This window comes from Megalobrama amblycephala, linkage group LG1, assembly GCF_018812025.1.
Source record: "Megalobrama amblycephala isolate DHTTF-2021 linkage group LG1, ASM1881202v1, whole genome shotgun sequence".
NCBI classification, from domain to species: Eukaryota; Metazoa; Chordata; class Actinopteri; order Cypriniformes; family Xenocyprididae; genus Megalobrama; species Megalobrama amblycephala.
Window position 1 is genome coordinate 65,198,653 of NC_063044.1, and position 114,719 is coordinate 65,313,371.

The 114,719-nt window shown below is 38.0% G+C and overlaps 7 protein-coding genes across 16 annotated transcripts; all 7 read left to right on the forward strand.

Annotated features, from left to right (window-relative positions):
* Positions 1–17,788: 17,788 nt before the first annotated feature.
* Positions 17,789–35,591, forward strand: LOC125279871 (gastrula zinc finger protein XlCGF8.2DB-like). Of its 2 annotated transcripts, XM_048209993.1 has the most exons (3): positions 17,789–17,916; positions 30,156–30,296; positions 34,010–35,591. In XM_048209993.1, exons 2-3 carry the CDS (start codon positions 30,218–30,220, stop codon positions 35,005–35,007), a joined length of 1,077 nt encoding a protein of 358 aa, XP_048065950.1. In that variant the 5' UTR covers positions 17,789–17,916; positions 30,156–30,217; the 3' UTR covers positions 35,008–35,591. The 2 variants fall into 2 exon arrangements, with proteins under 2 accessions (XP_048065950.1, XP_048065940.1); XM_048209983.1 differs by lacking the exon at positions 17,789–17,916 and having other exon boundaries at positions 29,983–30,296; positions 34,010–35,590.
* On the forward strand, positions 17,915–23,860 carry LOC125279912 (gastrula zinc finger protein XlCGF7.1-like). The gene is made up of 2 exons (XM_048210055.1): positions 17,915–18,056; positions 22,794–23,860. Exons 1-2 carry the CDS (start codon positions 17,978–17,980, stop codon positions 23,537–23,539), a joined length of 825 nt encoding a protein of 274 aa, XP_048066012.1. The 5' UTR covers positions 17,915–17,977; the 3' UTR covers positions 23,540–23,860.
* Positions 35,592–39,634: 4,043 nt separating the features above from the next.
* LOC125279803 (gastrula zinc finger protein XlCGF57.1-like) lies at positions 39,635–112,459 on the forward strand. 6 transcript variants are annotated; one of them, XM_048209845.1, is made up of 17 exons: positions 39,636–40,168; positions 47,589–47,591; positions 67,299–67,400; positions 74,030–74,372; positions 77,294–77,395; positions 78,055–78,141; positions 78,233–78,325; positions 78,449–78,523; positions 78,738–78,851; positions 79,975–80,109; positions 80,448–80,531; positions 80,844–80,942; positions 81,046–81,126; positions 81,319–81,414; positions 82,673–82,771; positions 110,693–110,721; positions 111,118–112,458. In XM_048209845.1, the coding sequence occupies exons 4-17, from the start codon at positions 74,159–74,161 to the stop codon at positions 111,160–111,162; spliced, it is 1,353 nt and encodes a 450-aa protein (XP_048065802.1). In that variant the 5' UTR covers positions 39,636–40,168; positions 47,589–47,591; positions 67,299–67,400; positions 74,030–74,158; the 3' UTR covers positions 111,163–112,458. The 6 variants fall into 6 exon arrangements, with proteins under 6 accessions (XP_048065827.1, XP_048065802.1, XP_048065818.1 ...); XM_048209853.1 differs by lacking the exons at positions 39,636–40,168; positions 47,589–47,591; positions 67,299–67,400 and adding an exon at positions 73,298–73,497; XM_048209891.1 differs by lacking the exons at positions 39,636–40,168; positions 47,589–47,591; positions 67,299–67,400; positions 74,030–74,372 and adding an exon at positions 75,147–76,902 and having other exon boundaries at positions 111,118–112,459.
* On the forward strand, positions 39,995–47,071 carry LOC125279852 (gastrula zinc finger protein XlCGF8.2DB-like). Its single transcript, XM_048209950.1, has 2 exons — positions 39,995–40,273; positions 44,782–47,071. Exons 1-2 carry the CDS (start codon positions 40,195–40,197, stop codon positions 45,840–45,842), a joined length of 1,140 nt encoding a protein of 379 aa, XP_048065907.1. The 5' UTR covers positions 39,995–40,194; the 3' UTR covers positions 45,843–47,071.
* Positions 47,755–51,871, forward strand: LOC125279829 (gastrula zinc finger protein XlCGF57.1-like). The gene is made up of 2 exons (XM_048209904.1): positions 47,755–48,146; positions 50,323–51,871. Exons 1-2 carry the CDS (start codon positions 48,068–48,070, stop codon positions 51,510–51,512), a joined length of 1,269 nt encoding a protein of 422 aa, XP_048065861.1. The 5' UTR covers positions 47,755–48,067; the 3' UTR covers positions 51,513–51,871.
* Positions 57,494–63,166, forward strand: LOC125279929 (gastrula zinc finger protein XlCGF49.1-like). Of its 2 annotated transcripts, XM_048210126.1 has the most exons (3): positions 57,494–57,831; positions 59,729–60,039; positions 63,014–63,166. In XM_048210126.1, exons 1-3 carry the CDS (start codon positions 57,753–57,755, stop codon positions 63,074–63,076), a joined length of 453 nt encoding a protein of 150 aa, XP_048066083.1. In that variant the 5' UTR covers positions 57,494–57,752; the 3' UTR covers positions 63,077–63,166. The 2 variants fall into 2 exon arrangements, with proteins under 2 accessions (XP_048066083.1, XP_048066072.1); XM_048210115.1 differs by lacking the exon at positions 63,014–63,166 and having other exon boundaries at positions 59,729–61,074.
* Positions 87,940–109,185, forward strand: LOC125279773 (gastrula zinc finger protein XlCGF26.1-like). 3 transcript variants are annotated; one of them, XM_048209794.1, is made up of 10 exons: positions 87,940–88,400; positions 105,033–105,404; positions 105,536–105,631; positions 106,296–106,376; positions 106,468–106,560; positions 106,684–106,758; positions 106,973–107,086; positions 108,188–108,322; positions 108,628–108,711; positions 109,019–109,185. In XM_048209794.1, exons 1-10 carry the CDS (start codon positions 88,322–88,324, stop codon positions 109,183–109,185), a joined length of 1,296 nt encoding a protein of 431 aa, XP_048065751.1. In that variant the 5' UTR covers positions 87,940–88,321. The 3 variants fall into 3 exon arrangements, 2 of the variants coding, with proteins under 2 accessions (XP_048065751.1, XP_048065743.1); XR_007187452.1 differs by lacking the exons at positions 108,628–108,711; positions 109,019–109,185 and having other exon boundaries at positions 87,946–88,400; positions 106,973–107,320; positions 108,188–108,314; XM_048209786.1 differs by lacking the exons at positions 105,033–105,404; positions 105,536–105,631; positions 106,296–106,376; ... (4 more) ...; positions 108,628–108,711; positions 109,019–109,185 and adding an exon at positions 100,546–102,434 and having other exon boundaries at positions 88,024–88,400.
* Positions 112,460–114,719: the final 2,260 nt, after the last annotated feature.

A 114,719-nucleotide genomic window follows, 5' to 3' on the forward strand; every position in this document is an offset into this window, starting at 1 on the left:
TTAAAAATGTGTTAAAAGATGTAAGCATATTGTGTAGCTGTGCTTGGAGTCAATTGTTTCATGTATGATAATGAAATGAAATTTCAAATTATTTCAGTTATTATTTTCAATTATTTTTGGCCAGGCTGAAATTAACTTATGTTGTAGTCAATGTCATATTTTAAAACATTTAAATAATATAAACATAAAAATTAAGGTTACACTTTATTTTACAGTGCCGTAGTTACATTGTAATTACTTAATTAATAATACTCAGTACTTATTTAACTTCATGTACTTACTATTGAGTTACAGTTAGGGTTAGGGTTTGGTTTAGGGTTGTTTACTTGTAATTATGCACAATTTACTGTTATTACTGGAGTAAGTACATGTAGTAACTTGTAACTACAGCACTGTAAAATAAAGTGTTACCAAAATTAAAAATATTTTCCTCATATTTTGATGGTTTAAGTAAAATTGTTTGTGCACTTGTTTGTATTTCCTCTTGTGTACTCAGGCCTGGATTAACACAGTGTAGTGCCCTAGGGTGATCGCATTTGATGTGCCCCCCCCCCACTCAAAAACTAGTGCAACATGAACATACTAAATATCTTTATTTCCATCATAAATGGCATGTATGAGGACTACATGCAAAACCATATGTCTAAAAAAAAACATTGCAAATGTTGCAAGCAAGCAACCATTTAAACAGCTGAATTCAGCACCACAGACACACACTGAACTTTACAAACATCTCTAACTAAGCAATCAGCTAAAAGAGTTCCACAAATTTCAAATCGTCAACAGCGTCACATATTTGTCCAGAAATAATGGTAAATATGCCTTACCTTTAGCAGAACATCTTTTTTCTAGACTTTGTGCATGCAAAATCGTTAATTAAATCCTCAAAGTCAATTCCCTTGACTAATTCAGATTCAATCGCCAGCAGGGACAGTGCAGACAGCCGCTTCTGTCTCATGGTTGTCCTGAGTTCATTTTTTACTCTTTTAAGTTGAGAGAAGGATCTCTCGCCCTCGCAGTTGGTAACGGGCAGGGTTAAGAACAGTCTGAGTGCAACGAATACACTTGGGAATGTAGTCTGTACCCCATCTTCTCTTCCTGCACAAAATTATTAAACTGAAGAAGTTCATCTCCAAAGTCTTTGTCCAGGTCATCTGGATATGTGGATGAGAGCGCAGCAGCACGTTTATGCACACAATCTCAGTCTGTATCGGTATCAAACAAAACCCCAAATAGTCCATTCAAGTCCCTGTATGCATCAATGCGTTTATCAAGACAGGACAACAACCTGTCAATGATCACATTATATGTTTCCACCTGAAATCGCTGACTTCCATGTAGGATCTCGTCATTCTCAGTGGACTCATCTGCAAATATTTTTTCTTTTTCTCACCTGCTGTGTCTCGTGTTTATAGAAATGAGTCACATACTTAATGTCCCGAGATGACTTTTCAAACCGAGAAAACTAATCTCTGAGTGTTGCTACAAACATGCAGATATACCAGCAATCGCTGTGCAGTATCTAAGTTTATGTCACGTTGCTGCAACGTGTCACTTGTGGCTTTGAACCTACTCAGCATAGTATCCCATTATTGCCAGACTGCCAATATTGCAGTCTCTAGTTTATCAAGTTTATGACAGAGGACAGCAGCCTCGCGCTTCGCATCATTCTTCTCCTCTGCATCTGTTGCGAACCTTCCCAAGGCCTCTCTTATTGCACTGTAGTTTTCTCGCAAAGCTTTGGTGGAGTCAGCTCTACAACTCCATCTAGTATTTGACAGTGGTTTAAGAGTACAGCTGATCTTCACATCCTTGTTGTTAAATATCCGACTCCAACGGTGAGAGGATGCGGCACAAAATGCATACAGTGACTGAAGCGGATCAAAGAAATCACTCACATCTTTACAGCTGTTGTCAATGCTGTTTACACCAACAAGATTAAGCGAATGTCCCGCACAAGGCACATAATGAATCAGGGGGTTTGTTTTTTTTTTTTTTTAGATGTGCCTGAAGACTATTATGTTTACCAGCCATGTTACTGGCGTTGTCGTAACTTTGTCCCCTGGCAATTTGACAAGTCTAACCCCAGATCATGAACCATTTTTATTACGCATTCAGCAAGACTTGCTCCAGTGTGGCTGTAAATAGGCTCAAAACCAATTAATCTATCCACCACTATCCATTCTTCGCTGACAAATCTAAAAATGAATGTCAACTGGTCAACGTGCGACATATCAGGGGTTGAGTCTTCGATGACTGAGAAATACTTAGCATGCTGTAGTTCGTCTGCAATTGTTTTCTTTACTTTCTCACCCATTAAGCAAATGAACTCATCACACACAGTAGATGACAGGTATGATGTTGTCCCTCATCCCTTCTGACCATACTTTTCTATGTGTTCTCTTAAAAACGGATCAAACTGTGCAATAAGTTCCAGCAATCCGAGGTAACTGCCATTACTTGATGAGCACAAAAGTTCATCATCGCCTCTGAATGCGAGGCCTCTCTCACTCAAGAATTTAATTACAGCCACAGTGCGTCTCGAGGCCTCCTTCCAATATTTTCCCTCAGCACCCCTCTGCCGCTGGAGCGAAGCATCCACTGTGCCCACATTTTTCGATCTGCGCAGTAAATCCAGCATGCTGTGCCTATGGTTTGCACTCTTCTTGTGGTCCGAAATTCGCTTAGGATGTCACTGTCAGAGAACTCAGATGTAAAAGCATTATGTTGTGTGGATAGCAGTTTACCGGCAAAGCAGTAAACTGTACCTGCTGATGGTGAGTAAATTAACCACTCTCTAGACTCTACCTCGTTGTGTGGGAGGCAACAATGCAATAAATCGTTGGTAAGTGATCACGTTTTACCTCCAATACCGATGTCCCGCACAGATGCTGGGTATTTAGGTGCCCTATTCTGAAAGGCCGCAGGACCTTGAGAAATAGCAACTTCCCTGATGTGGTCTGTAATAGCTCCCCATAGGTCAGGGTCTGTTGAGATGGGAAAATCCTCTGGCGGCTGCTGCAACTGATCCTCCGAGTCTGGCCTACATGCGTTATTTCCATCAACCTCGTGAGCCCCATCATCCTCTCAGTCGCCTCCACTCTCCTTCACCTGGTTACCGCCTTTGCACACAGTAGCTGCAGTTTGAGTCGTATCGGTTGAGGCATTAGTTTCGCTGCTAGTGCCTTCTGCTGGTGATGCCGATGTCTCTGTCTTTTCTTCATTTCGAAGAAAAAATTTTGATATTGCAGGAAATTGTTGAAGGGTGGTGGCTATGTGTCGTGTTATTTTGTCTTTTTTTAATTTACACTAAGCTGATGTCTTTCCATTTTGAATTTTTATATTATATATTGGCGGGCACGGCTCTGATTGGGGGAGGGGGCAAATAGTGACCTGACCCAATCACGATTCTTTATGCATATATTTGATATTATTTCTGTATTGTATCATTAACTGTTCATTTTGTGTATCTCTTCCAGCATATATATATATATATATATATATATATATATATATATATATGGGTCATTGACGGATAAGACTTTTTAATAGGCCAATTTTAAAATACCAAAAATATGGATATGTTTGGCCATTTTCTAAACATTTGGAATGTAGTGTACACATGCCTTTATAAAGAAAAGTAAAAAAATTGACATTTTAGTGTTTTTACACTTAAGTTAATAATACATAGCCTTAAAAAAGTCATCTGGGGCGACCGTAATATATCTCAAAATTCACATTTTTATGTATCATTAAGACTAAGTAAAGAATCTCTTTTTTGGAACCTTTTTGATTCATTGGACAGGGATGAACACTACTTGCATCTCAATTAACCTTTCAACATTCAAATATCACAAATAATAAGTTTCTTTTTCTGGACCCATTTAGCCACATAAGGCAGTGATGAACACGACTTGCATTTATCTAAGCTGAGGTATTTCTGAACTTCACCCAATCTTGGAGAGTCAGCTTTGAGAAGCGTGATGTTGCTGGCTCAGGCTCTGAGATCACAGCATGCACATCTTTTCTGTAGTAGAAAATTAAATCTACAGTTTGTGGCCACATGAAGAGGTTTTTGTCACCAGATTGTAGCATACAATTGACCTGCACTTCTTCTCCCACAACCTCAAGCACTTGGCCAACATAAGGCTTTTCATCATAAATGACAATAACAAACTTGCCACAAAGATCTAGATTTTCTTGTTCCCTAGGTGGTTGAGGAGGAGAGATTGGGGGATTCTCAGCATTGCACACAGTGCGTCTCACTCTCAGGTCTACTGTTACGGGCTTGTAACAAGGGCATGGACTCCTCTCTGTTTTCCTACAGAAGCATGACACCGTCCTGTGAGTGATCTGTGAAGGCTGGGTAGACCAAACCTGGTGTATTTTAAAGGTGCCCTTCACAGCCTCCAAGTTGTCAGGAATTAGCTCATCACACTTTTCAATGCTTTCTCTGTTTACCCAATAGTGTGTGATGCTTGAGCCTAATCTTGTGTTCAGGATCTCATAGAGTTGCTGTGGTGTCTGAAGTTCACCACCTCTTTGGACAAAGCGATCTGCTTCTCTTTTTATTGCCCCACCAATCCCATCTGGGGCCCCTTTCCCATGAGACTTTTCTGAATAATTCCAGGTCACCTTAGTGAACCCAGAAAGGAAAGGGACAGTACAGACGGCGATACATATCGATATTGAACGCGATATTGCGTGCCTTATCAGTGATCTACGGCTCTGTCTATTAAATGCCGCTCCATTTGAAAGCAGGTGATGGCGATTTAGCGGTAATCAGGGAACCGGCTTTACTGAAGAAATGCGCGTGACAAAAGCAATCGATACATCGCCCAGCCCTACCTGTGCTCTTTCCTCCTTATCCTGAACCTACTCTCTTTAGAGAACAGCTGTTTTGGTGACCAATGTTTAATAGCTCATTGTAGCATACAGTCTAAACTGTTTATTTGATCTACCCTGGTCTCCTACTTTCTGTAGCTCTAGTGACTCTAGCTCACTGCTACAGAAGCTCTTTTTTCTTTACCTCTCTCTTTTCCTTGCAAGATACTCTGCTCTTGCTGCAGGGTCGGAGTTGACTTTCTGTCTATGACGAGCAGTCTTCTCTTTGCTTGTTAATCGTGCCATCTAGGAAATAGGTAAAATAGGTTAAAACTTGTTTACATAAATAGAATGTCATTGTGTAGTTTTTTATTTATTTTTTTATTTTTTTATTTTTTTACATTTTTCCTGTAGGATTGTACTACAACAAAAAAAAAATGTTTATCCCTATAAAAGGAATGGAAAATGGCTGAATTTAAAAAAAAAAAAAAGATAAAATATACAAATAATTATGCTTAAACAATTAACTCTATGTATATAATTGATGTATAGAATATGAAAACTACAAATATAGGACATATATCTATCATTTAAAACACTCAGCAGTGGTCGCCCCACATGATACTCGGTCGCCCCATATGATGTTTTCAAGTTCACTCAAGTATAACAGGCTAACAGTTAGCCTCATAAACCAAACTAGCTTCTTCTAGTGACAAAGCACTATCAAATTTATCATCAAAATATAGATTTGTGGGAAAAAAATTCACAGTTTTGGGGTGGTCGCCCCACATGATGACCAAAAGTGACTTTAAAAGTGACATTACAGCAGTTAAAAAACAGCTTTTTCTTACTATATGAGAGAGACTGATTTACCTTACAGTTGTTTCCAGGGGGTCTTCACTTGTGTCTGGCTGATGCAATATCCCATCCTTGAGATGTTTTTCAAAATAAAGGTCCCAAAATTGTGGTTTGTTGATGGTCGCCCCGGATGATATGGATTGAATCAACTTAATTCGGACAACATTCGTTTGTATATCATGATAGAAATATATGTGCAAATGCTTTATAGTTTTGTCAATGGATGTAAAACATGTTTGAAATTATGCCAACTAGGAAAAGGGATATATTTAAGTTGATTTAAACTGTTTTTAAACCAGTTGTCCTAACAAAAGTCAAGGCTGGATGGTCGCCCCATATGATGTTTTGGCACTTCGGATAGCAGAAAAATGATGAAAAACGTAAAAATTTGGAGAAGTTAGAGTGGTTTAGTAGGTGAAGAAGGTATAACAAGTAGATGAGAAATTTTTATGTATTTTTTAGTTTTTTTCTGCACAATAAAATTAACCCGGACAGAAAAAGGGGGCGTCATGTCATTGACCCATATACAGTGGGTACGGAAAGTATTCAGACCCCCTTACATTTTTCACTCTTTGTTATATTGCAGCCATTTGCTAAAATCATTTAAGTTCATTTTTTTTCCTCATCAATGTACACACAGCACCCCATATTGACAGAAAAACACAGAATTGTTGACATTTTTGCAGATTTATAAAAAAAAAACTGAAATATCACGTGTTACGTTACAGAGGGGTCGGATACAGAGATTCACTGGTAAGTGTTGTTTATTAAAACCAGTGAGCATAAACAGCAGTGCAGGAGTGAAATAATGGTAATGATGATGATTGTGGAGATGAGTAGAGATAGTTACAGTCCTTTCTGTTTTCAGATGAATGAGTCTTTGGAATCGCTGGAGCTGGAGATCGCTGGAGACAAAGGAGCACTCACACATGGACGAAGGAACACACTGGGAGAACAGGACACACTGGAGACAGGTAAGTAGAGAGCGGGGAGTCCTTTAGTTAAGCATACATGTAAGTATCTGCAAACGAGACCGCACATCGAGTGCTGTGTGTGAGTGCTCTTTGTAGTGGTGCTGATGAGTGCGTTGACGAGGTGCAGGTGGCGGTGATCAGTATTCTGGCGATAGTGCGCTGTGATTGGTGGATGGTGGAGCCTGACGTGTCTGTGACAACATGGTCCTAAGTATTCAGACCCTTTGCTCAGTATTTAGTAGAAGCACCCTTTTGATCTAATACAGCCATGAGTCTTTTTGGGAAAGATGCAACAAGTTTTTCACACCTGGATTTGGGGATCCTCTGCCATTCCTCCTTGCAGATCCTCTCCAGTTCTGTCAGGTTGGATGGTAAACGTTGGTGGACAGCAATTTTTAGGTCTCTCCAGAGATGCTCAATTGGGTTTAAGTCAGGGTTCTGGGCCATTCAAGAACAGTCACAGAGTTGTTGTGAAGCCACTCCTTCATTATTTTAGCTGTGTGCTTAGGGTCATTGTCTTATTGGAAGATAAAGCTTCGGCCCAGTCTGAGGTCCTGAGCACTCTGGAGAAGGTTTTCGTCCAGGATATCCCTGTACTTGGCCGCATTCATCTTTCCCTCGATTGCAACCAGTCATCCTGTCCCTGCAGCTGAAAAACACCCCCACAGCATGATGCTGACACCACCATGCTTCACTGCTGGGACTGTATTGGACAGGTGATGAGCAGTGCCTGGTTTTCTCCACACATATCTGTGTGAGTGCTCTTTGTAGTGGTGCTGATGAGTGCGTTGACGAGGTGCAGGTGGCGGTGATCAGTATTCTGGTGATAGAGTGCGCTGTGATTGGTGGATGGTGGAGCCTGACGTGTCTGTGACAGTACCCCCCCATCCACGGCCCGCTCCTGAGGGCCGAGGACCCCGACTTCGTGGTGGTCGTCCTCTTCCACGCGGGGCAGGTCTGTCAGGGTGGCTGTCGTGGAAGGTTTGAAGCAGGTTTGGATCGAGGATGTCGTTTCTTGGAACCCAGGAGCGCTCTTCAGGGCCATAGCCTTCCCATTCCACGAGGTACTCCAGCTGACCACCAAGGCACCGGGAGTCCAAAATCTCATGAACCTCATATGCTGCGCCATCTTCCAGGATGAGTGGAAGGGGGGGTTCGGCGGCTGTCACGTCAGGCCCTGTGGAGACAGAAACAGAAGGGTGGTGAGGTTTGAGTAGTGAAACGTGGAATGTGGGGTGAATACGATACCCGGGAGGAAGTTGGAGCTGGTAGGTAACCGGGTAGATCTGCTTGATGATGGGAAATGGGCCGATGAACCTGGGACTCAGCTTTTTGCAGGGCAGACGCAGTCTGATGTGCCGTGTCGACAGCCAAACCTTCTGTCCGGGCTGGTATATTGGAGTGTTGGAACGACAAAGGTCAGCCGTCATTCTGCGTCTGCGCAGGGCTTGTTGCAACTGGTGGTGTGCTGAGTCCCAGACCCTCTCGCTCTCTCGGAACCAGTAATCCACAGCTGGTATGTCCGATGGTTCCCCGTTCCAGGGGAACAGTGGGGGTTGGTAACCGAGTACGCACTGGAAAGGAGTGAGTCCTGTAGTCGGTTTCCATAGGGAGTTCTGCGCGTACTCGGCCCAACCCAAGTACTGGTTCCAAGAGTCCTGGTGGTCATGACAGAAGGTACGGAGGAAGCGGCCGATCTCCTGGATCTTCCTCTCCGTCTGCCCATTCGACTGCGGATGGTATCCTGATGTCAGACCGATGGCCACACCTAGGAGTGAATGGAAGGCCTTCCACACTCGAGAGACGAACTGAGGTCCTCTATCGGACACAATATCCTCAGGAATTCCAAAATACCTGAACATATGGTTGAACATCAGTTCCGCAGTTTCCATGGCAGTGGTTAAGACTCTCAGTAGAATGAGACGACATGACTTGGAGAAACGATCGATGATGACAAGGATGCAGGTAAATCCATCAGATGCTGGGAGGTCTGTTATGAAATCAACTCCTAGGTGTGACCAGTGTCGATTTGGAACGGGCAGAGGATGGAGCTTGCCGGATGGGAGATGGCGCGGGTTCTTCGAGATGGCGCACTCCCTGCAGCCCTGCACGTACCTTCTGACATCCGCTGCCATGCTTGGCCACCAGAAGCGTTCTTTTAGCAACGAGAGGGTTTCATTGACCCCCGGGTGACCAGTGACAAGTGAAGTGTGGGCTGAGTGGATAGTTGGAATGTGTCGTGTCCGGGTGATGTAGAGCAAGCCTGGCGGGCAACCCGGCGGAGGGTTCGTGGAGGCATTGGAGGAGGGAATGGTCTCTTCTGACCATGTTATCGGACTGACAATGAGGGAGCTTGGAATGATCGACTCAGGTTCATCTGACTTTTCTACTGGAGCATGGAGACGAGAGAGGGCATCAGCTTTCACGTTCTTCGAACCTGGACGATAGGAGATGGTATAATTGAATCGGGAGAAGAACATGGCCCAGCGGGCTTGTCTTAGATTCAGTCTTTTAGCAGCACGGAGATATTCTAGGTTCTTATGATCTGTAAGGACCAGGAATGGATGTTTGGCTCCCTCCAGCCAATGCCTCCACTCTTCCAAAGCCAATTTCACGGCTAGGAGTTCTCTGTCACCGATGTCGTAGTTGACCTCCACCGGGTTGAGCTTGCGGGAGAAGGCGCATGGGTGGAGCCTACTTGGTGTCCCCTGCTGCTGTGAAAGCACCGCTCCCACTACGGTGGTGGAGGTGTCCACCTCCACGATGAATGGCAGCTCAGGATTGGGGTGAACGAGGAGGGGAGCGGTGGCGTTGGTGGCAGCTGGAGTCCAGGACAGAGACTTGGGCGTGTTATGGAGCAGACTGGTGAGAGGATGAGTGATAGAGCTGTAGTTCTTAAGGAATCGACGGTAGAAGTTGGCAAATCCAAGAAAGCGTTGCAGTTCTTTTATGGTGGATGGTTCTGGCCAGGTGGTGATGGATTCCACCTTCCTCTCGTCCATCCGGATGCCACTGTGGTCGATGATATAGCCCAGGAAGGATACTGATGACTGATGGAAGGAGCATTTCTCAGCTTTCAGGAACAGGTGGAACTGACGAAGACGCGTGAGGACCTCCGCAACATGTTGGCGATGTTCGGCCAGGCTCCAGGAGTAGATGAGTATGTCGTCGATGTAAACCAATATGAATCGATGGAGGAACTCCCGGAGCACCTCATGTATGAAGTCCTGGAATACGGAGGGGGTGTTGGCCAGGCCATACAGCATAACAAGATATTCGTAGTGGCCGGTAGGTGTGATGAAGGCGGTCTTCCACTCGTCCCCCTCGCGTATCCGGATGAGGTTGTACACGCTGTGGAGGTCCAACTTCGTAAACACAGTGGCACCACGGAGATGTTCCAGGGCCGCTGGGACGAGAGGAAGGGGATATCGAAACTTGACGGTGATTTTATTGAGAGAGCGGTAATCAATGCAGGGCCTCAAGCCTCCGTCCTTTTTTGCTACAAAGAAGAAGCTTGAAGCAGCAGGGGAAGTAGACAGGCGGATGTAACCTTGATCAAGGGCCTCTTTGATGTATTCCTCCATGGCCTTCTCCTCCTGGATGGATAATAGGTAGATCTTTCCTTTAGGCACTGGTTCACCCGGAAGCAGATTTATGGCACAGTCCCATGGCCGGTGTGGAGTCAGCTTAGAGGCTCTCTGAGGGCAGAAAACATCACTGAAGGGGGCGTAACACTTAGGAATGTCGATGGAACATTTCTCCACAGGACTCTCGATGGACGTGGCACAGATGGTAAGCTCGTTGGTAGAAGCTCGAGGAATGGGAAGTTCAGAGAAGCATTGTGAGAAACAGGTTTCGCCCCACTTCAGCATTTCGCCGGTTTTCCTGGAGATGGTGGGATTGTGCTGCTCCAGCCAGGGACGCCCTAGAACCACGTCAGCGGTGGAATCCTCCAGAACTAGCAGATTTATTTCCTCCAGGTGTAAAAGTCCAACTCGCAGCTTGATGGGTCCTACCACATGGCGGACTTGCTTACGGCTGTCTTGAGTTGAAGTTGCCGGCAGAGGGCGCTGGAGATGAAGTTGCCGGCTGACCCTGAGTCGAGGAGCGCAACCACTGTAAGGGAGATACCAGCAGCAGTAAGGTTGACGATAGTGGTGAGTGGTTTCATTTTCTGAATAGAAGGAATAATGGCACTCACCATGGGACGAGGAGGTCGTGTGGGGCATGCAGAGATTACATGCCCGGGCGCGCCACAGGACAAACAAAGATTCAGGGTCAGCCGACGTTGGCGCTCAGAAGGAATGAGACGGGAATTTTCAACTTCCATGGGTTCGTTGGCTGGTTCTGGGGAGCTGACGGGTTCGGACTGGCAGAGGAGTGAGTTGGGAAGTGACTGGCCCTGGTGTTCTTGAAGACACACATGCATACGAGTGGCGCAGCGGATGGAAAGCTGGATGAACTTCTCTAAGCCGATGGAATCCTCGTATGCAGCGAGATGCAGCCGCACCTGAGGCTCCAATCCTTGGCGGTAGGTGGTAATCAAAGCTTGTTCGTTCCATCCACTGACAGCAGCAAGCGCTCTGAATTGCAAAGCATAATCATAAATAGACATTGATCCTTGTTTAAGATTATAAAGTTTCTCACCAGCAGATGAATCAGTGATCGGTTTTCCAAACACCTCCCGGAAATGGGAAATAAAGGCAGAATATGACTGAGTGACAGCACCGTGTTGAAACCAGATGGAGTCTGCCCATTTCAATGCTTTGCCGCTCAATTTGGAGATGAGGAACGCTATTTTGGAGGTGTCATACGGGTACAGGTGCAGCTGCATCTCCAGGACCAGTTCACACTGCAGGAGAAATCCGCTGCAGTCCTCCGCCGATCCTGAGTAGGGCGCTGGCTTGGCCATGGGACTGGCGTAGACAGGTGGTGAAGGAGAGATGACCGTGTTGACGGTGGTAACTGCTGGTGCCGGTGAAGGAGAGGTGACTGTTGGTGGCGGTGATGGTGGATTGGTGGTGAGAGTGCAGCGAAGCGCATCCACAAGTGCTTGGAAGGGATCCGGTTGGCTCATACTGGTTCTTCGGTATAGGTCCGGTCTTCTGTTACGTTACAGAGGGGTTGGACACATGTTTATTAAAACCAGTGAGCATAAACAGCAGTGCAGGAGTGAAGTAATGGTAATGATGATGATTGTAATGGTAACGGGATGGACTGGGACCAAAAATCGGCCCTGGCATTTTGGCCCAGACCGGCCCACCACCACATAAGATCACAAATACCACCCGTCCTTCCGCTTTATATATATATATATATATATATAATTTCATGACTATATAGTTATATATTACTAATTATATAATTTCATGATATATATATATATATATATATATATATATATATATATATATATATATATATATTTTTTTTTTTTTTTTAAGTTGTTTACAACCAAGTCACCAAAATACGATGAATACACACTGAGCATAACCAACACACAACAGTAAATCTATTAGCCTTATTCCAGTTTACATATTCTTATCACAATGTTAATTGTTGTTGGTGTGGGTGACTTATATCCAACAAGCTATGGTAAACAAGCTAGGTAACATTATAATCGCTAAAATAGTGGACTCACGGGAAAAAATCATCAGTTATCATCTTTTTTGTTGTTGTTGTTGTTGTTGTTATGACTAATTACTCAGCACCATCAGCATTAAAGAGAAAATAATCACTTCATCCGATGTTTTTGAATAAAACAGCCTTGACAGCCGACTTACTGGAACTCATCTGTCTGTAGAACTGTTCTCTCCCGCCGGCGCCGCCGGACTTCTACAGAATCTACACACAAGCGAGTGTGACGTGCACGGTGAACCAAACCACTGTGAGGCAAGGGAGGGGTGACTCAAAATGTTTCTAAACTTAAAACGCCCGTTTGCGTTTGTATTGCTTTACTACTTACATAATTATATTAAGTTTATATAATTTATGCACAATACTTAGTGTGGTTATTAATTATATTTTTTTGGGGGGGACAGCACTCAGATGGGGGGGTCCTGACCCCCTGTCCCCCCGCTATTTACGCCCCTGCTGCTACTGCCGAAAACATTTGTGTCAATTTGACACATTTGGCAGCGTTTTTTTTCTCTCACGCAGCTTCTCTGCAACTCCTTTGCGTTTCTTCTCCATGATCACCATCACACTGAAACTGCGTGCAGGTAGAAATCCTATAGATGGTACTGTTCAAAGATATGATTGGGCCAGTCCAGTGTCAATCAAGAAAACAACCAATAGGCCGCTGTGCTACATGTTTCATGAGCCGCGTCTGTCAGAAGGAAAAAAAAAAAAAAACAAGCCTATGTGATATTTTTGACTAAAGTGTTTTGGGCCAGCAGCCCAGTGTCAATTGAAAAAGTATTGGGCCGCCGATCTAGGCCTACCACTTTCATTTTCTTTTTTTTTTCTTTTTTTTGCAGTCAGCGACCGTCGGCCCCAAAAAGCACGTCGGCCCACCTGGAAAGTGCCCGGTATGCCAGATGGCCAGTCCGCCCGTGGTTGAGATGAGTAGAGATAGTTACAGTCCTTTCTGTTTTCAGATGAATGAGTCTTTGGAATCGCTGGAGCTGGAGATCGCTGGAGACAAAGGAGCACTCACACATGGACGAAGGAACACACTGGGAGAACAGGACACACTGGAGACAGGTAAGTAGAGAGCGGGGAGTCCTTTAGTTAAGCATACATGTAAGTATCTGCAAACGAGACCGCACATCGAGTGCTGTGTGTGAGTGCTCTTTGTAGTGGTGCTGATGAGTGCGTTGACGAGGTGCAGGTGGCGGTGATCAGTATTCTGGTGATAGTGCGCTGTGATTGGTGGATGGTGGAGCCTGACGTGTCTGTGACAACATGGTCCTAAGTATTCAGACCCTTTGCTCAGTATTTAGTAGAAGCACCCTTTTGATCTAATACAGCCATGAGTCTTTTTGGGAAAGATGCAACAAGTTTTTCACACCTGGATTTGGGGATCCTCTGCCATTCCTCCTTGCAGATCCTCTCCAGTTCTGTCAGGTTGGATGGTAAACGTTGGTGGACAGCAATTTTTAGGTCTCTCCAGAGATGCTCAATTGGGTTTAAGTCAGGGTTCTGGGCCATTCAAGAACAGTCACAGAGTTGTTGTGAAGCCACTCCTTCATTATTTTAGCTGTGTGCTTAGGGTCATTGTCTTATTGGAAGATAAAGCTTCGGCCCAGTCTGAGGTCCTGAGCACTCTGGAGAAGGTTTTCGTCCAGGATATCCCTGTACTTGGCCGTATTCATCTTTCCCTCGATTGCAACCAGTCATCCTGTCCCTGCAGCTGAAAAACACCCCCACAGCATGATGCTGACACCACCATGCTTCACTGTTGGGACTGTATTGGACAGGTGATGAGCAGTGCCTGGTTTTCTCCACACATACCGCTTAGAATTAAGGCCAAAAAGTTCTATCTTGGTCTCATCAGACCAGAGAATCTTATTTGGCTCAGCCACAGTGATCTTTGGGTTCTTCTTTACCTCTCTCACCAAGGCTCTTCTCACCCGATAGCTCAGTTTGGCCGGACGGCCAGCTCTAGGAAGGGTTCTGGTCGTCCCAAACGTCTTCCATTTGAGGATTATGGAGGCCACTGTGCTCTTAGGAACCTTAAGTGCAGCAGAATTTTTTTTGTAACCTTGGCCAGATCTGTGCCTTGCCACAGTTCTGTCTCTGAGGTCTTCAGGCAGTTCCTTTGATCTCATAATTCTCATTTGCTGTATGTTAATTTTTTGTGCTTGCTTGTCATTCGTTCATCAACTGCGCTTTATTTTTTCGTGAAGTATTTTGTTTCGTGTTAGCTGTGATAAACAGACATCCACTCTCATCACATGTGTAACAGCGGCCAGATAGTGAGAGTTTAGCAGGTAAACTACAGCACACTGACGCCCGCTAGAGAAAGAGGTGTTTACCGTCTTGATAGTGCATTCGCCTCGCATGACAGCAGTGATCAGGCCAGGGTTCGCAATGAAGAGAGGGGTGTGTCTGTTTGGGTTGATTTCAAATATCAACAGTGTTCAACAACGAATTTGAGAAATCACATACAGCACCTTTAAATGTATTAAAATGCATTAAACATTAATTATTGTTTAAGTAATATTTTCTAAATTTATTACATTTATTTAAAGTTATTACATTTCTGATTAGGCCAGTTACAAAAAGTCATTTTATCAACTCCATGTCAAAATATAACTCCAATAACAGCATCTCTTCATTGGAACGCATGTATCTCTTCTTCTTTGCTGCCATCTTGTTACTCTTAACTAGGTTAAGACACCTCTACAGCTCTCTTTTTTTTGACACAAAAATCAACATACATATTCACATATCAACACAAACAACAACACAGCCTGCATATACACAGACATTGTGCTTTTTCAACGTGTACAAAAAAAAAGAAGAGAGAATCACATCAGTCAATCAGCAAAACCTGACATCAGCATTGGTTCGTCCACATACAGTTATAATTGGTTTTGTAGATAATTTATGAAAGGACACCACATGACAGTGAACTTAGACCCGGAGCCCTTTAAATTAAGTCTTATTTTTTCCAAACTCAAGAATTGTAACACATCTCTGGCCCACTGTTTAAAAGAAGGAGGAAGGGACAGTTTCCAATTAATCAAAATCAAGCGCCTTGCCAACAGAGAAGTAAAGGCTATACAGTCCAATTCACTTTTTGAAAAAGTGTTTTTTTCACACACAAAACCAAAGATGGTGGTTAAAGGATTTGCACAAACATCTTTGCTAAATATTCTAGAATAAGTTACAAAAATCTGTGACCAAAAAAAAAAAGACAAACAAGGACATAACCAAAACATATGAGCTAATGTAGCAGAGGACTGCTCTACAGCTCTCTTAAATAATTTAGGAGCTAAGACCTAGTCTTGACACTTGGAAATGTAATAAATGTAATGTACATTTAAATAAATGTAATAAATATTACTTAAACAATTATATGTTTAATGCATTTTAATACATTTAAAGGTGCTGTATGCGATTTTTCAAATTCGTTGTTTAACACTGTTGATATTTAAAATCAACCCAAACAAACACACCCCTCTCTTCATTGCGCCGCCACCAAAACTCACACTCCAATCCTAACCACCCTGCTCCGAGTCAATCTTGAACCCTGGCCTGAACGCTGCTGACGTGAGGTGAGTGCACTAAAATTGACGCTAAACACCTCTTTCTCTAGCGGGCGTCAGTGTGCAGTGGTTTACCTGCAAAACTCTCACTGTCTGGCCACTGTTACACACACAATGAGAGCGGATGTCTGTTTATCACAGCTGACGCGCAGGAAAATGCTTCACGAAAAATAAAGCGCAGATGATGAACGAACGACAAGGAAGCACAAAAAATGAACATACAGTGAAGTAAATACAAACAAGAGTTTCTTGTTAATCGTAAACAATTTTGCTTAACCCATCAAAATAAAAGAAAAAATATTTTTATTTTTATATTATTTTACATATATTTATTTTTGATATTTCATTGGTTCTCTCTTGCATGTGCTCATAATTTCTTTGTATGACAGCCTGGCCAAAAATAATTTGAAATAATTTCAAATTTCTTTTCATTATCACACATGAAACAATTGACTCTAGTCAGCTAGTCAATGTGCTTACATCTTTTAACACATTTTTAAAAGTTTAATTAAGTTGAATTAAGGTTGAAGATGTCAATTTTCATATGGCTGGACATCACATTTGGCCACTACTCTATGGCAGTTCATTGACTTTCCAACTGACCATCAAACCATGTGGCAAAAGATAGCCACTTTTATGTTGACTGTGGGCTTACCTGCAGTTGTTGGAGCCGTTGATGAACTCATGACACATCATTGCTCTAACTGTAAATATTCTATCAATAGAAAAAGATTCCACACCATCAATACTAATTTGTGATAATTTTGCACAATGCAAAGCTACTGCTTTTAAATCAATTTAAATATTAAAACATTTGTGTTTTTTTGTTATTATTGTTATTATTGTTTTTTATAATGACATTAAATGACTGGTGTTGTGCTGCTGTGACTTCACCCTTCCAGGCTCGCTATTGGCTGATTCAGAGGTTAAGGGCGGCCATTTTGAGTTGACATCATTGTAGTCCTTAGTTCACAACACTTAAGAATCTGTCTTACACGTTACTAAAAGTTGCTTTTAGCCTCTTTATAAAAGTCTCTAACTCTTAGAAAACTCCTACTCTTTACTAAGAATTTTATGACACTAAAGTCAAAACTTAAAGGGATAGTTCACCCAAAAATGAAAATTTGATGTTTATCTGCTTACCCCCAGCCAATCCAAGATGTAGGTGTCTTTGTTTCTGTCTCGCGCATATACTTCAATGAGAGCGAGACATCAGTGCCGTTGTCAGAGCGCGATCAGACCAAACGAATCGAGTGATGAATGCCGTTGGACATAGTGGTGTATTAGAGGTAAAAAATGATATAAATACTGTTCGGTTTCTCGCACAAACCGATCGTTTCGTGTCTTAGGACATCAATGTGTCATCACGAGCTGCAGGGTTTAATTTGGACTTGTCTAAGCAAGTTTTATTTACTCTTATTGTAGAAGTTCCCATCCACTAGCATTATTTGACTGACAGACGGCAACGGTTGGAGTTAAAAATCATCATTTGTGTTCTACTGAAGAAACAAAGTCGCCTACATCTTGGATGCTCTGGTGTAAGCAGATAAACATCAAATTTTCATTTTTGGATGAACTATCCCTTTAAGACTATTCTTAAGAGCATTTCTGAGAAGTTTGATACATATGGGCCCAGATCCATTTTTAAAACATTTCAGTAGAATTTTAATTCCTTCCAAGATCATAGTTGGAGACAAAAGAGAACCTGAGCATAAGATATAAGTAGTGTAGAATATTTGTATTTAACACACAGTAACAAAAAAATCTTTAAAAAAAGAAAGAAAACAGTTCCCCCATCCCATCCCAAATTATTTTCCCGCCTATCGACGCTTCACACTCTCACACTCCAGTCCAGTGGGTGGCGGTAAGACACATCCGTGTGTTTGTTAACTACCATTAAACCTCAGAGGAAGAAGATTAATTTCAGAATGATATCTGGTGTTGTGTTGTGATACTGTCTCAATACAAACTGTTAAAAGTGTACTTTTAGTAAATGGAAAGATGTTGAATCAGGTCAATAAATCATCCTCATAGACGGTAGTAAGTTTGAAGCAAGCAGGAATATCTGGAGGAGTATCAACTGAACTGAGATCTGCTGCTGTGAAGATGGTGTTTGTTAAAGAGGAGAGTGAGGAGGACATGAGTGAACCAGAACCCTGGAGAATAAAACACGAGGAACAAGGAGGTTGGTGTCTATTCTTCATTCATATTTAATAACTATTGTGCTACATTGTCTTAAATTCTTTAATGTAAATACAAGGCGTAAATTAACATTAAAACGTATTTAATCCACGTTTCAAAGGTCTTAAAAATGCACCAGGAACAGGCTGCGATACGAATTAGATTTTGTGTTTGGAATCGTAAAACTTGTGTTGATCATCATACAGAGTTTGTTTTGTCATAACACTGTTTTTAGTAGCGCGAAAGCTCGCGGATTTCCTTTGCTCGTCCACAGAATTGGACGCGCGCTCTCCACTGTATGCAGTGCTCTCTTATGAACTGCTTCTCCTCTCTCTCAGAGGGACGTGCACAGACATTTTGGGGGGCAGGGGCTCAAATGGAAAAAAGGGCACTTCTCATAATTATTTATTTAAAAAAATAATAAACCCTTAAATATAGTAAGACAACTCTGACTTCCCTTACACATGCAATTGTTTTATACTCCACAGATTTCTACAAAATAATTAGTTCACATATAGAGACCATGGTCTTCTTTAGTATTCACTAGGTTTATCACAAGAGAAGTCAACACCAACTATTTTCAAGCTATATATTTAAAATAAATGACTGCACCTAGGAGAGGGACATAGTTTCACTAATAATTTGTTTAAATCAATAAATAATTTTATTTATTTATTTATTTTTTGGTGTTACTGGAATACTTCTTTCATGAAGTGGACAATTTTAACATTGTGGTCCATTTTTTCTGCCATGTCTTTTACTCTAATGAAAAGAAAACTTAACCCTAACCTTACACATTTAGATGGTGTTTGTTTTAAGCCTACTACCCTCCATCTGTTTGCATCTGTAGATTTATTCTAAATTAACCAAAACAAGCTAATCTGCATATTTAAACACATCAATAATTTGTTTTCCCGAACTGTTAATGCTTAATGCATTATATATTATAACAAATGCCTGCAGAGAGCGCCAAAAGCATGGTGATTTTTCTTGTTACACAGCACAACACGATCAAAGCCAACCACCATGATTAGAAATATATTTTTAGTTAAATAATAATATTCGGCCACTTCTTTGTGATAGAAATGCTACAGCCACTGTAATTTATTCAACAAGAATATGTGGACATCAAACATGCAAAGACAGAGCGAGGGTTTAAACTTTTATTGATGTATTATCATGTGTAAGCGTAGATTTAAGAATAGCATTATGTAGCTAATGCTGTATTATGATTTTTAAATAGTTTTGATAAACCATGCATCCTTAGAAAACTGTCTAATAATGTGGTTCATGGATGCTCCTCATCTGGTATTGACAGCCCTACAGATATCTTCATCATGGTTCAAAACGCAATGCATAGCACAGTAAAATAATTGAAATTATAATATAACATAAATTAGTATCAAATCGGGCAGATGCGTTGATGGTGGTCAAACTATTAATGCAGCGTTAAATGTATAAATAACCCTTAAATAGCCAAAACTTTCAGGTTTGTGAACATAGGCTAGCCTACCTGAAAGAAATGCACGGGATGCATCCATAGGGCTTTTTTCTTTTTCGCTTCTCATCGCCAGACAGCAGTTACATTTTCGTAGGAATAGTTGTCACAAGTTTTCAGCCAGCAGCAAACTCGAGGTTAGGTGGGGCGGGGCGCGCAAGCGTGCGTGCGGGCATAAATGGCGCGTCGCGGAGTGAGGGCATAGACTCGACAAAGCCGACGGTCGACCTGATATAGTATTTTTTTATTTGTTTTATTCAGTAACTATATTTGACAGGGAAGCCGTGCGCAAACAGGAATATATATTAATTTATTTAAAAAAAGCACCCTAGAAAAAAGGGCACTTTCTCTCGAGGAAGAAAAAGAGCAGGTGCTCAAGCCCCTTTTTGTTCTATGTGTGCACGTGCCTGCTCTCTCAGATGTATTGTGTGCGCTTAAACTGTGTCCTGTGCACTCGTGAATCTCTCCGTGTTCTTGAACTAGAAATACATTATTTTTGCTTCTGGATTAAACGTTGTCAAAAGTAATTAACCAGTCAGAATAGACGACTAACCGATGAATATGCCTCATTGAATCTTATTGGCTGAGATTGAACTGCACCTGGAATTCTTTCGACAATCTTATTAATCTTTAATATCTTTACAGTTTAATATGTAATCATTTGAATCAGTTGTATAAGAAATTACTCAGATGATTTATGATTTGTACATAAATAACCTATTCTAACTGCATACTGGTCAAACCCAACTGAACAATTTATCTAAAGCATTTTACTATTCCTGCCAAATTTCCATGCAATTACATTACATTAAATCCATGGCGAATGTTGTCAATTTGTGGACTGAAAGCCCTATAACTTGTTCATTCATGACACAATGTTTCTCCTGGTTTTACACATCAGGGCTGTTTGATCCTATATCTATGGATATTAATGGAGAACTCTGCGGCAAATATAAATGCTTCTCATTAGATCTCGCAGAGATGTTATCAATTCTGTAGCGAATTCAAATGCTTTCTTTACTGGATCTCCCAGCGCTGAGTAGTAACAGTGTCACGTGATCAAGATCAGCTCGTGAGTAGTGGTGCGTTCCAAACGTGATATATCGCCTTCCGAAGGGTTGCCTGGCAAGGCCAGACTGATATATATCTTCTACAAGATATATCAGTCTGGTCAGTCCGCCCTCCATCGCGATTCGAGTCAACTCTAAACCGTACCGTGCAATCAGATTTGTTTATTTCAGTGACGTATATATAGTATTTTTCTATACTACTGTAATATTTATACGAGTTAGGTTTGATACATTATTATGGCCAAAACGACATTGTACTTTAACAAAAAGTACAATATGTTAAAAAAAAGGTGCAGCTTGCACAATCTACTGTTTCGTTAAGATGATGCTGAAGTGCGTTCCAAAAGAAGAGTTTTGTTGTACACCCTTCATCCCTTCGAAGCTCTCACTCTGGTGGGTAAGCCCTCTGAAGGGATTAGGGCATAGGGATGAGCCCTTCCGAATGAAACGCAGGGTAGCTCGCGGCTGGACTGGTCCAAACCGATAAACGGTCCGTGAAGCACAAATGAGTAGTGCAGTTTCGTTCCGTTTTAATTATGTTTGCCATTTGATATCGGGCAACGTTATGGTGGTCGTGCGAGTGCTAGCAAATTTAGATCGCACCGGCAGGGAAGATGGTCGCAAAATGCAAGCATTTAGTCGCAGTCTGGAGCCTTGTGTCATTACAAAGTTGACATCGCCAACTACTGGCCTGGCATGAATAATAGTGTTTTTTTCCATTTTTGCGGATCTGTTTGAACTGGGATTGTTTTGACAATGTTGTCATCTGTACTTGAAACTTTTCAGTAAGGAAAAGGAAAAACTTTCAGTTTTTAGTACATTGTTGTGTACCCTAATTTCCTTTTATTTTCCAATTGTCCCTTTTATTTTCCAATTGTCCCAATTTCCTAATCTTGGGACATGTGGTCTCCACCTCAACAAAACGTGTCAATGGATGCGATTATTAACGTTACTGTAGTATGGAGCTGAACGAGGAGCTGGAGCGATTGCTCAATACACGCCTCATGAGCAGCGGGACTTTTATTATGCCACAGTCGCTGGCGCTGCTTCCGCTTTACTATATGTATCATATTTATTGACAGCACAATTTTTATTGTGAGGTTATGATGTAAAATTGTGATAACTACACTGTAGCTGCTACAGTAAATAACAAAATCTATCCAATACTGGATTTCGTAAGTGTCTGAAAAAGACAATTTTCACATGCCACCATTACATATTGCATCATGCTATATTGCAATACAATACAGCAAATATAGTTTGACAGTAAATTATCAAATTAATTGATTACTGTTTAGTCAGATGATATGAAAACGATTACCTCTTGTTCAACAAATATATACACTCGTGTACATTCAAACACAATAATTGGGCATACATAGCAAACGCGAGTTCAACGATTTGCGCGAGTAGATTACATACAAAGTCAATGCAAAGACGCGATCAGACTATGGATCAGATGCGTCCTCGCACGGGTCTAGAGACGCGATGCCCCGCGTTTGGCGTGTATGCCCCATAATACTAATCGTGTTGATCGTTATAATGGCATATGTTTTCTGTAAAGATACGAATCAAAACAGCTCACCTGTCGAGTAAAACACAAGCGAGATCGGCATCTCTTTCTAGGTGAAGTTTGTCGCGAAGCTCTCCATCTAGAAAATGCAACACCCATATTGATCCTCGCTCTTTTTCTCCTCTTGTCCCAAACTCTTCTTGGGTCGTTTGGTTGCCCCGTACGCTTACGTTTACGGGAGCTGTCCTTGTCGACAGAACCAGGAGCAGATGGCAGATGGTAAACAGTAATTATGTTCCATAAATAAGTAACACAATCCACCATAAAACGTGCAAGAAGTAAATAAGGAACTGCTTGAAGCAAGCTAGTGGTTTGCTGGACGCTAGACACTACTTCCGCATTTGTCCACGACACTGTTGTCATGTGGTTTCTACGTCAGTAAAGGCGGTAACAAAGGGTAACTGACGTCATTGACAGGCGACTGCACTGCCCCGTGTCACTGTTTAGAATGGGAATTTTCTCATGATTTACAAGTAGTTGAAAACATTAGAGATATTGTTAGTAATCAGCTGGACAAAATATATAACACTAGCCTAGTGGTTTTCGGATATTTTACTGCAAATATCTTACATATTGTACCTTTTAATGTTTTCTTTTTAGGCCTGGTGAAAGTGAAAGAGGAAAGAGAAGATCTGAATGAAGTGGAGGAGAAAAATCAGCTTCAGGAAGATCATGATGACACCGCTGAAGAAAAACCATTGAGTTGCTCCAAAACTGAAAACAGTTGCTCACAAAGCAGCATTCAAATAACAGAAGTCACAAGTCTATTCACCTGTTCTCAGTGTGGAAAGAGTTTTAAACAAAAAGGAAGCCTTAAGAGTCACATGATAATTCATACAGAAAAAAATCCTTTCACCTGCTCTCAATGTGGAAAGGGTTTTACACAGAAAGGACACCTTAATGATCATGTGGTAACTCACACTTCAGAAAAGCCTTTCACCTGCTCTCAGTGTGGAAACACTTTCACACAAAAACAAAGCCTTAAGAAGCACATGATAATTCACACAGGAAAAAAGCCTTATACCTGTTCCCAGTGTGGAAAGAGTTTTAAACAAAATGGGCACCTTAATAGACATGTACTAATTCACACTGAAGAAAAGCCTTCCACCTGCCCTCAGTGTGGAAAAACATTCACGCGTAAAGAAAACCTTAAGAATCACATGTATATTCATGCTGCAATTAAGCCTTTCACCTGCTCTCAGTGTGGAAAGAGTTTTAAAAAGAAAAGAGACCTTAATAGACATGTACTAATTCACACTGAAGAAAAGCCTTTTACCTGCTCTCAATGTGGAAACACTTTCAGACATAAAAGAAGCCTGAAAAGGCACATGTTAATTCATACTTGAAAAAGGCATTTCACCTGCTCTCACTGTATAACACCATGAGAATTTTTTTCACAGATGCGTGGTTTTGATAATGTTGTCATTGTTACATTCACGCTTTCCCGGACTCCAGTTCCCAGCATCCTCCTGTTCTGCATACCTGTCTGCACTTCCATTATCAGTCTTCCCGCCATCTCCCCGGATTCCCAGCACCTGTTGTCCTCGTCAGCACTCCCTTTAAGTTGGACTTACTCCCTGCACTCCCTGTCCGTTCTTATTGTTAGTTATTGTGTTGATGTTGTCTACCTGCTCCTGGATTATTAATAAAGCCTATATAATTATGGATTTCCGTATACGCCTCGTCTATACATACCAGCACGTAACAGTCGTCTATATGGCTGCATTTACACTGAAAGTCTTAATGCACAGGGCCCGTATGTATAAAACTTTTCAGAAATGCTTTTAAGAGTAGTTTTTAAGTTTTGATTTAAGTGTCAAAAAAAAAATCAACTAAAAATCAACTTTTAGTAAAGTGTAAGACGGATTCTTAAGTGCTGACTTAAGTGTTGTGAACTAAGGACTACAATGATGTCAACTCAAAATGGCCGCCCTCAACCTCTGAATCAGCCAATAGCGAGTCTGCAAGGGTGAAGTCACAGCAGCACAACAGCAATCATTTAATGTTATTATTTAAAAAAGGCATTAAAACGTTTTAATATTTTAATTCATTTTTAAAAATAGCTATGCATTGTGCAAAATTATCACAAAGTAGTGTTGATGGTGTGGAATATTTTTCTTTTGATATTTTTCTCATTTACAATTGGAGCAATGATGTGAACAACACGAGTTCATCAACGGCTCCAACAACTCCAGGTAAGCCCACAGTCAACATAAAAGTGGCTTTCTTTTGCTGCATCACTCTAGTGCGGCGAAAGTCCCATCAATATCAACAAAGATTGCGCACACGAGACCCAAGAGTTTGTTCTATTTAGCCGTGAATTTAGTTTTAAATGACCAAAAACACATTAATTATTTACTTTTCGCTGTTGACTCTCTTGGCGCTTTGCTAACGTCATATCCGCCCTGCTCTGATTGGTTTACTCCACTTCCAGTTTGCTCGGATTTCCTCCGCCAAAGAAATCTAATTGATTCAATGGCTGACCAGACTCATCCGCTGGTACAGTGGTGAGGCTGGATTTTCCAGGCAATCCGAAGGGCACTTTGGAGATGAAAACAATCATGGCTGCCATATTGAAGGGTCGTTCCAAATCGAAGTGCTCAAAACTAATCACTTCAAAGGGCCCTTCGGAATGAAGGATTTCAAAGGGTACAACTGATGGACACTTCGGGCCCCCTTGATCCTTTGTACAGGGAAGTTGTTTGACATCACAGAATGGGTACAGGTGGCTTGGAGTTCGATTTTAACTATAAATGTATATATAGTATTTTTCTATACTACTATTTATAGGAGTTAGATTTGATACATTATTACGGTCAAAACGACATTGTACTTTAACAAAAAGTACAATATGTTAAAAAAAAGGTACAGCTTGCACAATTCATCAACGGCTCCAACAACTCCAGGTAAGCCCACAGTCAACATAAAAGTGGCTTTCTTTTGCTGCATGGTTTGATTTTCAGTTGTAAAGTCAATGAACTGCCATAGATTAGTGGCCAAATGTGATGTCCAGCCATATGAAAATTGACACCTTAAACCTTAATTCAAATATTTTTAAAAATGTGTTAAAAGATGTAAGCATATCGTGTAGCTGTGCTTGAAGTCAATTGTTTCATGTGTGATAATGAAATGAAATTTCAAATTATTTCAGTTATTATTTTCAATTATTTTTGGCCAGGCTGAAATTATGAACGCATGCAAAAACAAGAGAGAACCAATTAAATATTAAAAACTTATCATGTTGTAGTCAATGTCATATTTTAAAACATTTAAATAATATAAACATAAAAATTAAGGTTACACTTCATTTTACAGTGCCGTAGTTACATTGTAAATTACTTAAATAAGTACTGAGTATTATTAATTAACTACATGTACTTACTTGAGTTACAGTTAGGGTTTGGTTCAGGGTTATTTACTTGTAATTATGCATAATTTACTGTTACTGGAGTACGAACACATAATAACATGTAACTACAGCACTGTAAAATAAAGTGTTACCAAAATGAAAAATATTTTCCTCATATTTTGATGGTTTAAGCAAAATTGTTTGTGCACTTGTTTGTATTTCCTCTTGTGTACTGTATGTTCATTTTTTTGTGCTTGCTTGTCAGTCGTTCATCAACTGCGCTTTATTTATTTTTTTGTGAATTATTTTGTTTCGCGTCAGCTGTGATAAACAGACATCCACTCACATCACGTGTGTGACAGCGGCCAGATAGTGAGAGTTTTGCAAGTAAACTACAGCACACTGACGCCCGCTAGAGAAAGAGGTGTTTAGAGTCATTGGTAGTGCATTCGCCTCACATGACAGCAGTGATCAGGCCAGGGTTAGCAATGAAGAGAGGGCTGTGTTTGTTTGGGTTAATTTCAAATATCAACAGTGTTCAACAACGAATTTGAGAAATCGCATACAGCACCTTTAAATGTATTAAAATGCATTGATTTTTGTTTAAGTAATATTTCCTAAATTTATTACATTTATTTAAAGTTATTACATTTCTTATTAGGTCAGTTACAAAAAGAATTGACAATCAAGTTTATATCATTTTATCAACTCCATGTCATCATAACTCCTATACATCATATCTTCATTGGGAAGCGTGTATCTCCTCTTCTCTGCTGCCATCTTGTTACACTTAACTAGGTTAGGACACCTCTACAGCTCTCCTAAATAATTTAGGAGCTAAGACCTAATCTTGACACTTAGGAACCTTTATGAATCACATTTATTCTTAAGTCTAAGAAATTTCGTTTTGTTAATCTGTAGACCTAATTTTTAAGCCTATAGGACTAACTATTCCCTTTTATTTTATATGTGTCATGTAGGTAGCCCTAGTTGTCTCCGTTCACAGAAGCGCTGCAGATTAAATTTGATTTCGTTTCCGTTTCTGGTCACGTTCCGGTCAAAATTTCGTTCGTTTCCAGTTTTCGTTTTCATTCCTTGAACCGGTTCAGAGCCCTGCTCAAAACACATCTTTTTATCTATGCATTTACTGATTGAGCACTGTGCTATGTCCAAACTGTTTGTACTTTATTTTATACATACTATCTTTTTATTCTTTTAACTCTTTTTCTTTTTTATTTCATTTTCAATGCATTTTATATTTTTATGTATAAATCAGATGCCAAAAAAGTTGGGACACTGTACAAATTGTGAATAAAAACAGAATGCAATGATGTGGAAGTTTCAAATTTCAATATTTTATTCAGAATACAAAATAGATTATCAAATGTTCAAACTGAGAAAATGTATCATTTTAAGGGGAAAATCAGTTGATTTTAAATTTCATGGCATCAACACGTCTCAAAAAAGTTGGGACAAGGCCATGTTTACCACTGTGTGGCATCTCCTCTTCTTTTTATAACAGTCTGCAAACGTCTGGGGACTGAGGAGACAAGTTGCTCAAGTTTAGGAATAGGAATGTTGTTCCATTCTTGTTTAATACAGGCTTCTAGTTGCTCAACTGTCTTAGGTCTTCTTTGTCGCATCTTCCTCTTTATGATGCGCCAAATGTTTTCTATGGGTGAAAGATCTGGACTGCAGGCTGGCCATTTCAGTACCCAGATCCTTCTTCTACGCAGCCATGATGTTGTAATTGATGCAGTATGTGGTCTGGCATTGTCATGTTGGAAAATGCAAGGTCTTCCCTGAAAGAGACGACATCTGGATGGGAGCATATGTTGTTCTAGAACTTGGATATACCTTTCAGCATTGATGGTGCCTTTCCAGATGTGTAAGCTGCCCATGCCACACACACTCATGCAACCCCATACCATCAGAGATGCAGGCTTCTGAACTGAGCGCTGATAACAACTTGGGTTGTCCTTGTCCTCTTTAGTCCGGATGACATGGAGTCCAGGTTTTCCAAAAAGAACTTCAAATTTTGATTTGTCTGACCACAGAACAGTTTTCCACTTTGCCACAGTCCATTTTAAATGAGCCTTGGCCCAGAGAAAGTGCCTTCGCTTCTGGATCATGTTTAGATATGGCTTCTTTTTTGACCTATAGAGTTTTAGCCGGCAATGGCGAATGGCACGGTGGATTGTGTTCACCGACAATGTTTTCTGGAAGTATTCCTGAGCCCATGTTGTGATTTCCATTACAGCAGCATTCCTGTATGTGATGCAGTGCCGTCTAAGGGCCCGAAGATCATGGGCATCCATCCAAAATATGACTGAACGGATATAGACCGGAAAATGGGTCATTTGCGTTTGATATTTTATCTACAGTTATTAGTTTTGTAATTCCATTTTTTTTTTTTTTTTTTTTTTTTTTGAGTTTGAGTAAACTATGGAGAGGTTGCGCGCGCGTGAGAGAGAGACAGAGAGAGTAGCTACAGTGAAGACATGTTTAGACATAGGTCCAGAGATCGGATATGTATCGGATTTAAAACCACATTTGGAAGTGGCTCAGATCGGATGCGAAAAAATCTGATTTACACGTGTGCACCTAATTCCGATCTGTGTCAGATGTGAGCAAAAGATCAGATTTTTTGTGCCAGTGTAAACACAGCCTATGTACATCGTTGTGGTGTAATCGTACCCTTATACTTAGCGCACCTTTTTAAGGCTGCAGTCCACGATTTTTGGCCCTCTAGCGGTTAATAAACAGGACTGCATGCGTCTTGCTGAAGAACATTGTAGCCGAAGCTACTTTTCTCCATGTATAGCGAGTCACGCAGTTACTGTGATACTCTGCGCCGGGTCCTACCAGTCCGGTCTGAATATAAACACTTATTATAAGTGTACCATAATGATTCAGGGTAAGACAAAACTGAGCATTTGTATAAAATGTAAGTAGTGTAGAATATTTGTATGTATGTATGTATGTATGTGTGTGTGTGTGTGTATATATATATATATATATATATATATATATATATATATATATATATATATATATATATATATATATATATACACACACATTATATATATATATATATATATATATTAGTGGTGGGCCGTTATCTACTTTAACGTGCTGCGTTAACGTGAGACTCTTATCGGGTGATAAAAAACATATTGCCGTTTATCTATTCTCAAAGTTGGGTTAGAAGCTGGGTCTATACTACGCAAGCTATGATGACTTTCACCTTGATATTTTAGCGCGGATGTATACCTAGCCGAATTGCACTGTAAGGGGCGAGAACGAGTCTTCGAACCTGTGTGTACATCAAACGTGACGTGCTAACATGAGGAGGGCAGCAAATACGCCTTTGGAGCATCTAAGCTGCCGCAAATCACACAAGAAGAAGAAGAAGAAGGAACCGCCAGGTTTGCTTCAGGGAAAATTTATTTTTAAGAAGCTTCCCAATGGAAACCTCGACAAGACTAAGGTTGTTTGCACCTTGAGCAATGCGAAATTAGTTTACTGTAGGAGTTCTTCCAGTCTCAAGTACCACCTAAACGCAAAGCATCCCCTTAGCTAATGTGGAAGATGCCGGGCCAAGCACTGATGTAGCGCAGGGGAAGAGTCGTTGTCAAACTACTATGTTTGAGTGCAACCGAGGCAAGCTCATCAGCACAGCTCTATCAGCCAAGCTAACTAATCTCCTCGCTCAGTGGATTGCCACCAGCTGCCGGCCCATCAGCGTGGTTGAAGATGATGGGCTCGAGCTTGTTCTCCAGGCGGCCACAGGTGACCCATCTTACAAACTACCTGCGAGGCGAGAGACTTTTTTCTTTAACAGGCCATATTGTGCAGAAGAGGAGATCTAGTTTGTCACCAGAAGCTTGTCTGTCTGAGTGACTGGTGGAAGAAGGAGAAATAGAGCTTGGACTGATTGACACAAAGCTACTGACTGTAAACAGTTAGTAAACACAAGTACATCTTATTGAACATAATTTATTTTCATCACCAATTATCATAGTAGAACAGCTTTCTCAAGCAGTTTGTGATGCATTTTGGAAACAGGAGATGAGCCCCTGGACTAATGCGCCACCTGGCTTGAGAAACCCGTTCTCAAAGACTTACTTTTAGTCATTATTTGGGTAGCACACATATTCTGAATGCCTTCGGCAGAATTCAAATGAGCCATTTTAATCTAGATTAATCTAGATTAATTCCAAGATTACAGTTAGATTAATCTAGATTTAAAAAATTAATCTATGCCCACCACTGATATATATATATATATATATATATATATATATATATATATATATATATATATATATATATATATATATATATATATAAGAAACGGTTCCCCCATCCCAAATTATTAACCCTCGTCTCGACGCTTCACACTCCAGTCCAGTAGGTGGCGGTAAGACACATGCGTGTGTTTGCCAAGCACCATTAAATCTCAGAGGAAGAAGATTAGTTTTCAGCATGATCTCTGGTGTTGTGTTGTGATACTGACTACAAACTGTTAGAAGTGTATTTTTAGTATTGACACATGAATCAGGTCAATAAATACCGGTAATATTCCCACCCTTATAGACGGTAGTAAGGTTTGAAGCGAGCAGGAATATCTGGAGGAGTATCAACTGAACTGAGATCTGCTGCTGTGAAGATGGTGTTTGTTAAAGAGGAGAGTGAGGAGGACATGAGTGAACCAGAACCCTGGAGAATAAAACACGAGGAACAAGGAGGTTGGTGTCTATTCTTCATTCATATTTAATGACTGTTGTGCTACATTACGTCTTAAATTATTTAATGTAAAAACAAGGCGTAAATTAACATTAAAATGTCTTAAATCCACGTTTCAAAGGTCTTAAAATGCAACAGAAACAGTCAGCGATACGCATTAGATTTTGTGTTTGGAATCGTAACTTGTGTTGATCATCATACAGACTTTGTTTTGTCATAACACTGTTTTTAGTAACACGAGAGCTCGCGGGTTTCCTTTGCTCGCCCACAGAACTGGACGCGCGCTCTCCACTGTATGCAGTGCTCTCTTATGAACTGCTTCTCCTCTCTCAGATATTGTGTGCGTTTAAACTGTGTCCTGTGCACTCACGAATCTCTCCGTGTTCTTGAACTAGATATTAATTATTTTTGCCTCTTTATTAAACTTTGTCAAAAGTTATTAACCGACTGACCGATGAAAATGCCTCATTAGGGCCCAAGCGAAAATTCGCGCAGGGCCCTCTTGTTCTTCTAAGGATTATTATTATTTATTTATTTTTTTTTTTTTTATTTTTTTTCCGTCTTCCGGGGCTTTTTGGGGGCCTTAACATGCTCAAAAACTCTTGAAAATTGGCACACACATTGGAATCCGCGGCCATTAGGACGCCGGAGAGGCTGGTACCCGGGCGTGGCAGGGGGGCTCGACAGCGCCCCCTTGAAAAAAGTCTGAAAATTTGGTCCATATATTAAACACGCTTGCACGTATTAGTATGAAACTCAGTACACATATAGACCTCATCGGGCCGAACAACTTTCGTGCTCTAAGTTAAACACCACGCCAACAGGAAGTCAGCTATTAAGGGTTGTTTGAAAAACGCATGCTCTGGAATTTGATATACTCCTCCTAGACGATTAATCCGATCGCCACCAAACTCGGTCAGCATGAAGTCAAGACACTGATGATTAAAAATTGCCAGGGGATTTTTGATATCTCGAACGGTTTGGCCGTGGCGAGGCAACGAATTTATGGCGAGAAAAAGGAAACAGGAAATGTGTTATAACGTCTGCATACATATATTGATCTTTATGAAACTTCACGAGTGTGTTCGTTATAGGAGTCTGATCACATGGATGTGACTATTGTGAGTCAAAGTTATAGCGCCACCAACTGGCAGCAGGAAGTGTATCACTTTTTGAAATGTTTTGAGATCACCCTCTTATTTTTACCTGATTTGCTTCAAACTTCATCAGTGTAATGTCAATACACAGCAGATGTAGACCTATGACAGGATTTTTGATATTTGAAATATTGTTGCCATGGCAACAGGTCAAACTGTAATAATATTCTTGAGTGTTTTTGAGGCTCTTAACATGCTTCAAATTGCATGAAACTCGACACACACATCAATATTGTCAACCAGTAGACATGGACAAAGCCATAGAAATGGGCGTGGTGGAGGGGCTCAGTAGCGCCACCTTTTGACAAAAGTGGGGGGGTTAGTTTTTCCTACAATCACCAAACTCGGTACACATATTGTTCTCATCAAGCCGGACAATTTTCTAATTTACATTCATTAGCTCCGACCAACAGGAAGTCAGCTATTTTGGTTTGAATGTTAATTTTTTGAAAAAACAGGCTATGAATTTTATACTACTGCTCCTACAGGGTTTATCCAATTTACACCAAACTTTTTTTAACTTGTTGCTAACACATTGAAGTTGTTTAATTGCAAACGGATTTTGGATATCTCAAACGGTTTGGCCGTGGCGAGGCAACGAATTTATGGCAAGAAAAGGGAAACAAAGTGTTATAACTTCTGCATACATTAATTGATTTTGATGAAACTTCGGCTTAGTCTTCGTTGTACAAGGCTGATCACATGGATGTGACTATTGTGATTCAAAGTAATAGCGCCACCAACTGGAAGCAGAAAATGTGTCACTTTCAGCATACATTGAGATCACCCTCTTATTTTTACCTGATTTGCTTCAAAATTCATCAGAATAATGTTAAAACTTGGCACATGTAATCCTTTGAAAATGGGCAGGGAGGAGGGGCTCTATAGTGGCACCTTGTAGTGCAGTAAATGTGGAGTGAATTTGACATAGTCCTTTGATGTTTAACCGTTTTAAGTGCCTATTGCCCGCTGTGCACAGTTGCCCTGAAGCCACCGGGGTGGCGGTGCCACCGGGCTTGGGCCCGCCATCGCTGCTCGCAGCTATATTTGAATCTTATTGGTTGTTTGCACATGACGTCACAGCAGCAGCGCGAATGGGGGAGGGCAGGGAGTGATTTTTTAAGGAATCCTATCAAACTCAAAATTCGTATGTTTTGCATCGTTTATGGTTTCTCAAATCGATAAAATCGAGAACCCAGAAGGTGTTATCGTTTACATAACTTATAACCGTTTTTTATAACTTATATCGTTTTTTAACTTTAAAAGTTGTCGCCTTTTATAGCGTTTTGCGTCTGCTGATACTGAAATGAATATGGATACCTGCTACCTTATTTGTTTTTGACTTGGTTAAATATCCACATTCTTCATGGTATCGTTTGCAGGGAAGAGAAGCTATTTTATCCCATTGAATTTGGTGTTTTCACTTCAGTTTTGTAGAATTCTGTTTACAATGTTAATCTGGTTGCCATGAGAACAGTGTCACCCGCTGCTGCTTCAGCCATCATATGGTAGAAAATGTCCAAATAAATAAATGTTTAACAAGCTGACAGAAGTTGATTCAACAACAAAGACAACACTTTCAAAAACACTCAGCTATGTGGGTTAAATCAGTGACATTATTAGATTTGATATACAGCATCTTCCCGTCACCTCCTCAACCTGCTTCCCTTAGTGTGTTTTTACACGTATAAAAAAGGCAACAATTGTATTACACCATCCAGTTTTTCTTTCAACGATGATGTCAGCTCCTGTTGCAATTCTTGATTCAGCATAAATGACCTACAATGGCGATATTTTTCACAATCACGACAGAAATTTAAAATACTGCCCTAACTTCACTAGTAGAAAGGCAGCGCGATATAAACAAACCCAGACTAGAACTGAACGCGGCGTAACGGCAACTTTAGATCCTCTATATCTACCTCCTCGATGGCAGGAAAATCTTTAATTCAGTGGAAAAGTCGCTCATCTTCATAACATAAAGATCACGCTCAACATTTGTTGTGATTTTCTGTTTATACCTTTCTAAACCAGCACAGAAAGGGCTTTTCTCCATCTCTTCCATTCTAATTTTCACTGCTTGCCCTCCACCGGAACCTATTGACTGAGATTGAACTGCACCTGGAATTCTTTCGACAATCATAATAATCTTTAATATCTTTACAGTTCAATATGTAATAATTTGAGCTCATGAGAGCTCACGGCTGAACTGGTCCAAAACGATAAATGGTCTGTGAAGCACAAATGAGTAGTGCAGTTTCGTTCCGCTTTATGTTTGCCATTTGATATTGGGCAACGTTATGGTGGTCGTGCGAGTGCTAGCAAATTTAGATCGCACCGGCAGGAAAAATGGTCGCAAAATATGAGCATTTAGTCGCAGTCTGGAGCCTTGTGTCTGGGATTGTTTTGACAATGTTGTCGTCTGTACTTGAAACTTTTCCGTAAGGAAAAGGAAAAACTTTCTGTTTTTAGTACATTGTCATGTAAACGTACCCTAATTTCCTTTTATTTTCCAATTGTCCCAATTTATTTTCATCATTTTAATGTTTTTATTTTAGGTCTGGTGAAAGTGAAAGAGGAAAGAGAAGATCTGAATGAATTGGAGGAGAAATATCAGCTTCAGAAAGTTCATGATGACACCACTGAAGAAAAACCATTGAGTTGCTCCAAAACTGAAAACAGTTGCTCACAAAGCAGCATTCAAATAACAGAAGTCAGAAGACCTTTCACCTGTTCTCAGTGTGAAAAGAGTTTTACACAGAAAGGACACCTCAATGATCATTTAGTAACTCACACTTCAGAAAAGCCTTTCACCTGCTCTCAGTGTGGAAATACTTTTAAACATAAAAAAAGCCTTAAAACTCACATGATAATTCACACAGGAAAAAAGCCTTATACCTGCTCCCAGTGTGGAAAGAGTTTTACACTAAAAGGACACCTTAATAGACATGTACTAATTCACACTGAAGAAAAGCCTTCCACCTGCCCTCAGTGTGGAAAAACTTTCATGCGTAAAGAAAACCTTAAGAATCATATGAAAATTCATGCTGGAAATAAGCCTTTCAGCTGCTCTCAGTGTGGAAACACTTTCACACGTAAACAAGCCCTCAAGAATCACATGTTAATTCATGCTGGAAATAAACCTTTCATCTGCTCTCAGTGTGGAAAGAGTTTTACACAGAGCTCACACCTTAAGTATCATTTGTTAATTCATACTGGAGAAAAGGCTTTCTACTGCTCACAGTGTGGAAAGAGTTTTAAAATGAAAGCACACCTTAAGGATCATTTGTTAATTCATACTGGAGAAAAGGCTTTCAGCTGCTCTCAATGTGGAAACACTTTCAGACATAAAGGAAGCCTGAAAAGGCACATGTTATTTCATACTGGAGAAAAGGCTTTCAGCTGCTCTCAGTGTGGAAAGAGTTTTACACAGAGCTCACATCTTAAGTATCATTTGTTAATTCATACTTCAGAAAAGCCTTTTACCTGCACTCAATGTGGAAAATCTTTCAGACATAAAGGAAGCCTTAAGAATCACATGTTAATTCATACTTGAAAAGGTCTTATACCTGCTCTCAATGTGTAACGACATGAGAATTCACACCAAAGAGATGTCTTACATACGTTATCTGTGTGAGAAAAGTTTTAAATAGATCAGGAGTCTCTGATCTCATCTGCACTATTCTCACTCTGCAGAAAGGCACTTTAAAGGTACAGTAAGCAATTTCTGAGAAACGCTGTTTAAAGAGGATCAGATCACGCAGCATAACACTTGTAGCCAATCAGCAATTGGGGGTGTGTCCACTCATAATGGGGAAGGAGAGAGTGAGAAAGGGGAAAAAAACTAGAAAAAGAGATGGCTGAGAGACATTACAAAAGAGAAAAGGTCACAGGAATGTCACTGGAAGAAGAACAGTTATGATTTTATCCATTCATTTACATGACAATGGTGTTTTGGGGGCCTAAAAATGCAGACTTTTGAAAAAGCTTTTTCATAGATGTGTGGTTTTGATAATGTAGTTTATATGGCTGCATTTACACTGCAAGTCTTAATGCACAGATCTGGGGCTGTATTCACAAAACATCTTAAGGCTAAAAGTAGCTCCTAACTTGCAGATTTAGGAGAAACTCTTAAAAATAATGGGCGTGTCAGTCCTAATTTTAGGAGTCCTAAATTTTTGCTTTAAGAGTATTTCACAAAGCATTTTAGCGCTAAAACTAGCTCCTAAATCTGTGAAACGTTAGGAGTAGTCAAGAGGACTCCTAAGTCACTAAGACTAAATCACAAACAGTCCTAATCTACCCAAAGACACTGAACACTATTGAGGGAATAGCAATAGAGCCTTGGGTGCTGAACCTTTTCTTCATAAATATAATACATTTTGATTTATAGATTTGAATCTACAATGAGATGGCAAAAATAAATAAATAAATAAATATTGTCTGATTACCTGTGGCAGTGGTTTTCATGAGTTCACACTTACAAATGATTGAATAGAGTAAAAATAAATAAATATATATTGGAATTTAGCCCAAATTTCTCCTCGTATCTCCAGCCGAGAGTGAGGAACGGAGGGCGGAGGAATACAGAAAACTGTCAAAGTAACTATAGGTGAGTCGGCTCTCATCTGTGTAGATATTCCTCCTCACAAGCTGATTAGAAAGACAGTTTGAATGTGTTCCTCCCAAACTTTGTTTATAAAACATAATTTGTCACTTGAATTCTGCATTCTCTTGAGATGTAGACACCCAAGAGGTGGACAATTAACTGTATATACTAGTTTAATTAGTGACACTTAGCCTACATTTTAAAACCTATATGGCAACATTTTATTTTGACTATGGCAACATTTTTATTAAAAAAATATTTATTTAAATAGGGCAACATTTGTATTTTAATTTTACCTTTATTTTAATATGGAAACATGACATGTCATTCTACAATATTTCTATGATTAAATCGCTGACTCCTCCCCCATCAGCCAATCACTGTGTGTATACTCCATAGCAACGAGGTCAACCCCACCCTTTCTCTTAGCTTAAGACTTCAGTCTATTCCTTAGTAAAAGTTTGTCTCAGCAGCTTTGTGAATAGGTTTTAAGAGAAAACTCTTACTGCTATTTAGGAAAACTCTTAGTGGTAAGAGAAAATGTTTTGTGAATACGGCCCCTGATCTTTTGACCATATCCAATTTTTTGGCCAGTGTGTTTACATTCACTTTAGACGCGACTAGTATCCGATATTTGTCTTACCTAGCCCTATCACCTAACGACTACTGCCCCATTGACTCCCTGTGCCAATGCATTGAAGAAATTAAAAATTGGACGTGCCTAAACTTCCTTCAGTTAAACAAAGACAAAACGGAAGTCATTGCGTTTGGAAACAAAGATGAAGTTCTCAAAGTGAACACATACCTTCACTCTAGGGGTCAAACAACTAAAAATCAAGTCAGGAAACTTGGAGTGACTTTGGATTCAGACCTGAGTTTCAATAGCCATGTAAAGACAATAATCAGCATATTATCATCTCAAAAATATTTCAAGAATTAGATGCTTTGACCCAGTCAAAGACTTGTGCTGTGTCCCAATTCGCCTACTTATACTATGCCCTAAAAGTATTTACTCTTTCTGTGAACAAAAAGTACTTACTTTTGAGTGTGTAGCAAAAGAGTTGACAATCTTTGGGACATACTATCACATCATACAATTGCGTCTTTTCTCTCTGACGCTAAATTGGACTGTCAATCATCTTACATCCTACACATTTCATTTAGCTAATTTACTACCGTATAGGAGAGAAATGCAACACGATGAGCTGCAGTCGCGGGTCTTTCAAGTGGAGAACTGTCCTCATATTAATGCATAATGATGCATTTAAAAGTTAATGGCCATTCGAATATTTATAAAAGTCCACCTTGGTATTTGCAGATGAAAAATAACACGGATAACATTAAATATATATTTTCTATCAGGTTGAACTGATTATTAGTCACTCAAACCTCTCAGCATCGATCACGCATATCTGCCATATTTTGTAGTTTTTTAACACTATTTACTCGTGTTTGTAGGTCTGAACTGAATCCTCGTCCAATGTGCAATGGGTTGTGGGCAGTATTAGCCTTTATAGTGTGCACGGATCCACACTTCGAAAATTTACCGGAAATAGAAGACCATCTGGGGACTTTTGGCATACTCTTTTCAACATACTATGCTTTGGGACACACTTATTTTAATCTCACATACTATTTAGGATGGATAGTATGGACATTGGAACACAGGCTTAGAGAAACTTGTTCATGCTTTCATCACCAGCAGGGTGGATTATTGTAATGGGCTCCTCACTGGCCTTCCCGAAAAGACCATAAGACAGCTGCAGCTCGTGCAGAACGCTGCTGCCAGGATTCTGAGCAGAACCAGAAAATATGAACACATCACACCAGTCCTCATGTCCTTGCACTGGCTTTCAGTTGCATTTAGAATTGATTTTAAATTACTGTTACTTGTTTATAAATCACTCAAAGGCCTAGGACCTCAATACATTGCTGATATGCTCACAGAATATAAACCTAACAGATCACTCAGATCATTAGGATCAAGTCATTTAGAAATACCAAGGGTTCACTCAAAGCAAGGAGAGTCTGCTTTTAGCTGAGATCAGATGTGCTCCAACAGTATTTACATTCAAATCAAGATTCAAAACACATTTTTTTTATCTATGCATTTACTGATTGAGCACTGTTCTATGTCCGAACTGTTTGTACTTTATTTTATACTATCTTTTTATTCTTTTAACTCTTTTTGTTTTTTTTTTTATTTCAGTTTTAATGCATTTTATATATTTTATGTATCTTTTTATTTTCTGACTTTTAATGCATTTTATATCTTGCTGTTTGGTTGAAAGAGCTGGGAGAATTAGGAAGTATGGTTTTTTTATTTTTATTTTTTTTTTTGTTTTTTTTAAGAGTTATCCCTGGATGCAGCTCTGTATAGAGTTAGTCCAGGAAGATTTGTCTGTAAGGGTATTGTTTAAACGCACACCTACCTGATAACGTTAAACATATAAAGTTCCCACCTCAATAATAAAGCTGCGAATTTTTAGTGCGAGTGCATACAAGCACGTCTGCTTCATAATACAACATAAAAGCTACCTTTTAGTGAGCAAACATGCCACCCTCGCCACGTGATGACTTGGAATTCCAATGGGAATTGGATGTGCATGTTTAGATGTAGGTCACATGTCCAGAGATCGGATATGTATCGGATTTAAAACCAAATTTGGAAGTGGCTCAGATCGGATGCGAAAAAATCGGATCTCGTGTGGATTTTTGTGTTTACACGTGTGCACCTAATTCTGATCTGTGTCAATTGTGAGCAAAATATCGGATTTTTTGTGCCAGTGTAAACGCAGCCTATGTACATCGTTGTGGTATAATTGTACCCTTATACTTAGCACACCTTTTTATGGCTGCAGTCCACGATTTTTGGCCCTCTAGCGGTTAATAAACAGGAACGCACGCGTCTTGCTGAAGAACAGTGTAGCCGGAGCTACTTTTCTCCATGTAGTTACTGTGATACTCTGCACCGGGTCCTACCGGTCCGGTCTGAATATAAACACTTATAAGTGTACCATAATGATTCAGGGTAAGACAAAAACACTGTTTAGAAAATGGATTCATGTTGTACATTCTCATCATATAATTTTTGAACACAAAAAAGTTACAGACAGCAGCTTTAGGTTTTAGCTAGTAGCTGATGTTAGCAAGAGAGATCAACCTTGATATAGTGATCACAGGCAATCAAGTGTATCCATTCAGAAGAGCAGTAACGAAGCACAATTAACATATGAACGTTTCTCGCATTTTTATGTTTCAACAGATGTTGAGAGCAACCCAGAGTGCTCAATTCCTAATTGGCTCAAGAGGACCAATGAAATATTAAAAACTTGATGATGTTGTTGTCAATGTGCTTTTTGATATTTCTGAAACCTGCAGCTGTAATTTGTCTTTTTTTTTTTTTTTTTTTTTGGCCAAAACTTTTGTCAAATACCTTTGCATAAAAAATAAAAATATTTTCCTCATATTTTGATGGTTTAAGCAAAATTATAGGGTCATATATAAATGTGTGTGTATATATATATATATATATATATATATATATAACATACTTAATCATTACATCTAATGATGGTGGGAACATAGAAACAAAGACAAGGAAACTACATCCATAATGAAAGAGAAACAAAGCCAAGACATCTGTGTTGAAACTATGGTTCTGATCCAATCCTGATCCATTTTTAAAACATTCAGAAGAATTCTAATTCCTTCCAAGATCATAGTTGGAGATAAAAGACAACCTGAGCATTTGTATAAAATATAAGTAGTGTAGAATATTTGTATTTAACACACAGTAACAAAAAATCTTAAAGAAAGAAACGGTTCCCCCATCCCATCCATAGATCCCATCCCAAATTATTTCCCCGCCTATCGACGCTTCACACTCCAGTCCAATGGGTGGCGGTAAGACACATGCGTGTGTTTGTCAACCACCATTAAACCTCAGAGGAAGAAGATTAGTTGTGTTGTGACACTGACTAACTGTTAGAAGTGTACTTTTATTAGATAGACAGATACATGTTGAATCAGGTCAATAAATAATATTTCCATCCTCATAGACGTGAGTAAGTTTTGAAGCAAGCAGGAATATCTGGAGGAGTATCAAGTGAACTGAGATCTGCTGCTGTGAAGATGGTGTTTGTTAAAGAGGAGAGTGAGGAGGACATGAGTGAACCAGAACCCTGGAGAATAAAACACGAGGAACAAGGAGGTTGGTGTCTATTCTTCATTCATATTTAATGACTGTTGTGCTACATTAAGAATTATTTAATGTAAATACATAGCGTAAATTAACGTTAACATGTCTTGAATCCACGTCTTAAAATACAACTAAACAGGCAGCGATACGATTTATATTTTATTTTGCCTCGTTAGATCGCATTATAGTAGCGCGAGAGGTCGCGGATTTACTTTGCTCGTCCACAGAACTGGACGCGCGCTCTCCACTGTATGCAGTGCTCTCTTATGAACTGCTTCTCCTCTCTCTCAGATATTGTGTGCACTTAAACTGTGTCCTATGCACTCTTGAATCTCTCCGTGTTCTTGCACTAGAAATACATTATTTTTGCTTTTGGATAAAAGGTTGTCAAAAGTTATTACCAGTCAGAGTAGACGACTGATCGATGAAAATGTCTCATTGAATCTTATTGGCTGAGAGCAGGGGCGGACTGGGACAAAAAATCAGCCCTGGCACTGTAGCCACACCAGCCCACATTACCACACCCACACAGCCCCACCCACGCGCACTCCCAGGTGAAAAAAGTACACTTCCATAATATACTTAAAGGGATAGTTCACCCAAAAATGAAAATTTGATGTTTATTTGCTTACCCCCAGCGCATCCAAGATGTAGATGACTTTGTTTCTTCAGTAGAACACAAATTATGATTTTGAACTCCAACCGTTGCCGTCTGTCAGCCGTATAATGTATGTCAATGGGAATTTCTTTTATAAGAGTAAATAAAACTCGCTTAGACAAATCCAAATTAAACCCTGCGGCTCGTGATGACACATTGATGTCCTAAGACACGAAACGATCGGTTTGTGTGAGAAACCTAACCGTATTTATATCATTTTTACCTCTAAAACGCCACTGTGTCCAACTGCATTAGCATTCGCTTAGTGAGGTCTGATCGCGGCAGTCATGTCTCACGCTTATACTTCAATGAGTGTGAGACATCACTTCCGTTGTCAGAGCGCAACACTTGTAACCAATTTTCACAAAGCAATGGCATTTTAAAATATACGGGGGTTGTATGCTAAGCTTACAGCTGTTTAATACAAAAACAAGCTGTATTTTCTGTTTTTTCTTAACTTTACTGCACTTCTGTCCTCCGCTGCAGCAGCCGAATTTAAATCCTTTGAAAAGAGTTTGGTTAATTTTTTGTCCATCAAAATGATGTTGAAATGCAAGTCTAACTCAACCTGATTGATTTTTATATATAGGTCTAAGTCTCAAGTCTTTGAGGTCCAAGTCAAGTCAAGTCTTTGTACTATTTTTATCAGTATATTTTTTTTTTCAGCTAGTTGTTATTGTAACAGTGTATTTCAATATAAAAACAGATTACTTTTACTTTAAAATGGTCTAATTAAGCACACAAAATACTACTTAAATCATTTCTATTACTTTCTAACTTAATACAAAATTATACCATTTAGAACCATGGCAAGGAAAAAAGTGCTGTGTATTTTGAGCTATATGAGTTGCCGTAGCTTGCTGTAGATCGCAAGCAATGCTGGAAAATGTAGTCTTCCAGTGAGCGCCGGTGGTAACAAAACCTATGTATAGATAAGCGTTACAGTAAACAAAACAACAAACATTTCCATCTGTGTGTCTCGTTTGTGATAAGGCGATATAATAACACACTGCGACTTGGACCACATGCAAGCCTCTGCAGCTGTGCAACACTGCAGCTTCCCTTTGGATTAATTGATTGCTTTTCAAATGAAATGACAAAGTTTATCGCAAGGTAAGGCTTGACTGTTATCTGTAGCTAATTTAACAAGTTTTCTAATTGATGAATTTGCGTGCCTTCAGATGTGTCACGCTCTGGCTTGGTGTATTTTAGAGATGATTTGTGATATTCACTGCTGCAGCACATATTTGGGAATGAATGGATAGTAAAATGTGGTGCTTTGTGCCATTGTGTGAGGTAGTAAATAGAGAACGTAATCAGAAATGTTACACCAAAAGACTTTATAGACTTGGGGTTAGTCAAGTCTCGAGTCAAGTCTCGGGTTAGTAGTTCACGAGTACATATCAAGGCACAAGTTGTTTATTTGTGCGACTTAAAGGAAAATAGGCTAATTTTCCAACTCCCCTAGAGGTAAACAGTTGAGTTTTACCATTTTCGAATCCACTCAGCCGATCTCCGGGTCTGGCGGTACCATCGACCTACAGAAGAGTAAAGTTTTAAATAGGAAAAATATCGAAACTCTTTGGTCATTTTTGAGCAAGATGCTAATGGTCTCATCAGATTCAATGAACTATGCTAAAAGTGGTACCACCAGACCTGGAGATAGGCTGAATGGATTCGAAAACTTTAAAACTCAACTGGTTAAATGTTACAGGACACTAATAAAAATCTAGGTATGACGACGTGTGTAATGGTGTAGTAGTGGTGTCCCATTTCTTAGGGGAATATTTTCACCCCTACACATTGCCGCTCTGTTTCAAGGGGCAAGGGGAAAGGCGAAGGGGTATCAAATAGAATTGGGATTGGGCCTAAGACTAATTCTTAAAGGATTAGTCCACTTTTAAATAAACTTTTCCTGATAATTTACTCACCCCCATGTCATCCAAGATGTCCATGTCTTTCTTTCTTCAGTCGAAAAGAAATTAAAGTTTTTGATGAAAACATTCCAGGATTTTTATAGTTTTAACCATAAATGTTCATCTTGAACTAGCTCTCTTCTTCTTCTCCTCTATTTGAATTCCAGCAGTGTAGACACTGCAAAGCGTATTACTGCCCTCCACAGGTCAAAGTTTGAACTAATTGTTATATACTATTGAACTAGCATATTGCATATAAAAATTAGTTCAAACTTTGACCTGTGGAGGGCAGTAATACGCTTTGCAGTGTCTACACTGCTGGAATTCAAATAGAGGAGAAGAAGAAGAGAGCTAGTTCAAGATGAGCATTTCTGGTTAAAACTTATATAATTTTCAGTTTTTTTCAGAAAATGAACGATGGTTTCACTAGATAAGACCCTTATTTCTCATCTGGGATCGTTTTGAACAATTTGAAGCTGCAGTGAAACTAATTTTGACCTTCAACTGGTTGGTGCCCATTCAAGTCCACTATAAGGAGAATAATCCTGGAATGTTTTCATCAAAACCTTTAATTTCTTTTCGACTGAAGAAAGAAAGACATGAGCATCTTGGATGACATGGGGGTGAGTAAATTATCAGGAAATGTTTATTTAAAAGTGGACTAATCCTTTAAGTGCTGACTTAAGTGTGAACTAAGGACTACAATGATGTCAACTCAAAATGGCCACCCTCAACCTCTGAATCAGTCAATAGAGGATATGCCTGTGATGTCACTGTCAGCCATTATGACTGCAGTTACACCCACTGAGTGGCAAAAGACTGAGTGGCAGCATTGGTTTTTATTGTTTTTATGTTACACTTTTAATTGTACACAAACTTATTTGGCAATACTAATGTCACAAGAATAAGATTTTGTATTTCTCACTTTATACAAAATCGCACAGGGAATAAACACCTGTACTAAATAAATAGGCAACTGTCCTGAGTCTTTACCTTGAAAATAAAGCAATATGCTACTATTTAGCCTAGTTAGTAGGCTATTATTTTATTTCATTTTTTTAGTCATTTAGTCAATCAAAAATTTTCAGGTCTTATGATTATGAAGCTATAATAATCATATTCACCCAACAATGATTTGTTTGATAAAGATCTGTTTTAGAATTTGTTGTTTTTCTATTGTTGCTTTATCATTTATCCGTTATCATTGTCAGATTCATGAGTGATTCACAAAACGCTTGACCAGTCTGCTGTTTCTTTAGCATCAACAACGATAAAACTCTGTCACCTAACATCAGTTAAGAGCAAATATTTACAATGTTATCATTATTAATGAAAAATAAACAAAAATTACAGAAAATTAATAACAAAGATTGTTTTCAGATCAATAAATGTACATTTCAGTCTAAATATGTTGGCTTGAAAAGGCTATCCTGAGGCAGATCTCAAACTCAGATCTCTTAAAAGGACAGTTGCGCCAAGTATTATCCACTAGCCTATTTACACTACTGTTAAAATGCGCATGCAAAACCTACTCATTAATGCAGTCTATTAGGAAAAACTACGCTATCAGTTTTATGTGTAGCCTTTATAATTCACATTTCTGTTTTTTAATTTTATTACAAGAAAATAACAATACATAGACCTATTAAGAAATATTTTTAAAGAGAAATACGGGGTATTAGTACTGCATTAAAGCGCAGTCCATGGAAAAAGTAAACACAATTTTGACATTTACTGTAGGCCTACTGTTTGAATTCATTTTAAACAGCAAATACTTACACGCATGCTTACGTTTACTACATGTGGTGTGCACAGTACCCGCAGCGACAAAAAAAGCATTCTGGCTGAGTACCATCTGTACATTGTCGTGTAAACTTACCCTAATTTCCTTTTTTATTTTCCAATTGTCCCAATTGATTTTTGTCATTTTAATGTTTTCATTTTAGGTCTGGTGAAAGTGAAAGAGGAAAGAGAAGATCTGAATGAAGTGGAGGAGAAATATCAGCTTCAGAAAGCTCATGATGACACCGCTGAAGAAAAATCATTGAGTTGCTCCAAAACTGAAAACAGTTGCTCACAAGTCACTAGACCTTTCACCTGTTCTCAGTGTGAAAAGACTTTTAAACATAAAAGAAGCCTTTGGAGTCATATGATAATTCACACAGGAAAAAAGCCTTATACCTGCTCCCAGTGTGGAAAGAGTTTTACACAGAAAGGAATCCTTACGTGTCACATGTTGATTCATACTGGGAAAAAGCCTTTCACCTGCTCTCAGTGTGGGAAGAGTTTTACGCAGAAAGGACACCTTAATGATCATTTGCTTACTCACACTTCAGAAAAGCCTTTCACCTGCTCTCAGTGTGGAAAAACTTTCAGACATAAAGGAAGCCTTAAGACTCACATGTTAATTCATACTGGAAAAAAGCCTTTCAGCTGCTCTCAGTGTGGAAAGAGTTTCACACGTAAAGAAATCCTCAAGAATCACATGTTAATTCATACTGGAATAAAGCCTTTCATCTGCTCTCAGTGTGGAAAGAGTTTTAAACAGAAAGCACACCTTAATGATCATTTTCTAATTCACACTTCAGAAAAGCCTTTCACTTGCTCTCAATGTGGAAACACTTTCACACTTAAAGAAAACCTTAAGAAGCACATGTTAATTCATGCCGGAATAAAGCCTTTCACCTGCTCTCACTGTGGAAAGAGTTTTACACAGAAAGGACACCTTAAGGATCATTTGTTAATACACACTTCAGAAAACCCTTTCACTTGCCCTCAGTGTGGAAAATCGTTCACACGTAAGGCAAACCTTAAGATTCACATGTTAATTCATACTGGAATAAAGCCTTACACCTGCCCTCAGTGTGGAAAGAGTTTTACACAGAAAGGACACCTTAAGGATCATTTGTTAATTCATACTTCAGAAAAGCCTTTCACCTGTTCTCAGTGTGGAAAATCTTTCAGACATAAAGGAAGCCTTAAGTATCACATGTTGATTCATACTTGAAAAAGGCCTTTTACCTGCTCTCAGAGTATAAACACTTTCACACATAAAGGACGAGAATTTCACCTCCTCTCAATGTGGAACGACATGAGAACTCACACTGAAGAGATGCCTTACGCACATCATTCATGTGAGAAGAGTTTTAAATAGAACACAAGCTCATCTGCACCATTCTTAAAGCCTCGTTTACTCTGCACGCATCTGTGGTGCGTTACGGCTGTGACGCGGTGCGTTTTGCGAAGCGTCCCAGAAGTGGCTCGCCGCTTCGCTAAAGATAGGTGCCTCGCCTATTTTTGACAGATGCCGCGTCCAAGACGCACAGCTCAAATACAAAATAAAGTCAAAATAACCCTGTGTAAACTCCCGCTCATATTTCACATCACTAGGTGGCCAGAAACTGACGACAAGTTGAAAAACTTTAAATTTCTTTGTTCTTGTTGTCCATAACTGGACTTTTAAGTGTATTAACTTCATCTGCAGGCTACAGCAAAATAAAATATGGCATAGCAATAAACCAGACAAAATATAACAATTTAGCCATTAAAAACATGAAAAATCAACGTAAACAACGTTGGACAAGCAAATCTAGTGGTCTCGCGAATCCAGCCGCTTCTGAAATGCTTCTGATGTGAGTTGAGACCACGTAGAGGACAGAACAAAACCTTGCCGGAGCCGTAATGCGCCACACAGGCATGCAGTGTAAACGAAGCTTAAACAAAGCTTTAATCTGCAGAAAGTCAATTTAAAGGTACAGTAAGCAATTTCTGAGAAACGCTGTTGAAATAGGATCGGATTGAGCCGCACAACACTCATCACCAATCAGCAATAGGGGGTGGTCCACTCATAATGGGGGAGGAGAGAGAGTGAGAAAGGGAGAAACTGTAGAAAAAGAGATGGCTGAGAGACATTACAAAAAAAGAAAAGCTCAGAGAAATATAACTGGAAAAAAGAAGGGTTATGATTTTATCCATTCATTTACATGACAATGGCATTTAAGGGGCCTAAAAATGCAAAGTTATAAAAACGTTTTTCAAAGTTCAAGTTTTTGAAAATAATGTCCACCAAGAATATGGGAACGTTGTGTTATGTACTGTGAGGAGGTACAATTTATTGTTTTTACAGAACGTCTGTTTTCCAGAATTTTCTGTTCACTATACTGTACATAACTTACAAACAGACATGTAAGTTTACATGTAACACATTGCTTCACAAATAAATGTACTTTATACATACAAATGTGCACATTCTTTCACTGTGTACTATAACATTGACTTTTCTGAGTACGGTTTTATAGATAACATGGATTGTGCCATGCTTTGAGTTGAGGATTTCTTTCACCTGGAGGAAAACAAATACTTTTAACATTAACATGACATACATTTTCCACAATAACCAGCTGACGGCTGCAGAGAATCACTCATTAGCTCATTTGCAATTTCTTCTCCATTTTATAGTTATTTTTGCATCTTTTGCTTTTGGATTTATTACAAAATGAAAATGAATATTAAAAGAAATCTTAGCAATTTTATTGCACTGGGATATGAAGTATAGCAAGAATAGGAAAAGTCACAAAGTCTCTTGCCATTTAGATAAAAGGAATTTCAAGCTAAGGCTAGATTTTATTGTGGATGGGAAACTGTCTTGAATTACTCCCGCTTCATATTATGAAAACTATTTATGATGAACTACACAGATGCAGATATAACAATCTATTAATAAATGCACACACATAGTTCTCTGTTTTTGAAGCTGGTGCTGCTACAGACTGAAGAGACTTAACAAAGGCTTAACACGGCACTGCCTAGGATTATTGGTATAACTCGAAGTCCTTTTCATTTCTTTGTGCAGGCCTACACAAGCTATAGCTAAGGTTTTTTTTTTTTAAGTTATAGCTAAGCCCCCCACCCATCCACATATCCATGTTATTTTCCCTTCTCTCGACGCTTCACTCTCCAGTCCAGATGGTGGCGGTAATTCACATGCGTGTGTTTGCCAACCACCATTAAACCTCAGAGGTAGAAGATTAGTTTCAGAATGATCTCTGGTGTTGTGTTGTGGTACTGGCATAATATAAAGTAGAAGTGTACTATTAGTAGATAGAAAAATACATCTTGAATCAAATCAATAAATACCTGTAATATTCCCATCCTCACAGACAGTAGTAAGGTTTAAAGCGAGCAGGAATATCAGGAGGAGCATCAACTGAACTGAGATCTGCTGCTGTGAAGATGGTGTTTGTTAAAGAGGAGAGTGAGGAGGACATGAGTGAACCAGAACCCTGGAGAATAAAACACGAGGAACAAGGAGGTTGGTGTCTATTCTTCATTCATATTTAATAACTGTTGTGCTACATTAAGTCTTAAATTATTTAATGTAAAAACAAGGCGTAAATTAACATTAAAATGTCTTAAATCGACATTTCGAAGGTCTTAAATGCAACTGAACAGGCTACGATCTGATTTATATTTTATTTTCGCTCGTTGCATTTTAGAATCGTTGAACTCGGAGCTTACAGACTTTGTTTTTATGTTATCGTAATCTATTTGTGTGGGCAAAGGTTTATCTGTTTTACAGAAGTCTTCCTGTGGTATTCCATGGCGTTAATTTAATGACTTAATGTCGAGAGCGCGCGGATTTCCTTTGCTCGTCCACAAAACTGGACGCGCGCTCTCTATGCAGTGCTTTCTTATGAACTGCTTCTCCTCTTAGATAGTACGTTGCGCTCAAACTTCAAATAAAGATTGTATTACATTGTTATGCCAGTAGGTGGTGACCAGTGACGGTTAATTTAATTGTACATGATAGAGATTCGTTCAAAAACTCTGGACGAAGTCTTCATTGATTAATTTCATTTAAAATAATAGGCTACATATTTTTTTAATAGACCCATTTGTGACAATTTAAACATAAATAGACACATTTGTAACATTAAATTGAACATTTTGTCAGAAACTAATAAATACAATAAATTACATTACATTTTCAGGATCGTGGGAGAACGTGATCTGTATTTTTTCCATATTATTATAATAAATTAAGCTTAAAAGAATATATTTTGCATCTAACTTAAACCATTAGCATTGTTTCTAATATTAAAATGTACAATCTTAAAGACTAGGATGAAGTCTTTATGCACATTAACAAGGCTTTAGGACAATCATAATGCATTATAGTCCAGGAAGACCTCTTTTTCTCACTGCCAAAAATGCAAATGCTTTGTAAATGTGCTTTGACCTTTTAAATACAGGACAACTGTATTTGAAACAGGTTTCAGAGTGCAAGTTTTTTAAACAATGCCTTTATTGTTTTACTGTGTAAACTACAAAAATGTTAATTTGTGAAAAAGGTGATTTCATGCGCATGCGTGTTATAGGGGCACTATGTAATATTTTCTGTCCGCTAGAGGTCTATTCAAAACAAAGGCGTAGCTTGATGACGCCAAGTTTAAGCCGGGAATTTTGGGACATGTGGTCTTCACCTCAACGGCTGGTTGAAAAGAATTGGGATAGGACTTGGGAAGAAATCATGTTCATGGATGAGATTATTAGCATTACTGTAGTATGAAGCAGAGCAGGACTGAGTGTTGTAGGAGCTGAACAAGGCCGCTGGAGCGATTGCGCAACACACGCCTCATGAGCAGCAGAACTTTTATTATGCTACAGTCGCCGGTGCTGCTTCCGCTATTCCGGTCATGACTACTACATACAACGCCTACTTCATCACTGCCTGTTTAACCCCGCCCACCGATTCACGCATGACATGCAATAGAATAGGTCGCCTAAGTAACATAGGCCTATGTGGTGCTAAACCAGATCGAGCTAGCAAGCAATAAACATGCCGTTGAGGATTACAAAATATTGTGCAGTGCCTGTAATGCAACAACATGTAAGTAACTGTGTTAATTCTAATGCCTGATCTGTTATGTATTGATTCAGGCTACAGTCAGATGTTCTTTGTCTGCGTGTGTGTCAGTAAATCAAACCCGTGGGCCGTGACTAAACGTCAACTTGCGTTGTTTCTCTTCATAGGATGAAATAATCTGTTATTTAACGGTGATTTAATGATATAAAGAAAGCGATCAAAGAAAGCCCCCTTTGCAATCGTTGAGCAGCACGCGCTGAAGCTATCAACCAATTTACAAATAGTTGCAAACATTTGTAAGTACTCAAGTGAACAAAATATATAACACTGGCCTAATGGTTTCTGGATTTTACTGCAAAAATATTACATATTACACCTTTAAGTGTTCAGTCTATAGGTGCGTATTGATTTCAAAGTGACCTCGCCAAACTACTGGCCTGGACTGAATAATACAGTTTTTGTGGATCTGTTTTTACAATGTTGTCGTCTGTACTTGAAACTTTTCGAAATTGCAAAGGAAAACTTTCCATTTTTAGTACATTGTGGTGTAAACATACCCTAATTTCCTTTTATTTTCCAATTGTCTCAATTCATTTTCATCATTTTAATGTTTTCTTTTTAGGTCTGGTGAAAGTGAAAGAGGAAAGAGAAGATCTGAATGAAGTGGAGGAGAAATATCAGCTTCAGAAAGATCATGATGACACCGCTGAAGAAAAACCACTGAGTTGCTCCAAAACTGAAAACAGTTGCTCACAAAGCAGCATTCAAATAACAGAAGTCACAAGACCTTTCACCTGCTCTCAGTGTGGAAAGACTTTTAAACAAAAAGGAAGCCTTACGACTCACATGTTACATCATTCTGGAAAAAGGCCTTTTACCTGTTCTCAGTGTGGAAAGAGTTTTACACAGAAAGGACACCTCAATGATCATTTGGTAACTCACACTTCAGAAAAGCCTTTCACCTGCTCTCAGTGTGGAAATACTTTTAAACATAAAAAAAGCCTTAAAAATCACATGATTATTCATATTGGAAAGAGGCCTTTTACATGCTCTCAGTGTGAAAAGACTTTTAAACATAAAGGAAGCCTTAAGACTCACATGATAATTCACACAGGAAAAAATCCTTTTACCTGCTCCAAGTGTGGCAAGAGTTTTACACAGAAAGGACACCTTAATGATCATTTGGTAACTCACACTTCAGAAAAGCCTTTTACCTGTCCTCAGTGTGAAAAGACTTTCACACGTAAAGGAAGCCTGAAGAATCACATGTTAATTCATATTGGAAATAGGCCTTTTACATGCTCTCAGTGTGAAAAGAGTTTTACGTGTAAAGGACACCTCAAGAATCACATGCTAACTCATGCTGAAATAAAGCCTTTCATCTGTTCTCTGTGTGGAAAGAGATTTACATGTAAAGGACAATTTAATGATCATTTGGTAATTCACACTTCAGAAAAGCCTTTCAACTGCCCTCAGTGTGGAAACACTTTCACACGTAAAGAAAACCTTAAGAAGCACATGTTAATTCATACCGGAATAAAGCCTTTCACCTGCTCTCAGTGTGGAAAGAGTTTTACACAGAAAGGACACCTTAAGGATCATTTGTTAACTCACAATTCAGAAAAGCCTTTCACCTGCTCTCAGTGTGGAAATACTTTCACACGTAAAGGAAACCTTAAGAATCACATGTTAATTCATGCTGGAATAAAGCCTTTCAGCTGCTGTCAATGTGGCAAGAGTTTTACACAGAAAGCTCACCTTGAGTATCATTTGTTAATTCACACTTCAGAAAAGCCTTTTACCTGCTCTTAGTGTGGAAAAACATTCACATCTAAAAGAAGCATTTCACCTTCTCTCAATGTGGAATGACATGAGAATTCACACTGAAGAGATGTCTTACACACGTCATCTGTGTGAGAAGAGAGGATCTCATCTGCACTATTCTCACTCTGCAGTAAGACCATTTAAAGGAGCAGTAAGCAATTTCTGATAAACTGTTGAATGTGGTTCGGACCAAATGCCACAGTTTATTTTCTTTTATTAATTTTTTTATATAGATTATGAAAAAATAATTCTATAATTCAAATGATAAACTTTCGTGACTCACTGTGAGTGCCAAGCGACGGTGTGTAAATCTTACAGGCAATGAAATTAAATCTGTGCTAAACTTATGTTTTGCCTCTAAATCATTTACAGGCGACTGAAATTGTACAAGTCATTGTCTAAAAATAATAATAATATGTAACACAGTTAATGTGATAATTCAGTGACTGAGAGATTATTGAGCATTGGTGATGAACACATAAGCAGAATCACTGAAGGAAAGAGGAACAACAAGAACATTAAAAGAAGAATAGATGAGCAGAACACAACAACTACGGCTGCATCCCAAATGGCACCCTTAACCCTCAAGGGTCTTCCTCTGAGTCCGCACTTTCATGACGTAATGCCGCTTTGACTGCCAGATGAAGTCCTCTGCGTAGCGCGCAGACCTGCAGGCTCAGCAGAAGTTCGCATAGTGGCCGCAAAGGGGGTGCTCGTGAGCTCCCTTCTGAAACCTAAAATGATGAATGGGATACCCTACTGTCCCTATCTACACCCTACACCCTATCTACCTGCAAAGTTTAGCTCCAACCTTGATAAAACACCCTTGAATCAGCTAATTAAGATTTTCAGGAGCACTTGATAATTACAGACAGGTGTGTTGAGCAGTGCTGGAGATGAACTCTGCAGGAAGGTAGATCTCCAGGAACAGGGTTCATGGACTTAACAGACATGAGCATGCAGCAGCCAAGAAAGTCCACAAGACCGAAAGTGCACATGAAGTGCGCCATTTGGTATGCAGCCGATAACTGCCTCAGCCCAGAAACAGTTTTAAAGGGGCATCAAGCGTTCTATCAGAGTTCTATTATAAAATGGTTAGTTACTGTCCTTGTGATTATGATTGGCCAATAGCTGTGTTTCATTCACAATAAAACATGGCTATGACCGCTTCACCCAACGGTTTTATATATAACTGCACAACACCTTTAGCAATGTAAACATTTTTGTTCTTATTGATATTGTTCACTGCAGCTTGTATTACCTGCATCTATATAGCATTCTCTTTCAGGTCAATCCTATGATCATATTAGGGAAAAAAAATAAGTTTGAATGTCAGCTGTGATAGCTCCGCTCCATTGTGCCTAACAATGCCCCTTAGCTGTTATAAATTTACTGAAAACTATGGCTTCTTGGAGCTTATTGCTTTAATCAACACCACCTGAAAACACTCTTCAACCACACACTACTTAAGCTAACCTGTGTTGCATCCTTCTGTTTCGTGACAGGTCTAGACCAACATGCAATGTAAAGCAGATTGAAGCGATGCCAGTAATCCACCAACGGATCCCTTTGCTGACTAACACTATATTGCCAAAAATATTGAGACACCCCTCCAAATCACTGAATTCAGGTGCTCCAATCACTTCCATGGCCAAAGGTGTATAATGTACACATGTAAAATCACAGAGCGGGGTCAGCACATGTTGAGGCGCACAGTCCGCAGAAGTCGGCAACTTTCTGCAGAGTCAGTAGCGACTTTATACTTCAATAGAAACTCCAAACTTAATGTGGCCTTCAGATTAGCTCAGGAACAGTGTAGAGAGTTTCATGGAATGGGCTGCTGAGCAGCTACATTCAAGCCTTACATCACCAAGTGCAATGCAAAGCGTTGGATACAGTGGTGTAAAGCACACCGCCACTGGACTCTAGAGCAGTAGAGACTTGTTCTCTGGAGTTATGAGTCACGGTTGCCAGGAGAATGGTACTTGCCTGACTGCATTGTGCCAAGTGTAAAGTTTGGTGGAGGGGGATTATGGTGTGGGGTTGTTTTTCAGGGGTGGGCTTGGCCCCTTAGTTGCAGTGAAAGGAACTCTTAATGCTTCAGCATACCAAGACATTTTGAACAATTTCATGCCCCCAACTTTGTGGGAACAGTTTGGGGATGGCCCCTTCCTTTTCCAACATGACAGCGCACCAGTGCACAAAGCAAGGTCCATAAAGACGTGGATGAGCGAGTTTGGTGTGGAGGAACTTGACTGGTCCAGACCTCAACCCGATAGAACACCTTTGGGATGAATTGGAGTGGAGACTGCGAGCCAGGCCTTCTTGTCCAACATAAGTGCCTGACCTCACAAATGCGCTTCTAAAAGAATGGTCAAAAATTCCCAAATTCCCATAAAGGCTTTTTTGGCAATATAATGTAGTTTAAGCTATCCGTCATGCACTTTAACCACCCGTTACCACTTTGCCATCTGCCAGTCCCATGGCCCGACCAGCAACCTACCCAGGTGAGGCGGAGGAATGCAGCAGGTTCATGTTACAATGCTCTCTCTTTTTTGAAATGCAGCCACCTCATTTCATCAGGGGCTTAATCCCAACAACTGTCTACAAATGGTGATCTATGAAATTGTGATTGGACTTGAGAGATTTATTCATCATTCCATCAGAATCTCACAATGACTCACTGCTTGCATCCTGGACCATCCCACGCTGCATCCTCTGTCCGCTTCTACACTTGTCGCCCCTGTAGCACCAGAGCCCATGCAAATTGTCTCAGCGCATCTGTCTAATGCAGAGCGTCAATGCAGAATCCACAACCGCTTATGCTTATATGCTTATGCTTATGCTTATCTTAAGAATGTCTAAGTGTACTCAACTGTGCTATTTTGAGACACCATACTACAAGTGGTAATTAAATATTTTATTTAAATACAGATAGTATGTTAAAAGTACATTTTAGTTCATATTTCATGGTCTCAAAATAACAAAGTTGAGTACACTTAGATGTTCTTAAGATTATCTTAAGAAGTACTACAGAAGAATTTTTAGTATATTAACTACAAAATTAGTGAGCGAAAATAAAGCACTTTAAGTACATTACGGAATTGTCCTTTTTTCACCTGGGTCCTCTGATCTGCTGGAACATCGTAGATGGATTCTGGAACATCGGACTATTGAGAGTCCAGCAACCACAGTCGCAACAAGAAATTCCCCTTACCGGGTGTTCCAGGATGTCTTCAGCAAGCAGCTAGTGACCAAATTACTACCTTACCGGTCATAGGACTTTGCAATCGACCTGTTGCCTGGGGCCAGATTATCAAGGGGTATAGTATACCACTGTCCATTCCGGAACAGAAGGCCATAGAAGAGTAGAGTACATCGAGGAGGCTCTCAAGCAAGAATTTATCCATCTATTCACTTCCACTGCCACTTCGAGTTTCTTCTTCATTGGGAAAAAGGATGTAGGCTTGCACCTCTGCATCGACTACCAGGCTCTCAACTCTCAAACAGTTCCAGTACCCTCTTCTTCTGGTACCAGCAGCGCTGGAGTAGTTACATCGTACTCGCATTTTCATAAATATTATACTCTGCTACCCATTTCCGCCCATTTCCCTGGTAAGGTGAGACTTCCGAAGTTCCAGCTGGCCACTACTCGTTTTCAAAAGAGCGAGAGGGTCTGGGACGTGTAGTCTTTCTTTACAAAGTGACATCGCCAACTACTTGTCTGGCATGCATAGAACATAGTTTTTAGTCAGTTACACAGATCTGTGTGAACAGGGATAACTTTTCCATTTTTAGTACATTGTTGTTGTGTAAACGTACCCTTCATCTTGCATAGCCAGGCCTTTAGATTGACGACAGAAGGTCTGGACTCTATTGCAGCTTTCATTGGCCAAGGACCACCCAAGAGGATTTTTGACTAATATGTTATGCAACCAATCACAGTTCGTTTTGTTCTGCATCATGTTTAGGGGCATGAAAATCTAATGTCGATGTCCCTACAATAATAGACAGCCATGCATCTAATAAATTATTCATTCAAGAATGCTGTGCAAGTTTACTGCAAAAATGGAGTCGCAAACTTCACATGCTTTTGAAAATCCAGTGTTTAGTTGATCCTGGTAAGCACTTATTGTCACAGCTGTAAATACAACAATGTACTTCCTCCACGAGGGGGTTTGGCGTGGTTCACGGCATTTGTTTCAAGGAGGACCATTAAAGAATGTGAAACACACTCTTGGACATCCTGTAGAATTCAACCAACCAGATGATGAAAATCCTGAAGTGCTTTCAGTTAAGTGTGCCATATGCATCAGACCTTCAGCTAATGGTCCGTGGACATGACGTCTGAGGCTAAGACTAGATTTATATTAATAGTATTGCAGTAGTTACTGTATATTATGCTGCTTTCACTTTTATACAATGATCTAATATACACATGCAATTTCTTTACTTGCTGTTTACGTTCACGGACATAACCGACTGTGTTTATGTGGACTTTGTGTGTTTTTGGCATAACATTGTGTGTATTTGACAGTTTAAACACAATAACGCTTTACAGGGGATGCACCGTCTGACAGCTCTTTGTGCACGTACTTCAGGTGAGTGCACTCAGAAAACCATATATCAGAATGTTTAGAATAAAAAGCAAATAAACTTTCATGATGATGAACTGAAGTGTCACATGAGCATGACCTAGATAGCTAGATATCCTCTAGATAGCTTGATGATGATCAAACCAAACAGATGTTTTGTTTGTTTTTGCAGAGTATCTAATGCACAAGCTGTAAAGGCTCCGCCCTCTTCTGGAAAGCGAGGTGTGGGGAGCAGCATCTCATTTGCATTCAAAAAGATACTCCTTCCACTCAAAAATGGACATTTACAACATGGTATAACAAATTATCTGTGGGGTATTTTGAGCTAAAACTTCACAGACACATTCTGGGGACACCTGAGTCATATTACTTCTTGTAAAAAAAAAGGCATAATAAGTCCCCTTTAATGCAGTTTTGTAAGCCCGGGGTATACTTCAGCCAATTTTCATCATGCGGAGGACTCGTGGCTGGCCGCACACCCTGTCCGCACGGTCTCAAAATTTGGGCTGCGCGCGGACGGGGTGTATTTTTCTTCTCTCATCCTGCTTAGCAAACGTCCGGGTGTCTGGTAATAGTATAGAAAAAATTGCACTGCGCATGTGTCGAACTCTGTCATCGACTGCGCGCGACGCGTCCGGGCGCGGAAAATGAAGTATATTCGGGGCTTTAGGCTACAACTATTTCTCTTATTTTGCTGGTTGCTTGCCAAGATTGTCATAACTATACCATGGTACAGTGGAGATTTATTACCCTCAATCATAATGTAGCACTGAGCCCCAGTGCAAAAAACTTGATGGACCTCCATCACTCCTGATGTCACGAGTTAATTCACGAAGATGACAGTAGTCATACTTCAAATAGTCAATTAACTTAAAATAACAGAAGAATCAACATAACAGTATAAACATAACCAACACCAGACAATGAACAGAAAGAACTGAAGGGCTTAAATACACCGGCAAAGGAACTAGATACAAAACAGATGTGTTCCAATTAGTAACATATTTACCCTGATAGCACACGTACATCTCTGAGACGTCTATTTGATGTGTGTGTTTACGTCTGGAAGATGTATTTTTTAGAGTGTTGACCATCTGTGGTGAAACTGTGGTAAAAATTCTGACCCATTTTAAAACATTTCAGAAAAATTCTTAGTCCTTCAAAAACTATAGTTGGAGAGACCCTGAGCATTTGTTTAAAACATTAATAGTGTAGAAAATTTGTATTTAATACTGTTTACCAAAAAGTGCCCAAATTTTGCTGACTTCAATCCATTTTAAATGCTGTATAACGTCAGTTATTCTGCAAAAAAATTTAGTCCCCCCACGCCCCATTTTATTTCCCCTCCTCTTCACACTCCAGTCCAGTAGGTGGCGGTAAGACACATGCGTGTGTTTGCCAACCACCATTAAACCTCAGAGGAAGAAGATTAGTTTCAGAATGATCTCTGGTGTTGTGTTGTGATACTGACTACAAACTGTTAGAAATGTACTTTTAGTATATAGAAAGACACATGTTGAATCAGGTCAATAAATACCGGTAATATTCCCATCCTCATAGACGGTAGTAAGGTTTGAAGCGAGCAGGAATATCTGGAGGAGTATCAACTGAACTGAGATCTGCTGCTGTGAAGATGGCGTTTGTTAAAGAGGAGAGTGAGGAGGACATGAGTAAACCAGAACCCTGGAGAATAAAACACGAGGAACAAGGAGGTTGGTGTCTATTCTTCATTCGTATTCTGTTGTGCTACATTAAGTCTTAAATTCTTTAATGTAAAACAAGGCGTTAATTAAGATTAAAATGTCTTAAATCCACGTTTCAAATGTTTTAAAAATAAACTGAACAGCCAGCGATATTCGCTTGTTGCTTTTTGGAATGTAAAACTTTGTTGAACTCGGAGCTTGTACAGACTTTGTTTTTATGTTATCGTAATCTATTTGTGTGGACAAAGGTTTAACTGTTTTACAGAAGTCTTTCTGCGGTTTACTATGGCTTTTTTATGACAAACATTGAGAGCACATTATTGTAGCGCGAGAGCTCGCATATTTTTTCTTTGCTCGCCCACAAAAATGGATGCGCAAAATCATGCGAGAATAAAAGGTGACACACATTTGGTTTTTGACCACTTACAATGTGTACAATTTACTTAATGAGCCACTTTAACATGTCCATGTCCCTGGTATTGAACCATCGATGGCCTTTAAAATGAAGATACCAAAAGGAACATTTAAGAACCAGAATCTAAAATTGTGGATTACTCAGTAAATATACATCTGTGATATGTAATATTTTGGCTTTAATTTATGTTTGTCTTTCTACAGAAAAAATATTAATATGAAATATGAATATAAATATGAAATCAAAAATTTGAGCCTGGGACCTCTGGTTGATTTGACACAGTATGATCCAAAAGCACAACATGTTGTTGTTATTGTAAATTTATTTGTGTAAAAGTTGAGACTTCACAGATTCAAAAGATGTATTTCTTTTATCTGTATGACCAAAAATTGAGTATTTTAAGTGCAAGTGATCATACCGGCGCCTCCATGTTAGCTGTCATGTAAGTGCAGTACTATTCAGCTTTCACACTCCGCACAAACACTTAACACATTTTTCTAGGTTAATATTAAATTGAGCAATGTAAGTTGCTTGCATGTTTCAGATGGTAAGCCATATTTGAGGTCGTTAAATGATAGTCGAGAGTTTGTGTGTCCTGACCATTGTACTGTAATTACCACACAACTTGTTCAGTCTTTTCACCTTATTCCTGACTAGCCTACTGCGTATTGAGTTATAGGTGGCACTTCTGGTTTGGGAAACTTCCATTCAAAAAGACTGAAATTAATCATTTCAAATCATAAGGTTAAATTCTAACTGCACGCAGATAGATGAGAGAGAGCGAGGAGTGTGGTGCTTAAAACATTAGCATACCTTTGAATGGACGTCAGTTTTCTGCCCCACTTTTACAATCTCCAGATCCTGGACCCATCCATCTGTAAAAAAGACCTGGGCCTGCGGCAGCGACTTTTAAGTTACCGAAAACTTTGTGTGTGTATGCACTAACACTTAATATCATGTAGTTGTGTGTGTGTAAAATTATATATATATATAATATTGGGCAACAGTTTGACATCCCTTGACCAGTCGCTCTGCTCTAAAGGATCCAGTCCTTTGATTCCCTTTATTTTCTCGTCATATCTCGTCTTTGCATTAGAATTTAGTTTTAGGCGGTATGGTCCGACAATGTTTTCTTTAGCCCGCTGCATTTTGTAGGATTATATTCTGTTTTTCCCACTAATTTTTAATTATTTTCATGCCAGAACACTAGCCTGCTATGCCAGCCCATGTAAACTGGCCAAACATACCCATAATTCTTTGCGTTCTGATGACGTTGCCACCCAGTTGGTCACATGTCTTAGCGATCTCTGTTGTTTTTGTGGATCTGTTTGAACTGGGATCATTTTGAGGATGTTCTGCATTTGAAACTTTTCAAAAATGCAAAGGGAAAACTTTCTGTTTTTAGTACATTGTCATGTAAACATACCCCAATTTCCTTTTATTTTCCAACTGTCCTAATTGATTTTCATCATTTTAATGTTTTCATTTTAGGTCTGGTGAAAGTGAAAGAGGAAAGAGAAGATCTGAATGAAGTGGAGGAGAAATATCAGCTTCAGAAAGCTCATGATGACACCGCTGAAGAAAAACCATTGAGTTGCTCCAAAACTGAAAACAGTTGCTCACAAAGCAGCATTCAAAAAGCAGAAGTCAAAAGACCTTTCGTCTGTTCTAAGTGTAGAAAGACTTTCAAACATAAAAGAAGCCTTAAGAGTCACATGATAATTCACACAGAAAAAAATACTTTCACCTGCTCTTACTGTGGAAGGACGTTTACAAAGAAATCACACCGTAATGATCATTTGGTAAGTCACACTTCAGAAAAGCCTTTCACCTGCCCTGAGTGTGGAAAAACTTTCACACGTAAAGAAAGCCTTAAGAATCACATGTTAATTCATATTGGAAAAAGGCCTTTCGCCTTCTCTCAGTGTGGAAAGGGTTTTACATGTAAAGGACACCTTAAGAATCACATGCTAATTCATGCTGAAATAAAGGCTTTCATCTGCTCTCAGTGTGGAAAGAGTTTTACACAGAAAGCACACCTTAAGTATCATTTGGTAACTCACACTTCAGAAAATGCTCTCAGTGTGGAAACACTTTCAAACATAAGGGAAGCCTTAAGATACACATGTTAATTCATGCTGGAAACAAGCCTTTCATCTGCTTTTACTGTGGAAAGAACTTTACACAGAAAGGACACCTTAAGGATCATTTGGTAACTCACACCTCTGAAAAGCCTTTCTGCTGCTCTCAGTGTGGAAAGTGTTTCACACGTAAGGCAAACCTTAAGCATCACATTTTAATTCACGCTGGAATAAAGCCTTTCACCTGCTCTCAATGTGGCAAGAGTTTTACACAGAACTCACACCTTAAGTATCATTTGTTTATTCACACTTCAGAAAAGCCGTTTACTTGTTCTCAATGTGGAAACACTTTCACATGTAAAAGAAGCCTGAAGAAGCACATGTTGATTCATACTTGAAAAAGGCCTTGTACCTGCCCTCAGTGTGGAAACACTTTTACACATCAAGGAAGAACATTTCACCTGCTCTCAATGTGGAAAGACATGAGAATTCACACTGAAGAGATGCCTTACACACATCACTCAGATCTCATCGTTTTCATCTTCGCTTTATTTTTTGCAAAGCATTATTTTGTATAATTTCTGTTATGATAGAGACATCGACTTTTGCTTTGATTCGTTATACATATTGTGGGCGGAGCAATGGAAGGAGGGATGGGCTTGTTTGTTTAGGTTGATTTCAGATATCGTCAGTGTTCTCAGAAATCACTTACTGAACCTATAACTGTGATCACTGCAGTAAAGAAAAATTGCTTTGGCATCAAGAAACACCAGAAAGTTCAGATTTCTAAGGGTTGACTCTTTTAAAAGGCACTAGAAATAAATGACTGAAATACAAAGAACTGACATCTTTTTAGATGTACATTTTCTTTAATAATCTTGACTTTGTCACTGAGGAAAACATACATTTAAGTTGATTCTGAATAATATGATTTTAGGATAACACTTTTAATGGTAGACCTGAATAGCAAGGTGGAAACTACCTTCAAGTCTGATTCTGTCGTTGTTATTATTTTGTTTTGCCATTTTTCCCTTTCATGATTGAAATTGATAAATTGACATCGCCAAATACTGGCCTTTCGTGAATAATACTTTTTTTTGTTTTTTGTAAGATTATGAAAAAATAATTAAATGTTTCAAATGATAAACTTTTATGTCAATGAAATAACTGGTCCGATCGGGACTGTGACAGTTCTGTTAACAAGCGCTGTATGGGCTCTCTACAGGCCAATCTCGAATCTACCTTTTCTGTCAAAGATACTAGAAAAGGCAGTTTCAACACAACTGTGCTCCTTTTTAGAAAGAAATGGAATCTGTGGATTTCCAGTCAGGATTTAGACCATACCATAGTACTGAGACTGCTCTCGTTAGAGTTACAAACGATCTACTCTTATCATCCGATCGTGGCTGTATTTCTCTATTAGTGTTATTAGATCTCAGTGCTGCTTTTGACACTATCGATCACAACATTCTTTTAAAAAGACTTGAAAACTATATTGGCATTAGTGGAATTGCTTTGGCATGGTTCAAATCGTACTTATCTGACCATTATCAGTCTGTAGTAGTTAATGAAGAGATGTCGTATCGATCACAGGTTCAATATGGAGTACCACAAGGCTCAGTACTAGGACCGTTGCTTTTCACTCTGTACATGCTGCCCTTAGGAGAGATAATTAGGAAGCATGGTGTTAGTTTTCACTGCTACGCTGACGATACTCAGCTCTATATTTCCTCGCGCCCTGACGAAACCTACAAATTCACAAAACTAACAGAATGCATAGCTGACATTAAAAACTGGATGACAAGAAATTTCTTATTATTCAGAAAAAACTGATATCCAAATCTTTGGACCAAAAACTTCCTCACGAAAAAACCTTGAACACTTGACGGGTGCTCCATTAAACCTTCGTCCTCAGTTAGGAACTTGGGTGTGCTTTTCGATACCAATCTTTCATTTGAAAGTCATGTTTCTAGTATCTGTAAAACCGCCTTCTTCCATCTAAAAAATATATCTAAATTACGACATATGCTCTCAATGACAAATGCGGAAACAGTTGGTTCATGCATTCATGACCTCAAGACTAGATTACTGTAACGCTCTACTTGGTGGTTGTTCTGCTCGGCTTTTAAACAGACTACAGTTGGTCCAAAATGCGGCAGCTAGAGTTCTTACTAGAACCAGAAAGTATGACCATATTAGCCCAGTTCTGTCAACATTACATTGGCTCCCTATTAAACATCGTATAGATTTTAAAATCTTGCTACTTACTTATAAAGCTCTAAATGGTTTAGCTCCCCAGTACCTAAGTGAGCTCTTAATGCATTATAGTCCTTCACGTCTATTGCGATCTCAGAATTCAGGCCAGTTGATAATACCCAGAATATCAAAATCAACTGAAGGCGGCAGATCCTTTTCCTATTTAGCACCTAAACTCTGGAACAATCTTCCTAGCATTGTTCGGGAAGCAGACACACTCTGTCAGTTTAAATCTACACTAAAAACACATCTCTTTGCTCTTGCATACACATAACACATTATCAATACATTAACATTTTTCAAATCCGTTAAAGGATTGTTACGCTGCAATAATTAGGTCGGCCGGAACCGAGAACATTTCCTATAACACTAGATATACCTGTACATCAGAATAAGAATGGCATCTACGCTAATATCTGTCTCTCTGCTTTTCCCCCAGTGTTGCCGGGTGCTGAATCCAGGCTGTGTCCAGATCAGATGGAGAACCTGTGTCTGGACCTGACTACAACGTAGCCCAGGAGACAATGGGCCTACAGATCCAGTTCTGGCTGCATCTATAATTTAGATTTTTAATCCCCGTATCCGCTTACATATATTTATATATAATCTATTTTTAATCTCTATAATAAAAATGTAAAATTTAGATTTTGATCTCCATATCCATTTACATATATTATATATATCTTCCAAGGGGTTTTTTCCCTCCTAGGACTTTTTTCCCAGTGTTAGCACGCTGGGTTTTCTCCTAGGGTTTTTTTTCCACCCCTGGGAGTCAGCCGACATTGGCTTAATGTAGCACCATCTTGTATATGTTACATATTACCACGCTTGCTTGTACAGCTTATTTTTAACCACTTCCCTTTTTTTTTTTTTTTCTGTGCTTCTAATATGTAAAGCTGCTTTGAAACAATTACCAATTGTAAAAGCGCTATATAAATAAATTTGACTTGACTTGACTTGACTTTCTCTCAGCCAAGTGATATTGTGTAAATATGTCACTAATTTACTTGCAATGTAGAGGGTTGATGAAAATGGGAACTTGTAGTGTTATGTACTGTGAGGAGGTACAATTTGTTTGTTTTTTCCAGAATTTTCTGTTCACTATATATGACTTCACAATAAGAAATGTGTAAAGATAGACATGCAAATGTGATTTTTCAGTTTACATGCAACAAATTGCTACACAAATAAATGGACTGTGTATATACAAATGTGCATATTCTTTCTTTGTGTACTATAGCATTGACTTTTCTGAGTAAACTTTTACCATTGAAATCTCCCAGCCAGCACAGCCATGTGGGGCCAAATGGGTTTCACCTGAGCTATCTAACTGGGGCCCAGAGAGTTTTGACCTCAGTTTTCATGCAGGTCCCAAATAGGTTTAGCCAGATGAGTGGATGAAATGAACACTGATCAGTGTGCACACTACATGCTGTTAAATGTAACACTGAGGGTACGTTTGCATGACAACAATGTACTAAAAACAGAAAACTTTTTTCTCTGTACAGATGACAGCTTTATCAAAACTATCCCCGTTCACATGGATCCACAAAAATGACTAAAAACGCTGTACTGTGCATGCCAGACAAATAATCGGCGATGTCACTTTGTAAAGAAAGTCTACGTGCTCATCTGCACATGTGCATTCTTTTACAGGGCTCCCATGCCAAACACACATGCCTATCCACCTTATTTTTAGTTTACTGCGCTTTGATATTCCTCTTATTAATTCCCTATAGCGGCTAATAAATCAGAAGTCTCACACATTCACAGAAAACACATTGAAAAGTAAGTTTGATAGACTAAACACGTAATATGCATGTGCATGACATCAGCGTTTTCACAGATTCACAGATGTTTTTGCATTTTACAGAGATGACAGTGGTAGCGTTTCTGAAAACTTGTACTTTGAAACCCATTTTCATTTTCACGCCACCAAAATGCCTTTGTCGTGCAATCAGTGTTGGATCAGTGTTGGATTTAATAAGATTATTCATTGATTAATTGAGGGATGATTGAGCATTAGTAATGACGCAGGGGCCCGTTTCAATAAGGAGGTTCAACCAACTCTGATTTAAAACTTAAACCCTGAGTTCACTTACTCTGAGATGGGAAACTCTTGAATTTTCAGTTTCAGAACAGCTGAATTGAGTTCAATCGACCCTGAGTAGGTTGACTCTCAAGTCAAGTCAAGTCATCTTCATTTATATAGCGCTTTTCACAATACATATTGTTTCAAAGCAACTTCAAAGTGACAATATAAATTCTTATTGAGCTAAAGTTGGTTTTTAATGGAATCACTTCTGTTGTAAAAATTGTTAATTATTACTCTAGGGGCTGCTTTCCCACTGAAAACTGAATACCCCTAATGCATTCTTGCATTCATTTACGTGTTTAGTCTATAGGTTTGCGTGTTTGTGCGCAGAAGCTTGGTCTTTTTTTTGAAAAAAAAGTGATATTTGCCAAATTACTTTACTGGTCCGCATAATACAGAAAAAGTAGTTGTGTCCGTGGATCTATGCAAACTGGAATAATTTTGATAACGTTTAATCTATACATAGGGAAAGGGAAATGGGTCTTACTGTGTCTTAAAATCGGCGGTTGCTAACAAATTGCTAAAAGGGACTACTTCCTTTGGCTGGGACTTTAGACGTCATCATTAAAAACGGGACATTTGGACAGCATTTCTCATGAAAAAGTGGATAAGTATTCATACACAGCGCAGATCATAATCAGCAAGCTTGTTTTTAAATAAAGTTGTTTTTTAAATAAAGTTTGAGGAAGCTTGGTGGTGACGACGTTGATACGCGACCATGGTGTGCTGTAGTCCGTTTATAGCCTACTGTTAGCCTTTTATATCTGACGACATTATTTAGGCTTCAAAATCTATAAATGTTGTGTTAACTTGTAAAGATTATCTTGATAGACAAAACGTGTAAGTGTCATAACCCTTTGTTAAACACAGAGCTTATTTTCTGCGATTTTCCAAAAGTCTATTGGAAAAATGCATAGGCTTTCGATCGAGGGAACCTGTGTGCCGCTAACTTCCGGGTTGGCCTACAAAAACGCGTCATCCCTGGGGCACTCTATTGTCACGCCTTCAGTTCCAGTAATGCTTAAATATCCGATATTACGATTCACCATGGCAACAGCACCCAACAAAAAGACGTCTGCATACTTCCGAGTCAATGCAAGTTTAATTCTTGTCACTATTATAATATCAGAAGTGAAAACTGGCAGAATGGTAGGTTATTGAACTAATATTTTTTTCCATGGTATCCCACAGGTAAAAATAAAATTATTTAAGTGGATTTTTCTTACTTTGCAAATGATCTGCCAATGCTATTATATTTTACTTGCATTGTCTCATGGTATGACCTAAACAACATACTCAGGTGAGGCTCTCTCTTCTTTGAAATGCAGCCACAGCTGTTTGCCGATCACAGAGCGAAGATCGCATACAACATCTCGCTTTTGATAGGAAGTGCACTGCAATGGCGTGTCATGTGGGATGCGAACAGACCGGTTACTAACTCGCTGACAGCATTCTCTGTGCATTTTAAAGAGGTCAAACGCCAGTTCAATCTCAGTGCTTGACCAGCTTTACCAGCTTTGTCAAGGAAGCTCTCCAGTTCCTCACTCAAGCTGCCGTCAGTGGGTGGAATGAGACTGTGCTGATCACCGCATTTCATTAGTGCTTTAATCCCAACATCTGACAACAAATGGAGATCTATGACATTGTGATTGGATTAGAGAACTTTATTCTAAGTTCTACAACAGAATCCACAACTGCTTTTGCTTATATGGTGCAGAGGGACATCCCTTTCCAACCTGTCCAGTTAGACCACCACACCCAGCGGTAAGTACTATCCATATCCCACCTTCAATTTCCTCTCTTGTACGTTCTGATGTTATTCTGATGACTTCTTGTCAATCTATTTCGGCAAAAGCCATCATAGACTCTGGAACTACCGGCAAATTCATATCACTCAACCTGCTATGCAAGTTCTCCATGTTCATCGATATTGAGAATACCACTGGGCTGTGGCTACATCCATCACTGCACCCCCACCATGACGCTTCATGTTGGATGCCTGCATCAAGAAAAAAAGTATTGTGCTGGAGGGTTCAACCGCTGACATCATCCTGGGATTCCTGTGGATGCTGTAATACTGTCCTCTTGTTTGCTAGAACATTGGAGACTGTTGGAGATAAAAGACAAGAAAAGTGTCCCTATTTTGCTGACTTCATATTTAAATGCTGTAACGTCAGTCATTCTGCAAAATGTAGTTCATGATTATGAAAAGTTAAACATAATTAAACATTGGAGAACATTTTGTGATTTTCACTGAAATATTTGACTGGAATAAATTTGGAATCTCTCGTTTCTCTTTTCTTCTCCTCACTCAAGCCTGTAGGCTAATGATATAACTCCAATACTCATAGGCTGTATAATTTTAACAAATTTCACAAAGTCCTTCCATTTCTTTGCTTTTTTTTTTTTTAAGGAACAAAACTTTTCCCCCATATTATTTCCCCTCTCTTCACACTCCAGTCCAGTGGGTGGCGGTAAGACACGTGCGTGTGTTTGCCAACCACCATTAAACCTCAGAGGAGGAAAATTAGTTTCTGGAGTTGTGTTGTATCTTGCTTAATGCAAACTAGATACATTTTGAATAAGGTCAATAAATATCTGTAATATTCCCATCCTGGAGGAGTATCAGAACTGAGATCTGCTGCTGTGAAGATGGTGTTTGTTAAAGAGGAGAGTGAGGAGGACATGAGTGAACCAGAACCCTGGAGAATAAAACACGAGGAACAAGGAGGTTGGTGTCTATTCTTCATTCATATTTAATGACTGTTGCGGTTCGTTAAGCTAAGCCTTAAATTCAGTAAAATATCTGAAATCCACGTTTCAAATGTCTTAAAAATGCAACTGAACAGACAGTTTTTATTTTCACTCGTTGCTTTTTGGAATAACTTTGTTGAACTCGGAGGGTGTGCGACTCATCATACAGACTTTGTTTTTATCTTTTCGTAATCCATTTGTGTGGGCAAAAGTTTACCTGTTTACAGAAGCCTTCCTGCGGTTTTCTACGGAGTTAATTTTAATGACAAATATCGAGAGCCCATGATTGTAGCGCGAGGGCACAGAACTGGACGCGCGCTCTCCACTGTATGCAGTGCTCTCTTATGAACTGCTTCTCCTCTCTCTCAGATATTGTGTGCGCTTAAACTGTGTCCTGCGCACTCGTGAATCTCTCCGTGTTCTTGCACCTGAAATTAATTATCTTTTCTGAATTATCTTTTCAACGTTGTCGAATTATCTTTTCAACGTTGTTTTTAACCAATCAGAATAGACTTCCACGACCGATGAAAATGATATTAAATATTCTTATTTAAAGGGTTAGTTCACCCAAAAATGAAAATTCTGTCATTTATTACTCACCCTCATGTCGTTCTACACCCATAAGACCTTCGGTCATCTCTGGAACACAAATTTTGATATTTTTTGTTGAAATCCGATCGCGTCAAACCGCCAAACTGCTGAAATCACGTGGGCCTCAGAACCGCTGATTCGACACGCTGATTCATTATGCTCCGAAGCTTCATGAAGCAGATAAATCATTCAGAGGGGTTTGACCTGTAATGTTTGAACATTGTGATGCAGTTAGACTAGCTTATTTATCAATCATCCAAGCGGCCCTTTCTGAACCATTTCTTAGATACATTTGATTAATATTATTAAATAGAAATTAAATATCCGTCTTTGATTGTCAAAAGAATTCCAGTTGCAGTTCTTTCTCAGCCAATAAGATTCCATGTAGCATTTTCATCGGTCAGTCGGAAGTCTGATTGGTTAATAACTTTTGCTAATATTTAATCCAGAAGAGAAGATAATTAATTTCTAGTGCAAGAACACAGAGAGTTTGAGCACACAAATATCTGAGTGAGAGGATTTGTAACAAAGGAAGGTTGACTTTCGTAGTTTGCATACGGTCCTCCACATTAAGCTAGATATTTGAACTTGTAAAGTTTTAAATAGATATATTTCTTACAAAAACTCATTGCTTCCCTTCAAAAGGCATTTATTAACCAATATGGATTACTTGGATTATGGATGATAAATGATAAAATTAAATATGAGTTGGATATAGACTTGTGCCGATATTCGGTAATGTGATATATCACGATAATTAAAATGCACGGTATTGTTATCATGGGCACATCAAAATACCATAAATAACAATTTATTACCAATTATTACAATATTTATAATGCATTTAAGAATACTTTCCCCATCAAACGTATAAATTGCACAACACCACTGTATTCTGCATCAAAGGGACACACGCTCCGATGTAAACAAGCCCAGTGTGCATGAGAAGCACATGGCAGAAAGGAGACGTGCTGAATGAAAGTGCACGTTCACTCTCTGACAGCAGAGTTCACTGATCGAACAGCAGAAATGCAGCGGTTACCCCGGAAACCTCATAAACAAAGCAACTGCACTAGTGAAGTTTTTAAAATGCTTCAATATCCATTCATTTTTTTGTAATCTCAATGTTGTTCATCACAGCACCAAATACTTAATAGCCTACTTAAAGACTTAATAGGCTATTTATTTTCAAGCTTAAACATTTTTATATTTTAATCTGGACTACAACATGCCCTAATGATTAGAAATGTTCTGATTATTTGTTATTGTTCAGTAAAACTTTGAGACATATGGTTTCTTTAGTTAAATATGTTAATTCATTATTACCAAACTGACAATGAAAAATACGTATAAAGCATTAATTATTCTTAGTTAATGTTAACTTCTTAGTTACTGTTTAATAACTTTACTAAAATCAAAAGAACTTATTTAATGGACCTGAGATAAAACTAACAATGATCAGTTGTTTTTCTTAACTAACATTAAAAAAAAAAAAAAAAAAAAACTTTCTGTAACAATTGTAGCTATTGCTCAATCTTAGTTAATGCATTAAATAACGAGACCTTATTGTAAAGTGTTACCTGTTGTTCTTTATAGCCTAATTCTTTTGCACTTTAATCTGTTTGAAAATTTTACTTTATATATTTGTGTATTGTATTATTGTATTTAAACATTCTGAGCTGTTATACTATGACAACACTTTTTTTGCAACTTATTTCAATATTGTGATAATACCATATACCATGATAAAAGCTTCAGCAATTAATCGCAACATGAAAATTTGATACCGTCACATGCCTTGTTAGATATTGATCTAGGTGTTGGGGCAATGCAAACCGATGCATATAGCCATCTCCGAAAGAGATACAGTATGGTTTGCCTGAAGGAAGATATACACCTCGGATGGCTTGAGGGTGAGTAAATCATAGGAAAAATTTAATTTTTGGGTGAACTATCCCTTTAAGTGTTGAGGTGCGTAGTGTTTCTTTACAGGGTGACATGACCAACTACTGGCTTGACATGGATATTACAGCATTTTTAGCTGTTTTTTTTGCGGATCTGTGTGAACAGGATCATTTTGACAGTGTTGTCATCTGTACTTGAAACTTTTCAAGAACACAAAGGAAAAAATCTCTATTTTTAGTACATTGTTGTGTAAACATACCCTAATTTCCTTTTATTTTCCAATTGTCTCAATTGATTTTCATATTTTTTGTTTTCATTTTAGGCCTGGTGAATGTGAAAGAGGAAAGAGAAGATCTGAATGAAGTGGAGGAGAAATATCAGCTTCAGAAAGCTCATGATGACACCGCTGAAGAAAAACTGAGTTGCTCCAAAACTGAAAACAGTTGCTCACAAAGCAGCATTCAAATAACAGAAGTCACAAGACCTTTCACCTGCTCTCAGTGTGGAAAGAGTTTTACATGTAAAGGAATCCTTAAGGATCATTTGATAACTCACACTTCAGAAAAGCCTTTCACCTGCTCCCAGTGTGAAAAGACTTTCAAATGTAAAGGAAGCCTTAATACTCACATGCTAATTCATGCTGGAAAAAAGCCTTTCACCTGCTCCAAGTGTGGAAAGAGTTTTAAAAAGAAAGCACACCTTAAATATCATTTGGTATCTCACACTTCAGAAAAGCCTTTCACCTGTCCTCAGTGTGAAAACACTTTCACATGTAAAGACAACCTTAACAGTCACTTGTTAATTCATGCTGGAATAAAGCCTTTCACCTGCTCTCAGTGTGGAAAGAGTTTTACACAGAAATCAAATCTTAATAATCATTTGATAACTCACTCTTCAGAAAGGCCTTTCACCTGCTCTCAATGTGGAGACACTTTCACACGTAAACGAAGCCTTAAGAATCACATGTTCATTCATGCTGAAATAAAGCCTTTCATCTGTTCTCAGTGTGGAAACTCTTTCACATGTAAACAAAGCCTTAGGACTCACATGTTAATTCATACCGGAATAAAGCCTTTCACCTGCTCTCACTGTGGAAAGAGTTTTACAAAAAAAGGACACCTTAAGGATCATTTGTTAACTCACACTTCAGAAAAGCCTTTCGCCTGCTCTCAGTGTGGAAAAACTTTCAAACGTAAAGAAAGCCTTAAGAATCACATGTTGATTCATGCTGGAATAAAGCCTTTCAGCTGCAGTCATTGTGGAAAGAGTTTTACACAGAAAGGACACCTTAAGGGTCATTTGATAATTCACTCTTCAGAAAAGCCTTTCACCTGCCCTCAGTGTGGAAACACTTTCACACGTAAAAGAAGCCTGAAGAAGCACTTGTTGAATCATATTGGAATAAAGCCTTTCACCTGTTCTCAGTGTGGAAAGCAATTTACTCAGAAAGTAAGCCTTAAGAAGCACATGTTAATTCACGCTTAAAAAAAAAAAGGCCTTGTACCTGCTCTCAGTGTGGAAACACTTTCTCACTCTGCAGTAATGCAATTTAAAGGAGTAGTAACAATTTCTGAGACATTTTTGTATGTGAATTGGACCAAATACCACAACTCTTGTAGCCAATCAGCAGCAGTAGGGGGCGTGTATATTCATGATGGGGGAGGAGAGAGAGAGAGAAAGAGGGGGAAAACTGTAGAAAGAGAGATGGCTGAGAGACATTACAAAAGAGAAAAGGTCAGAGGAATATCATCGGGAAAAGAAGACAAATTAGAAAGACTTTCCAGAGCTGGAGAGACTGAACCAGTAAGGCCTGAAAACGGATGCTGAGGCTGTGTTGTTTCTGCTCATACACGAGTAACATTGGTTTTGCTACTTTTAAGAGAATCAAGATATGTTGTTGTAATGTTAGCTATAGTAAAAGGACAGTTTTGAGTGTCATTGAGTCCAACGTGATCTCATGGCAATTCTTACGTATTTTACGAGGTGGCTAATTCATATGAATTCATATGCTTTTTGCTAAATCATACGTATTTTACGAGTTGACAAATTCTGATTAATTCATACGAATGACCTATCCCAAACCCCGCCCCTAAACCTAACCGTCACTGGGGTTTAGACAAAGTTTAGAGTGAGGTGGTATGAATTCATACGAATTAGCCACCTCGTAAAATATGTACGAATTGGTTGTGAGCTGTTGTGCTGCTGGCAACTAACAACAAACTCTTGCTTGTGTTTACTCTTGTGAACTGTATGATTGTGTACTGCTATTTTTATTTATTTGTTCTTCCTTGTTCTTTTTCATCTTAGCTTTATTTTTTGCAAAGCATTGTTTTACTTCTTTTCTGTTATGATAGAGACATCAACTCTTGCATTCTGTGTACGTACATTTTGTTATTTTTATCAAGTCATTTTGATGCAGAAAAAACAGTTTACTCAATAAATAGAGGCTGCAATCACTTTTCGGCAAGTGTAAAACTGAATTTTATGGATTGTATTGACCATTTAAAGGTATTTCAACAGGTAAAAATGACTGAATGAGCTGTAATCTGTCAAGTATAACAGCCATGAATGAAATCAAGTCATTTTGAGGCAGAAAAAACAGTTTACTCAATAAATAGAGGCTGCAATCACTTTTTGGCAAGTGTAAAACTGAATTTTATGGATTGTATTGACCATTTAAAGGTATTTCAACAGGTAAAAATGACTGAATGAGCTGTAATCTGTCAAATATAACAGCCATGAATGAAATCAAGTCATTTTGAGGCAGAAAAAACAGTTTACTCAATAAATAGAGGCTGCAATCACTTTTCGGCAAGTGTAAAACTGCATTTTATGGGATGTATTTACCATTTAAAGGTATTTCAACAGGTAGTATGACTGAATGAGCTATAATCTGTCAAGTATAACAGCCATGAATGAAATCAAGTCATTTTGAGGCAGAAAGAACAGTTCACTCAATAAATAGAGGCTGCAATCACTTTTCGGCAAGTGTAAAACTGCATTTTATGGGTTGTATTGGCCTGGTAAAAAAGGACTGGATTGTTTGGCACAAAGCAAGTAAAATAGCTTTCTGTTATAATCACGTAAAAATCATGTTCGATTAAGCAATAAACGGCAAATTAATTAAATTAATAATTTGGATTAATCCGTTACAGAAAAAGTTTCTTTGCTATTAGCACGGACATAGTTATATGTATTTGCAGGTTATAGCCGTTTGATCATGATAAAATCATCTGTAGACGTGTAGAAACAGGGGCGATACCCTTTAAGCTATGCGCGTTTAACTCAACTGTTAACTGACGGCAGTCAGTTTTCGGCAGACGATCAGTTTTCGGCACAACGCCGGAACGATTAGACGCGCGCAAAAAAAAAAAAAAAAAACTTTGACCCGCTTGACTGTAACACAGTAGGCTACGAAAGTGAAAGTAAAATTAACATTTTATTAACAAGAACGACAGCTATATATTCGTGAAGCGATATTACCGGCGATTTTATAGCTATAGACATGGCCGTTTTATCTAATTTAACATATTTCAAAATTTGTGTATTGAAGTCATTTCTGCTGATGATGGCTGACGGTAGGCTACGTGTTATTGTTCATTTATACGAGACAGAACTACAGTCTTATTTCTCCTCAGCAAACAGGGAAAGTTCTGGAAAAGTTATTTCAAAGTATGAATAATTAATATAGCCTATTATTAATATATTAGCCTAATGTTCGTCCACTAACATAACGTTTGCCAAACGGTAGTACAAAAACGTTATGTATACATTGCTCATGGATTATTATTTTTTTTTTAAAACCTTTTAGTCGGACATTTGTTTATCTTGTTTCAAAATGTTCAGAACATTCAGAAGTTATGTTCCCATAATATTTACAAAATGTTTACATAGTAAGAAAGAAAAAAAGTTAAAAAAAAAAAAAATGGAAAAACGGGAAGTCCAGGGAAGATAGGCTAACATTTTCATCACATTAGCAAAACATTATGTTAGCTGGGTCACTATATTTCATCTAGCTGCAATGTTTAAGCCCACAAAATGAACACTCAATATTGAGCAATATTTGATACAAACAATGTTAAATGCCTTTTCTATTTCACTTTCTTTCAGCGCGATTGGTGGTGTCAGGACCAGGTAGGTCCATACCTGTGTCTGTGGGTGAGGACGTCACTCTGAACTGCTCTGTAGACTCTCACATCACACCTGAACACATTGAAGAGGTTTCATGGAAGAAAATGGATGAAGATGAAGGTTCTGCTCTATCAAAACAACAAGATAGATTCATCAGATGAGAGATACAGAGACAGAGTTGAGTTCTTCACTGATGAAATCCCCAAAGGAAACTTCTCTCTCAGACTGAAGAGTGTCAGAACTGAGGATAAAGGAGTTTACATGTGTCAAGTGTTTGCTGGAGGACTTTCAGCCAATGCAACTGTAGTACTGGAGAGACTGGGTGAGTGAGAAATAAAATATAAAAGCACAACCATTTGACCAAAAGTAGCTAATACAGAAGTTTATTTTTATTCAGATCTTTACTTAGTCACTTAGCGTTTTCAGTAGTAAAGTGAGTTTTTTTTAAGGTGAATCCTGTATTGTTTTTCAGGTTTGTGATAGACTAACATCTAGCCAATAATTTATCATTACTAACTAAACATATTATTTACTGTAGTAGAAGTGACATCTTCTGAGAGGTCATTCACTGATGAGCTGATAACACAGTACATAGGCACCTGTTTGCCCACATGTGAGCGTGCGAGTAGCACATTTAAAAATAGTCTGTATTTTAATCATTTATTTCCTTTCAGTTATATATTTTTCATAATTCTTCCATATTATAGAACAGCCATATAACATTAGTTAATATTCATTTTAATATTTACTAATACATTGTGAAAAGCTAAAGTTGTATCTGTTCATTTTATTTAATGGACCTGAGCTAACATGAACTATCAACAATTGTATTTGTATTAACTAACAACAATAAAAATGATCAATATTGTAACAAATGTATTGCTCATTGTGACTTAAAGGATTAGTTCACTTTCAAATTAAAATTTCCTGATAATTTACTCACCCCCATGTCATTTCAAGATGTTCATGTCCTTCTCTCTTCAGTCGAAAAGAAATTAAGGTTTTTGATGAAAACATTCCAGGATTTTTCTCCATATAGTGGACTTCAATGGCACCCAAATGGTTGAAGGTCAAAATTACAGTTTACAGTGATCCCAGATGATAAATAAGGGTCTTATCTAGAGAAACCATCGCTCATTTTCTAAAAAAAATAATTAAAACTTTTATAAGTTTTAGCCATAAATGCTTATCTTGAACTAGCTCTCTTTTCTATTTGAATTCCGGCAGTATAGACACTGCTAAGTTTATTACTGCCCTCCACAGGTCAAAGTTTGAACTAAATTGTCATATACAATATGTTAGTGCAAGTATATAACAGTTAGTTCATGGCTATGTGTAAGAATCTTCATGTAATAATCACTTTTTGTTATTGCCAATGTGTGAACAGCTTGTAACAAAATTTAAAACACAAGACCTTCTTCAACTTCCTTGCTTGTCTATAAAAGCCTGTAGACTGATTTTTTTTTTGTAAAGGGGGGTTTTGCTGGGAAAATCCAAAGGAAACCATCATAACAGTGTAATTTAATGAAGCTCATCTTTCGAAACGATATTGGTGAATCACATTAAGTCATGGTAGAGGCTCCCTCACGTCACTATGGAGTGTGTGCACGAGCGCAAGCATGAGCAACACATTTCTGGCTGCAGTTCACTAAAAGGTCACCAGTTTCGCTAATAACAAGGGTTTCTGAATTCTACATATAGCCAAAATAATGTGTAAAATTGGCAGCAGTCATTTAAATTCTGGTGTTCCTAATGCTTTGTGCATAAACAGAAGAAACAGAATTAAAAAAGAGAGAAATGATTAACAATATTATATGAGCCAGAATATTTTCATTATTCCTTAGAAGTTTGAAAGTGATTCAGAATGAAAATCACTGTAAAAAATGTTTAGTTTAACTTTTTTAGAATATTAAAATGTAGAATATTAAGCATTTTTTGCTTGACAAATTTAGTTATTATTTTGAACCCATCCATTATGATCAGTGAGTAGTGAACACACACACGTTGCAAGCTGTGGACACACACACCCGGAGCAGTGGGCAGCAATTCACTGCGGCACCCAGGGAGCAATTGGGAGCATCACAGTCATTTCCTGCCGGTAGTGAGAATCGAACACAACACAACAATACACAACTTATTAACTTAAAGTAAGGTGAACTTACTTTTTAAGCTTTTAATACCAAAGTTAATGTTCACGCAACTTAACTTTTTTGAGTTACCAATTTCTACTGACTAGTAAAATTTAGTTGGAATATCTTTATGAAAGTAAGGTTAACTTACTTTTTTAAGTTTTCAATACCAAAGTTTATGTTCATTAACCTAACTTGGCTTATTTTCTTAGTTTTTAACCAAAAATTTTTTTTTCATTTGTAATTAATTAGTGCTTGGTTAACGTTAGCACTAATATTGATACAGTTAAATGATACCGTTCCCACATGTGCACTGCAATAGACTAGAAATATACACATCGGTTTGTTGATGGACATACACTTTTTAACGCTGATGTAGAGGAATTACAGTTGTAATGTCTAATAATATACATCAGACTGAGAAGTGTATCACTGAGAAACTTTCTGCTCTAGTTGTCCTTGTGATGGAGGCTCGGGTTAAATAACTAGTTCTTCCAGTGTTTCATCATCAGACTTGCGGTCGGATTGATATGGTAAAATCTATGTCATCATTACTGTCTTTACAGTGTGTACAATCGCTGAGCTCTGGAAGCCTCCGGAGGTGAATCACTTATGGTAAAGGGTGTTTGTTTCCGCATGCGGTGTAAGCGGTAGACCAATTGGCCGATCAGAGCAGGCTCATGGAAAGGAGGACTAATCGTTTGAGAATCATTGAAAAATGTGGTGATGTGCAATATATATATTATGAGAAAATTAAAGTGTTTTTTGACCTTTGATGAATGTAAACCTGTTATAGGAAAACTCCAAAACAAAATGAAGACCATTTAAAATAGTATAATAGGGGCACTTTAAGTAAACATAAGTTAATCAATGCAAAAAGACAACTCAAAAAGTTAAGTTGAGTGAACACAATTGTTTTTACAGTGTGTGTTACTGCTTATTGACACATCATGAACAGCAACAGCAACTGAATATTCTTTAGGTATGTCAGATTGTTTCATCCCTGGTGTCTCATAACCAGAAAACCAGTAGGAGTTACATTTGTAGGGTAATATACAATGAATTTTGCACAGTAAGTCTTTGTTCAGTAACTGTTTGTCTTTCACGTTCACAGGTTTCTCTGTTTCACACATAATGGTGTTGATTCTCTGTATTTCTGCATCTGGATCTGCACTTCTGCTCTGCTGTCTGATCTACTGCAGATCACCTGATAACGGTATGTGTTTTTTCATCAGGAATAATTAATGGTATATTATTTTATAATTAATGGTATACTTCATCACAGTAATAACATTTATTTTTCTGTGATGCATCGTGCAAAGCTGAATCTTCAGCATCATTACTCCTGTCTTCAGTGTCACATGATCCTTCAGAAATCATTTTAATATGCTGATTTATCATCAATGTTGGAAACAGTTGTGCTGCTTAATATTTTTTATAACGTGTTATGATACTTTTTTCAGGATTCTTTGACGGATAAAACATTTTCATTCACAGCATTTTTAACAATATTGATAAATATGATTTCTGAAGGATCATGTGACACTGAAGACTGGAGTAATGATGCCAAAAATTAAATTAATTCTCTAAAATTACATCTCCCATGCACCTCAACATATCTGTGTATCAGCCGGGTTTTCAAAACTGACTGCCCTGAAAACCAAGTATCGAAATCGTCTCAAGGTGGAGGATGTTGTCAGGCTTGCGCTGTTCAACATTTAACTGTGAACTGCGCTTCTTTGTAAAAATATAATTGGGGATATATGATAGGGGAGGCTTGGTGGGGCTTTAGTTCCAAAGACTTGAGAACCTCTGTGCTAATGCATACATAATGTCTGCAGTGCTTTTACTAATTATTTTGTCATTTCTCTGCAGACAAAGTCATTCATCTTCAGATGTTTCTAGTCTTCTGTCCAAACATTCTGATGTTTCTTGCTTTTGTCCTCTGGGGTGTTTCTGAAGGTAAGTGTTTCACTTCTGATTGTTTATCAGTGCACCTTAAGTCATTTTAAATATTTGCAGTAATTAACATTAATATCTGGCTTTGTTTCAGGATCTCTGAATGAGACAGTCTTCTGTTGTGTTCATTATCTTCTGAGACCTCTCATGTTGCTTTATGCAGCTCCATATGCTCATGATTTTACAGGTGTGATTAATTTATGGACAGACAGGCTTAACTATTTTATTCCATTAAATGATATGTTTGTGATTTCTGTTGTGTTGTATATGATATTGTGACTACAATCATTTCATCTTTTCTGTTTGACAGGCAGCATTGGATTATGGATTCAGCGTTACACTCACAGAACACAATATACTGTTTTCTCAGCTGTTTTTTTTGCAGGTAAACAAATACAAATGTCACTCAGCAGTCATGATCATAAACACATAAAAATGCACATTAAAAGCTTTATTTTAGTTTGAAAGAACTAATGTTTTGTAATGTGCATGAGCAGGATCTGTTCAATGACAGTGAAGGTTTTTTTGTAATTCATTTGAAGTGTATTTATGTTTTGAGGCTTGGTAATTGTTACTTTTTATCTTTTTATTTCTTCCAGTCATTTTTAAATATGTTTTGGACAAAGGTCTGAATTATACAGGATTAGACGGTTACATGGTAACAGTCCTGTTCGTAATTGTGCTCCTGTTATACCTCTACTATATTTTTTCCTGTAAGTATGTGTTACATTTTTTTGATAGTTGTTCATGAGTCTCTTGATTGTCCTGAACAGTTAAACTGCCCAATTTTTCCTGGAAAATCATTCAGGTCCTGCAAATTCTTTGGTTTTCAGCATCGTTTGCATATTTAAACTCTTTCCAGCAATGACTGTATGATTTTGAGATTTATTGTTTCAAACTAAAGAGAAACTTCAAAAGATGCAAACATTCACTGATGCTTAAAAAGGGTTAGTGAAAATAATGTCATTAATTACTCATCCTCATGTCGTTTCACACCCGGAAGCCCTTTGTTCATCTTCTGAACACAAATTAAGATATTTTTGTTAAAATCCGATGGCTCAGTGAGGCCTGCATTGCCAGAAATATAATTAACTCTTTCAGATGCCCAGAAAGCTACTAAAGACATATTTAAAACAGTTCATGTGACTACAGTGGTTCAACCTTGTATCAAACTGCCAAAGTCACGTGATTTCAGTAAACGAGGCTTCGTTGTGTCATTAGTGTTTCGAAACAGCTCGAAATTTCAATGGTTCACCACTGGGGGGTGTGGCAGTTTGATATGCGCTCTGAACCACTGATTCAACACAAAAGATTCGCAAAGCTTCGAAGCTTCATGAAGCAGTGTTTTGAAATCGCCCATCACTAGATATTGTTGAATAAAATCGTCATTTTATTTTTTTGGTGCACAAAAAGTATTCTCGTCACTTCATAACATTAAGGTTGAACCACTGTAGTCACATGAACTGTTTTAAATATGTCTTTTCTGGGCATCTGAATGTGTTAATTAACTTGCTGTCAATGGAGGCCTCACTGAGCCATCGGATTTCATCAAAAATATCCTAATTTGTGTTTCAAATATGAACGAGGTGGAACAACATGAGTAATTTTCATTTTTGGGTGAGCTAACGCTTTAAAACCTATTGCATATATTGTTTTGCACACATATTTTCCTTTCAAATGTATACTTTGAATTTGAGTGCTATTTGTATTTTGTAATAAGATTTACACAGAGTTAAAGGCAACTGATTTGAATGTGTGTATGCAATTGAAAAATACTGAAACTATTCTCTGATGATTAATGATCTAATCAAAACTGTTTTTTTTTTTTTTAAACAGTATGTGCTAAATTTGTTGGGATATTATGTGAAAAGGGATTTGAAATGTTCAGTGCTGTGGCAGGTATAAGCTTTAATATTCTGCCTTCATTTCAATTTATCCTCCTGTACTACACCTTTGGAACGACTAGAGGAGGTAAGGTCAACATGAGAAACATTTGTGTTTATTTACGTGTAATGCAAGAACTGTAATCATGCATTAACTTTAATCATGAATTTTTGTCATGTTTATATACTGACACAAGTTGTGCTTTTGGAAAAAATGTTGAAAATGTGTTTAATTTTTATATGTATTTTCTTCTGTATATAGATGTCTTTGTCTCTCATTAGTTAATCACTTTAACTTACATTTTACACTGAGTATGATTCTCATGTTTCACATCTAAACATGACAATCTGTAAATGTGTCTGTCAGTAAAGCTCAGTATCTGTATTAATATTAATAATATTAATAATTCCTTTTCTGTTTTTTAGTGTTTTTCATTGTGGCAGTTTTACCATTGTTTCTCACCATAACAAACTACAGTTTTGACTATACATGCGGAACACAAATGGGCTGTAAGTGTTTGAAGAAATGTATTATTCCTGATATAATCATTTGAATAAATCATTACATCATAATGTGATCAATATCACAAATGCTCACAAAAAGCCTCTGTCCATATTAGTCAGCATACATTTTAACAGTAAAGTTAAAATATGTCCAGTTTTTCAGTGATTTCACACTAAATATTCTGTTTGTTTGTAAGATGTTTCATGTTTGGTTTTTTTATTTATTTATTTTACCTTGATTTTAAATTGTCTGTTTTATTCAGTCATTTCTAAAATTAAAATATGAACTATTTCTATAAATATTTAAATGTTTTTTAGGTTCGCCTTTGGTCGCGAGATCTGTGTGGGTTGTTTTCATGTTTTTGGCCAATTCTGTAATGGTCTATTTATACACCGTAGCACTGGAAACTGAAGAGGGTAAGGAAATTAAATTTAGAAACTGAAACATCTTCCTAGTATATCTTCTATTAGTGCTAAAAGTTACTAAAAACTAAAGGTTGATATTTTTATTCATGTACAGATCGTATTGGATGGGCCTTTATGATTGCATTTCTACAAGCACTGTGGGCAGTGTTAAACTTCACATGGTCTTTTAGATGGGGTACAGTATTAATCAGCTAGATTTCATTACAATCTCATTCAGTCTGATAGTTTTCTTTTATCAGCTCAAGTTGATGATTTTCAAACTGAAGCTTTATTTTTGTTGTGTGTGATCTCATTTACTGTTTATCTCTATATCGGTTGTTAATGTGGTCTCATTAATGATATTAAACTGTATTATTTGATTTTTCAGAAATTCACCGTGTTGTTTCCGTATACCTGTTTGGATCAGTTGTTATTGTCTTACTGAACTCTGTTGCACTGATGACAGAACTGATACTGAAAACAGGTGAGAGCAGGGACGTGCACAGGAATTTTGAGGGGCAGTTGCTCTGACCTAAAAAAAAGGGCACTTATTTTTCTAATAATTCAACGGCCCGTCGTCAATTATTCCTTACTTGAATCACAGCTTAAATAGTGTTTTGACATCGCCAACCCAAGTGCATTTTACCTCAAACTTGCGTCTAGTTAACTTTCTAAAGTAGCAATCGCTTCTCGGGTCGACATTAACACACTGACAAAATTATATTCAGAATTAAAAATATTTTTATACCACTTTTTAATGTGTGATTGTGTAAAGGTTTTCACAAGATACCAACCTTTCGCGAACTTGCTTCCAACACTCGTTCTCATGGAGGCGCGGTGTGCGTGCGCGAGTATGTGAGAGAGACGCAGGAATGAGAGACGCAGGGAAATGAAATGCAGCTGAACGTTTGCTCTATGAAAGACATTGACAAAGATGAAAACTAAGGACATTTAATCTATAATTTTATTTTATTTTAGTTAGTTTTGCCAAACACACATTACAGTTTTGGTTAGTTAGCCTATCGTTTTTTATTTCAGTTAACGACGATGTTTTTTCCCACCTAGTTTTCGTTTTTTTCGTTCGTTTTCGATAACGATTATAACCTTACTCAACTTTCCGACAACCGCGACAATCTCCTTCTAGTGCCGCTCATGCAGGCTTAGCTCAGGTGCCGGTCGCGTGCAGCGCTGCAGCCACGTAAACAGAGTTTGCCCTTCCCCTACTGACTTTCACTTTCGGACAGGTGCCCGAATATGGAAGTGAATGAGGCTTTGCGATTTTTTTTTTTTTTATCTAGGCCTACGTGAAATTCTGCATCCATTGTACGATTTTTTTTTATTTATTTTTTTCCACCTCGGAAGGGCAACGTGAGTCGAGAAGGGCATATGGGCAGTTGCCCGGGCAACCTGAGCAACCCCCCTGTGCACGTCCCTGGGTGAGAGTGAAACTTTAACATAATACAGACATATTCAAGGCTAAAAATCAGCCCTGGACAGACCGGCACACACATAAAATACAAAATACTTGGCACAACTTTATATTAAAATTTGTATCATGGCAACAGCTGGTTTGCCTCTTGATTTGGCTCTTTTCATGGGGTCGTACTTAATTTTTACATAAGTCACAATTTTTGTTTCTATGTTATTTGATTTTAATTAACAGGGTGCATCTTTAAATGTAATTAGGTATACTTTTATAGGTATAATTTTTTCCAGTCTATTAATGTAATTTTAATCCTCAGTTAATGGTGATCGTGCAGTGGGAGATCTGAGAATCATCGTATTTTCCTCTGATTTCTTCTTCCCTTTATGTCTGCTGATTTTATTGGTATTTGAGCCTTGTAAGTATAAACTGGATAAAATAATATAAATTAATACATTACATTTACTTCTGATCTTTTAAGTCATGTTTGTTTAAAGGGTTAGTTCACCCAAAAATGAAAATTCTGTCATTTATTACTCACCCTCATGTCGTTCCACACCTGTAAGTCCTTCGTTCATCTTAAGAACACAAATTAAGATATTTTTGTTGAAATCCGATGGCTCAGTGAGGCCTCCATAGCCAGCAATGACATTTCCTCTCTCAAGATCCATTAATGTACTAAAAACATATTTAAATCAGTTCATGTGAGTACAGTGGTTCAATATTAATATTATAAAGCAACGAGAATATTTTTGGTGTGCCAAAAAAACAAAATAACGACTTATATAGTGATGGCCGATTTCAAAATCACTGCAATCAGCGTGTTGAATCATGATTCGGATCGCATGTCGAACTGCCCTAACTGCTGAAATCACGTGACTTTGGCACTCCGAACAGCGGATTCGACACACTGATTCATAACGCTCCAAAGCTTCATGAAGCAGTGTTTTGAAATCGGCCATCACTATATAAGTCGTTATTTTGTTTTTTTTGGCATACCAAAAATATTCTTGTCGCTTTATAATATTAATATTGAACCACTGTACTCACATGAACTGATTTAAATATGTTTTTAGTACCTTTATGGATCTTGAGAGAGGAAATGTCATTGTTCCCTATGAAGGCCTCACGGAGCCATCAGATTTCAACAAAGATATCTTAATTTGTGTTCCAAAGATAAACGAAGGGCTTACGGGTGTGGAGCGACATGAGGGTGAGTAATACATGACGTTATTTTCATTTTTGGGTGAACTAACCCTTTAAGAGATCTTTTAAAAGCATGACCAAATACAGCATGTGATCAATCATCTGTCTCTCCTTAAAGGTGCCCTAGAACCCTTTTTCACAAGATATATAAGTCTAAGTTGTCCCCTGAATGTGTCTGTGAATTTTCAGCTCAAAATACCCCATAGATTTTTTTATTATTCAATTTTTTAACTGCCTATTTTGGGGCATAATTAGAAATGCGCCAATTCTGTGCGTGTCCCCTTTAAATGCTTGCGCTCCCCGCCCCCAAGCTCGTAACTCTATAATGCATTGCATAAACAAAGTTCACACAATTCAATTTTCAATTCTAGGGCACCTTTAAGACACTAAATCAATGTCTGTGTTACTTTTGTTGAATCTGATCAGCATCTTAATAACCCTGTAAATCTCTTTTCTTCCCCTTTCTCTGAACACACAGGGAAAACATGTCATCAAAACATGTCTGCTGTCATGTCAGGTTTGTATCTTATTTAAGCTACATCCATAGGCTTAAATTTCATCTAATGGTTGGAGGGACAACAAACATAAAATTTCAAGAGCAATTTCTGTAAGGGAACACAAATAATACAGCCAAAATTACTTATCTCTGTCATTTTATCTGGCCAGCAACACAAAGCGATAGTTTCTTAAATATGAGTTAGGTTCATAGGTTCACCACACAGTCATATAAATATTCAATTATCTTGCTTCCTCCGCATAGTATTTTAGGTTTAAAATCAAACAGGTAATTAATACTAATTGCCAGAACCAATTTACCGGTATTTTTGAAAAGGTCCTGTTCACACATGATCTCATACTGGAAATTTACCAATGAGGACTGTATGTGTAAAAGGGGCTAATGTCTTATTCTAAACCCAGAATGCAGCATGTTCTGATGAAACTTCAGCCAGTGGATCAGACTAGAAGCAGAACACAGTGGAGTTACATGAAAAGAATCATCTACTGAATCAAGATCAAGAGGCTTGTACGAGTGTGGCAAAGGAAAATCAGCTGGATTTAGTGGAATCACAAACATAAACAATGAGAGAAAAAGTCTCAAAAACTAAATGTTTTGCTCCACTGAGATCAAACTCTCATAAACACTAGCTAAACTGGGATAAACTGCAATACACGTCATTAGCTTTTTGGTCTTCAGGAGCTGTTTTGTTTCATATTGGTTAAACACCAAGACATAGCATTTAAGTTCCACTACGAAAGAGAACATCAACAACCATTGTTGCCTCAGAAAGAGAATAGGAAATTGCATCATGATGCCATACCTCAGACTTGCCTGCTTGTCTTCTTCAGACAAAAGTGTTGATGCTGTGTGTTGGAGGTACCCTTTTTTACTCATGGGTGCTCCATTTGTGATGACATGGACTGTCATCTGCCAATAAATATTGGTGTGAAGTTACATGTGTCTCAGACACTGGTCACACTGATGCTGTTCCCCATAGTGTCAACACCAAGACACAGCGTCTCGTTCCCCTTCTCAGGGAACCATGGTTGCATACACAACCTGAGACGATTTGGTGTCATATCTTTTATATGGCATATCTTCCTGTTCATACTGTTACGAAAATGAAATATATATTCATTGTTTGCTCTGTTGTCCATTTTTAATTTAATGGATTTCTGAAGAAAAAAAAACTTTTCCATTTATACTATCCAGTGGTGTAAAGTATTTGAGTACATGTAATAAGTTACTATGCTTAAGTAGCTTTTTTGTGTAGGTACTTACTTTGACTAAGTATCAATGATATATAGCAACTTTTACTCTCTACTTGACACCATTTTTTAATAAGTATATGTACTCTTTACTAAAGTACATTTGTAATGAGTAATGCAATATCTCATTACATTTTGCATGGTACCATGGTAAGTTTTTTCAGCAGCAGTTTATTTCTGCTACAAAAGAAGAGATATTGCCATCTACATGGCATTGAAGATACTATATATTTGTGAATCACAGGTGTTTCATATGACATAAGCACATGGCAGCAGTGGGTGATGAGGCTAAAAACCAGTCAACGTCCATTGCAAGTAGGCTTTGACTATTTAATATTACTCAACAGTATTTTATTTATCCATTATACTGAAGAAATCTTTTTGAAGGATAATGGTTTACTCATGCCCTTTTGAGCACTTAACAGAGGCTTGAGCGTTTATAGACATTTAAGAGGCTGTTGTGTTGACTTTGATGCATTGCAATATTGAGGTGTTCAGTTTTATTTTGATTTAAAAGAATAAACGGGATTGCTTTTCTCACAAATCTCACAATCTTCATTTTTAACTAAAAATTATGTTATTGATCAATTCTAATCTGGTTTTGTATCAGGTCATAGCACAGAGTCAGCTCTTCTTACGATAGCTGACTCTGGTAGCAGTGTTGCCTTAGTTTTGCTAGATCTTAGCATTTGATATGATTGATCATTTTATTTGAACGTTTAAGACAGTACGTGGGCATCCAAGGAACTGCTCTGAGCTGGTTTGCTTCTTATCTTCAAAATAGAACCTTTACTGTTCAAATTGGAACTTTCCTTATCAATAGATTCTATCACATGTGGGGTCGCTCAAGGTTCCATTTTGGGACCAGTGCTATTTTCATTGAATATATATATATATATATATATATATATATATATATTTATATATATTTATATATATATATATTTATATTTTGGTTCTATTTTTGAGAAATATTAGCCTGACTTCGTCATACTCATATTCTAGGCAGAATGTGAGTCTGATACTGCTCCATTGCACTTGAATTATGGGGCGTGTCTTAACCGAACCAGTAAAAAAAAAAACTGCACTCAATTGGATAGAGTAGACCAACAACTAATCAGAGCAACGCAGTAAGTGACGTATGTTGAACTTGTACTTAAACTTTTGCAGAATCCTGTTGGAAGGACGGCAAACACATCTTTCCCATCGACAAATGCCTTGATTGCGGTTCTTTGTTCGTCTTTTAAAATTAATGCGCTGTCGACTTCTTTTATTACAGACGTGATAGCGGAATCTAAACATCTTACTTCTCCAGCTGCAGTCATCGTTGGTGAAAACCAATTCAACCCAATCGCTCTTTGATGACGTGGGTGGTTACGTAACCGCAGATAGCCTGTCCATCATCGATTAAAGCCCGCCCTGGCAATTTGATTGGCTCGGCCTTCTGGGAGCCGAGCATAATTACTCCACAATGGATCGAGTCCAGACCGAACTTCCCGTCCAAAAAATGTTGTGGGCGGGGTTCGGGCTGGCACCCAGGCTAGAGAAATATAGCATTTCATACCACTTTTATGCTGATGACACTCAGATGTATCTGCCTAAAGTCTGGAGATGTTAAATCACTCTTTGAATTCATTATATTTAGCCCTAGTAGCTGTGCAAATAATATAGCAACAAATCTAGGTCCTCTGTCATCCAATCTGAATGCATCTTTGAGTTAAAGTTTGACAGACAAATTAATTCAATTGTGAAGAATAGTTTCTTTTAATTGTGAAATATTGCTATACTCAAATCTGTCTTATCTTTCACTATCAATACTACAATGCTTTGTACCTGGGTGTAAGTCATCGCTGTCACGTCTTCCGGGAGTTCAAAATGCTGCAGCAAAGTGCTGACAAACACAAGAAGATGGATTTCAAATATTGAAGATTCATCATATAGATGTCATAGAGGTAAGGAAGATGGCTCATTAACCACTAAAAATGGTCGATCAAATGCAATGTTTACCAGATGCTACGATCTTTCACAGACATCTCTGCGACGTACGTGTGCTATCTGGGAAGAGGGATCATATATATCCCCTATTCTGCCTCTTTGCTACATACTTCTAAAGCTCTGCATGGACTGGAACCAAAACATATTTCTGAGCTTATAAATTTTAGTTGTTCACAGAGATCCCAAAATCAGCTGCTCCTTGAAATTCCTCGGTCACGGTTAAAAAAGATTGCGGTTTCTCAGTTGCTGCTCCAAAGTGGTGGAAGGGTTTACCTCTTATCGTCTACCTCTGTAAACATGTTTAAAACTTGTCTTAAGATGTTGTTTGATGAGGCCTTTGCTACTTTGTAAAAACCATTAGGTTTAGATTAAAAGTTTATTATTACTATATTATCTTTCTCTTGTTTAAATGGTATTATCTCTTTTCCCCTATCTTATTGTGTTTTATTTTGTATTAATTCTATCCTTGTATTTTGTGTTTTATCTACTCCCTTTGAAATTGTACAGCACTTTTGTACACTTTGAGCCTACATTCAGTATGAGTAAAATACTTAAGCACTGTTAAAATAAGATACTTAAGACATTTGCTGAAGTTGTATTGGAATTAGTGGCATGTTATAACAACTGAAACTCTTTACAAAAGGGTAGATTCGTTATCACTGGGGGAGTTTGGTTGTATTGTTCCCTTTTACTCATTTGCTAGAAAGTAATACCTTCAAAACTTCACACTCCAGTCCAGTGGGTGGCGGTAAAACACGCTTGTTTGCCAACCACCATTAAACCTCAGAGGAAGAAGATTAGTTTTCAGCATGATCTCTGGTGTTGTGTTGTATTGACTTTATATAAACTGTTAGAAATGTACTTTTAGTAGAAAGATACATTTTTGAATCAGGTCAATAAATACCGGTAATATTCCCATCCTCATAGACGTGACTAAAGTTTGAAGCGAGCAGGAATATCTGGAGGAGTATCAACTGAACTGAGATCTGCTGCTGTGAAGATGGTGTTTGTTAAAGAGGAGAGTGAGGAGGACATGAGTGAACCAGAACCCTGGAGAATAAAACACGAGGAACAAGGAGGTTGGTGTCTATTCTTCATTCATATTTAATAACTGTTGTGCTACGTTTAAGCTAGCTAATCTTTAGAGCTGTTTTACTGAAGTCTTGTTATTGCAACCCTGCCCAATGCTGTTCTCCAGACAATGTGTAATATAAAGCATATGAAAACAAATAGTGAATGTATCCATGTTGGCTGTGCTGTACATTATTAGGAAAAAAGTGTTACAATACAAACATTACATTCTAAATCTAAAAACAACTGATTACTGCCTTGTAAAGCAGAAAATAAAATGACTAAATTATAATAACAAAAACAAAAGCACAACATTTTAACTTTAATAATTACATTCATGGGCTATACCTACAATAGTGATTTTTACTGCTTTCAATAATATTACTTGCGTCACATGTAGAATTTTAAAACTACAGAGTGTATTCACATGGTTGCCAGGTTGAGAAAAAAAGTAAACACAGCAGATATTTTCATATTGCAGAAGTGTCAAGCTCTGATTGGGGGATTATATCTCTTGACCTCAAGATACCCAGTTTTGTTCCTCTGTGGACCAGATTAAACATTGTTCTAGTCTATATATTAGGACTGCACACTAATAGTCTTGTAAACATTAGTCGACTAGAAGAGGCTTAGTCGACCAAAATTATATTAGTTGGTTTGTTGCAGAAAAAACAACCACCACCTTTTTTGTCCATGAGGGACAGTTCATTAAAGGCAGTTCTGGTAATTACAGTACAGTGCTCATTGTAAATGAGTACACCCCCATTTGAAAAGGAACATTTTAAACAATATCTCAATGAACACAAAAACAAATTCCAAAATGTTGACAAGACTAAGTTTAATATAACATCTGTTTAACTTATAACATGAAAGTAAGGTTAATAATAAAACTGTATAATTTAATAAAAAATGTGTAATCTAAGTAAGTTATACTCAAATTAGGGTGATGCAAAAATGAGTATACCCCACAACAAAAACTACTACATCTAGTACTACATCTAGTATGGCCCCCATGAGCAGATAATTCAGTAATATTAGGAGTTAATTAAAGTTCATACTCTACACTTTCAAATGACACCTATTGTGTTGATCAAGGCTGTAGTTTTGAAAAATGTTATTACATTTTTTTGTAGATAGGTGGCACCTGCAGTTTAGAGGGACTAGTCAGCACTCATTAAGAGTTGCTCAAAATGGTTGGATGCATTAAAAAGCTTTAAAATGATTTAAAGCTATTTCATTCCTGGGGATTGGTCACTTGTCTGTTGCCTGGCTACCAGTTTCTCTGTAACTGGCTAAGTTCTCTATTTGCAGAGCGATGTAAACAAATTAATAATAAAATTAAAAGAATAATCTGATCATCCTCCATAATGCGGTCGTTATTTACATCTCATATCATCAGTAATCCATTGCTTTAACAAGACAACGACTGACGCTTTTGTATCACATTTCAAAGAATGGCCGTAATCAGGCCGTTTTTGCCTCTTGGCTTCTATCTTCAAGTTTCCTACGCCCTGTGAGGCCTTGTGTCAAAAGTGGGAGTGTCTTCCGGTTCAAAGTAAACAAGCTGGACATGACACTCATTTATTCAACAGTTGACAGTCATTCAAGATTTAGCAATCCAAACTTGCAAACTTTTGGCCTTTACTTAACCCTTTAAGACCTGAAGGCTTTTTTAGAGTTTTTTTTTTTTTTCTTTTCTCTGAGCGACACACAAAACTAAGAACTCATAACTCCAAAACTGTAGCAAGGAGAGTCAAAAGGTATCATTTGATAGAATACTTCTTAAATTTTCAGAAAATATAAATTACATTACATTTGGACATTTTCATGCTGAGAAACAGCTGATAAAAGACAAAAAATATATATGATTTTTTAAAATAATTTTTCTTTTTTTTATTATTTGACATGGAATAACTCAGGAACGCAATAAGATCAGATAAAAAATTATTTTTTGGTGATGCTCTCCTACATGTAAGCTGCATCTGGTTCATATTTCGTGGTGATAGCATAAAATATAGTTGAATAAATTGTTATTAATTTTTAAATAGATGTTACATCATTCCCTGAGTAATATCTTGTGATCAACGCAATATATTATGTTGCAGTATATTATTCCAACATCAATATTTTAAAAATGTTTTACAATAAAAAATGTTAAAGTAACAGTATGGAAGTAAAATAATGCCAAATGTTTTTGAAATAAAAAGCTTGTTGAATTGCACTATTTGAAAAAAATATGCATTACATTAGCTGTACTTGCATTTAGATGCACTGTATTTTTAAGGCTTGCATTTTTATGGGCTGAAATTCAACATGGTCGTATATTTAGGCTGTGAATATTTCAATTAAAAATATTTCACACACATTTTCATTATTAAAAATTCAATAATTCATATTCACCTTTTAGATTTCACTTCCAAAATATTCATTCTGTTTAAAAATACAACCTATAAAATTCGACTAGCAATTCTCAGTCCATTTTATTTCGCTTTACAAATTCGCTTCCACAAATTCAGTGGCTCAAATTCGGCAGAAAATTCAACATTTCACATCCGGGAACTGCAGGAAGAGCAGTAGAGTGCCGATGCATCATCTCTATCTGCTGTTAGTCTTCTTCACCAGCAGGTGCCGCTAGCGGCTGTTTAGGAAGACCAAAGCAACGCTAGTAAGTCATCATTCATTCATAAAAACGGATTTACAGAATTAGAGCAAGCGGTAAGTGAATGTGTGATGATTATCAGGGCCAGTATAAATGCAGAAAAGCTGATAAAGACACAAAAGCTGCATTTATGTTTAATTCAGTGTATTTACGCTTACTTTCCCAGTGTAGCTACAGCTTTCTCTCCAGTGAACAAGATAACGTTATTGCCCGATGCTGGTGTATAGATCAAACGTTAAATCTGAGATAGACATATATTTCTCTCTGTTGTTTAGTTTCCTTAACTTTATATCGCAGCGCTGTGTTGTAATACTAGGGCTTCCCTCCATAGGCGCCGATTTATGTTTCTGCCGGTGGGTGCCCAGTGCCCTCCCCCCCCATTACATTCATATTATATTACAGATAAATCCGCACTTACTTTTCGTGTTCCCTAATAGTGTAGTGGTAGAAATGTTGTTAATACAGTCAGAGGTCCAGCCGTGCTCTAATTATCAGTGGTTCGAATCTACCCTCATATCGTTTTTTTTTTCTCTCATAAAGTTCAAAGAAGTTAATTAATGTTTGTATATCAAGAGCAGGGACATGTCTGTGTGCATTTTGTTAATGATTTCCCTGGAAAGAAGAGTCAAGCGATAGATTGACGCGTATGTCAGAAGACTAACTTACACGAGCGAGCCACGCATGATTTCAAAAACAACACGTTTCAGCGCTAGTTCGCTTCTTATTTAACTCAAATCAACGTCAACTTGATGTTTTATTTGCATTATATCTGTGCAGCAATATGACAATTTCGACCCAAAAAGCACATTCTTTTCACGAGCGTTGTCGCGAGTCATGCTCTCGCTGATATCTGATGCAAGGAGTGTTTGAGCGCGCTCATGTATCTGATCGAGAGAAGAGCCATTTGTGCTCGCGCATCACTTGGATGCGCTCTCGACGTTTGCCATTAAAATATTCCCATATAAACGGTCTTATTAAACTATAAAAAAGGGTTTGGATAGTGTCTGAAAGCTCCAATTGATTTTCTATTGGTTAAAATCAATGGAGAATATCTCGTATATTTCCGTGGGTGCTCGACCATTTCCGTGGGTGCTCCAGCCCCCGAGCACCCACGGGATCGGCGCCTATGCTTCCCTCATCCGTCATAGCTGCCATCAGGACATATAAACTCTTAACACAGCTTAATGGACTCGTACAGTGATATAAAAGACAAAACTCGCACCTCATTTGTGATGTAGGTTAGACTATATAGGCTCCAAGAAAGCAGATACTGGCATTAAGTTGATTTGACGCTGAACGTTTGATTATGATATTCGCAAATTTAGGGACTGTCTCTAAAGTTACAACATTCTGTATTCACGTTTCTACCTTCAATAGCATTTAAAGAGAATGACTTAGTCACAAAACCAACTGTAAATTGTTCATCTAGGTGTCAGGTATAATGCAAACCTTTTAGATTTTTGATGTTTATTAAAATAAAAGGTAACACTTTATATTAAATAGTTGATATGAACGAACAATGAACTGCACTTCTACAGCACTTACTAATCTTTGTTAATGTTAATTCCAGCATTTACTGATACATTATTAAAATCAAGAGTTGTATTTGTCAACTTTAGTTAATGCACAGTGAAGTAACATGAACAATGAACTGCTGTATTTTTATTAACGTTAACAAAGATTAACAAATACAACAACAAATGTGTTGCTCATGGATAGTTCACATTAGTTAATACATTATGAACCTTACTGTAAAGTGTTTCCAAATAAACTGTCAAGTAATATGTAAAGATTGCTATGTATTTCACTACTGTATTGGATCATACAAAAAAATGCCATAATTTAAAGCTCAATAGCATTTGATGAGAATGATTTACAATCACCAAAACTACCTGTGAAGTGTTCATCTATAGGTGCCAGGTCGAAGAGTGATGCACCCTTCTCTCTCTCTCTCTCAAACACACACACACACACACACACACACACACACACACACACACACACACACACACACACACACACACATATTCAAACACACTCAACTCAAAGTACATGCACATATACTTTTTCTTTTTTTTACACATTCATCACACAATTAGTTCTACTTAGTTAATTTTATTTCTAAATTTTATTTAAAATTTGTATAAGCAGGATAATCTATGATCAGGTAAAATAAAAAATGAACAAAGTAAAAAAAATTGTGTGATGAACGTGTAAAAAAAAAAAAAAAAAAAAAAAAGAAATAGTATATATGCATGTACTTTGAGTGAGGTGTGTTTGAATATGTATATGTGCATGTGTGTCTACAAGAGTTTGGTAGAAGGTAGAAACGTGAATACAGAATGTCGTAACTTTAGAGACGGTCCCTAAATTTGCGAATATCATAATCAAACGTTCAGCGTCAAATCAACTTTATGCCAGTATCTGCTTTCTTGGAGCCTATATAGTCTAACCTACATCACAAATGAGGTGCGAGTTTGGTCTTTTATATCACTGTACGAGTCCATTAAGCTGTGTTAAGAGTTTATATGTCCTGATGGCAGCTATGACGGATGAGGGAAGCCCTAGTATTACAACACAGCGCTGCGATACAAAGTTAAGGAAACTAAACAACAGAGAGAAATATATGTCTATCTCAGATTTAACGCTTGATCTATACACCAGCATCGGGCAATAACGTTATCTTGTTCACTGTAGAGAAAGCTGTAGCTACACAGGGAAAGTAAGTGTAAAGACACTGAATTAAACATAAATGCAGCTTTTGTGTCTTTATCAGCTTTTCTGCATTTATACTGGCCCTGATAATCATCACACATTCACTTACCGCTTGCTCTAATTCTGTAAATCCGTTTTTATGAATGAATGACTTACTAGCGTTGCTTTGGTCTTCCTAAACAGCCGCTAGCGGCACCTGCTGGTGAAGAAGACTAACAGCAGATAGAGATGATGCATCGGCACTCTACTGCTCTTCCTGCAGTTCCCGGATGTGAAATGTTGAATTTTCTGCCGAATTTGAGCCACTGAATTTGTGGAAGCGAATTTGTAAAGTGAAATAAAATGGACTGAAAATTGCTAGTCGAATTTTATAGGTTGTATTTTTAAACAGAATAAATATCTTGGAAGTGAAATTTTAAATCTGAATATGAATTATTTAATTTTTAATAATGAAAATGTGTGTGAAATATTTTTAATTGAAATATTCACAGCTTAAATATACGACTGTGTTGAATTTCATCCCATAAAAATGCAAGCCTTAAAAATGCAAGCCTTAAAAATACAGTGCATCTAAATGCAAGTACAGCTAATGTAATGCATATTTTTTTTCAGTTGGAGCAATTCAACAAGCTTTTTATTTCAAAAACATTTGGCATTAATTTACTTCCATATAACAGTAATTCAATTCAATTCAATTCACATTTATTTGTATAGCGCTTTTCACAATACATATAGTTTCAAAGCAGCTTTACAGAGAATGCATGTCAACATTACAGTTTAAAGAAGAATGCAGTTAGTAATTTATTAATGTCAGGAGTGCACATCAGTCAAGCTGAATCTAACTGATATTTATATTGACATAAAAAGAGAACACATACCTATTCAGTTGCACCTGCTTCCATTTATTTACGATCACAAGAATGCACAAAACAACTCTATTAAGGCTTTTAAGTCCAAAGGCTTACACATTTAGAAATATATTTATAACATACCCTATGTTTACGTCACTTTTCTGAGCATTTCTATTAATTTTCCAATTTTTACAATGATTGCAATCTGAGGACATTTGAGCGATCTCTCGAACTGTTATCCTTTCAGCCAGAGCAACAGAGGGAGCTCATATTGTGAACCATTACACCCCTAATATATAAATATAAGAAGTCAAAGAAGTTGCTGTTTGGATTTTAATGGGCAAATATTTAAGAGTCTATGGATGGATCAGTGATTAGCATTAGCAGTGTTTCTAGCATGTTGACATTGCCAAACTAATGGACTAGCATGGTAATAGCATTTTTAGTCATTTTTGCACATTTGTTTAAACAGGGATTCTTTTGATGTTGTCTATATGTGAAACTTTTCAAAAACGCAAAAGAAAAATGTTTGTTTTTGTTACATTGTTGTCATGTAAACGTATCCTAATTAGTACCCAAGCCCTGAAAGGTGAAGGCCCTATTGTTTTTCTAAAGATTATTAGGGCCCAAGCCCTGAAAGGGCGAAGGCCATAGCAACACTCAACAGAAGGTCGGCAATTTAGGGTTGTTTGGAAAATGCATGCTCTGGAATTTGGTATACTCCTCCTAGGGAATTCATCCAAACAGTCAACATGAAATCAAGACATTGAGGATGTTAAATTGTGAGCAAATTTTTCATATCTCGAACGGTATGGCCATGGTGTTGAAACAAATTTATGGCAAGAAAAGGGAAACGGGCAGTGTTATAGCTTCTGAATACATTGACTGATTTGGATGAAACTTCAGCTGTATGTTCGTTGTAGGAGGCCAGTCACATGGATGTGATTGTGAGTCAAAGTCATAGTGCTACCAACTGGCCGCAGGAAGTGTCACTTTCAAAATGCTTTGAAATCGCCCTCTTATTTTGCTTCAGTCTTAAAAGCGTCAGAATAATGTCAAGACACAGCAGATGCACACCTGTAAAAGGATTCTTGATATCTTGAATACGGTTGTCATGGCAACACATAAAATTTTAATATTCTTTATGGGGGATTCTAAAGCACTTAGCATGCTTAAAATTGCATGAAATTTGACACACACATCAGAGTTTCTAGCCAGAAGACATGGACAAAGCCTTAGAAATGGCTGTGGAGGGGGGGACTGTATAGCACTAACTGTTGTCTAAAGTTGGGGGTTTAGGCCCCAATATACTTCAAATTAAATCGAAGAATTCAACTGATGCGTCGTCATTCTGAACAAAATCAGGCCAAAAAGAAGTTAATTTTGTGTTTGTTTTGGGAGTTCGAAACGACTTGCCAAAGTGAACTCCAGCTGCAAAACACCTTCGTACTACCTTTGGTCAGTGACGATAACGTAACGCGATAACGCCAAGACTCTGCCTTCTTTCGCATGGAACTCTTCTGACTCATTTCGTCTGTTGCGTTCGTTTAGATAAGATTTCTGTGGGTGAAAACATGAACACACTGTGGCTGGATAGCCACTTTATAGTACAAATTGAAGTTGTGCTTCTGATGAAATGAGGCAATGACACTGTTTTTTACTGTAAAGCTTTTAAGAAATCTATTGAATAAAATCCTATGTAAATAAACGTGACGGGACTGGAGTGCTAATTTGCAGAGCTCATGTTAACATACTAATGTTGTTATGGTCAGATGCTTTTCTTATGCTTTCTATAAAAAGCATAAGCTGTTTTTGTTACTGAGAAGAAAGTGTACAGCCCATATTTACATATTCATCTAAATGCTGCTCTCAGCAGTGTGGGCGGTGTCAGATGCTCGATTACAGTATATCGCTGCTCACGTAATTCGAACTTTGTTTTACCCATAAATGAAAAACGAAAAAGAACTTTGTTTGAAGTATATCAGGGCCTTTAGTTTTACCTACAGTCACCAAACTCGGTACATATATTGTTCTCACAACTTTCAATTTAGTCATTAGTTCTGACCAACAGGAAGTCAGCTATTTTGGTTTGAATGCAGATTTTATTTATTTATTTATTTTTTTTAAACCAAGTTCTCACATTTTTACTGCTCCAAAGGCTGTCATACAATTGACACCAAACTTTTCAACATGAAGTCAAGACATTAAGGATGCTACATTGTGGACAGATATTGGATATAGGGCTGTAGCGATACACTAATCTCACGATACGATACGATACTCACGATATTCAGCTCACGATATGATATATATCATTCGATACAATTCGATATAAATCGATACACTTACATCATTTTCTGAAAGATTGGGGACAGAGTGATTTTGGTGACATCTTGTGAGTGTTCCATTTACTTGGATTGAATTAACTGAACTAAAAACTAAAAACAATATATGTGCAAGTGCTGGACAAAATGAATCAAAGATGTGTTGAGAAAATTATTTCCATTTATTGAAACAGTGCAAACTGTAGCTTACAAGCATTTGAAAAGTAAATAAAGTGCAGTATTGCAATTAACAATGGAGTTTTCAAAAGTGCAGCAAGTGGCCTGTTCTGAACAGTTTCTTTGACAGCTTTTTAGCTTGACACTGAACATATGATGTAGCCAGTCTAGCCACCAGGTAAGTAAACATAGTACCATGGCTTCTGTACCATCCACTAATACAAGTCACTATTAAGAACAACATTTAACTTAAAACGTACCCGTCTTAGCCGAGCAGTTTAAGGCCTTTAGGCCTACAAGTATGTGAGGTAGCCAGTCTAGCCACAGAAAAGAAAAATAAACCATGGCAGCCAATAATTCAAGTCCACAGGAGCAACATTTAAGCCAACTTAAAATTGTACCCATCTTAGCAGAGTATCTTAAGGACTTAAGTGAACACTAGTAAACAGAAAATCTCCTCTCCACATAACTGCAGACCAAGTGATCTACATTGTCTTCAGATTTTTGTTCAGGAATAGAATCTGATCAACATGCTCTGGGCGAAGTGCACTTCTCCGAGCAGTGATGATGTCTCTGGCGGTGGAAAAGACCCTTTCTGATGAAACGCTAGTGCCAGGGATACAGAGGTACCTTTTAGCAAGTTGTGACAAGAGTGGATACTGATACTGGTGCTCCTTCCACCAGACCAGTGGATCTTCTTTCACTTCCAGGAGATCTGCCTCCTTGTAGCGGGTCATCTGCTCCTTGGCCTCATTCTCTTGGGTATTTGTCTTGGGTCGTGCTGCACCACCACCGTATCGTTCTCCAAGAAGGGCAGCCAGTGGACAAGACGGCCTTGGATTCCTGGGTGGAAGACGCTGACCTTTAAATAAATAAACAATAAAAACAAAAACGCATTACTTATAGTACATTCCATAATGCCTACACAGAGGTTCAGACAACACAGTGCACTTCACTGGAAAACAATGGGTGATACTGACCATGATTGCTTTCTTCTTCCATGAATTGCTCTCCTTCATCTACAGCTTCTTCTTCTTCTTTAGATGCCATCCCCTCATCATCAGCACAAGCATTTGCTGTCCACTCTTCATCCACACTCCAAAGTGACTAAATTAAATAAGTCAACATGAAATTAAATTCATGAGCTTTTATTGTATAAACCTTTTAATTATATATTTAATATATGCCTTTAAACCTGTTAACATTATAGTATTTATGCTTTATAAACTATTTAATATTTATCCATTTTAAACTGTTAACGTTGTAGGATTTGTCTTTTAAACTTTGAACAATGCATTATTTAGGCCTATGCTTACTCTCGCCAGCAGATGACGGATACGGATTTAAAGTTGAATGCAAGGCCAAAGGTAAAACCTAGCAGTACCATCTGCCTTACCTCTGATGGCTGCATGCTCAGTCTTGCAGCCTCTACAATCAGTCCATCATAAACTTCCTCTCTTTAATTTTCAGTCACGAAGGGAAGACTTTTGAATCTTGGATCCATCGCTGAACATGCATGGAGAGTTGCCTTGAGGTCAATGTACCTCTTCTGAAGATCCCCAGCCATGGCAGCCTTCATCTCTTTTATGACTGCAGATTCACCTTCGATCGGTTTCAGTCCGCTGATCAGTGTGTCCTCGAGGGGTGCGACGACTGACAGTGTGGGGGTCTTCTCCTTGGACATGTACTGTGTAGCCTCCTTCATGGGCTTCAGCGCGCTGACTACTTCTTCAGCTGTTGTCATGTCTGACTCAGTCAGTGTGCACAGATCCTTCTCTGTCTTCCTGACTTCACTGGAGAGCAGGGCTGCGCAGATGGCCGGTTGTTGCTCTAGGAATCTTTCTAACATGTCATGTGCACTATTCCACCTGTAGTTAAATAAAAGAAAAATATACTTTATTTATAGACCTATAGCGCACTTCACAGCATGGATGCACAGAATGCTGCTTTACATAAATGGCAAAACAAATTAGTAATAAAAAACAAAATATACTATTGAAAAGTATCCACACACTAACCTGGTAACCACATCCGTCATCAGCTTGTGCTCTGGTAGTCGTAGAAGCCTCTGTTTCTCTTTCAGCATGTGGTTGGCTGTGGTGCTCCGTCTGAAGAAATTCACAATGTGTCTCACCCTTCCCAGCAGGCGTGCGACTGCTGAGATTTTGAGGGCGCGTTGTGCAGCTAGATTTAGTGTGTGAGCATAGCATTTGACATGAAGTGTGAATGCTGCCTTCTCAGCTGCGATTGTCATATTTGACGCATTGTCAGTGACGATTACTGGATCTTTTTCTGTGATTCCCCACTCAGGTGGTGACGTTTTAGGTGGGCTCGTAGGTTGGTGGTATTTCCAGAGTATTTCACGTTCGTGTCACACAGCTTGCAAACCGCGATGCTTTTGTCTAAATCGTCGCTTTCTTTCTTCTTTTTAAATCCAAAGTGCTCCCACACATCTGCTTTTAAGCATGAAGGTGCTGGATTTATATTCGCCGCCATTTTCTTGAATCTCCTCGCTCTGACTGCGTAAACAGGAAGACGTAGACGTCGGCGTCTGTGTAAAGTTAGTAGTACAGGTAACTTGATCTACAGCGACACTAGCGGCTGGCTGACCAAATCGCTCTTCCTGCAACGTGAACGGGGGTAAACACGGGGGATTTGAATGGGACTTATGTATCGATACTCGCGGCTTAAAAATCGATACTTTCTTAGGGAAAAAAATATCGATTTATATCGCAGAATCGATAAAATTGCTCAGCCTTAATTGGATATCTCAAATGGTTTGGCTGTGGCGAGGCAATGTATTTATGATGAATTGTTCATTGTAGGAGGCCGATCACATGGATGTGTCTGTTAGTCAAAGTCATAGCACCACCAACTGGCAACAGGGAGTGTCACCTTAAAATGCTTTGAAATCACCCTCTTATTTTTACCCAATTCACTTAAAACTTCACCAGAATAATGTCAAGACATGGCAGATGTCGACCTGTGAAAGGATTCTTGATATCATATATACTGTTGCCATGGCAACACGTCAAACTTTTATAATATTTTTTTGAAAAATCAGGCTTAGAGTTTTTAACTACTCCTCATAGTGGATTCATGCAATCTGCACCAAACCCAGTCAACATGAAAAAAACACTGAAGATACTAAATTGTGAACAATTGTAGAATATCTTGAGCAGTGTTGTCATGGCAAGGGATTATATTAGTGACAAAAAAGGAAACAGGAAGAGTCTCATATGTAAAATCGTTGTTTAATTTAAATTAAATTAAGATTGTATGTTGCCCGCCATGCACAGGTTTCCTTAACCCACTGGGGTGGCGGTGGTTCCGGAGCTTGGTCCCGTCATCGCTGCTTGCAGCTATATTTTCCTTTTATTTCCATTTGTCCCAATTGATTTTCATAATTTTAATGTTTTCATTTTAGGCCTGGTGAAAGTGAAAGAGGAAAGAGAAGATCTGAATGAAGTGGAGGAGAAATATCAGCTTCAGAAAGCTCATGATTTCACCGTTGGAGAAAAACCATTAAGTTCTTCCAAAACTGAAAACAGTTGCTCACAAAGCAGCATTCAAATAACAGAAGTCAAAAAGCTATTCACCTGTTCTCAGTGTGAAAATACTTTCACACGTAAAGGAAGCCTTTTGAATCACATGTTAATTCATACTGGAAAAAGGCCTTTCACCTGCTCTCAGTGTGGAAACACTTTCACACGTAAGGACAGCCTTAAGAATCACATGTTAATTCATACTGGAAAAAAGCCTTTCACCTGTTCTCAGTGTGGAAAAACTTTTTCACGTAAAGGAGTCCTTAGGAATCACATGAGAATGCACACTGGAATAAAGCCTTTCACCTGCTCTCAGTGTGGAAACACTTTCAGACGTAAAGAAAACCTTAAGAAGCACATGTTAATTCATACTGGAAAAAAGCCTTTCACCTGCTCTCAGTGTGGAAACACCTTCACACGTAAAGAAAGCCTTATGAATCACATGTTAATTCATACTGGAAAAAAGCCTTTCGCCTGCTTTCAGTGTGGAAACTCTTTTGCACGTAAAGGAATCCTAAAGAATCACATGAAAATTCACACTGGATTAAAGCCTTTTACCTGCTCTCATTGTGGAAAGTGTTTTACACAGAAAAGACAACTTAATGAGCATGTGCTAATTCACACTTCAGAAAAGCCTTTCAGCTGCCCTCAGTGTGAAAAGACTTTCACACGTAAAGGATACCTTGAGAATCACATGTTAACTCATGCTGGAATAAAGCCTTTCAGCTGCTCTCAGTGTGGAAAGAGTTTTACACAGAAAAGACAACTTAATGATCATTTGCTAATTCACACTTCAGAAAAGTCTTTTGCCTGCTCTCAGTGTGGAAACACTTTCACATGTAAAGGAAGCCTTAAGAGTCACATGTTAATTCACACCGGAATAAAACCCTTTGTCTGCTCCCAATGTGGCAAGGGTTTTACACAGAAAGGACACCTTAAGGATCATTTGGTAATTCACGCTTCAGAAAAGCCTTTTACCTGCCCTCAGTGTGGAAACTCTTTCACACGGAAAGGAAGCCTGAAGAATCACATGTTAATTCATGCTGGAGTAAAGCCTTATTCCTGTTCTCACTGTGGAAAGAGTTTTAGATGTAAAGGACACCTTAAGGATCATTTGGTAAAACACACTTCAGAAAAGCCTTTCACCTGCCCTCAGTGTGGAAACACTTTCACACGTAAAGAAAGCCTTGAGAATCACATGTTAATTCATGCTGGGAAAAAGCCTTTCAGCTGCTCTCATTGTGGAAAGAGTTTCACCTGTATACAAGGATTTAATAGTCACATGAGAATTCACACTGAAGAGATGCGTTACACGTGTCATCTGTGTGAGAAGAGATTTAAATGGAACACGAGTCTCAGAGCTCATCTTCGCCATTCTCACCCTGCAGTAATGCAGTTTAAAGGAGCAGTAAGCGATTTCGGAGGAACACTGTTGAAAGTGGATCAGACCGAGCAGCACAACACACTTGTAGCCAATCAGCAGTAGGGGGCATGTCCACTCATGATGGGGGAGGACAGAGAAGGTGTGATCCATTTGACCATAAGTGGACTGCAAAGTGGACTTTGCAGGGTATTTTGCCATCTTAAGTGTGATTCCAGTCGGTAGGGAGCGAACATGTTCAGTTCGAAGGGCACTTACGAATGCGTTTTAAGTATTCATAAATTTTGTTATTATACAAACTAAAGTATTTATGAATTGTTATGGTGAAAAGTTACATTTGCATATTCTCTTGTATGAATAGGCATGATAAAATAAAAGTGTTGAGAAGCAGCTCTCAGTTTTTATTTTACTTTACCTCAGGTTTGTTTACTATGCAGCTGCTTGTGGAAAAGAAAGCACATGAGATGAGACCATAGACTAAAAAAAAAATGGGCAATGCACCTTCACTCTCTTCCATTGTAGTAAGTGAAGCCGCTAGTGTTCCAATATGGCGCTGACATCTTGAGTCTTGAGTCTGCGCAGAAGTTAACTTGGAGCCAGAGTCTGCGCAATAGTGAGCACGAAGTGGAGCCACAAAATCACACTCCTGCATAATATATTTCACTGCAGAACAAATCATTGGGTCGGTGTGAAATAAAGCGTTATGGAAATGTAGAAATTAAAGTTAAAGCTCCAATCTCCTCCCAAAGATCCAGAAAAAAGTCTATTGGTGCTTTGGTGACTAAATTGCTCAGAGAAGCTGTCAATCTCAGCTGTCAATCATGACGTCAAAACCCACGTTTTTATAGCATCAAATATCGAACTAAAACCAAATTTATTTAAAGAATGAACACTTTAGATAACATCAGCATGATAAAAAAAACAGCTTAAATTGACAGAAACCATCTTTGGGAATTGAGATGGTGTAAAACCATGTAATTTGATTGTTTCGTTTGTCTCGCATCCCATTACATTATGCAGAGGTTGCATTATTTCTGCTCCACATGTGAGTAATATTGGTTTCACAAATCCAAGATATGTTTTTGTTGTAATGTTAGCTCTTGTGTCAATATCCCCTGCTTTTACAGAAATGGCTTAAAGGTACCCTAGAATTTAATATTGAATTTATCTCAGCATAGTTAAATAACAAGAGTTCAGTACATGGAAATGACATACAGTGAGTCTCAAACTCCATTGTTTCCTCCTTCTTATGTAAATCTCATTTGTTTAAAAGACCTCCGAAGAACAGGCGAATCTCAACATAACACTGACTGTTACGTAACAGTTAATATGTACGCCCCCAATATTTGCATATGCCAGCTCATGTTCAAGCCATTACACAAGGGCAGCCAGTTTTAACGTCTGGATCTGTGCACAGCTGAATCATCAGACTAGGTAAGCAAGCAAGAACAATAGCGAAAAATGGCAGATGGAGCAATAATAACTGACATGATCCATGATAACATGATATTTTTAGTGATATTTGTAAATTGTCTCTCTAAATGTTTCGTTAGCATGTTGCTAATGTACTGTTAAATGTGGTTAAAGTTACCATCGTTTCTTACTGTATTCATGGAGACGAGCTGTCGTTATTTTCATTATTAAACACTTGCAGTCTGTAAAATTCATAAACACAACTTCATTCTTTATAAATCTCTCCAACAGTGTGTAATGTTAGCTTTAGCCACGTAGCAAAACCTCAAACTCATTCAGAATCAAATGTAATCATCCAAATAAACACGTTCAACAACTGCGTCAGATTGGTTAAGTAACATTACCCACAGTCTACTTTAAGTACTTTTGTTAATATTTTTACCTCTGTGATTATATGGTATCTTTCCTTGATCGTCTGAAATATATGTTAGCAAAATGTTACGTTAGCATAGCATATGTTTTTAATGATACTGAGAGCAAAACGTCTTGAATGCTTTTATTTTATGTTTCGCTGTAGGCTATATTTTTATTTATAGTTTGAGTGTATTTTATTTTTATTTGGAGTTTTGTTCATGTTCTGTGTGCTTTTCAAAATAAATGAATTGAATTCATTTCGAGTCTGCATTCATCGTTCACAGCTGTTGGAATAGCCTTTAAATTAGTTTGGGCAAATGAGGACATAAATTAGGTTAAACTACTGCATGTCCGCCCATAGAAAAATAAATAAATATAAGAATTACCAACTGATGACCAACACACAACTATTGATACACAACGTTGCCACGACGTCGCAGTTACTAACTGGCAACGTCACAAAGTTACGTTGTGGCGACGTATAGGCACCTTTCACTTTTCCGGTTGCCACAACTACATACATTTTCTTTTCTGAATGTTTGATTTGGACGATGGTGAAGGAAAAGCTTGTTCCTGCTTCAAGCTTTTAAAAATCAACGTGTGTTGTGTTATAATCAGTAAATATTAAAAGCAGCTTTAGATAAATCTCTCCTGCTTTACCCGTAACATTTTTAGCATGTTTCTTCTTGATGTGTTCAGCTTCATTAGTTTTGTTGGCTGAATTAATAGATGATTTCGATCCACAGCTCTTATTCTGATTCATACTTGTTTCTGATATTTATGAAGATTTTCTTTAGTTTCCGTTCATTGTGTTTCTCGCATGCAGGTGGTTAAACCAGATTTTGCTTTTGTCATAATGTAGGTTTCAGCAAACACGAACAGCAAACACAACTGTGGTCGGTTTAATCAGTTTCGGATGTTGCTATTACTGTGATACATTTTGTTTTACTCAGATTATATTTCCTGGTTACCTTGTTTGAGAAGATTTTAAACATTTTTTTTTAAAGAAAGCGAGAGCAGCTTGTCTCTAGCAGCTTGTCTCTCCGACATAAATACTTGTTCATTTCAATAAGAATGATTATAATGATCTCTGTTAGAATATGATTGCATTAAAATAACTACAAAACAAGCTTTATTTTCTCTCTTTCTGTTTGTTTTTAGGCTTCACTGTGAAAAGTCACTCTGGTCCTCTTCTAGTATCAGGATCAAGTCGTTCCATATTTGCGTCTGTGGGAGAGGACGTCACTCTGAGCTGCTCTGTCGACTCTCACATCACACCTGAACACATTGAAGAGGTTTCATGGAAGAAAACAGATGATATTCTGGTTCTGCTGTATCAAAACAACAAGACTTTATCAGATTCATCAGATGAGCGATACAGAGACAGAGTTGAGTTCTTCACTTATGAAATCCCCAAAGGAAACTTCTCTCTCAGACTGAAGAGTGTCAGAACTAAGGATAAAGGAGTTTACATGTGTCAAGTGTTTGCTGGAGGACTTTCAGCCAATGCAACTGTAGTACTGGAGCAACTGGGTGAGTAACTGATAAGTGGTTGTGAAAAATACAGTCATTGGGGCTTATATTTGCACTAATAAACTATATTCACTATTTGACAATGCACCTGATAACTCTTATGTTCAGTAACTATTGTCTGTGCTTCACAGGTTTCTCTGTTTCACACATAATGGTGTTGATTCTCTGTATTTCTGGATCTGCACTTCTGCTCTGCTGTCTGATCTACTGCAGATCACCTGATAACGGTATGTGTTTGTCATCAGGAATAATTAATGGTATATTATTTCATAATTAATGGTATACTTCATCACAGTAATAACATTTATTTTTCTGTGATGCATCGTGCAAAGCTGAATCTTCAGCATCATTACTCCTGTCTTCAGTGTCACATGATCCTTCAGAAATCATTTTAATATGCTGATTTATCATCAATGTTGGAAACAGTTGTGCTGCTTAATATTTTTTATAACCTGTTATGATACTTTTTTCAGGATTCTTTGACGGATAAAACATTTTCATTCACAGCATTTTTAACAATATTGATAAATATGATTTCTGAAGGATCATGTGACACTGAAGACTGGAGTAATGATGCCAAAAATTAAATTAATTCCCTAAAATTACATCTCCCATGCACCTCAACATATCTGTGTATCAGCCGGGTTTTCAAAACTGACTGCCCTGAAAACCAAGTATCGAAATCGTCTCAAGGTGGAGGATGTTGTCAGGCTTGCGCTGTTCAACATTTAACTGTGAACTGCGCTTCTTTGTAAAAATATAATTGGGGATATATGATAGGGGAGGCTTGGTGGGGCTTTAGTTCCAAAGACTTGAGAACCTCTGTGCTAATGCATACATAATGTCTGCAGTGCTTTTACTAATTATTTTGTCATTTCTCTGCATACAAAGTCGTTCATCTTCAGATGTTTCTAGTCTTCTGTCCAAACATTCTGATGTTTCTTGCTTTTGTCCTCTGGGGTGTTTCTGAAGGTAAGTGTTTCACTTCTGATTGTTTATCAGTGCACTTTAAGTCATTTTAAATATTTGCAGTAATTAACATTAATATCTGGCTTTGTTTCAGGATCTCTGAATGAGACAGTCTTCTGTTGTGTTCATTATCTTCTGAGACCTCTCATGTTGCTTTATGCAGCTCCATATGCTCATGATTTTACAGGTGTGATTCGTTTATGGACAGACAGGCTTAACTATTTTATTCCATTAAATGATATGTTTGTGATTTGTGTTGTGTTGTATATGATATTGTGACTACAATCATTTCATCTTTTCTGTTTGACAGGCAGCATTGGATTATGGATTCAGCGTTACACTCACAGAACACAATATACTGTTTTCTCAGCTGTTTTTTTTGCAGGTAAACAAATACAAATGTCACTCAGCAGTCATGATCATAAACACATAAAAATGCACATTAAAAGCTTTATTTTAGTTTGAAAGAACTAATGTTTTGTAATGTGCATGAGCAGCATCTGTTCAATGACAGTGAAGGTTTTTTTGTAATTCATTTGAAGTGTATTTATGTTTTGAGGCTTGGTAATTATTACTTTTTATCTTTTTATTTCTTCCAGTCATTTTTAAATATGTTTTGGACAAAGGTCTGAATTATACAGGACTAGACGGTTACATGGTAACAGTCCTGTTCGTAATTGTGCTCCTGTTATACCTCTACTATATTTTTTCCTGTAAGTATGTGTTACATTTTTTTGATAGTTGTTCATGAGTCTCTTGATTGTCCTGAACAGTTAAACTGCCCAATTTTTCCTGGAAAATCATTCAGGTCCTGCATATTCTTTGGTTTTCAGCATCTTTTGCATATTTAAACTCTTTCCAGCAATGACTGTATGATTTTGAGATTTACTGTTTCAAACTGAAGAGAAACTTCAAAAGATGCAAACATTCACTGATGCTTAAAAAGGGTTAGTGAAAATAATGTCATTAATTACTCATCCTCATGTCGTTTCACACCCGGAAGCCCTTTGTTCATCTTCTGAACACAAATTAAGATATTTTTGTTAAAATCCGATGGCTCAGTGAGGCCTGCATTGCCAGAAATATAATTAACTCTTTCAGATGCCCAGAAAGCTACTAAAGACATATTTAAAACAGTTCATGTGACTACAGTGGTTCAACCTTGTATCAAACTGCCAAAGTCACGTGATTTCAGTAAACGAGGCTTCGTTGTGTCATTAGTGTTTCGAAACAGCTCGAAATTTCAATGGTTCACCACTGGGGGGTGTGGCAGTTTGATATGCGCTCCGAACCACTGATTCAACACAAAAGATTCGCAAAGCTTCGAAGCTTCATGAAGCAGTGTTTTGAAATCGCCCATCACTAGATATTGTTGAATAAAATCGTCATTTTATTTTTTTGGTGCACAAAAAGTATTCTCGTCACTTCATAACATTAAGGTTGAACCACTGTAGTCACATGAACTGTTTTAAATATGTCTTTTCTGGGCATCTGAATGTGTTAATTAACTTGCTGTCAATGGAGGCCTCACTGAGCCATCAGATTTCATCAAAAATATCCTAATTTGTATTTCAAATATGAACGAAGGGCTTACAGGGGTGGAACAACATGAGTAATTTTCATTTTTGGGTGAGCTAACCCTTTAAAACCTATTGCATATATTGTTTTGCACACATATTTTCCTTTCAAATGTATACTTTGAATTTGAGTGCTATGTGTATTTTGTTATAAGATTTACACAGAGTTAAAGGCATACTGAAACTATTCTCTGATGATTAATGATCTAATCAAAACTGTTTTTTTTTTTTAAACAGTATGTGCTAAATTTGTTGGGATATTATGTGAAAAGGGATTTGAAATGTTCAGTGCTGTGGCAGGTATAAGCTGTAATATTCTGCCTTCATTTCAATTTATCCTCCTGTACTACACCTTTGGAACGACTAGAGGAGGTAAGGTCAACATGAGAAACATTTGTGTTTATTTACGTGTAATGCAAGAACTGTAATCATGCATTAACTTTAATCATGACTTTTTGTCATGTTTATATACTGACACAAGTTGTGCTTTTGGAAAAAATGTTGAAAATGTGTTTAATTTTTTTTATGTATTTTCTTCTGTATATAGATGTCTTTGTCTCTCATTAGTTAATCACTTTAACTTGATTAACACATCTAAACATGACAATCTGTAAATGTGTCTGTCAGTAAAGCTCAGTATCTGTATTAATATTAATAATTCCTCTTCTGCTTTTTAGTGTTTTTCATTGTGGCAGTTTTACCATTGTTTCTCACCATAACAAACTACAGTTTTGACTATACATGCGGAACACAAATGGGCTGTAAGTGTTTGAAGAAATATCTTATTCCTGATATAATCATTTGAATAAATCATTACATCATAATGTGATCAATATCACAAATGCTTATGCCTCTGTCCATATTAGTCAGCATACATTTTAACAGTAAAGTTAAAATATGTCCAGTTTTTCAGTGATTTCACACTAAATATTCTGTTTGTTTGTAAGATGTTTCATGTTTGATTTTTTTATTTATTTATTTTACCTTGATTTTAAATTGTCTGTTTTATTCAGTCATTTCTTAAATTAAAATATGAACTATTTCTATAAATACTTAAATGTTTTTTAGGTTCGCCTTTGGTCGCGAGATCTGTGTGGGTTGTTTTCATGTTTTTGGCCAATTCTGTAATGGTCTATTTATACACCGTATGGACGATTTCAAAATCACTGCAATCAGCATGTCGAATCATGATTCGGATCGCGTGTCAAACCGCCCTAACTGCTGAAATCACGTGACTTTGGCGCTCCGAACTGCTGATTCGACAAGCTGATTCATTATGCTCCGATGCTTCATGAAGCAGTGTTTTGAAATCGGTCATCACTAAATAAGTCGTTATTTTGTTTTTTTGGTGCACCAAAAATATTCTTGTCACTTTATAATATTAATATTGAACCACTGTGCTCACATGAACTGATTTAAATATGTTTTTAGTACCTTTACGGATCTTGAGAGAGGAAATGTCATTGTTCCCTATGAAGGCCTCATGGAGCCATCGGATTTCAACTAAAATAACTTAATTTGTGTTCCGAAGATTAACGAAGGTCTTACGGGTGTGGAACGGCATGAGGGTAAGTAATAAATGACAAAATTTTCATTTTTGGGTGAACTAACCCTTTAAGAGATCTTTTAAAAGCATGACCAAATACAGCATGTGACCAATCATCTGTCTCTCCTTAAAGGTGCCCTAGAACCCTTTTTCACAAGATATATAAGTCTAAGGTGTCCCCTGAATGTGTCTGTGAATTTTCAGCTCAAAATACCCCATAGATTTTTTTATTATGAAATTTTTTAACTTGCCATTTTGGGGCATAATTATAAATGCGCTGATTCAGCGCGCTTCCCCTTTAAATGCTCACGCTCCCCGCCCCCGAGCTCGCGACTCTATAATACATTGCATAAACAAAGTTTACACAGCTAATAAAACCCTCAAAATGGATCTTTACAAAATGTTCGTCATGCATACTGCATGCATGCATCAGATCATGTGAGTATAGTATTTATTTGGATGTTTACATTTGATTCTGAATGAGTTTGATAGCGGCTAATGGGGCTAAAGCTAACATTACACACTGTTGGAGAGATTTATAAAGAATGAAGTTGTGTTTATGAATTTTACAGACTGCAAGTGTTTAAAAAATGAAAATAACGACGGCTCTCTTGTCTCCGTGAATACAGTAACAAAAAACAATGGTAACTTTAACCACATTTAACAGTACATTAGCAACATGCTAATGAAACATTTATGAAGACAATTTACAAATATCACTAAAAATATCATGTTATCATGGATCATGTCAGTTATTATCGCTCCATCTGCCATTTTTCGCTATTGTTCTTGCTTGCTTACCTAGTCTGATGATTCAGCTGTGCTGCTCCAGACGTTCTGCCCTTGTCTAATGCATTGAACATGGGCTGGCATATGCAAATATTGGGGGCGTACATATTAATGATCCCGACTGTTGCGTAACAGTCGGTGTTATGTTGAGATTCGCCTGTTCTTCAGAGGTCTTTTGCACAAATCGAATTTACATAAGAAGGAGGAAACAATGGTGTTTGAGACTCACTGTATGTCATTTCCATGTACTGAACTCTAATTATTTAACTATGCCAAGATAAATTCAACTTTCAATTCTAGGGCACCTTTAAGACACAAAATCAATGTCTGTGTTACTTTTGTTGAATCTGATCAGCATCTAAATAACCCTGTAAAACTCTTCTCTTCCCCTTTCTCTGAACACACAGGGATCAAAATATGTCTGCAGTCACGTCAGGTTTGTATCTTATTTAAGCTACATCCATAGGCTTAAATTTCATCTAATGGTTGGGGGGACAATAAACATAAAATTTCAAGAGAAATTTCTGTAAGGGAAATAATAAAGCCAAAATGACTTATCTCTGTCATTTTATCTGGCCAGCAACACAAAGCGATAGTTTCCTAAATATGAGTTAGGTTCATAGGTTCACCACACAGTCATATAAATATTCAATTATCTTGCTTCCTCCGCATAGTACTTTAGGTTTAAAATCAAACAGGTAATTAATACTAATTGCCAGAACCAATTTACCGGTATTTTTGAAAAGGTCCTGTTCACACATGATCTCATACTGGAAATTTACCAATGAGGACTGTATGTGTAAAAGGGGCTAATGTCTTATTCTAAACCCAGAATGCAGCATGTTCTGATGAAACTTCAGCCAGTGGATCAGACTAGAAGCAGAACACAGTGGAGTTACATGAAAAGTATCATCTACTGAATCAAGATCAAGAGGCTTGTACGAGTGTGGCAAAGGAAAATCAGCTGGATTTAGTGGAATCACAAACATAATAAACAAAGAGAGAAAAAGACTCAAAAACTAAATGTTTTGCTCCACTGAGATCAAACTCTCATAAACCCTAGCTAAACTGGGAGTACAGTGTCACTTCCATGCTGCATCTGGGTGTTGACACTATGGCGAGCGGCATCAGCATGACAATGTCTGAGGCTTTATTTACACTGCACACGTCTGTGGCGCATTACGGCTGTGACGTTGCTACCGGAGATGATTTGCGGCTGCTCTAGTCAATGCTTGGGTTTACACCAGCCGTGCTGTGGTGCGTTTTAGAAGCATCCCAGCAGAGGCCTGCAGCGCCGTTTCGCTAAAAAAAGATAGACGCCTCGCCTATTTTTGAAAGACGCCGCGTCCAAGACCATAATCACCTTGTGTAAACTCCCGCTCATATTTCACATCACTAGGAGGCCAGAAACTGACGACAACAGATTCGAAGTTGAAAAGTTTGAAATTTCTTTGTTCTTGTTGTCCATAACTGAACTTTTAAGTGCATTAACTTCATCTGTAGGCTACAGCAAAATAAAGTATCGCATAGCAATAAACACAAACCGGACAAAATATAACCATTTATCCATTAAAAACTCGAAAAATCAAGGAAAAAACATCAGACAGGCAAATCTCGCCGCCTCGCGAATCCAGCTGCTTTGCTTCTGAAATGCTTCTACTGTGAGTTGACACCACGCCGAGGACGGAACAAGACCTTGCCAGAGCCGAAATGCGCCGCAGACACGTGCAGTGTAAACGAGGCTTGAGGCTCGTTTTACTTCATGCCAATATTCATTGGCAGATGACAGTCTATGATGACACAAGTGGAGCACCTGTGAGTATAAGAGGGTGCCTGCAATACACGTCATTAGCTTTTTGGTCTTCAGGAGCTGTTAACCAACCGGCAAGTGCTTTAGAAAGTGCATTCCTCCCTGTCCTTGTTTTATGACACCTGAGGGCACCCACAATCATTGCATTGTGTGCTTTGGAGCACGTCTAGCACTCAAATGTGCTAAATTATTTTGCTGTGACAAGTTTACAGTGAGGAAGGTCCACTCATGCCTTGCCCTTCTTTTCTTGAGAAATGAAGCACTGGTGTCCTCACCCCACGACTGAAGTCCTGCTGCTGCTGCTGAGGCACAGTGAAGACTTAAAGGATTAGTTCACTTTCAAATTAAAATTTCCTGATAATTTACTCACCCCCATGTCATCCAAGATGTCCATGTCCATGTTGAAAAGAAATTAAGGTTTTTTGATAAAAAACATTTCAGGATTTTTCTCCATATAGTGGACTTCAGTGGCCTCCAAATGGTTGAAGGTCAAAATTACAGTTTCAGTGCAGCTTCAAAGGGCTTTAAATGATACCAAACGAGAAATAAGTGTCTTATCTAGAGAAACGATTGGTCATTTCCTAAAACAAATTAAACAATTATATATGTTTTAACCATAAATGCTCATCTTGAACTAGCTCTCTTCTTCTTCTTCTCTATTAGAATTTCAGCAGTGTACATGCTGCGAAGTGTATTACTGCCCTCCACAGGTCAAACTTTGAACTAAATTGTCATATACAATATGTTAGTGCAAGTATATAACAATTAGTTCAAACTTTGACCTGTGGAGGGCAGTAATACACTTAGCAGTGTCTACACTGCTGGAATTCAAATAGAGAAGAAGAAGAAGAAGAAGAGAGCTAGTTCAAGATGAGCATTTATGGTTAAAACATTTAAAAAAGAAATTTAGAAAATGAGTGATGGTTTCTTTAACCCTTAAATGCCGGGACGTCATTCACTACCCTCCTCCTTGTTCATTTTTTTTTAAAGTTAGACATCAACCTTCTTGGTACTCCTCATTCAATTTATTATAAAGAATATAACAAGAACAAAATCCTAAAATTATAAAAGAATCCCCATTTTTGTATTAATTTTTTGTAAAAATTGTATAGGGTCGCAAACGACCCGAGGTGTGTATGAGTGTACGTATATTTTTTCTGCACAACAATAATTGAATCTTGGATGACAGAATAAGTGCAATTCACCTTTATTCCACAAGGTGGCAATGTCTGATACACAATGCTGAAGTGACGACTCATTCAGACAGAAAACTAAATAATAAGAAAAACATGAAATGGCTCAGCGATTTACTGCAGAGCAAGTACTGAACGCAAAACAAATATGACTGTAACTGTTACAGGATGAATCTGGTGAAGCTGTTAGAGATCGAAATATTGATTTTGAAGATTTTGAAGAAAATTATATAGTTTTGAGAATACGTTTGAGATCGTGAATAGGCTCATATTCATGACCTCAAACATAAAAATAGCCTATTATTTGCTGAATTTACTGGGAAATGAGCTCTGACGAGGACAGTGATGATGGCATAAAACATCTGCTCAAACGGAGCCCTTTCAAGCTCCAAAAGGTAACAAAATATGCTTTAATTTATTCTTCTGTAATTGTTACCCTAATATCAGAGGAGTTTTATATTATTGCGACAGGTAGAGATCCTTCCGTGTTAGATATAGATCCGGGTCGATAAAGACCCGAATATGTAAGAATGATTGGCGAAACAGTCATGCATTTAAGGGCTAGATAAGACCCTTATTCCTCATCTGGGATTGTTTAGAATGCTTTGAAGCTGCAATGAAACTGTAATTTTGACCTTCAACTGTTTGAAGACCATTGAAGTGCACTATATGGAGAATAATCCTGGAATGTTTTCATCAAAAACCTTAATTTCTTTTCGACTGAAGAAAGAAAGACATGAACATCTTGGATGACATGGGGGTGAGTAAATGATCAGGAAATTTTAATTTGAAAGTGAACTAATCCTTTAAATCATGGGGCTCACAGGTCAAGCTATCCTTGAGCGATGTGCTGAATCAGAAATCACATTCTATGGTATACTTTGTTCTAGCAGAGACCGTGTTGATGGAGCCATCTAGCTTTCAGGATATAGTTGGAGGGAGTGAAGAAAGTGAAAGTGTTGAACCCTCTCCTTACATCAGCCCCAGATACCAAAAGATCTTGGAAGAAGTTGTATTCAGCTTGTATTTTTCCTTTTCCACATTCAAATTATGTGAATGTGGATAGATTACACAAGCAAGGATATGTGAAGATGACTCCTGTTGAAGAGATGCTGGCTACCCTGTGATTACATGATGAGTAATGCAATATCTCATTACATTTTGCATGGTACCTAACTTTTTTCAGCAGCAGTTTATTTCTGCTACAAAAGAAGAGATATTGCCATCTACATGGCATTGAAGATACTATATATTTGTGAATCACAGGTGTTTCATATGACATAAGCACATGGCAGCAGTGGGTGATGAGGCTAAAAACCAGTCAACGTCCATTGCAAGTAGGCTTTGACTATTTATTATTACTCAACAGTATTTTATTTATCCATTATACTGAAGAAATCTTTTTGAAGGATAATGGTTTACTCATGCCCT

Coding starts and splice junctions, on each gene's coding strand:
- LOC125279912 (XM_048210055.1), top strand. CDS start 17,978: ATGGTGTTTGTTAAAGAGGAGAGTGAGGAGGACATGAGTGAACCAGAA. Junction 18,057..22,793: donor AAAACACGAGGAACAAGGAG/GTTGGTGTCTAT, acceptor TTTTCTTTTTAG/GCCTGGTGAAAGTGAAAGAG.
- LOC125279871 (XM_048209993.1), top strand. CDS start 30,218: ATGGTGTTTGTTAAAGAGGAGAGTGAGGAGGACATGAGTGAACCAGAA. Junction 30,297..34,009: donor AAAACACGAGGAACAAGGAG/GTTGGTGTCTAT, acceptor TTTTTATTTTAG/GTCTGGTGAAAGTGAAAGAG.
- LOC125279852 (XM_048209950.1), top strand. CDS start 40,195: ATGGTGTTTGTTAAAGAGGAGAGTGAGGAGGACATGAGTGAACCAGAA. Junction 40,274..44,781: donor AAAACACGAGGAACAAGGAG/GTTGGTGTCTAT, acceptor TTTTCATTTTAG/GTCTGGTGAAAGTGAAAGAG.
- LOC125279829 (XM_048209904.1), top strand. CDS start 48,068: ATGGTGTTTGTTAAAGAGGAGAGTGAGGAGGACATGAGTGAACCAGAA. Junction 48,147..50,322: donor AAAACACGAGGAACAAGGAG/GTTGGTGTCTAT, acceptor TTTTCTTTTTAG/GTCTGGTGAAAGTGAAAGAG.
- LOC125279929 (XM_048210115.1), top strand. CDS start 57,753: ATGGCGTTTGTTAAAGAGGAGAGTGAGGAGGACATGAGTAAACCAGAA. Junction 57,832..59,728: donor AAAACACGAGGAACAAGGAG/GTTGGTGTCTAT, acceptor TTTTCATTTTAG/GTCTGGTGAAAGTGAAAGAG.
- LOC125279803 (XM_048209845.1), top strand. CDS start 74,159: ATGAAGATGAAGGTTCTGCTCTATCAAAACAACAAGATAGATTCATCA. Junction 74,373..77,293: donor TGTAGTACTGGAGAGACTGG/GTGAGTGAGAAA, acceptor TCACGTTCACAG/GTTTCTCTGTTTCACACATA. Junction 77,396..78,054: donor CTGCAGATCACCTGATAACG/GTATGTGTTTTT, acceptor ATTTCTCTGCAG/ACAAAGTCATTCATCTTCAG.
- LOC125279773 (XM_048209786.1), top strand. CDS start 88,322: ATGGTGTTTGTTAAAGAGGAGAGTGAGGAGGACATGAGTGAACCAGAA. Junction 88,401..100,545: donor AAAACACGAGGAACAAGGAG/GTTGGTGTCTAT, acceptor TTTTCATTTTAG/GCCTGGTGAAAGTGAAAGAG.